The following is a 144,179-nucleotide window of genomic DNA, read 5'->3' as shown; positions in this document are numbered from 1 at the left end:
CCTGGAACCTGCTCTACTGCCACAGAAACTGAAAAAAGGGCAGCTGCTGCCAAGGAGCTTTACACTGCAAATTCCTAATGGCACCATCACCGGGAAGCTTGGTCTGAAGAACTTCAACCCAAGCAAACTCTGAAACCAGAAACACCATTGTTTGACAGCTACAGCTGTTTGAACCACAGAACCAAATGTATTGAGGCTCTCCTCTTCTTTACTAAGCTTCCTCCCCACATACCAGGTTATGAGCAACCACAGGCGTCAGCATCTGCAGACTGCAGCAGCTGAACTGCTTTCAGTGCTTGTCTCCACGTTGCAGTATGGCTTGCACATCCCTTGTAGAAATACGACAGATGAAATAATTAGATAACGGGGTCTGCCACGCTAAGCAAACAGCACTGGTACACGCCTCAAATTTCCCACATTAGGCCAGAATGGTTATACCTCCAATCCCTCTTTGCACTCCCTGCTTGTTCATTTCTCCCTCTCCCTGTATCCCTCTGCTCTTCTCCTGAAGAATCCTCTCGCATCCTCCAGTTGTTGCAGTACCCACTCCAATTGTCTATGCCACTCAGGTTCCCTTCCCCGGAGTCCATCAAATAACCTTCAAATTGCCATGAAACAGCACCAAGCAGTCACAACAAACAAAAAGTTAGCGAGAGATTAACTGTTCCACGCTGGGCTGCTCAGCCATCACACAAAGCCGGGGACTCTGCCACTCTTCTGTCTCTTCAGCATTTGAATTCTGCCTAATCAACAGCATGTGACACGAGTTTATACACAACATGTCAGCGAGTTGGAAGTTTCTCACAAGATTCCCCAGCAACATGCTTCTCCACATACCCAACCAGCTTGTTTTTCCGTGCATCTTCTTTCCACCCACACCTACAACATGGTTGTATCTCTCCAACATCTTATCAGAGCTCATTTAATGGTAAATGAGTTTAAAGAGTAGCATGTGCCCTTAGCTCTCTGCAACAGACCATAATATCCTAAATCTCCTTCTTTTGCTGAGGATACCATAGAGAGTTTCACTCTTTTTTTTTTCTGAGTAGCAGCTGACTCGCCACCAGTCCCAGTTTCTACTTAAGAATCCTTGTTCTTCTTATCCTGGAAGAAGTCATGCCAGATCCATGCGAATGATTAAGACCACGTTGTTTCTTATTTTCTCCAGCAGCCTAATGTGGTGCATTCTTTAATAACATTTTTACAAGCACTGTGCACTTTGGCCCTGTACGTTACCTATTAGATATTGAATGCAATGCACAAAGGCAGTATACCATAGCACTTCTAACACCAGTGTGCCCATAAATACCTGTTTGTTTGTTTAAATTTTCATATGAATACTTGGATAACTTACAAATTCCAGCTATATTCTACTCTAAGAGATTATTCTTGCCAGCCAGCATGAAAAGGGTACTTTTTCTCCCTTCTACTACTGCGTGCTTTGCTGTCTCATAAAATCTTCTTTAACTTATCTATTATAAACCCCGGTATGTATATTCATTATGGACTAGGAACTGTTTATGCAAATGAGTTATGATCCCCTTGGAAAAACAAAACAAGACACCACTCAAACACACAGAGGCAGCTCTTAAACAGATAAGTAATGCTGGATTCCCCCGTTCCCCCAGGGGCTTTTGCTCTCTGTAAAGACAAGTTAACCCAGTAGTTGCTTGAAGTTGTGGATTGCTCAGGACAAGAAGCCATAAGCCATCCTTCTTGCCGGTGTTGCCTCGTGAATAGCTGACGATTCCATTTCAGCCCATAAATTTGATACGCACCTCTCCTGCGTGCTGAATTATACCCACTGAAAAAAGCACTGTGTGACTTACAACTGCTAGCAAAGTAATTTTTTCAAGGATGCAAAAGAAGTTGAGGTACAGTATGTGCACAGGAGCAAAGATGTCCATTTTAATGTCAGAAATTAAAGAAAGCCTAAAGAGACAGCACTAAGGAAATTTTCCTCTTTCTGTCTACCTCAGAGTCAGACACGACTGCAGTTCTTGTGTTAACATTATCCCCTTCCTTACCCCAAAACAGGAATTACAGAGACACCAGGGGAATATTGCATCTTAAGTATTTGTGGAAAGGCAAACAGTCCCCTGCAAGCATAGCAGATGACATAGCTCAGCAATGAAGACCTTGGAAGAGGCTGTGCCATGCTTCCACTCATGCCACTAAGGTGAGCTCTCTCATCCAGTAAATGGGGATTGTCTGAGAGCCCTGAAAAGCTGATTGCATTGGCAAGACCTCTACTGTCTGACTGTTAAGCAAGAGGTGGGCAATAACCCTCTCTGCTGGTTTGCATTCTTGCCTGGAAGTAGCTCTGCTTCGAACTCAGTAGTCTCCATGTACGCTAAAGACGCATCTGTCTTCATGAAGCCGTTCCACACAGGATTAGAAACGTGTCACAGGGATGATAGCGTCTGCATGTGCTCAGATGATGAAGAGGTAATGAGTGGTTTACACGGATTTCCTTTTTTTGAAATGCGATGCTTAAGCCCTGCCTAGATTATACTCTAGGACCGATAGATAAATATGTATACATACAGGATGTGGGTTTTATTGCAGAAATTTTTGGCAAGACGTTGTATTAAGTGACATGCTGGTATTTACTGTAACAGTCATCTCCAGACTCAAATTCTACGCTAGCTATTGAAGAGACTGTTTTTCAGGGTTGAGAAAGGGTAAGGAAGACCCATTAAAGGTTTTTAAAAACTTTTAAAACTTGAAAACAATCCACATACTGGGAAAATCAGCTGACATGCTTCCCTGTTCATTATATGGGGCTGTAAAAGGATATTCCTCTCAAGTTTCCTGCCCTTTATTGTAAATTATGCAGAGATTAACACTACTTATTGACATGATATCACATCGTGCTTGGCTTTGTTCTAAATACGAAAGTAGATTCCCAAACAGGCCAATAGTTAAGAAACAGACTGTTACATCTGCATAGATAGCTTTCATTAAAGAATAGAGTAAAATTTTACACTACCTTAGGAAATACTACACAGAATTCCTCCTTCTGTTATTTTGAACACATTATTATAGCCTCCTTTGGTGTTACCACCTTTCGATATCTGGTCCCAAGCTACTGGCAAACAAAATACCAAAATACTAGTCAGACAGCTGTACTGCAACAGGAAAACTATAATTCAAGACAATTTTTGAAATGCTGATTAATATATATATATATATTTTAATTCCCCCAAGCCCCCTGATGTTAAATAACCCCTACAGTCTTCATAGATTGGTCTATTTTATTCTGCTCCCTGCACTTGAGCACACAAGAGCTTGCCATACTCAACAGCAACTGAGCAGCATAAATGGTGAAGCATGTCTGCATGTCATTTCCATCAGCATCAGTCTCTGCAACGTTCTGGAATAGCTTTTGCCAACCACGGTGAGGCTGCAAGAAAACGAGCGTTTCGACAGTTTGGTCACCAAAGTAGAGAATTAGGTTTCTGCGAGTCCTTGATCTTTCCCCTGCCATCCCAGTTGGCCTGACTGGTGACCTGGCCTTTCAGCAGATCTGAGTACCTCTGCAGTCCATTCTCTTTACAACCCCAGATGGCCACCAGTGTCCTACGTGTCCGTCTCTGGCGAGCTGGAAGAGACTTTTCTAAAGGCTTCACGATTCTTGTTGCTAGTGAAGATCGAAGCATTTTGTTCCTCCAGAAGTAGTGCTGCCAATTGCAACGCTAGAAATACAAAACCATCTCAGAAGTTGGTCTCAAAGACAGGACAGAACGGCTTTCTAGGAAAATGGATGGAACAGTTACTATTTCGTGTTGCTTTTGGGGGCCTGCTGGTTTCTGCAGCATGGAAATGTACAGAGTTGTCCGCAGCAGAGCCGTGAACGCACTTCTGACACAGCCATCTATTTAAAGAGCCACAATAACAACAACAACCTGATCATCTAAATGAATTAAATAGTGATTTTATCCTTCATTCCCTAAAAGCAATCATTAGTAACTCCATTTCTGTGAGGAAAAGGTTAAATCTGAACAGCTTTTTGTGCCAAATGCTTTAACACAATTTGTGTCCAGTGGTGCCTAAGACTAATTCACCCAACAGCAATTCAGTGATGATTTTTTCCCCAACTAAGAAAAACTGACACCGAAATGCAGGATGAGGCTATGTCAAAGGTAAAATAAACAAACCATTACAGCCAACAGCAGCCAAGACAATAAGATCCAGCACTGCGATCCCTTTGTAGTGTTGAGCCACTCATTCTCTGTTTTTCACATTTTGAGCTTGTGCAGATTTTTTCTCCCTAAACTCAAATGTCTGCTGGGACTGGGAGTAGAAGGAAAGCTGTGGTTAAAGCCTTCTTCTGTCCAGCCCCATTCCTTGAATAATTGTACGAAAAAGTAATAAACTATGAAGTCCCTCTTCCAACGGTCAGAGAATCACAAAATAAATCGCGGTTAATCTGTAGCGACAGAACTGTCCATTTCTTCCAGGCAGATGAAATATAAAATATGCAGTGATGCTTAGAGCACTCGCTAATTATTTAAGAGGGATTTTACACACAAAACACGTTTAAAATTGAAAAGCTTCAATATTCTCGACCAGCTTTTCATCTCCTGCTAACACTGATCTGACATCTCGGAGAAAGCTGACACTTCCTCAAGTCACTCCAGAAGCCGTGCAGCCAGGGACTGTGAGGAAAAAAAAAAAAAAAAAAAAAAAAAGAATGAAAGAAAGAAGCGACACCAACAAAAAAATATTTCCTGAGCCTTGCAGGCAACTCATAGGAAATCTGGCGTGTGGGATTACTGGACAAATACAATACATAAACACCACCTTGTGTGTGGTAAATTCATCATTATTGCAAGCAGCTTTCCAAATCGGGTGGGAATAGCAAGAAAATGCTAGTGAGACTGAAAAGGCACAAGTCAGTTCCTGAAAAGGGCTCTCGCATCCTTCCATCTGACTCCCAGTGAGAGAACATCCTGAAGAAGGAATCCAATTCACCTGTGGTATCACAAGCTTTAACAAGCCTTTCTCTTCCCTCAAAGAAGCCAGTTCCATGGTCAGCCTTCCCCTGCTGAGTATAGTGAGGATCAGGACACAAGCAGGATGGTTATACGACTTGGGTCGGACAGCTCTGTTTTAACCCAACTTTTCAGCCCTAATTAGGCTGAATGAGATGAGCTTCGGGACGGGCCCCCAGCACATTGAAGTGGAGAACAAATTCCAAGACACTTCCTGCCAAGACAGACCAGTGCGTTTGGATTTTGTTTTCGCTTATCATCTTCTGTTGTAACATAACACCATTGCAACTCCATCTGTGATTGCGGTGCTGGGAACACAATAGCAAACAGATCACTTGCAGCTAGAAGCATCTATTGGGTTTCAGCTTCTCAAAGTCCTGCCTGCGAGCCATGCTGTCGTTACAGGAGTCAGAAATGGGAAAGGAAGATTGGGCAGGTGGCTATACTGTGTGCTTTGGTGTATGTTGGTACACTTATTGCTGCCTACAACTACCTGAAAGTGTGGGGAGCTGGGGGTTGGCCTCTTCTCATAGGTGGCAGGGATAGGATATGGGAATGGCCTCAAGTTGTGCCAGGGGAGGTTCATGTTGGAAATGAGGAGACATTTCTGCTCAGAAAGAGCAGCCAGGTGTTGGGACGGGTTGCCCAGGGAGGTGGTGGAGTCACCATCCGTGGGGGTGTTCAAGGAGAGGCTGAATGTGGTGCTTGGGGACGTGGTTTGGTGGTGACATTGGTGGTAGGGGATGTTGGACCAGATGATTTTGGAGGGCTACAGGTAAGCCTGTGGCAGCCAAGGGACGAACCGTGCCCCCGTGAAGGCAGAGCTCGGGGGGGAGATGCTTAAAGACGCACTGAGGCAGCGTCGGGACCTCCTTTAAGGCAGCAGCCGCTCCTTAAACACTCGCACGAGCCTTTTCCAAGCAGGCTGTGCACCTTTTCTCCTCCAGCAGCCTGCCCACACGGCTTAGCCGACGGCTCCCCCAGGCGCTGAGCCCCCACCTCAGGGCTCCTAACGGCTCCTAACGGTCCCCCCCCCACACCCGCTCCGCCAACCGCCGCCCCGGCTGACGTCACCGAGCCGGCTGGAAATAGCTCCCCGTCCCCCCAGCCTCCCGGATACAGCGCTCCCCATTGGCCGGTTCCCCTCAGCCAATGGGCTGCGCCGCGCCGCGCTCTCCACCAATGGGCGCGCCGCCGGCGCCGCGCCCCTCCCCTGTCGCTAAGGGAGGGAAATACAGCGCGCGGGGCGCGCGGCGGGCAGGTGCGCACGGCGCGCGCCGGGGGTTGCAGCCGCGGGCGGGAACGGGGCTTTGCTTTGCACACACCCCCCCCCCCCCCCCCCCCCTTTTTTTTTGCACCCGTTTCCCGCCCAGCTCCCCCGGCGGGCAGCGGCTGCTCCTTCCCGCCTCGCGCCATGAGGTAACCGCCGCGGGCAACGGCCGCCGTCCTGAGGCGGCTCCGCTGCTGTGGCCGCTGAGGGGATGGGGATGATGGGGACTGATGGGGACGGGGCGAGGGCAGCACAAGGCAGAGCCGGGGGTGAGGGAGGCGGTGGGTGGCGGTTGGCAGGGAGGTGGCCCGGCTTGGTGGCAACTTGGTCGCAAGGAGGTGACACAAGCCCCGAGCGGCCCCCAAACCGAGAGCCGGGCTGACGTCATGGTTTTGCTGGGCAGCAAACCCCCCCCTCCCCCCCTTTTTTTTAATTTATTTTTTATTTTTAAATAAAAATTTCCACGCTACAAGGAGCACGGTTACAGGTGCTGTGAATAACGTGAGAGACGCCCCGATAAAAAAACAACAACAACAACAACAAAAAAATACCTCACCCTTCCCCAAAACACGCACACACGGAGGGATGGGAGATGCGAGGTGCCTGCCTGCTTGTGTCCTGGTGACAAAATGAAGTTCCTGTCACGGTTTCCTTCAGAGAGGGGAGCCTGCAGTTAGAAATCCTCCCCCCCACCCACCCCCAGCGTTTCTGTTTCCCCCTTCCTTACCTGTTTTCCCTGCCAGCAGAGGATGAGGGTTGTGAAGTGTCGTTTCCCCTTCTGTTACTGCAGGACTTCTTGGATGATTCGGGAATAAGCACCGCGAAGGGTCGGTGCTTTCCAGGGGAGGAAGACGCAAGCCAGCAAGGCCCCGGTTCCCTGCCATCTTGAGCCTTTCCTGCTGATCTGCTGCAGCACAGATAAGTATAAAGCACTGAGGGACTGAAGTCAGTGTCTAAATCCGACTTCGTTTCAGTGTAAATGACCACACGAGGCGGAGATCAGCAGAGAAGCAGGGGTAAAAGAGCAGAGATGTTTCAGGTGCCTCTTCTGAAAGTACACTTTCGAGTATTTAGTGATTAGTGGGGTTTTTAGAAAAGACTTCTCTCCACATGTGTTTATGTTTACGTGTCCTAACAGAAGGTGACGCGTTATCTTACGTGCCAGATACGCTTTGGATGGATCTGTATCACCGTACTGATTTCAGGGGAGCTGTATCGATACGAGTTAGTGAAGAAACTAACCCGGCTAAGTTTAAAATAATTGGAATAACATTCTCCATCTCTTTCAGTCAGATTTGTCCTTCATGTTACTTGTGTTTCATAATCCTGTAGCTTTCCATTTCATCAGTACAAGACCAGGATCTCTATTGTAAAAAATGAGCAGGGAAAAAGAAGAAAAGAAAAAAAAAAAAACACCTCAAAAGGCAGTCTTTTTACTTTCCAATCTTTATTTTCATGTTTAAATAAATTTGGGGCACAAGCTCATCCTATTTTATTTTTTTTTAATGGGCAAATTTAGCGTTGTTCTCTTACACTGATATTTTATAAAGCCAGAAGGTCTCAGAAGGAGAATGTGTTCAGTGCACCAGAACCCGTTAGGGCTCTGATAAAAGACACGATATCATGAGTAACATTTCCACTTCTGTTATTCTTCTTATATAGTACCGACAAGATTGAATCACCATTTTTAGCTATTTTTCAGCAGAACTCGTAATCTATCAATGTGTCAGCTCAACAGCAGTTTTCCCTTCACACTAATGTGAACCAGAAGGTCCAGATATCACTGATTTTGACAATTTTATTTTATCTGAGATTGCATATATTGCAGAACCTTGAAGAAAATGAATTATAGAACCTATTATGTTTTCCTAAAGATGCACGAGACATAAAACATGTCCTCTAAAACATTTTACACTCATTTGTACAGGATCACATTCCTCAGTTAGGTGTTCGATAAGCATTAGGCTATAAGCACTGTAAAATAACAAGTGTAAGATCAAACGTGGGTCCCGGATCTTTTTAAATGTCTCCCATTGCCCTCTGTGTTGTTACATAATGCATCATAAAGAAATACGTGCCTTCATTCTCTTTAAATCGCTTGGGCATGGGTAGTGCTAAGCCTCCCTTCAAGTCCTTGTTATGCAAGTCCTTGCTACTGTTAATAGCTGTCAGCTCTGCGTGCTTACTTAAAAAACAAGGTAACTGCAGACTTTTCGGGAAGCTCATTGCATTTCTGGAGTTCACAATGAGTCAGTTCTAGGTGCTTCGCTCCCTGCCTCGTCTATAAATTAAATTATTATGCAAAAAAAGGTTTTTCTCCATGAGAAGAAAGTCCCATTCATTCCACTGTATCACAACATAATCTGCTTTTTCTCCAGTTGCATCTATAAGCATATTACAAGTATCCGAATACACTTCTGCAGTGTCAAAACACAAGTGGAATAGACCAGAACAGAAGAATATTTTTGAAAGTTCGTCGAAAAATGCAGACACATAGCTAAGTACTGAAAAAATACGTAGGATAGTAAAAATCCACGACCAATTTAACAAAGCTAAAAGATACCAAATAATATTACTTAGTGCCGATATGGGTTACATAAAATAAAATCTGTGTTACACAGTATAAGCAGCATTCAAATGAAATTGATGAGACATCTGTAAAGAGCAGAAAGACTCATTTTTAAAGCTAGGATTTTTCGATGTTCTGTGTCTCTTTACTTGGGAAGTGGAATTTTCCTTGTCTTTTTGGAAAGGCATGAAATTAACAACAAGCACTTTAAAGAATTAGGTGCATTGCCTGGTATTTATTTTTTTTTCCCTCTATCAAGCATAGATCAGTTGTGGAAGAAAATCAGGAGAAACGTAGCTGCGTTTGCCGATATCATAGAGATCTTTCCAAGTAGCCTCTCCTTTAACAAGGCCTCGGTTTTAAAGATACTGAACTAGGAATACCTCAATATTCATAAAACTGACTACATAAAGAAAAATTTTGCTCTGGGTTTATAGTTGTATAAGTAAGCAAGTAGTAATTCAGTGTAGTGTCACCAGAAAAGGAGGGTTCTGTTTCATATGCTGTTGATCTATTAATTTAACAATCCTATATTGCATTTTTACTTTTTTTTTTTTCCCTTTTGTTGCTCTTGAAAATTTGGGGCTCTAGATTATTTGCTTATTTCCCTTCTCCTAGTAGTAATCATTTTAAAAGGTCCGACTATGTTCTGTTCAGTTTTTGGTACAACATGTGGAAAATAATATTTTTTATTCCTTTTGTAAGCAGTAGGTTGGGGAAGAGGTCTGCACTACAAAATGGTATACCTACAAAATTGTGCTCGAGTGGGAGATTAAATAAGAAAGAACAGAATAGCTGAGACGAGTCATTTGTCACAGATGTTCGTGCAGTTCTGTGTTTTGTTTTAAGCTGGATTCATCAAACATACCAAGGAGTAATTTATGTCTGATACAAAGTTTTCATCCACGGAGACGAAGTAGGTTAAGTTTAAACTGTCATTTGAAAATACAGGGAAATGCTCCGGACACACGCAAGAAAGTAAATTGGAGAATGCTATTTTTGCAGTGTCTTAATTCAGTATTAAGAGGCAAAATGTATCAGAATTAACTTGGTGTAGAACATAGTTACTTCAGTTACAAAATGCTTTTGTCTCCTAAGCACAAATATTTTACCATAAATGCTTGAATTCTATAGATTATAAAGGGCACCTAATCAGAAAACGTTGATGTGATAATGTCTGATGTTGAAGCATATACAGCTTTTACAATATTTCATAAGTTTATAACATACGCTTAGTAATTAAACTTAGAGAAAATGAACAAGATAAGCACTAGCATATTTTTTTTCCATTTTGATTATCATATTTAATAAAATAGAACACAAATGGGAAGGCCCAGGACTCGGATTAGTTCAAAAAGGGAATTTTAAAAAATGAGCATCAAACTCATTTTTAGTTCCTTATTAGTTGCTATCTCTTTTAATACAATTTTCCCTTTTGTAAGTTTCTTCCTGTCTCTCCTCCCTCATAAATTCTATGCTCCTGCCCCAAAAGGGAAAAACATAATGGCTACAATCAACTTCTGCTTATTGGAGCAAAATGATTTTTTTTCCTCAAACAAAAATGCATGCCTTAATTTGCTAGATTTTCAGCAATTTTTACATGCGTTATTTCTGAGAATAAGGATACCCACTTTATGCAGCTCACTACAGTGTAGTAGCTGTAATCTAGCATTTTTCTCTTTTGTAACCAGATAGTCAGAATTGACAGCCTTTTTGCTTGTAAGTGCCTGAAAACTGACTTGGTAACGCTATTTTTAATACAATAAATTTGGCATTTCAGGCTGCGCTTCCTTTTTTAGTTTTCTGAGTAAATGTTGACCAGACCGATTATCAGAAAAATCAAGGCTTACATAATCAAGCCATACATTTTTATACTCTTCTTTCCCTTCCCCCACGTTAGCCTTCGTTTTTCTCTGAAAAATGAACATTTTCAGTTAGAAAATTACTATGGCATACTAATGATACACACACTTTCATGAGACTGCACAACTAAGCTATTTGTATGAATTCAGTAAAAGAAGGCAGTAAACAAAATACTAAAACCTCGAGATAGCTAACCTTTAAAATTACAGTAATTATTAAATACAGCATTATCTAGTGTGATGTACCTGGCTGTGTGCCTTTGAGTCTCACTTCTTTGCTTGGAGAAACAGGGTGCTTCTATTTATTCCTTAGTCAGAATAATAAAAATAAGAACATCCTACCCCATTTTTTTTTTTACTCACCGTAAAGCTGATGCTCCTTCATAAAAGCGCTGGTTTTAATATTCAGCTTTCAGAGGATGTTAAATGGTTGCTGTGGAAAAAGTATATAGCAAATGAATTGAAACTCTGTCCTGCTAAAATAATTACAAATTGAATTAATTACAAAGAATAATATTAAAATTTTATCTAAATATGCTAACATGAGCTCCTGCCCATAGGTGGCAGTCAGCCTTCACAGTCGTAGGGATGCCAAACTTTTGGTTCACGGTATTCATGCTTATGCTGAAATAAATGTGATGGGGTATGCGTATGTGCACGTACAGAACTATTTAAATGTCTGTTCTGGGAGAGGGGGAAGGAAATAAAATGTTAAAATGAATTATTAATTAGGAGCAATCCTAATTACTATGTATAAGCAAAATAAATTCTCATTTCCTGGAGAAAAGATCTAAGTAAAAACACAAACCTAAAAGAAGCAGTAATAATTCAGAAACAAGCAGGTGCCCCTACAAATTGAGTAGAAAGGCAAGTATCTTGCCAGCCTTAGACAGCGTGACCTCATCCTATGCCCGGTCCTCTGAACTACGTTCCTATTTCATAGTCCATTGTCTGCAAATTACAGAAGTGCTGCAGTGATGACATTCTGTCCTAGAAATCCCAGCAACACGCTCCTGTAAGCATACAGCAGCTACAGAAAAGGATATAGGAACGAGTGTGGCCTTTCTGCCGTGGAGAGCCAGTCAACCTGTGGCCTGTGATTCTCTTTCTCTTCGCAGAGCTTCCGTTGACACCCGTGGCAGCACTGCACAAGGGGAGGATGCTGCCAAGGAGAACAGAGATCCACTCAATTTTGCCCTCAGCTTTTTTAGGGCTTTATGTGGTTTCTGAGGATTTCCTTTTGCAATATAACTAAGGAGGCACTTGGGACCCCACCAAAACTGGAGGGGATAGAAGGAGCTAATAAGGCCAAGTTGTCTCAGTCTAAAACAAACAGAGCTGGTGAAACTACTTGTGACATACTAAGGCTATAGAGCTCTCGTGAGAAAAGAAGACTGAAAACTAAAATGCCTGAGTAGATAAAGTCATATTCTTTTTACTATTACAGCTACGCTGGGATTCTTTTCAGTTAAGATTAATCTAATTTTGTGTCAAGGTAGTCCACTGTATCCATTTACCTCAAGCCAGGAACTGGCATCTCACAAAATGGAAAATTTGAAAACTACACCAGTATTTGTTGCTACAGGAATGCTGTATTGTGATGCAAGATTAAGGGCTCAGAATTGAACGGAATGGTGCAGCATTATTAAAACAGAAGGCCTAATTCTCCTTATGCAAGAGTAGCAACTACAGGCATCGTTGTATAAGCCGAAGCCTTCAGTGTGATTTCGTAGTCAAACAGGGTATTTCCACATACATGCAACCACTACATGACTAATTAGATACTTGCATATGCGCAGCCCCATTTGTTCCCCAACTACAATAATTACGAGAATTGCACTTCACGTTAATTTACACTCTTGTGTAACACAATTGAATGCAAGATAGCAGGTGGTGATAAACTGGCTGGTGACAAATGTGTTAATTTGATATGCATGTGGAAATTCAAAGCTTTCAGACTCGGTTCTGATCCTGACATAGAAAAGACTGGTGAAGACCTCCTCCGCCATTGGCTCTGATCCCAGCTGTTGTGGACAGCCATGTTGTGCCATGCAAGTTATTTGCAGAGGTATCGAACTCCATCTTGAAAGTACCCTTGTTGTAAGGTTGCTCCTAATTTCCATTCCTCTAAATGGTTAAAGATTTCTAATAACGTGTAGTCAAAGCCAGCTGACACCCTCATGTTCTGTAAACGTCTTTGACTTCAGTTTAAATAGCCTTTCTCTCTCCCTAAGTAAAAAGTCCCTTCCAATCTGTCACCTCTTGAGCTTTCATGGATTACTTGCTTTTCATAGATTACTCCCCAAACCTACTCAGCCTTGGTTCTGCCAAAATAACTGTGCTATACCTGTCACAGAAGAGGATGCCTTTCCCCCAGCCATTTTTCTAACCCTTCTTTGCACCTTTTCCACTTCAGTAAATCTTTTATCAACATGCCGGATTAGAAGCATGCACAATATTCCAGGTAAGATCTCATCAGGACCTTTCGTGGTGGCATTAACACCTTCCTAGCCCTGCTAGAAATACAGCAGCTAATATTTTGATATTTTAACTTTTTTTTATTCTTTGCAGAGCTGCATGCTACCAATGTCTCACAAGCCTTGAGGATTTAATGAGACACCTAGCTTACCTTTGTTTTATGGATGCTGATAGTAAAGTTCTTGTTACTCGTTCCAAGGTTATGACCTTGACCTTTGCACTATTACAATGGCATTGCATGAGAAGGGTGTCAAAAAGCTTTTTACAAGAAGGGTGTCATCAGTTTCATCCAAGCCCCAGGCTTCCTGTGAGTTTTCTGGCATGCCCAGATTTGTTCAGGAATCTCTACGCTTTGCACGACTATAGACGTGAGCTGGTGCACGCACCTGATACGGTGCAGGACTAGAGATGAACCAGCCTGGCTCATGAAACAGAGGTTCTCTTGAGTATTGCAATACCTCAGGCACATCACAGGACGTTATTCCAGGTAAGTTTTCAGAAAGAAGTACACTGCTCCTGACTTAGTGTCCTACACTGGCTTCATTTGACAGCTCTGGGAGCAAGAGACCAAATTTGGAAATATTTTTCCAGGATCAACGGACTTAGTGTCACATTGTATTGCTTCTGTTGATCTAGTAGTTTAATCTCCAGTTTGCAGATTATGTCTGTAAGATTGAAGGGAGATCAGGATGCACAAGGGCTGAGTGACACTCACAAATAACTTGTAAAAATAAGAATTAGATTATGCTGGAGGATTTGGGTTGTTGTGTTTCTGCAAGTTAAGTAACATTATGATTGTCTCTAATTAAACAAATAAAAAACAATTTTTCTTGCCTCTCTTTGTCTTCCCATGGAACTTGCTGTATGAAATTTGTCTTTAGGCATTTTTTCGAGCAATTTTATTTGATATATTTCTGTGCCTGCAGCACAGCTAAGAAACGTGACCAGTGGGGTTTATCTTTATGGTGAAAATACCATACCTGAGAGCTTTTGCTCAGTTCGGTGTGTGCCAGGTTCCAGGATATTGAATCAAGCCCATCATGTAAAATGAGTTTTGTGCCCTTTGTTACATGAAATTTCAGTCCTCCTTTGTGCTAACAGTGTCCCAGCTTGGTGTCATCAGCTGATCGTATGCTTAATTCCTTGGTTAAGGTACTCCACAAAAATAATTAATACAATCTGGCTGGGATTGTTCTGTAAGTAAGTCCACTAGTAACCTTTCCTTAGCCTGAGAGTTCCCCTTCAAAACAACTTCGCAGGCTTATATTCAGAGTTTATTTAGTAATTGCTGTCTTCCTTAGCTTAATTCTTTTTTTGTTTGGTTGGTTGGTTGTTTTTTTTTTTTTTGTTATTGTTTGTTCGTTTGTTTTTCAAGTAGTGTACTAGCAAATATTTTCCTGAATTCCAGTAAGATGAGGCTTACTCATTTCCTTGATTTAGAAAAGTGGTGTTTTGTGTTTTTTTGTTGATGTTGTTTTTGTTTTAATTTTTTTTTTTTTTTTTAATGTGTGGCTATTGTGGTATAATCTACTCTTAGGAAAGCTTTATGGCATTTTTTTAATTTTCCATTTATTCCATTCTTTGCTTCCTATTCAATTCCTGTGCTTCCTTGTGTCTGATTTCTTGGTGGGTGGTCCCATTTTTTTCCAATATTTTAATCAGCAGCTCTGCTTGTTTTTAAAATCCTATTTGAGTTGGCTGCTTTTCTGCTTGGATCCAAAGACCAATCTACAAATTTTCCCACTCAGGAATTAAGAAAGTGGGAACAGAACTAATTTATTATTATTTTTTTGTCATTTCACCCCCATGTAAGTGATTCACAGAGATATTGGTGAAGTAATGGGTTTCCTGGAGTTTTTAGAATGTAACTGAGAAGGCCACAAAAGTTAGAGCCTCTAAATCCTGCCATTTGCTATTCCAGGATTTTTGCACTTCTAGGCTAGCTGAGGGCTAATCATATCTTGACAATTTTATAAAGTCTTGAAAAGAAAATGAGCAGAACTAAACAGCTTCAGTAAGGTTGCTTCAAGTTAAAAGACAACTTCTAAAAACCTTAAGTTACCTTGAAATGCTCTGACCCTTATTTGCACCCGTCTTCCCCTCTGTTATCCTTCCAGATCACATCTATTAATAATTGTGAAGCTGTTGTTGCAGTGGCACGCTGAAAATCGTTAGTCAGCAGGAGAGAGCCTTACCACCAGAACTGCGACACGCACATGCAAAACACTGGGTAAAAGATGTGGTGACAGGCTGTTGACATGGTTTCCTAGATGAGGCAATCAGGAGTTCCTTGATGATCAGGGTTAGTTAGTGCTGTGATTAATGACCCTCACGAACAGCATCAGCTGCACTGCTGAAATCTGCCAACAGCACATGAGGTGCGAGTTGCTGTCAGTCCATTGTGAGTGGATGGCTCTGTAATAAAAGCAGGTAAACGTATTTAAAAAGCACACTAAGGAACTAGTAAGTGTTTCAGCTACAGATGGGAGATCAGGAGCTGAGCTCTACAACATGGACATGAGTGTTTGAGAAGGTCATGGGATGACCCATAGGCCACTGGTGTGATGCAGCTGGGAAAGAAGGAAACACAGGTCTTGCTTATAACAAATGAGGGGTTTCCAGTACAACCACAGCTTTCCTGACCACATCTCATCTGCGGCAGCGTCTTGTTCTGGTCACCTGTGCTCAGGAAATGGGAAACGGACAGAAGTAGAGCTGCTCAGGACAAAAAGGAGGTTGTTTTGTGAGAAGTTGTTTAAAAGGATTACATTCATTAACCTAGTAAAAGAAAGACCGGGGATGGTTTTAAAAAAAAACATGTGAAAGAAGTAAACAAAGATGGGAAAAGAGCTAGTTGCTACTCAGGCGGCATAACAATGAGTAAAATTGAAACTAGGTGGGTTTTAGTTCTGAGAGTAAGGTTGCTCTAAGAACAGCTTCTCAATAGGAATAATATTCACAGAAACTCAAGACCAAGTCCTCTTAGGCCTAGTGAATAGGATTATTTGCCCTGGTAGAGCTTTGCGATGATCTTCCTATTCTTTTTCTGTTCTATTTGGGGTTGCATTACAAATTCCCTTTGCCCCAAAGAGCTCTCCCTCTCCGACTCCCACAGCTTTTCTCTCCTGTGCCGCTCAGGTACCTGTGGAAAACTGAGGCCAGCGAGAAAGCAGATCCTTCACAGGACACGAAGAGTGATTGTGGAACTGGTGTTCTGCCAACAGGTCTGCCATATGTATGATGAATGCTAACATTTTTCACCGCTGTAAGGCAGCAGCAAGCATTTTTAAGCACAATGATCAATTTTGTTCTCTAGCATCTAGTTGAACATCAGTAAATACGTTATTAAGAGGCTTGACAGTGTGCTCCTTTGCAATCAAGGCCAAGATGTAGCCAGATACTCATCTTAATCTCTCCAGGCACATTTCTAATGAATTTTTACAGTGCCTGGAACAAAGGTCCCTGGTTTGAAGGGGGACACCTGGATGATAAAAGCAAATTAGAATAAATAATACATTAGGTTTACGATGGCAAATTGTCATCTAAAGACAGTGGTAAAAGCTCGTAGTATAGGCTCCTGCTAGAATCCTATTAACAAAATTGCTTGCTTTAAATCACTCTCAAGGCTTAAGGTAGGGCGTTCTCTTGTAGGCAATGCTTTCTCTTGAATATTTGTATTTAACTCCCTGTTTATGTTCTAGCAAGTAACTACTCAATACTGAGAGGAACTGTATTTTGAAATAACTCCATTGTATTGCGCTATTTTTGTTGTAATTCCATCCCATGAAGTTACAGATAAACTTCCACATGTACTCAGCAGAAATAGAGGACAAGGGCAAGGCTTTATACCTGCTGCAGAGTTGCATCCAGGGAGGAAGGAAATACTAACCTAGGATGTCTGCCGTCTCCTTGACTACTCAGCCCTCTACTTCTCGGAGGGATCAGTCGCTACTTCTACAATGTCAACTTTCTGATCTTCTGTTTGCTGAAGTACCTTTGACAGGAGTATGATTATCCCCATCTTTATTTTTGTGATTCTTTTGAGTTTCTTACAGAACCTGAGAAGTTCACTGAGTTCTACCATATACGAAGGTCAAACACAGCAATGCATGCTACAGAAATGGATTTTGGTTTTCAGTGAAATTCCCATTTCTAGTCGACCTCAGTTCACTACTAAAGCATTTTGGTTCCCTTTGTTAAACAGATTTCTGTGTTCTTTTTAAATGATTGAAATGTCAGTGGAATCCTGGTCTCATTGCAGCACTGCAAAACATGCAGACAGCCACACTGAAACGAGGGCTGAAGTTGTTTGAAGCTCAAATGAAAGCAGTTTGGGCTGTGGAGTTGGCTTAGTGCAGCCTTCCCAACTGTGTACTTCATGTAAGTGTAACCCATATGGAAAAAAAATAAAAATTAAAAAAAAAAAAGCCCCACATTTGTCACCTTGTACAATGTAACCACAAAGCTTTTGATTAATAATAAAAAAGACTGAATTAAGAACTTTAATGTCTTGCTTTTTTATTTATTTTTTAATTCTGTACTTAATATAACTGATAATTGACTACTACATGCATGAAAATCATGCACATATGATTCCAAACCAAAAAAAAAAAAAAATGGATGCAACAGTTTTGCAGACAATTATCTACTATTTCACATGCTCCAAATAGCTCCTGAATGGCAGACCAAGGAAATCTGAGTTAAGATGGCATGAAAACTAACTGCATTAAGTTATTTATCAGGAATGCCTGAAGCAACAAATGATGGACTAATTTCCAATCAATCATATTATCAGGTATGAAGTAAATTCTCCATAAATTAATTAGTACAGTCTTTGGACATTCATCTTCAACCTATAGATTATTTTCCTTTTTTTAAGGAGACATCAGCATGTGAAATCTTTATTACTGCAATGACATGGCAAAAAAAAAAAAAAGGAACCAGTTAAGCGACTACAATCGTGGTGCGTTCATAAAGGCGCTAATACAACACGGCTGTTTCTGCACAGATTGCAGAGTCCGGACGCCTGGTCTGAAGGGTGCCACGTTGGAGCTTCGGGGCATGGTCACAGAGATAAAAGCGGAGAGGTGAAGAGTACAGCAATCTTCAGGATGTGGGGCATCGTTATCCTCAGGAACTGCATCAGCCTGTTGTGGTAGCTCCTACCACGTTTGATTTGAGCTTGAGCTACACCTTCTTTAGGGGAGAGAAACATTTTCAAAATTGCCTGAACATCACAGCATTTTTAAAAGGTGTAATTTTCGGCTCTTCCATTGACTTCCTTTTGGGCAAGTCAGTCGCTCCCTTTCCCCCGGTGTATTTGTCTGTGTCAGAGGGATAACTGTATTTGCCTGCTATCATGAAATGCTGGAGGGTCCTGCAATTTATGTAGTTTCCAATTGCACTTTCTCTTGATGGAGAACAGTATTCTGAGATACAAATATATTAATTTCCCTCGTGGAGAAGGAGGTTTTCAGGACATAAAAGCCTATTCCTAATCAGGCAGAGAAATGGGGGCAGTATGGCATATCCAAAGCGAGATAAAATACTTGCAATTTTAATAGAAGATGCATCTGTAAGGTTGCCTTCCCCCCTGCTGGGTTCTTACACACGTGCTGAATGAAGAACAGGTTTCATAATTTGTAGCATCGCTGACCATAGCACAGAGGAAGAGCTTTGTAATCAAGACAAATCTGTCCTGCTGGGTATGGATACCGGGATTTAAGAAGAGGACAGGTCCACCTAGAGCCAGGCCTCATCTGCCAGGGGTTGCTCAAAGACTGCTCGTGTCCAAAGGCTTTCTCTGAAACCAGATCTCATCTGGCACAGCTGGGGAGCAGACCGACACCGAATCCTCCACATTCCCCCACACCTGCAAGCTTTCTGGGTTGCCAAAACCAACACGGTGGTGAAATGCTTTTTGGATGAATAGCATAGCAGTGAGAATTACCTCCCAGACTAACCACTGTCTGTTAAATCCCAACAGATGCATCCTTGTTCGCAGCAACAGCTCTTGCGTTGCCCTCATTTTTTAACACGTTAATCCAAGGCTAGCGCTAAAATCTGTTAGTACAGCTCTGCTAACAAAAAAACTTTGCATTCACCTCGTCTTTAAGCATCTACAGCACACGCCTCTTGTCTGAAATCCCATTTATGAGAGAGAAAGAGGCACTGCTATAGCACAGGTCATCCCAGGCTGAACTAGCGACCCGAAGCGGGTCATGTTGGTTGTGCTCCGGAAAGCCCATTTTGTCCATTGACTGAAGGCAGGCTGCACGATTTGTTCAGGTTACGAGTGTTTTGATGCCATACAGCACAGGAAGGTGTTTGGTTTTTTTTTTTTTTTCATTTAATGGTTTAATTCTGTCTCATTTGCAGCCAGTTCCTTCTCACTATCAACAATGGAGCCGCACAAGCATACTTAAAGGCAAGTTTTGGTTCATTATCTCAGTATGTTAATGAACTCCGATCTTTTCCTATATTGTATGCCCAAAAGCTGGTTTGGGGGACGAATACAAACCTGTCTTATCCATCAGATCTGATTTAGAACCAGGGATACAAGAAGGCTTTCACTGGGTGCAGGACATACTTTCTTCATTTCGTAGATTTGATTTTGCATCTCACAGAAGTATTTGTTTCAATGGAATCTCAAAACTTGTGGAAAAAGAAACGTTGCCACCTGCATGTCCTTCCAGCAAGCAAGCAAACAAACCAAAGAGCCAAGGTCTCCTGCGTGGTGCTGCTCCGCTGGCAGCGGCAGAATTAGGCCACTTCGCACAGGCAGAGCACACAGCCTAAGCCGCTGTAGCCGTATCTTTACAGATGAAAAGCAGAGGCAACATTTCCAGGATTTGGCCTGAAAAAGGCTCTCTACTCATCTGTGCACATACCAGCAGCACCTGAAGGCTGGGGCAAGTTTCATTTCCTGGTGACACGAATTAAATACCCTTTTCTTTCCCCCTGTGGCTTGCCCCCCCCCTTATTTTAGAGCTGTTGTATAACTTCTACAGAGAAGGGGAAGAGCATTTGTTTTCTCAGTTGCTCACACACAACAGTCCCTACTTTATATGCAAGAAAACAGGGTAAGCCTGGAAGAAACAAGAAGAGGGGGAGAGCAAGCTGCATTAACTAAAAATGAACAGGACAGTCCTTAGGAGGATAATTTGCTCCTTTTAAAGCCGGTGCCCGCATTAAAATTTCTCCCCGCAGCACGTGCATGACTGATACTTACTCAGCTGATAGCACAAACCAACAGCAACCCTGGCACCAATGCAGAGGCAATATTTACAAAAGGATGAACTATTTTCGAACAATGTCTCCAATGTACTAAGCACAAACAGGCTTTTCTTCAGCAGCAAGCATGCATGCTGTCTCGTTCCAATGATTTTGTTCGTGTACAAATGTATTCATTGTGGACAATGCAAGGAAAATGTCATTCTCTATTTATATCCGAGTTTCCCTTTGTCCTCTTTACAGCATCTCGGGGCAGCGATGCAGAGCAGAGCCTTGCTCTAAGCTCCTGCTATTTTCCTCCCCATCTTCCGAAGCTCCATCAGCGCAGAGCAACAGAGAGTTAAAAGGCTCTCTACAGCAGTTGTTGTCTTTTTTTTTTCCAAGGCACAAAGATTGGTCTCTCTCCCTCCACTTCCCAGCAGAGAAGATCTAAGTCCTGCCTCTTGCTCCATCACTCAGAGCACATAATGGCCTTGGCAGCGGAGGATGTGGTGGTAGCAGCGTTTTGAGCTGCGTAAGTGGATGCACCTGGCACATCAGCGTGAATAGGCTATGTTAAGGCAATTCTCCCACAGTAATGTATGAAACCATCCACTTCATGAGCAGCCTCTCGTGATAAAGGCTGCCTTTCTGTTGACTTGGATAAGTTCCCCACTATGGCCAAAACAGAATAATGGAAGACTTTGAAAGAAGAGCCCTTGCACGGAAAATAATTAATCTCACAGTGGAGGAGCAGGGAGAAAGATTTAGTGACACTTGAAAACAAAAAACAAAACCCCAAGTCCTGTGACTAAACTAAAGCCTTGGTGCAGGCTCGCGCTTTATTTCGGTTTTGTGGAACAAATAATCCTGAACGAACCATTCTCAAGCAGGTTGGCCACCTTTCTGAGTAGAAATTGGGAACTTTATTTTAGAGGACATTTTAGGGAAACACTGTTTTGCCTTTCGAGTATCGTGTGCTATTCTCTAAGGTGGAAATTTCCACTGCTCTCAAGTGAAGCATTCCACTGTGATAAGCTTCAGTGTATTGGCAAACAGATAAGCATCATTTTAGTACATTTAAGTACATCTTAAAGAAATCAATTGATAAAAAGTTCTTGCTTCTAGAATTAAAATTGCTTTCAGTTGGAAGCTCAACCTTAAGCAGAGTTTGTCTTTTCTAGATTTCTGCAATCTTTCCAACTACGTGTATACAAAGAAAATATTCATCCATGCCTTGGATGCAATAGTGAAATGAATGTAACACAATCCACATGTTCTAAGAAATTGAAAACCTTGCATTTCTAAAGAAAGGATATGTGACTGTTTGCCAGCGCGAGTCTCCTGAGGCATGCACGCTCACTTGAATGGATCTCCCAGTGAAGAACATCCTTTATGCACAAGACTCATATCCAAGTCATTGTCAAGCATCAAAACATGCCCTAATGTGTATGGACTTTCTCAAAAAATTTGCTGTTTTCCCAAGTAAAGTATCTCAATCAGGTCGAAGCAATTTTGTTCTCTGAAAGAAAAGTTTATTTGAGAACCAGAAACTATCACTAAGTGATTTTTTAAAATGACAATGCATTTTAGATAAAGGTTATATGTAGCACCATGTAAATGAACACTTCTTGTAATTCATATTTCCAATAATGCATGATTTCATGTGCTTTAGCACATAAAAGATTAGATAGCTTTAAAATTAGAGCAGTCAAACTTTTAGCACAGCATGAGATGAAGATAAGGAGTATTCAGTCACTGAAAACATCTTCCCTTCATCACTTTCTCATCCTTAAAGAATTTAAGCATTGCAATTGAGCAATTCTTAACTACTGCACAAAAATAACTTCTATGAGCTGGAAAACATTTTAAGATCTTTCGACTTTAGGGTATAGAGAGAAACTGTCATGCGAAGGCATGCCTCATCGTTCCCATGAATTGATGGCTGACAAAAGTTTGTAATTCTGACATTTTGACGGATGATTAAAATCCCTAAGTGACTGAAAGCTATGCATAACCCTCAAGATTAAATGATCATCCCTTAATGGCCCTTGCTCTACATGCAATATATATGATTTCAACAGTTAGCCAGAAGCAGTCATTCATTCTCATTTTTTGCTTTACTTACTCTCATTAGTTTTTAGAGAGTATATACTAGCATTAATATACAGCGTTAATACTAGCATCTCTAAATCAGGATATTATTGAAATTCAAATAATTTGTTTGTGATATAGCTTATTGTTTTTACAGGTACTCCTAACATGGCTTCATTACAATGTTGCAGATACTCGGGCAAGCAGCTGCTAAGTCCCCTTTCAGATAATGAAAAACCTTTGGAAGCGTTTTAGTAAGATTTGAGGCTCCAGTGAGCAAAGGGAAAAATATGCTCTTTTCAGCAAAGTTTCAAAAACTGTTTTCTCAATTTACAAAGAGCTTCGCTATGCACTTGTCAATACAGAAGACCTTTCCTGCCAAGATGTATCATTTCATCTAAGGGCAAGTCTTGGAAACTACAACTCAGCAAGTTCTCTTAATCGGATGATACACAATGAATGACTATAGCTAACGATACTGTACGCTTTTGTTGTTTTTCCATCAATTGGTATTACTGTTTCTTATAATTTCACATTTCTTAGCAACAACAACAAAAAAAAAGTTTAACTTCTGTTGTTGGAAGCTGTGCTGGGATTATTTTCACAATCTGCTCAATTTGTCTGCTCTTACATCTGACAATCCACCATAAGCAATTTAGAAACATTTTCTGCACAAGCTACATTAAGCCTCATGGCAATTATTGCTGTCTTGACTGATCCATTCAAAACCATTTCTCCACTTAATCCGAAAGCCCAAAGCTCTTTCTTTTTAGGCTGTATATCTTGCTGTGTGGAAGGCATCTTACCACTCTGGTCACGATCACAATCCAGGTACAGGTGTAACTTGATTGATTAAAATTACATCAACTCAATCTTGGGTTATAATCACTCTGTTTATTTCCCCTTTCTGCTGGGTCAGTAGACCTCAAATACTCTGCTAGATTTACAGGCAGTATTGAGCCTATTATAAGAGTATGTGATCACCATTTTAACATACCAAAATATTGAGTATCACGCAATCTTCACTGCAGTTCTTCTTGGTTGACCACCTCTAGTCTGGGCATGCACTTAAAATTCCTTTCTTTACATTTTGGTGATGGTTCAATTTGGAAAGAAGTTTAGGATCTTCTTGATTTAAAGGTACTGTATGGGTGTAACACCTGAAATAAGAAGATAAAATGGGAAATAAGAGAGATTTCAGCAAAGGCAGCTGACGTTCAGCATCTCAGATATCCTGCTGGGAGAGTGAATACTTAGCACTTTCCTTACTTGCAACCAGATCTTTATTTTGCTCTGGACAGATGCTTCAGTTTTCAGGCTGTAGTGTCAGCTTGGTGTCCAAGTCTGTAAGGTTTCTCAGGAGTTTGCAGGCCTAACACAAAGGACTGGATAGCTACATGTTTCAAAACATTCCACTGACCACTACATTGACTGGACATTTGCAATAAAACATACTGTTTTCCTTCTTTAATGAGCTTTTCTTATGTGATGATGCCTCAGGCCTGGAGCCCTGCCTATGATTTCTATTTTGGGCAGGATGCACCTGTAGGCAACACAAATACCCACACTCAGGAGTGGTGAAAAGCAGAACATTTGAGCATTTGAACCAGAGAAACATCTGATGCTCTGGGAGGGAGCAAACCCATGCAACACATGAATTAAGTGGCTGTTTGTAGTGGGGTGAAGAAGTGTGAGCATTCATTATTTATTTCATAGTCCATTGTGTATTTTATGCTCCCAAGTTAGAAGGTTACTTCATACAGCTGCAGTGATTTTGCAAGAAAGAAATCTGCTCTATGAAGTGTCTGGCTCCAGAGACAAATGCTGCACAACTAAACTCTCCATTAGTGAAACTAAGACTTTCCTCTAAAACTGTAAGCACTAGAAGTGTTTGGGATTGGTGGCAAGAATAAACGATCTCAATAAGGCCCATAGCTCAGTGGCCAAGGACTCAGGAAGCTCGTGACTGGGCTGGCTCTGCACATGGGAGTCACATACATGTGGATATGGTCCCACCACTCAACAGCACTTGAATTTATATCACCATGTGGTTTATATCACCATGTCACACATTCACGGACCCGGAGCAAATATTTCTTAGATGTGGGAGCATTGGGAGAAGGGGCCAGGCAGATTTCACCCCTCAAACCACTTGGGAGTTTGCATGCGGGGCTGAATGGAAACATAGCACCCTACTTCTCATCTGGCAGAGGCTGAGTAGTATCACTGACTTTCTGCCTAGCCTCCAACTGAATGTTCCCACTCTCCTCTGGCCAAATGTTTTAAGAAGGTGCTGGGCCACCTTTAAATTTTATTTAGACCTGAAAAGTTAAAAATATAGATAGGGATAAAAAAAAGTTAGGTTAAAAAAAGATAGGGGTATCCAGACATCTAAAAGAAGGGCAAATTTCATCATGCTGATCACTTTATTTTTGGAGTTTTCCTGTAACAATAGCTCTTCCTGCAGAACAGGAGGATTTTTCTGATTAAATTTCTATTTATTGCAGTGGATTCCTGGCAAATCAAGCCTGCAGTCCGTAACTGACACTCCACTGAAAGGTACTGGAGGACTTCACACCTTCTAGGCAGGGCAGTCTTGATTCACTTCCTTGTGCAAAAGCTTCTGTAGGACAACTTTTCCCAGTACTCCTTATTGGCATTAAATTTGATAGCGAAACTGCTTCCACCCTCTTTATATCAGTAATTGCATAAAGGTAGGTTAGAGCACATGGTTTTAATTTAGCCTTTAGTGGTTTTATTTGGCAGGCAAGAAAAAACTGTTGAGCGCTAACCTTGAATTAGAAGCTGACCTCTGAATTAGTCAGCCTTTTTCTTGTAAATGTGTTTTGTGGAGTATAAACATGAACCATCTATTTACATAACGTTAGTGACAGCCAAATGATTTCTTACAAGCATTAATGCTGGAAATCCCAAACACTCCTTCACTGCTGGAGAATGGTTTATAACTCATGAGAATAACCTCTGAACTGGTTAACTACAAAGAAAAAAAGGCCAATAGTTTGCCCCTGAATTGAGGATTTCTATAGTTTTTCACTAAGAAACCAAGAGATGGGTTCACGTGTCATGCTGGTTGACAAAAAACCAGCCCTAACTGCCAGAAGCCCACGGTACCATCGTACTCTGCATTTTATCCACCATTCCTGTTTCCTGGTCTGCAAAGGCAATGAGGACCAAGAGATGATGGTTCTGCTGAAGCTGAGATGACCAGGTCCAGCAGGTCTGCTCCCCACCTCTGCTTTCCCCATTAGAAACCCACAAAGAGGGGGCAGGTCTGACCAGAGGGACCCCACAAGCATCTCATGCTTGTTCGGAGCTCGTGGTAACGTCCTCTGGGATTTCTGCTTTGCCTCATCCAGTAAAAATTAAAGTCACTGAATGCCATTTAGAGGTGCCTGTTTCTTCAGTGGTTAGCTTTGTTATTTTTAAGTCTGAAATTTGATAAAACAGACATATTAAGCATGATGAAAAGCAAATCTGAAAAAAAGATACAAAACACTTGAGTGGAATATTCCGCAGGCCACAGAGATGATTAACAGTTTTCAAGAGGTGAAAAAGTATCTTTCTAAGCCTTGGTTCATTTTAGTTTATTTTTACCCACTTTAAAGAGAGGGCATTGTGTGGATGTCATCACTTTTTTTTTTTTTTTTTTTTTTTTTTTTATTGTTGAATAAACAGCAGAACATTCTTTCTTCTTTCAAAACTCTATTTCCAGAAGTTGGTTTTTTTTTTTTTTCTTTTCCTTATTGCAATAAGAGTACATACTGTAGCAGATCACTTCTACTTTGCTCCACATTTATTGGCATGCCCTGCCATAATGTGCCATAATAAGTCTCTAAATTAAGATGGTATTTTTCATGCTTTCAGCAACGGCAGCAAAGGACTCTGCTCTTTGCTGCGTGTTATTATCAGCTCCACCAGGACTGAATTCCAGCCTTGGGCACTGACAGTGATGAGGCCTGGCTCTGATGGCAAGTTTCAGCCCCTGTTTTGTCTGGCTGTATTTGCCCTGCCTAACTCATGGCGGGATGCACAAAGACTCAGCTGAACAGAAGGGAAGCGCATGGCAAATTCAGCTATCAGCGTGCAGTTCGGGGCACCACACAATACGAAGGACACAAAACAATTAGATAGTGTCCAAAGGAGGGCTGCAAAGATGGTGAAGGGTCTGGAGGGCAAGACGTGTGAGGAGCAGCTGAGGCGCCTTGGTGTGCTCAGCCCTGAGCAGAGCAGGCCGAGGGGAGGCCTCATGGTGGCCTGCAGCTCCCTCACGAGGGGAGCGGAGGGGCAGGCGCTGAGCTCTGCTCTCTGGGGACAGCGACAGGACCTGAGGGAACAGCATGGAGCTGGGACAGGGGAGGGTCAGGATGCGGGTTAGGGAAAGGGTCTGCACCCAGAGGGGGTTGGGCACTGGGACAGGCTCCCCACGGCAGTGGTCAGGGCACTGAGCCTGATGGAGTACAAGAAGTGTTTGGACAAGGCTCTCAGACACATGGGCTGGTTTTTGGGTGGTCCTGTGTGGAGCCAGGGGTTGGACTTGGTGATCCTTGTGGATCCCTTCCAACCTGGGTTATTCTATGATTACATGGTTCTGCCTTCAAATTACAGGTTATGACTTGTTCCCAAACTAGAATAAAGTGACTTCTGTTTAAGAACTTTTCTCAGGGCAGAAGGTATGAGCCACAGCAGTGCCTCCAGTAGGTGGGAATAAGAAACAAAGCATCTGAAGACCTCTTAGATAACCACCAACAGGCCACCCTCCACGGCCCAGCACTTCTGTGCTAGTTCGCACCTTCAGTGGGAGCACCAGCAAGCCTTTGGTGCTGGGAAGCAGTTGGAAGGCAGGCTGCAGAGAGCATGGGTGGCGTTTCTTTGCTCTTCACCTTCACCAAACACTTAGTTCAGAGCAATTCCACTGGTGCTTCAGGCATCGTGGAGCCATTCTTCAAGGCTGGGCACAAATACTGTCACTACCACTACTAAAACAAGGCGAACACCTTTCCCTGCCTTTGGAGGAGGAGGATGAATCCCAGCAGAGGACACAATTCATTCCTCCTATCATGGCAAATGGTCTGAGATGTCCATCGGTGTCCACGTACTGTGAGTAATGACTCCTGCAGGTACATCCCCTGCCTCTCTAACAAGGCTGGGGCTGATGAAGCTTGTCCCTCCTTCCTTTGAAGGTCTTCACTGTGCAGCAGAAAAAAAAAACAACACACAACTATGCTGTAAATAAACCAGCTCCCTCCAGGACCAGAAGCCAGTCTGAGTGGTCACAGGCATTCCCTATGCTCATTTGTATTCATTTTGTTCGTTTTGCTCACTGGGGTCAGATACAATAGTGGCACTTCACAAATGGAAAAGCAATCCCTCCATCTCCTCCATCTCATTTTAGGACGACTTTCTGGCAATGTAGCACTGTGAGGTTGAGGCTCATGTCCTTCTGAGGCAGGAGAATTTTTCTGAGTTTTACCAAAGGCTGTAGAAGCTTTTTTGGCAGCCCTCTGAAATCTCCAGTTCTGGGCATGGGCACGGCTGATGGGAAATAAAGTATTGTTGGCTGTTTCTCTTCAGTGTGCAGCTCTTGAGCTACACAAGGACGTTAGCAGGTTGCACACTCCTCTTCTGTTAGGAGAGCTCCTTCTCCAAAGGAAAAGGGTTGAGTGGAAATCTGAGCATGGTTAAAGCACAGAGCACTTGGAAAAAAAGTACTGTGGCCTTTGCCTGGCCTAGGAAAAACATGTCTGTAAACAATATGCTTACCCTATGTTTCAGGATAAATTACAGATCACTGAAAAAACAAACAAACAAACAAAAAAACTTTTCTAAGTAGTTAATGATATACACAAAGGACGGGAAAAGTTCTTGTCCTTTGTGCATGGCTTGCTTGTTGCCCAAAACTGAAGCTCTCTGCTTGCTCTGGTTTCCAGGGATAAGGTCCCTTGCACCCATTACATTCTTAGTTATTTGTTTATTTTGTATACAGGAGGAAAATGAGAAATCTCAACAGAAGTGTCTCGATCTCACTCACCAACACCATCAGTCACGGGGTATTTTTGGTAGTGGGTCAGGTTTTTTAAGCAGAGGAAGGTCCCTGTGGCAGCTCCTCCACCTGCACGAGTGGGAGCATGACACGGTGGGGACCAGGTGAGCTGGAGCACTGCCTACTAGCTGCTCCTCTGCAGCCCCCAGCAACCTCCCCAGCACACAGCTGCCACCGGGCTGCCCTTCACCCGCCTCATGCCCCTCCAGGGCATGGAGCCTTGAATTAGCTTCAGGCTCTGTGATGGGCAGCACCGACGGCAACTTTTGTACTCTCCTGTTGTCTCTAGAAACCTCTGATTGGGTTCCTCCCGGCGTAGTTTAACATGCTGACTGCCTGCCAAGTACTTTTTTTAATCCTAAATGCCTTTCTGTTGCTAGGTGGAAATTTTTCGGCCTTTCAGATATAAAGTGGCTAATGGGATACATTTCATAATACATCGGCAAGTGCAGTATGCTATTATCACATCTCAGTGCCCTTTAAATATTATCAACCTGCACTGGAAGGATGAGGCAGTACATAAATTAGACACAATAAAGAAAGTAGGAGGAATTCTTTGTTCTTTGCTAATCACATTTTGTAAGTTTAACAAGGTTTATTGCATTAGGTTAAAGCATGTTGGGTTTATGCAGGAACGAAGGGACATCCGACAGCAAATGTTAGGGACTGAGGTGGGATTCAGATGCCATAAATCTTATCCTGGTCTGATGCAGATCTCCCATCACACTTCCATGTCCACAAGCACATGGGAGCATGTGTTCCCCCATCCCTCCACCTGTTGGTTCTTCTGTTCCTGCTGCTGCCTCCTCCAGCTCTGCAGCAACAGACAGGACAAAACGTCAACCCAGAGGAAAGCAAACGACTGGAGAAGAGGTCATGTGGAGAAAAGGGAAGAGAAAGACAGAAGAAGTACAGGGAACTGGTGGACTGGGAACTATGAGATTTGAAAGAGATTTTTATGAGGGAACTTACAAGCATAATGCTATTTGCTTTGCCTTGTGAGAAGGGGTTTCCTCTAATTGGAAATGTGAGGTGAACATATCTGACAAAATTCACCAAAGAAGAACATTATTGAAGGAAATTGAGTATTATTCAGCAAATCAGAGATTTCAGTACAAAACACCATCAAGGCCATGCATTCCTGCATGCTGCTGGAGTGGCCATTGCTAGCAGGCACTGCGGCTGCTGGCGGGTGGCAAATGCAAAATACTTGCAGGCTTTGTGCATGTCACTCAGTGGAGCAGGTCCCTGTGGCTGGCTTTCCTCCCTTCCATCAGTGCACATGTCTTTGAGGACATCCCAAAGTCCTGCAGACTTCTCCTTAAGGAGCTCATCTACAAGCTGTACACAGAGCCTGTGTGAAGGGGATGGGGCGGACACTGAGAGTAAACACCTTGGAACAGCCTAAATGCAAATCAAGGAGAAAAGCGATGATGCCATTCCAATCAATAAATGCAATTGCCATTTTTGCCTTTTAAGCTTCTGAGGAGCTGCTCAGAAGCCTTTGTGCTACTGACAGCCACTCTTGGCTGTTAGGTATGTAAACCACAAACCACATTTGCAGGTTCTCAGATTCTAGAATAAATAAGATTTATGTTTTTCTCAGCTGCTTTCAGGACACTGTGTGATGTGTGTCAGTGTCCCCCGTGTTCCTGCAACAGGCACGAGCCAGCACAGTACTGGGGTGTCCATACACAACCCCTGCTGCTATGCTTTAGCACCCCATGGACTGATAACTTCAGCACATGCGTGTGAGAAACTTGTGTCACGGTTTGTCTGCAAAAGTGCATTTAAAACATCAGGCAATTTTAGTTAAATGTAGTGAGACTTATTTATTTGGTAATAAGACATAAGTGTTGTGGTTGTTGTTTTTTTTTTTTTAGTTTATTGAGTATTTTGAAGCTGTTAAAAATAATAACAACGAGATCGTAATATTCTGAAAGTTATCTTACTGGTTCTGTTCTTACGCAATAGTTGGAAGTGAATTAGCAAAATACTTTGTGCTCTGGGTGGGTGTTATTGGCGCCTTTCAGCATGTTTAGTTTTTCTGGTAAAGAATTTTTGCTGTAATATGGGAGACCTTCTGGAGCCTGGCCATATCTCTGAGCTTAACTGGCAGTGCTAGCCTAGGTCATGAGACTCCTCTTGAGCACTTGTTCACTCTTCTTAAGGAGACACCAAGAGGTCTCTACAATTTTGGATCCTTCTGGTTGAAGGTAACATTCATTTATTGTAACTTATAATATGAAGAGATGAATGAATTCTGACAGGTTTTGATAAAAAATGTGTTTGGGTCTGGAAGAACTCTAGATTAAAATAAGAGTAGAATGAATAGTCTAAAAATGATGAATTGACAAAACTTTATGTTAGTAATGTGGAATAGGATGGATCAGAAAAGACCTCTAGAGCTCATATTGTCCAACTTCTTGCTCAGCACAGGACCAGTTCCTGCATTAGTTCAGGCTCCTCAGTGCCTTGTTCAAGTGAGTTTTGAATATCTCCAAAAATGGAAGTTTTGTTTTTATGCATTCTCTTATTCAAATCATTTCCAAAGAAACAATTCACTCAGTGTTTAAAAAATATATATATAAAAAATAAAATTTAAAAAGGTTACCTGGTAGTGCAGGAATTTTGTTTTTAGTGGCAAAGTTTTGTTTTTCTTTGAAATTCCTTGACATATCTGAATAGCAAAGAGTAATAAAAGAAATCACCATTTATACTCCTGTAGAAATAAAAGCATAGAAAAAGTCAAATCCCATAATTATTTTTAACAGATAAAAATGAAGTTCTTTTGACACTCTTAACTGTGGAAAGTGCATTTCTAGGTATGAATTTGAATATATGAAAAAATGTTTCATGCCAGTCACTGGAAAAAAAAAAAAAAAAAAAAAAAAGAACCAAATAAAAGTCCTCAAAATACATTACACATACTGATTACTTTCACAGCTTTATAATGCTTAATTTTACAAGTCCTTGACAAAACTGAGTGCCTTTTGATGAACTCATATTGACTCAAAGCCTGCATCAGGAAGAGGGGGACTATGCAGAAGAAAGGTTTCTTTCCCCCAGATTTAAAACAATTCTGCTAAAACTATTAAAAAATAATTGAAAAATCAGATTAAAATTTGAAGAAAAAAAAAAAAAGAAAAAATCAGTTATCTCAGATCACTCTTAAATGTTATTTCAATCAAAAGAATCTAGGTTAGATTTTGCCAGCCATTTTGTTGGCGTTTATTTAAGATCTACAACTGCTAACTTCCCCCTGAGCCTCCTCTTCTCCAGGCTGAACAGCCCCAGCTCTCTCAGCCTCTCCTCACAGGAGAGGTCCTCCAGGCCCTTCATCATCTTGGTGGCCCTCCATAAGACTCCTTCCAGTACATCCAAGTCTCTCTTGTGCTGGGGGCCATGGGACACAGTCACGGTCTCAAAACTCTTACTCTCACATTTCTCCTTACTCTTTCCTGCCCACCCTTGGCTGTTATAACACTCCTCTTTTATCCCATAGAAAACGTAACGTAAAGGGGAGTTTTGCATTAAGTATCTCCTCCAATTATCTCCTGTATCAAGTGCACTGCCCACACACATTTGGAAAGACAGATAAGTAGAACAACTGTCCAGAGTATCTCGTGACAATTTACATTCAAAAAAAAAACAAAAAAAAACCAACAGCTAACTTGTGTTTAACCTCTAAAAAACAAAATGACACAGTTCAACCACTTTTCCCCACAGCTTTCCTATACAAGTCCAAAACCCATCCTACTGAAAAACCTCCGTGGAATAGGCCTTGAACTGAAGATGCATCCAAAACATTTAAAGGCTAAAAAGAGAGAAACGAGGCACAGGACCAGGGCCATCCCATGTAAGAACCAAAGCTCAGCACTGGGCCAAATCCACGATTGCTACGAGTTGTCCCAGCTCCGCTGGCAGTTTCAGCAGGGCAGTTTTCACAAACTGAGCACCGTGGCCATCAACACTCCGATTTGGGGTCTGCAAACAAAAGCAGAGAGGCAGGCTGGGGACCAGGTCCTTCCACTGCCGCCCTCAGAGGCAGGGCTGGCAGCAGGGCGGGGAGGGCCCGCATGCCCACCTCCGGTGGCAGAAGCAACAAACTAGTTTTTTTGTGTGTGTTCGTGCGTTGCATAATTCAGGATCCAAACTTAATCCAAACTATTTGGACGGCGTCCCGCCCCATGCTTGCTCGGTGGAGCAGGAGACGTGTGCCAAGAGCGGCACCGAGCAGCTGTGGAGCCCGCCATGGTCTGGCTCCCAGGCTCCAGGCCCTGCACCTGCACGGAGGCACAATCCAGAGCCTGTGCAAGTCAAAGGGACCCTGTTTTTTTCAGTCGGCTCTGGAGGCAGCTGAGGTTTGCCTTGGTGAAAGCAAAGCAGGGAATGGCTTTCAGCCCGTGTGCCGGTTCCAGGGCTGCCGCATTTGTCCAGGGCTTTGGCAGTGCCTTGTGCTGCAGCTCCCTGCCCGCCCTGCCTGCCTCTCCCACCACAACTCCCCAGGTCTTTCATTTCTTGTACTGTTTTCTTCCATTGACCACTGGGAAGCATTTGGCAAATAACTGCTCTTTTAGAGACGGGAGCTCAGCTAAACCACCCCTAGCAGCGAGGTGGGTGTGCATACAACCTCCATACACAACTGTGAGTGTTTGTTTGCCTTTCAGAGCTGCTCACAACCCAAGATTTCGTTTTAGCTGCTGTAACGTGCTTGCATCATTAGCAACAATTACCAGTCGTTGTTCCATTTGGATTGCTCTTGCTAATTAGCTTCACTCCGACAGTCTGTAAGGCCCATAAACCTAACCCCAAAAGGAGTATCTTCCCACAGCGAACAGAATGGAATATGAATGATCAGTTTAATAATTGTAATTGACTTAGCTTCTCAACACCAGCACATCTATCGATATGCTGCCCCTGGTGGGACAGTCCTGCTCTGCTCCAGGTTGCCCTCGCGAGAGGACTGAGCCCTCCTGGATGTGTTTCCAAACCTGCAAACACCGTGCTGGTCTTACACAACTTCCACGAGCCTCCACTTCTCATTCTTGTGGTTTAGTGTGGGCATCCAGCTCTTCTTTTTCTTATTTTCTTTTCTCTAACAGTCTCCCTTCCCTCCCTTCCCTCCCTCCCCTCTCAATAGGAAGGTAGCAATGATGAAGGCAACATTAATTCCTAGGAAAGCCAACGACATTCAGAAACGTAAAGGGGTGAGCTCTCCAGCCTGCTTCACACAGACCCAAGCACCTTTGCTCCCCTTGCTGAGCTGAATATTTGGGAGGCAAACTTCGGCTGGAAGCCATTTCTTAGCAACTTGCTGGGTCTTATCTGATAGCCCCCAGCAACAGCCCCTCTCAGACAGGGCTGCTCCAACAAACAGGGCAATACCACTTCCAGGCTGGGGTTGCTTCATGTCTGGCTGGCTTGAGGCATAGCCAGGGGCTCTGACTCTGCTCCTACCTGTTTGTTAAGGCTGAATCTGGGGCTCTCCTGCAAATTCCCTTTTCCACCACACATGCAGAAGAACTCCTCTTCTGCTCACCGGGCAGAGCAATCCGTAGTGCATTGCTCCAGCTACCAAGTAGCTGGCTGTATTCATTTTAAAGCTGTTTTTCCAGGCTTTAAGGAAAAAAAAATATATTAAAACAAAACCTGATTGCACACATCTGCAGCCTCCCCTCACCGGGAGCTGTGGTTAGAGCTGGCACTGCGGGTGGGAGCGCCGGCAGCTCCCAGGAGTGGGGGCGAAGCCGTTTGGCACCGCCGAGCTGTGCCCAGCCCGGTGCTTCCCGCTTCTCCCTGCTTGACCCTCCGCTGCCTCCACCACTTGCCTCGGGGGCTGCTCGTGCTCCTGAGCCAAAGAAAACAAAATAAATTTCAGTGCAGCAGCAGCCAGGACCTCCCTGCGTCCTCCTGCAGAGAAGTCCCCTGCTTTTCCCCCTGCAGCTGCTCATGCACCTTTCCTGAATAAAGGGAAGAGGGAAGATGTATGGTTGGTACTAATATTTCCTCATCTCATCTGGAAATAGATGCAATGTAAAGATCAAGCCGGCAGCACGTGATTCTATGACTGTCTAATGCTGGTTTTTCTTTCTCCTCAGTGTTTTCCCTGATTGATTCACTCCCTGTTAATAGCAAAAGCCGCCTCTGACACCGGGCTTCACCTGTGTGACTTTTTGTCTTTTACTTGAATGTCATCCTCCTTTTATTACAGCCACTCTCGACGTGTCCCATTCGTCCTGCCTGGCCTCCAAACCACCTCCATATACACCACGCGTCACAGCCGTGTGCTGGCACATTTCATCAGCACGGTGCTCACGTGGGCCAGGAGCATGCCATTAATGGAAATGTTAAATCAAAATTGCTCCCAAACCTATTCAAAAAACACTGCCATGTAGCTTCTAGCCTGGCATTTCCACCCTCCGTGCTCGTTGTCTCCTCTTCTTTGCAACCAGGCGATCCCTCCACTCACCTATTTTGTCTCCAGCAACATCAGTAGTTTCACACTTGACGTCATACCAAATACATTAAAGTAGCCCAGATAAAGGAAATCTGGCAGATATCAACTGTCTGGAAAAATAATTGTGTTATCAAAGAGAGCCATCGAGTCAGTCTGGCATGATGTACCTCTGGTTGCATTTTATCCCATTTTTTGATGTGCCTTTGCATTTTTAATGAACCTGCCAGGCATGTTCCAAAGCCTTGCATACCGGTGAGGTCAGAGCTACAAGGACTGCAGCTAGATGGATTATTTTTTAACCCCACACAAGCAAACGTGTTGTAAAAGATGTCCCGCCATCACATGGTCCCTCACATCTACCAAAACGGTTGCTGTTGGATGTGCCACCTTTGACGCTTTTCTTTCCAGAGTCTCTTCCCTCCCCAGGAGCAATGCAGCCGTGCTGGGAGCGCTGCTTCCCCCATGGTAGCAGTTCCATTTCCATATCCTTGTTCCCATTAACCAGCCTGCTTTTGCCCCTAGGATTTGTCTTCCAAAAATGAGAGCAGAGGTAAAATACTCCTTTGATTTTAGGCCATGCCTAGATTATCTTTAATCTCATTTACTGCACAGCAGCCTGACTCTGCTTTTCTCTTACATTCATGTTTGAAGCTTTCCCCGTTTTCTTTGGAATACTTTGCAAGTTCCAGCTCAGGTTTACTTTTGACTGTCCCCACTGTAAACCTGCATTTCTTGGCCTCCGAATGATCGCTTTATTTGCTGATCAGGCCCTCCCTCCCACCTTGCAAAGGGCAGGCAGGGTGCCCCAGGTCCTCCCGCCTGCCCCGTGCTCCAGCCCGCACCTTCTCCACCCAAGCCACCTTTGCTGGCCAGCATCACCTCACTTCATCAGTTTGCCTGTTGGAAAACTGTCTCAGATGCATACCTGTTTGTTTTTATTTCCCCATTTGCTTCAAGCAGTGAGATCGACTCAGTTCAAAGCTCTTTTCTGTGACTAGATCAACAGCAACTTAATTGCACATCAAAACAGCACCATCTTGTACTCGTTCGCTGATGAAGACGCTTGCTGGTTGTCACATCCAAGAAGATCTGGGTCCTACCACTCCTTGCATGAAGCATCAGCAAATAATGCAGTCTGCCCAGATTGCCAAAGCACGGAATGAAGATATGAATATTTACCAAAAGAGCTTTTATCTCAGCCAAAAGCATCAAGTGGCAGCAAAAGGAAGAAAGACAAAGCACGTTTCTGCCCCCTCCGCTTTGTTCCTGCCGAATTTCCAAGCCCGTATGTGAGCATCAGCAATGCAAGAGCTTCTCAGCAAAATGTTGCCAGAAACTTTTAGGCTGGGTGACGCAGGGCAGCCGGGGTGGTGTGCAGTTAGTTATCGTCCCGATGTGCCCTAAACATCAGCAGAAAATGTTTCTCACGGCCTGGAGGCCAGGAGCGGGCTGCATCCAAGCGATGTCAGAAGAGATTTCCCTTGACCGATCTTGTCTGTGCTCACACCCTCCGAGCAAAGGGTCTGCCCTGGCCTGGATGGGGCTGGGATCTGCCTCAGGAGTGCGTCTCTCAAGATCTGCTCCTCGTTTTATCTAACCTCATCAATCCACTGGATGTGTCAGCTTAGCAGCTAATGAAAAATAACTTCTCCACCCAAGAGCAGGTGCACCACGAGTGCTATTGTGAAGGAGAACCCATAGGGGTTTCTTGTTTGTTTGTTCCTTTGTTTTCCCATTTGATTACACGAAAATATCTTCTCACAGCAACAGCAGTTGCTTGGTGCCTGAAGTGGGGAGCTGGGCTTTTAGGGTGGCTGCTGGCAGCTCAGACCATCTCCATGCAGTCTGTGGGCACATGGCTTTCTGAAGGAAAGCCCCTCTTCTGCAGTTTTGAGATCAAGCCACGTGTCAGAGGACCATACGGCAATTCCAGCCCAAAAGGGCCATGGATGCACCCTGAAAATGGCTGAGGGATGTAGAAGCTTTGGGGTCAGCCCATGCATGGGGTCAGCAAGGCCTGTAGGATGCTATAGGACAGCAGTCAAACAAAATGTGTAAGAGGTTGTTGTCGTGCTGGACCCTGGCCTGAGCAGAGGAACCTTAGCAGAGCCAAATCCACGTCTCGTGTTCCACATTCGGTGGCTGGGTGCGAAACAGCACCCACATTGTGAAATACCTTGGGACATCTGCGTAGCTCCAAACATGCCAGCGTTGCCTCCTGGTTGTATCAAGTCACGCTGATATTGCTTGAGCGCGTGCCTGGCTGAAAGAACAGCAGCGAAAACAAAGGGATGGGGCCAAGGCTTGTCTGTGCACTACTTTATCTTCCTGCCTTTCCAGTGCACCCATGGCAGCGGTGTCTGGGTGAGAGGTCTCTTTACAAAACAGGAAGACCGTGGGCTGGTCGGCTTCTCTGACGAGCTATAAATTACGTGGGCCTTCCCTGGCTGCCAGCCCGAGCTGTTGGCTAGGTCAGGGAGGCACTAATGGAGGGTGCTGGCGTGGCCAGCGGTAGGGCAATGCCTGCTATTGCATTAGGAGGGAGTAGCTGGGACCTGAGACCCAGAGGGAAAAAGGAGTACCGGGAAACGGAGCCCCAACGGCATTGATAGCACACAAACATGGCCAACGTATAAATAACCCGACCTCTTCGTTCCAGTGAAATGGCACAAGAATTAAGACCCTGATTCAGGAAGAAACTTAAAATGCATGACTACACTTGGCAGGGCTGAGCAGACCTATTGACACCTGCGGGGCCCGAAGGCGTTTCTGTGCTGTGACCCTTTGTGCTCACCTGGGACAGCAGCTGCTGGAGGCATCCCATGGCCAGAGCTGCCCCAAGGTCGATTACTGAAGGCAAATGAGGGAAAGCATCCCATTTTTTAGTGGGTCTTGTCAAGAATACCCAGGGTTCAGTCAAGTACTTTCTCAGCTAAGAGGCTTGCAGCTGAAGAGAAGCTCAGGAAAATCAGTAATCTGATAATAGTTAGCAACTTGAAAACAAAATGCTGACATGTCAAGTCAAAATATTAGGGAAGGTGTTAGAACATAACCTTGACAAATGCAGCCCAGAAATGTGATAGTAAAAGAAAAGCAAAATAAAAGAGAAAGAAAAAAAAAAAAAAAAAGAGATGAGCCAGCAGCAGGGTAGTTCACCTCCAGGTTAGCTTCCCTCTGCACATGTATCAACTCTCACATTGGCAAAAACCCACCCAAAGTTGTGCTTGTTCAAAGGAAAAGGCTTACCACCAGCCTCTAGAGGCTCGATAGCCTCCAGCCTTGGCAGCGCTGGCAAAATCGAGCTTCCTGTGATGAAGAAAATGCTTTGACGGTTGCCTCGGGTGTGGAGTAGCACCGTGTATAAATTGTTTTGTTTTTCTTTCTAGCTCTTTGTGATGGAGACTTACAAGAACTTTGTCTGAAAATTATTTGTAAATATAAATAGACCATAAACCTTTCCTAACTTTTCCTTTTCATCCTTGTGGTAAAGAGACAAATATATATATATATATATATATATATATATATATATATATTTTTTTTTCCTCATGCAGAAGGTGCACGAGGAAAAGGACACTCTCCTTTGTCCTGGGAGTACCTAGACGTGAGGAGCTCTCTGAGCCTTTCATCTGTACTGTGTTTTCAGGCAGCCAGGGACACCAAGGATGAGGAAAGAAGCACGCAACCCCTTATCCCAGTCCACAGCACCCTTCCACGACATCGCTGCTCCTCCCCATGCCTCGCACGTATACATAGCCCCTATAGCAAGCACTTTAAAAAGTCTGGAAGCAAAACCCAAGTTTGTGTTACAATTTTTCCTATGCAGCTTAGCCACTGGCTACCACAGAGCAACTAAGAGCTATCAGAGACAGCCAGGGTCTTCTGGTTGCTTTCTCCAAGCTCCCAGGACCATTTTGGCTGAACTCCTGGATAGCTCTCAGCCTCGCCCTGTCGCAGAGTATTATATGGCAGGAATTTTAGAGCCAACTATTCCGCAGTCACACGTGGTGTGCGCCCTGTGTTTGTATTGTTTCGTGCTGGGAGCCACGAGGTTAAAGCCGTACCACCCGCCTGTTCCTCATGCTCCTCCGTGCGCATCACCCTGGCGTCCCAAGGAGGCGTGAGTCTGCAGAAGAAGCCAAGAGGCAAAGTTCATCTTTTTGTTCTGAGGTAGAAGAGAGCCTGGCCTGGCTATTTTTGGTCCATGACTCAGGGCACAACCATGTTAGAAATAAATAAAATGAAGAAGGAGAACATTTTTGGGCCCACATTTGACACTTGTACTCCAACAACACTTCATGTTATGCAAACCATACTCATCGGTATGGTAGTTATTTTGACTCATCTGTTTAACAATCGTTTTATTTTAATCAATATTTGTTTAACTTACCGGCTAGACAAAAGCTGCTTAATTTCTTCATCTGATTTAATTGATGTTCCCTGACAGAATGAAGCTGGACTGGATAAGACAGTACAAACCCTACCGGTCTTCTTCATCTTTGGGTTGCATCTCTTCCGACGAGTTGTGTGACCATCGCATCGCATCACTTACACGCCATGGGTGAGCCGGGACAGTATGTGCCTGTGTACCTTGGGACACGAAGCCAAGAAACACAACGAAACAGCAAGTGTTGACACAATAATTAGCATATTGATTCCCATTGCAAATCAACTCCTGATACGTTGTGAAACACTTCGCAGTTTCAGGGGGCTTCAGAGGAGCCTGTAGTGTCTTGTAGGCACCATGAGAATTAAATACATGTCTTTGATTGTAATATTAAGGTATAATTCTTAGTGAATGATCATACAAAGAGTAATGAACATTGAGCAGATAAAAATACATACCTGATATTCCCCTCCTGTCCAAACAAGCACCATAAATTATATTCCTGAGGGACTTTTCAGGCTGTAGGTATTTCAGGCCTTCTTGGAAGAACTTTTTGCTTTTTCTTTGAAGGAAATAGTCTCTACCCTGTGTCACCTCAGCCCCGTGCCAAGGGAGAAAAGTGGTTGCAGGCTGAAGGACTGAATCATGAAGTTTAACCTTAGCCCAGTACTCCATTTGTCTGGAAAGAAAAGTTCATTCTAGCTAACCCAAAATAGCCTGGCTTTCAGAGGAGCTAATTTTTCAGACTCCATTACAACAAACGCAGAGGAAAAAATGAGGTCTCACATTTACATACAGAGGAGTCGCAAAGAAACTCTGGTCCTGAAGTCAACACGTGGAAAAGTTTAAGTGAAGCAATGCCACAGCTGTAACTTGCCGCACGGATCAGTTCATAGCCAGCTCTCACTGCCAGCCTGTGAAATGCTGAAGCGTCAAGGGTTGTGCTGGCCTTCTAGTCCAAAAACAACTGGTATTAGCAGAGGGTGGGATAATTTTATGACTATTAACAACATGAACAACCCCGTCAGCCAAGACAAAAAGCTGCCAGACCTTGTGCCACAGAACCACCTCTGCAAGAGGGAAAATGCTTGCAAGCATATTCAAACACTTCAGATAAGTGCTTTTGGGAGGGACAGAGACAAAAGGCCATAGCAAGACCCAAAACCCTTCTGAGGAGCTCCAGGGAGCAGGAGGCAATTGAAGAAATTTCGTCTTCTGCAAAGGCATTCAGGTCAGCTCAGGATTTGCTTAAGTTGGTTGTCTGTGGAAACAAGCTGAATAAGGTCAGACACAGCCTGTACAGAAGCTCTTGAAAGTGTTGGCTGGTTTCAGTCAAGCATGACAGGAAGGGAGAACCTCTGTGATCGCCCCGTGCCCGTGTGTTTTCACGAAAATGCTCCTTTTGCATGGGGAGAGAAGAGAGGCCTTCCTGATGCGCTCACTTATTATACGGCAGGAGAATGAATGGGGGCAGAAGCCTGTAGCTGCAGGCTTTCTGCACGCTATGAGAAAGGGGAGGGACTGGGTGAAAAACACCTTGGGCCTTTGAAACACAGAAAAAGTGTCCGAGTTGGTTCAATGGCCTGTCCCGGACTTAAAAAAAGGTTAATCAAATCATCTGAAATGCAAGCACATTCGGCATTCCTGTCCCAGGGTTGGCAGGGACGCAGAAGCATCACAGGGTTTCCTACAAGTGATGCTATTATTTGGGAAAGGCCTCGAGTACAATCCTATGGGGGTTGGACAAAAAACACCCAAAGCCCAAAAGGCTGCATGGCAAGACTTACGATAAGAATTTGCACTTTTCCTGCCTGTGAATGTAATTCATGCAGTTAGCACTTTATCAGAACTAATTTAACACACTTTTTTTTTTTTTTTTCATATACACTAAAGGCAAGTGAGTTCAAGTAGGTTTCTGTAGCATAAAGGACATCTTTTAACCCAACTCTTGCTCTGGTTCACCCCACTCCCACCTAGTGCTATTCAATGGCTTAAAGCATGACATAAAAATACATACCTGTCCCCATGGGTTGGCTCTCCTTGCTATAGCAGCCCCTATCAGCATTCAGCAGCCCTATTAATGCAGTCCCCCGCAATCAGCAAGACAAAGTAGCGCTCTGCACATCTCTTATCCATCTCTTCCCGATATCACAGCCCATTTCTGGATGCAGAACAAAGAGCAGGAGCTTTTTTCATGCCAGCAGCTTGCTCTGTTACAACTACTCTGCATCCTCGGGTCCCCAGCTCTCCGATACCCCGCAGCAGACCCCTGTGCTGCCTATCCTACATGAAGCTGCACTGCCCTGGGGCACGGCTGCTGGCACCCCTGGTACTGCCACACCATGCACCCTGCATGTGGCAAGCCCTGAGCCCGTGCCCTGTTTCAGGAGAAGATCTGCCTGGATAAATATTACACGTGCCATGCTGCTAAGTACAAACTGCTCTGAAGAGATAGCGTAGATTTGCCTTAATCTTATAGTCTGGAGATATGGTGGAATAACGTGCTGGCAAACCATTCCTTGGCATCTGCCAGGATTTTTGTATTAAAAAATTTGTGGATACACACTCCTATGGAGCCTGCTGCAAGAAGAAAAGCTTCAGGAGTTAAGTTGCTGGGTGACTGGGAGCTGGACATCCTCGCTGGGCACCACATTTGACTTCCAGACAAAGGAGACCTGGATTCAAGCAGATCCATCTCCATTAGTTTTTAATACGGTTATGCTTGCCATTTTCCAATCCTCATTGCAGATATTGACAATCCCTTTACTTACTGCTTTCCTCTGTTTCTTTTGCATTCATGAGATGCTGTACTTGCTCTAAGATTCGCAAGAAATTACAAAATAATACAAATGTGTTTTCAAAACTGCATCTCCCTTTGTCCCCGCTGCTCTGAGGAGCAGAGAAGCACGGGACCAGGCTGTCCTTGACCAGCTACTACCCTTGACTGTAGCCAACAGCCTGAGAAACAGAGTCAGCAAAAACAGATGGAGGAAGGATATTGCAAAACACCGGTGAAATCCTCCCCCTTGGGATTTTGGGTTTTAGGAGCTGGGCAGATGGTGGGGCAGGAGAGGAGGAGAGTGTGCCGACCTCTCCACTTCTGCTCTACATGAAGGCAGGCTTGCCTGGAGAAAGCCTGTGTTGTGCAAATGCCTCTCGGGCAGAGTTTACACCGAGCGTGAGAGGTTACGGGCAGTTTTTGGGGCACTCGTGTAAAGTGTAGGCTGCTCTGCTTCTGCTCTGCTTGGCAAAGCCCTGGTGGGGTTTGCTCAGGTGTTGCCTTTGCCAAAGCCACAGTCAGGGACGTGACGGGGAGGGAAGAGCAAAACTTGGCTGCAGGGAGAGCAGGCAAACAGCCAAGCACGTAGGACCTGGGGGAGGAAGGGCAGGCAGTGAGAGGCTGGATGGAGCCTACCTGAGTGCTCCCCAACACCTCTGCAGTGGCAGGGGACCTGTGGCACCTCTGCAAAACCGTGGCACCCATGGCATCTCTGCAATGTCGGCGTACCCACAGCATCTCTGCAATGTTGGGGTGCTCAGCTGAGCTCAGGAGCAATCCCTGGGTGCCCCCACCCCTCATCCATTCTTGGGGGCCTCCAGCCTGTGAAAGTCCCGCTGCCATTCCTCCAGGTCCCCTGGGCAGCCTCGGCAGCCCCATCCATCACTGCTCCTTCTGGTGGCCTGCTGGGGACAGGAGGCAGGCAGGGAGGTGTCAGCAGGAGTCCCCAGGGGCTGGGTTTTTCCCCTGAGGGCTGGTGGCGCTCCGTTGCAAGGCAGAGAGGTCAGGTAGGGAGACAAAATCTCCGTGTACAGCTTCTGTTGCAAGACAGAAACTGTGCAAGGCATGCTTGCTGGCTATGAAAAATTATCCGGGGAGAAGGTTTCTCTCTTGTGAAATGTAACTCCTGATAGTCCTGTGGGAACAACCCTCACCCTCGCTGGTGTTGCCACTGCGCAGATTTCCATTTCTGTCTTTGATTTTCTTACAGACTTTTAGAAGCATCTCCAAGCCACTCTCAAGCAGTGCCATCCTGGATAAAACGCACAGATTCAGTTAGAGGAAAAGAAACCCCTAAACCCAACCCCAACTCACAGCATTGATGCAGATGTTCAAGGCTTTGTTGGACTTTATCATATACAATTTTCCTCATCTAGAGGCAATTTTCATACTCGCAGTCTTTATATATGTATTATTATTCTTTAACGTGCTGTTCAGAGGCATTATTGACACATGAAATTGTGAGACTTAGCAGATCTTCCTTTTAAGTATTTAATCCCCACATGCACAAAAGCAGAGACGTTAATGCTTGCCCGGCCATTTCACTTCTCTATTTCCAACATCGTTCCCCAATGCCTGCAGAATTACTGCAGATAAGAAAGAATCATTCCTCAGTTAAATAAATGCACCCGCACTTTTTGTAAGAAAGGAGGAAAAATCAGGTATTTTCATATAGTCTGTAAGAAATTTTACCAGTGCAGGAGCAGGCTAAATTTGGACCAGTGTCCTATAGCTGGAAAGCATTTATTTGAGAACTGGTTCCCTTGTTGTAGACAAGTTGAATCCGAAGGCAATCTCTGAACATGAAGCCCCCACACACAGTTCTTTACTAAACTGCAGGTTGAATGGTGTAGCTTGCAGAACAAGTCTGTGTGGAGACATTTAGGTACAAATTTAGGTAGCCACAGGCCCTCGGTGCCCTCTGCATGAAACTGATCTGTTTCCTGCTGCCCGTTCGCAAACATCTCGTTAGGACAATTAGTGGCGACAAGCAGAACTGGGAGGGCTGACGTGCTCCCCTTTCAAAACTGCTGGCTGGGATTTATAGGAACCACCATTTCAGTCACACGAGCCCACAAAAAGCCACGTTTGCTTGCGGTGAATGCAGTTTTACTGGGCAAAAGGAACAAAACCCTGCAGCCAGCCAACTTATTGGTCTTTTATTGTTGTTTTCAGGGAGTGATCTAAGCGTGACTGGGGAACAGGCTCTTCAGAAGCCGCGCGCGTCACAGATTGCACAAGGCGTGGAAAGCACGACAGTGTCATCACCACACCTCTATTTTTTTAAAGGCACTTCCTTCTTCTTTTAGGTTGGGTCCAGTTATTCACCTGGCCCTGTATGAGGAAGCAGTGAATCCTTCTCCTCCTTTAAAGCACGCAACGAAATTTTGCTCAGGGATTTTCCACCAGATCAATATTTTCTCAGTAAAACGTGACACCTTTTTTTTTGCATCTTGATGAAGCTGATGAAGCAGCACAGCCTCCCAAATTCCTCTGAGGCCAGACTTGAGGGGATCACAGCATCACAGGAGGGCTGAGGTGGGCAGGGACCTCTGGAGGCCACCTGCTCCAACCCCTGCTCAAGCAGGGACACCCAGAGCTGCTCCCCAAGGACCATGTCCAGGGGGCTTTTGAGGATCTCCAAGGGAGAAGACCCCACAGCCTCTGTGGACCTGTGCCTGTGCTTTGTCACTCGCACAGCATGGAAGAGCTGCCTGGTGCTCAGAGGGAATCTCCTGTGTCCCAGTTTGTGCCCATTGCCTGTTTGCTTTCGTTATTTGCTCTGGTTTTTCTCCCAGGACCTGAGCCACAACCCTTCAAAATACCAGTGCAAGTGCGAGGGAGAAAAAGACCAACTTATTGTGGTTTGGAAGAAACTACTCTAGCTTAAGGAGTACGTAAGGGAAGTTGTAGACAAAACAGCAACACTAAGACCCCTTTTCCAAGACTTTTTTCCAAGTGCGTGCTCTGGGCAGGGCAGCCAGATAGGATCTGCGGCACCATAAATCAATTCACTGCAAAGCAAGAAGAGAAATGGATTGTGAAACGGACTGTAAAATAAACATCTAATGTAAACACCAAAAATGTGGTGGTTTGTTTTTTCTGTCTGGGAGCCCAAGTCCAGTCCAAGTTACTGGCTGGCTGTGCTGCTTCTTTCTCCAGCCCTGGGCTTTCTGATAAGCAATTGCTCACCAAGAGTTGCCTCTCCTGCTCCACCATGCCTTCCCCATCCCAGCCCTGTCCCTTTGGTCGGTGGGGCCTTCCCACTCAGAGTGTCTTCTGATCCAGCCCATCAGACCCTTCCCCATGAAGAAGAAACCTACAGGGCAGGGGATCTTCTCTGAGCCTCCAGTCTCACCAGAAAGTGGAGTAAATGACTTCTGTTTGTGGCAAGACGTCTCTGAGAATGAATCAGGACAACGTGCTGCTTCTCTGGGGGCAAAGGGAGACACTAGAAAGCAGGAGGAAACCAAACACACCCAGGCTGCTCAGCAGGCAGCTGGGTCATGTCAATACCTCTCTGGGGTCCAGGGCAAACCCTGGCTCGTGTGTCAACAAACTGGGACAACATTGCTCAATGCCTGCTATGCTCAGCCCAGGGGAAGAGATAACGATTTGCTACTGTACATAGAGACCTCTGCCTCAGGTAGGAAAGAGCAGAAGACTCTTCACTTTTTTTTTTTTTTCCTTTTTCTTTTTTTTTTTTTTCCTTTTTCCTTTTTTTTTTTTTCCTTTTTCCTTTTTTTTTTTTTTTTTGGAGTTTGTTTCTAAACCTGTTTTAACTCTCTGAGGGAAGTCACAGAGCATACATGTAAGATTAGAAGGAACCTGAGGAACCAGCGTATCTCCAGTTCTGAGGCAAGACCAAGGCAAATGGTTGTCTCCCAAAAACACTCTTAATGAAGAAGAGTCCACACCTCTAGGAAAGGTGTTAACTACCCTCCTAGCTAGAACATAAGCTACATTTGCTGCAAATGAAACACAGGTATATGTCCTTTCCTTAGTGGGCAGGAAGGGTTTTTTCCAGTCATCTACTAAATAAAGGGAAACTTGTGGCCCCTCTCAACCTGTTCTAATATACGACTGGCCTTTTCTCATAGATCCCCATCCTCTCTGTCTCCACTCATTCTCTCTACGTGTCTCCAGAGTTTCTCCAGTGCCCAAGGCTGCTACAACACCTCAGCAGTAGCTTGGGCAATTTCTAGCTCATTTGTGCCCACAACACCTCTTTTTTTTTCATTGTGGATGTTAGTGCCCCACATGGCATAAACATAACTGATTTCTCCTTCCTTAGCACGGCGCTGTACACTTTTGTCTACAACATTTCATCTTGTTGATTCTCTCTCTCTGTTCCTCGAGGCCACTTTGAGCTTGCTGAGGGAAGGATTCAGGGAAGCCTTGCAGCATGGTGTCTCCTGCAGCCTTTGTGAGTGTATTATCCTACCCCATCCAGCCCAAGCCACCACTGAAAAGTGCTGAAGAGAAGTGGGATGGGGCCAGAGGTCCCCTGAAATGCCTGTGATGCAAGGAGGGAGATACTCATCACTCCTCTGCAAGACCATGTGTGTGTGATGAGTGTGCACCCACCCTAGGGAGTGCTTCTCCAAAAACGTAGAACAAAACCTTCTCCCAGGGCCTATGTGGAGGCATCTGGCAGCACCCCATGTTCTGCATGTAGGGCCTGCTTAGGGTGTACAGCACGTGTCCTGAGGCTGCTGGGCCAGCAGACAGAGGCTGTGGCCAGCTTTCAGGTTTCCAGGCCCCCACGGCCATGGGAATGCAGCTGGGTGGAGCAGGCCTCATGGGGACACGTGTGGCAGGAGATTAGGCCCACAGGAGGAGGATGGCATGGGTGGGAGGGGAGATAACACGCGGTGTCCTGCCTTGGGAATTCGCGTGAGAGAGCTGATAGCTGTTGAAGTGTCTCGGTGGAGGACCAGCCTCCACCTCCAAGACGTGGCCTATGGGATATGACAGGGAAGTCCCCATGGGAAAGGGACTTTCTGTGTGCAGCATGACCCAGGCCTTGGGTACACCAAGTTTGGGAGTAAAGTGCTTAAAGGCTGACAGGGAGCTTGAGCAGTTTGGTGTAACGAGGGTTTCGGATGAGAGGGGTCAGAAGAATGGAATTTTACCCATTTCTGAATTAATCTTCTTTGTTCAGACCCTTCACCTTTACAATCCTTGCACAGCTCCATACTTGGCACATAAGTGATGTGTGAGACAAGGCTAGACCAAAAAGAAGTGTGCTTGTGTGTACAGATATGTTAGACAAGACACCTTTAGCTGGTTTTTCCTCAACCATGAGCTCACCCAGTCTGCCTGTATGATAAATCTGACCTTCAGGTTCAGCTTGAAATGCTGCACACGCATCTACGGAGGGCTGTCAATTACAGTGGAAATGGAACAGATAAGATTTTTGTTCACTTACAGATGAGGTGATCATCATGAAACATTCAAATTCTCATAACCTTCAAGAGAAGTTGGCAGATTTTTGACTGGCTCAAATAAAGAGAACCAGAGGTTGCCAACTTTATTCGACGGATTATGGACCAGGGTCACAAATGCCAGCACTGCCAGAGGGCCGGTGGCATGGCGTTACTCTGGGCTGCACCTAGGCTGCACAAAGGTGCTTTACAATATCCATTTCTCACAGAAAGGCCCAGCAGAGCATGAGCAAAGAGAGAGACTTTTAAAAAAGGCGAGAGGCATTCATTTTCCCCATTCCTTTGGCTGCAGAGGCTCGCTCTGAAGTAGTGTGCTCTTGTCGGTTTGAGCAGCCATACCTGGTAAGAGGGCCACAAACCATTTTCACTCACACTCAGCTCCACATCTCCTGACCTTAGCAGACCTTTGAATGCAGCCAACAGTTTATATTGGCTGCAGACTTGCCATTCTGTGCAAAATAACATTTACACTTTAGCATATATTTAAAAAAGGTGGCTGGTGTAGCTGGGCCAGCAAACTCGGTCTTCAGACTCAGACATAGTTTGTAGCAGCAAAAAAAAAGACAGCTTCTTGCCAGCATAGCTGGAATGAAGTGAGTTGTACTGGCAAACAGCTCCTGCCAGCCAACTGTGTCTACGCTGGGATTCTTGCTTGTATAAAAACATCATTAAAAATAATCATACCCATAACCGACATTACTGTGCCCACAAACATTTTAATATCTGGCCTTAGAAAACCAGAGAATGTAAAAAAAGTCAGAGGAAAAAAAAAGTCAGTTCAAAGAAAGACTTCTGAAGATCAGAGGTTAGGAAGACCACTTCTGACAGCAGTGGGAAACATGGGTGACTTGAGATGTGGATCGAAGAATGCTTGAAGGGCACGAAAGAGTGTTTCAGGTGCCCCCACAGCAACATATGACTTAAAGGACTGCATTTTATTGGGCCTTTTCCATGCACTGCTTTATTTGAGATTCCTGTCTTCCTCACATCTCTTGCAATTTTCTCTGCTTGTACAAAAAAAGTCCACTCTTAAGCATATTCCATGATGCAGGCCAGGTGGGAGCAGATCAACCCATGCATTTGTGAGGGAGAACCAAACCGTGAGAGACTCCAGCTAACAGCAACATCGTGTCATCTCCCCTAAGGCCCTTCCTCAGAAAGGGAACAAAGCTTTAGCAAGGTAAGGTGAAGAAACTTCAGAAAAGCAAAGATATTCAGGCAGGAGCTTTCAGAGTTTGGAAACGCAGCAGCAGAATCTCAGCCAGGTCCCCAAGGGCCCAGCAATTCAGGGCACTTTCTGCAGATGAATTATCACCTTTGTGTCCTCTAGTGAAAAACAGAGCAAAATGAAACAGGGCGAAATTACCTTAAAATGCTAGCTGCAGATGAGCTGGAGAAAAGGGAGGGAAGCTTTGTGTCTACTTGTATTAGCTGCTCGGGGGCAACTTCCCCAAAACTGCTGCAGTAAGCCAGTTTGCACTGACCCCTTGGTGAAGACAAGGCAGTCCTGCCTTACTCCGACGGCAGAGCAACCACAACTCAGTTACAAAGTGAAGACACTCGTACATCCACACCTGACCTTCCCCCATCCTACCTGCTTCTAGCTAGAGTCCCAGATGCAGAGGCTTCAGAGCAGACACCCGAAGGTAGCTGCCTTCCTCGGGAGGAGACAGGGATACCTCCTAGCTCTGAAGGATGCTGTAATTTTAAAACCACTCAGGCACAGTGGAGTTTTGACTTAAATTGCGGCTTTTCCATAGGAGTCTACCAGGCTGAGTGACAGTGCATAGCAGAAACTTCTGTAGAAATGAGACAGCATTGCTATAAATTTTTCTTAATGGATGCACACTGAGGCTGATAACCCAGTTTGATATTGCAAGTATGACTCTCAAGAGTAGTGCAAATGACAATGGATTTCATTTAATGAATAAAAGGATTACTTTTTTAAAAAAAAAAATAGCATTTCATGTCTTACAAATTGCTTCTAAGTACTGACTTTTCTCCAGGACATTCATCCATAAACTAGTTATGGTATACAAGCCTGGATAGCCTTAAAATAGAGGAGCCTATAGAGATTTAAAATAAAGTGCTGGTAAAATATGCTCTTTTTTTGACTGAAAAAAATAAATGCAACATGAGAGGCTGCATAGATATAACGCCCCTTGTTTATGGTGGAGGCTTGGAAAGGCTGGACCTTGGTATCCTGGATGGGAGGGTGCCAAGAGTCTGGGGTCTCTGCTCCTCCTGCGCAGGTCCAAGTCTGACCTACACACCAAGGGAGGCCAAGCCCTCCAAGCAGCTTGTCCTGCAGCCGTGGGCTCCCTGAACCCCATCCTGCTGAGTGGACGGATGTTTGTTTGAGAGCTCCCATCCCTCACCTGCATGCTCAGCCCTCCATGGGAAAGGCAGCACTTGGCAATTTCGCTGCACTTCAAGCACAAAATTTTAAGGCGTCCCCTAGAAAAGAAGGAGAGTTCAAAGGGGAAGCACCTGATCTGGCTCGTTTTCGTTTCAGAAACTGGAAAGACTTTTATGAGATGACATTTTTATTATTTTTCTCCCGTTTCATTAGGTGTCATTCACAGGATATAGGTATCGTTAAACCTGCACGTCATTTAGGCCAATCGCTACTTCTGAATCGAGACATTTTATCTTGTTTTCCAGATAAAATCTTCTCCTTGGTATGTCATCAAAGCATCAAATAATACAAACAGGAGACGCTTTGTTCTATCAAGTAAATGTTGTGGCACATGCAAAACTATGGGTGTCATTAGTATGAAAAGAAAATCCGAGTGCAAAAAGAAAAAAAAAAATCCAGAACAAAGTTTCAGAATTTTACCAGACAATTGCGAAGTTTTCTAAAGATTTAAATAACAGTAAAAGAAACGCACTTAACTCTTTTTTTTTTGTTTTTGTTCCTTCTAATGGAATTTTCTGTTTCATTTTTGCATGATAATAGGATTTTCATCAAAAAAAAAAAAAAAGGAAAAAAAAAAAAAAGAAGAAGAAAAAGGAAAAAAAAAGGCACAGGCAGAGTGAGTGGGAAAAAAAGCTGTGTGGGCTGGGTAGGGCAAAGAGGGAAGCGATGAGGCACCGCAGAAGTCGCCAGTGGTGGGATGACTCCGTGTGCCAGGCGGAGATATCTGCCTATCTGCTTCATCTGGCTTGGGCTCCGCTTGGCCCGAGAAGTCCTCCTTTTGAAAAGCGAGATATCAGTCACCATGACTGCTTCAGAAGAGAAAAAAAAAAAAAAGAAGCAGACTCCCAGATTTGCTTATCTTGAGCTTCTTGAAAGCACCCCTAACTTCCTTGGCAGCAGTAGCCAAGCAAGAGCTGTAAAACGTTGTTTTCCCTGGGCTGGCCTAACCAGCGACTCAGCACATGCGGTGGGAAGCTCCCGAAATAGCTCAGGGTTGCCTCACCAGTCTCGGCAGCAGCTCGAAAGGCCTTTTTGTCTTCTGGGACTTGGAGAGCTCCAAGATGTTTGGGCTTTATTTTGAAAGTATTCTGCAAGATAAAGATGATCTATTTATTTCAAGGCCGGGTGAACCGCGGGTCGCCGTGAAGACATTGCACAACACAACCAAGTCGGCTCAGCGCAGAGCTTTTATGGGATTCGATCGGCTCGAAGTTGCTGCTGCCCCCACCTAAATTCGGGTCGAGGCTGAGGCCCCTCCACTTTGGCACCTCACGGGGCTGAGGGCTCTCACTGATCGTCCCAAATGCCTGGGGAGCAATGCCAAGGAGGAGGAGGACCAGAGCTGGAGGAGCCCCTGGAAAACTCAGCAAAATAGATCAATTTCTCTGGGAGATAATGCACAATTCTTAATAAAAAGCTATTTTCTGACCGTATCCTATAATACTTCAAGCCAGCCTTATCCAGGCTGCTTTTGTGCTGCAGCACTTCGCAGCAAGCCTTGCATGGACAAGGCACCCCCAGCACTACCATAACCTCTCCCTGCTGCACGAAAAGGCTCCTCTTTTTTGGAGCTATCATTTGCTTTTGAAAAGCGACTCCAGAAAACATGCACATCTGCGGCTTCCCATCAGGGCGGGAGGGCAACTTCTGCCGACGTGTCTCATGTTTCTCAGCACGCTCTCTTGCACCTCGGCCAGAGCCGCCGATACAACTTTCTGCTGAGTCAGGCTGCTGGGTTTCTTATCCCAAATCCCAAATGGGTGGTTTCAAGTGCTCCAGACATTTTTCGAGCATGGTTTGAAAGCCAGCCAAGCCCAGGGGGATGCAGCTCTTCTGGCTGGGTTACAGTCGGGCTGGTTTTCTCCCAGAAAGCTCAAGCTGGGCTGCAGCAGCGGGGTGCAACGTTGGAAGGATTTTTCTCCACCTCATCTGTCACCACCCTCACCTGGCATCCTCGCTGCTCTGCTGCCCTTCAGACATTTGCAGAGGGGCACTGAGCCTGCTCGCCCACCCAGCACCCCGGGGACAGTCCCCTTGTGCAGCACCTGGGACGGGTGGTTTTGTTAACTCTGCCTTGCATGTTTCCTACAGCCAAAGGGACACGAAGTCATGGGCAACCCTCCTGGAGATGCCTCTGCAGAGCCACAGGACCTCATGCAGCCCTGTGCCTGGTGTCCCCTGCTACCGCCGGTGTCCCCTCCCCACCCCTCTTCCATGCTCTAGACGCCCAGGACAACAAAGCAGAGCGAAGGCGATTGTGCAATGTAGAGATCCATTATGCTTTATTTACATGCGTCACCATCTCTTTTACAAACTAGATTACAATTTAAAATGGAATACACAAGGCAATATCTACTAACACCAAGTGGAGTAAGCACTGCGTCGCTACTTCGTCTGGAACGGGGCAGGATTTGCTCCAAAACAAACTTCCTTCCGATCTCTGTGTAGTAAAGTAGTATATTCATCCAGGGCAGCATCTTTTTTTTTTTTTTTTTTTTTTTTTAATCTTTTAATTATTCTTATTTTATAAAATCCTCAGTAAGACTGCAACATGAGAGTGTCTGCTTTCAAATGAAAGTACAAGATAGCCCAAATGAAAAGTATAAACTGTTCAGCTCTTCGGTATGTCAAGACGGCCATGCGCGCTAAGGCTGTGGATTTCATATTCTTCCAATTTACATGGCTTGAAACAAAAACAGATAAAACAGTTTTACAGATACTGTATACATATTTTTTCCAATCATGCAACTTTTTTTAAAAAAAGTTAAACATGTGAAGCCAAATGTACAATCCATTTTTCCAACCCATAGTAACGAAATGTGTCTGGTCCCCCTTCGCATCTGTTGGCAATTCCTAATGCATATCGTGTACTAAAAACAATTACAGGACACTGATTGCCAAGCAATGACATCATTCGAGAGAAATACATGACCTAAAAGGTTAACTTTTTGAAGCAGTGGCACAAAGATTTCCGGAGTTAAGCAGTGGCCAACTATCCAATTGTTCTCATGAGAAAAAAAAAAAAAAAGAAATGACAAAATTATGAAATAAACCCCCAAAACTGTGAGTAGGGAACTGCGTAAATGCCACCTTAGACCTTCTGTTTAGACAGAGTGTTTAAGTGACTCCTGTGTAATTTTCTGGGCCGTTATCTGTTTTATGTGGTTTCAGAGGGAAAACCATGCAGGAGAATGTTTGAAAACTCAAAAGACCAAAGTTTTCAAAAGGTATTTTCCCCAAATTAGCAATTTTTATCTGTATTTTGACACCTAAACAAGTGACCTTTTGAATTCATTAGGATGCATTTATTTGCTCGGCACCTCTGGAGACGAGGGCAATTTTTAGACACCTCAGCATGCGGACGGGGTGGCCCTTGAGGCACCTCAGTTTGAGGAGCGACAGCCCCGTGACACCACGTCCAAGCCCCAGACTTGTGATGCCCGACATGAGGCACTTCAGTTTGAAAGTTTTGGCCACAAAAACGAGCAGCAGAAACCAAACCAAGCTGAAGAGGTTGTCCAAGACCATCCCTCTTCAGCGGGTGCTGGGATAGTCTCCAAGGTAGGGGTGCAGTGTGTGTCCTGTATCCGAATCCATGGGGCATGGGGAGAAGTTTTCTTTTTTTTTAAAAAATAAAAATAAAAATGAGAATGGTAAACCCTTGGCTGCTTGGAAGAGTCGATATGCTACGGGGCGACGATAACCACAACTGCACAGAGTTTTACACAGTCATAACCACGGGGCGAAACCAAGAGGGGCGCCTGTAGGGGAAGAGCGTGAGCGCGAGGGGGGCTACGATACGGAACAAAACTTCCATCACACGGGGTAAGGGGGGGGAGCTGTTATTTCACCAACGTCACCTCGGGGACCTGGGAAGTGAGGAGCGAGGGAGGGCCCACGAGCGCTGGCGTGGGCGTGCATGACTGTGCGTGTGCGTGTGCGGTGGCAGTGGCGCGAGGGAGTCACTCCACATTGCATGGTACACGGACCGGTGGCAGCTCATGCACGGAAACTCTGGGTTAAAATGCTAGTCGGTTTTCCTAACATCCATGCATAATGATCCATTTCTGTACATAATAAAATATATTTATATATTTATATGCATAATGCCTTTATGCAAAGAAAAAAAAACAAAACAAAAACAAAACGTCATATATCGCTTTGGAGAATTATGTATACACTGTCCTATTCAGAACGTCTTCATACCAAGTTCTTATGTACCATTGGTGTTTTCCCCTCTTTTTTTTTGTATCCCTCCCCCCCAAGATACTAATAAAAAGTAATCAAACTTTCCAGATTATAGAGAGGATCTATACAGCACCATACCTTTTATTCATTATTATTAATTATTATTCATTTTACAAAAGAAAAATCTCAAGAAGCAAAATATATAAAACTGCCTTGTCTTTCAGTGTCATTTATCCTGTTACAATCTATGCTCGGATGAAAAGCCATTTGTGTATTGTCACCTTGCCATTCCCTCTCCCGCTTCTTCTTCCACAGTGGGTTAGACAACGACGAGAAGGAAAAAAATCATCAAGGATATGTCAAAAAAAAAGGAAAAAAAAAAAAAAAAAAGGATCACTGATGCAATAACACACTGCAATGACCTGTGCAAGTGACTTGCTGATGCACTGCCCGTTGGCTCCCCTCTCCTGCGAAGCGGCGTTTCCCTTCATTTTCCCTTCTCCAGACTGATCCCTCCAGGTGGTGACTCTCACCGTGTCCAGCAGCAAAGGGCAGCTCAGCCTAAAACTTCTAACTAACGTACAGCAGGCGGGGAGCCTGCTCTGGTGGGCAGCGAGCGGGGTCCTGCGGCCCAGGAGGCGAGGAGGGCAGCGGCACCCGCGGTCAATCCGTCCTGTCCTCGCCAGCACCAGCCGGGAGGTTTCCCTCGCCGGTTCTCCCTCGCTTCACCATCAGCCCTGGCTCGATGCTTGAACACGGGGGCGTACCATGAAGTTGAAGGAAAAGAATTAAGAAAGGAAAAGAAACAAAGCAACCCAACGGGCAAACAGACCACACGAGATCGCCTCCCTCTGGAATTCGGCCGGTCGCTTGGCGTAATGGATGCTGTATATTCGGAAAGCCCTGGTGGTGGGTTGTGATCGCTTTCTCGAGCGTAAGCAGTGTTTCAGATTCCCCAGGAAAGAGAAAAAGCAAAAATGGTCAAAAAAAATCTAAGGAAATCAAACTGGAGGCTGGGGGGGGGGAGGAGGGCGGGCAGACAGGAAAAACCTCCAAAAAGAAAAGCCAACTTAAAACATCCCATAAACCATTAATATATTGAAACACCACATACTCATTGACAAGTAACTACTGTAAAGGCTACACAGTGTGTTCTCAACAGGATGGTGCTGAACATTGTCTCCACAGCAGGTGCTTGGCCATCCCAGAAAAGGAAGATTTTGCATACTTCAGAATGAGTTCAATTCCAAAAAAAAAAAAGTAAGAGGAAAAAAAAAAAAAAAAGAAGAGGATCTTCACTCAGGTGTGGGGCCTATTAACAGTCTGCTTCGTTAGGAAAATAATGCAGGGTTCACAAAGGTCGTAAGCTGTAAACAGTATCACTGTCCACTTGCTGACAGCAGATTTGGCAAAGGGTTCTCTCTCTACATCTCGTGTCAGTTTGAGGGCCTGGAGAGGAAGAAAAAGAGAAGAGTGAGATTGCTACGTGTAGGAAAAAAAACAACCCACAAATCTACAACAAAAAGCCACCCGAGTAAACCTCCAAAGCCAATGAGTTTGCACTGATAAGCAATTTTGATTTGTTGGCACCCAGAAGCTTCGACATACAGCAAAGTGCTGTCACGTAACTCCTCCTTAATATCTGCCTCAGGTGGCTGAAACTGGGGCCTAGTCCCCACCACCACCCAAAGCCTTGTGAGGGCCTTCCGTGATGAACGATTGGTGATTTTTTATACAATGTAAGAACACGGGGACACTTGCTGAAGCAACCCAAGTCGATTACAGGAATGTTTTTACTCTGTAAAATGCCCAGGAACATGTAGGGGCACTGCTGGCCTGATCTGGCAGCGCGGCTCCTGTGAGGGAAACCACCCGACGGGGTATGGTTCCTGCTCAGACTGTCCCCAGGATCCTCCTTTCTAAGGTGCCAGGCACTGATCCCACAATAGAGTTTTATTAAAATGACCTATCCCGATAATGCTGAATGATGGATGGGACTTTAATCATTTTGTCTGACGGTTATTAGAGCACCAGGGCGACAGCTGCTCCCCGCGCCATTAGGGGAGAGCTTCATTCAGGGTGGCTTAGGGAGCAGACAGATTGTGCCTTTCGCCCAAACAAAATTTGGCTTTAGCCTTAATTACGGGCAGGGTTCTGGGGGAGACTGTTCGACGAATAAAGGGATTTCCAACTGGATCAACATATTGATTTCTTCGTTTCCAAAGAGCAAATTAATGCTAGCCCTCTGCTAATGTGACTGTCTGGCAACGGCTCCGCTGGGTAAGCGTGTCCCCGTGGCCACAACAAGGTCACCACGAGTTCCCCAGACGGGCCCAGTAAGTCCCAGTATAACCAGTGGCCTGTCTGCAGACCAAACGAGTGCATCCCTTTGCAGGGAGGCTGGAGGCTGGTGGCTTCCCAAGGCCCAGGCTCCTCAGGAGGGCACGGCTCAGTCAGCACCCACGGGCTTAACCCAAGTGAGTCCTGCTGGCTCCAAATGGGGCCATTAATTAAAAGGAAATAAGGAGAGAAACTCCCGAGTAAGTACCAGCGCGGTGTTTAACATTTAAATTAAAAACTTATGTAAAGCACAGTGCTACCGAAGAGGAGACAAAGGAAAAAAGAGGGGGACAGGCGATCACAGGCAGGATTTGTGTCAGTGGCTCTGCCCAGTGCTTCTCCTCCAAACCTTTGTGGGACTGGGGCTTACCCAAGACAAATGCATGGAGGAGGTGGAAGCTGCTCATAGCAGAACCGAAACACGCTTGATTTTCATGGTTCTGTTTACGCAGACTTTGCAGATGGATTAAAAAACGGCAAGGAGTAGATCAAAGCCTTAACCCACACGCCGCTGCAGTCCGTAGCAGACCCACGCGCTCTCACTTTCTGTCTGACCACAAAAAGCCTCCATCAACCCTGAGTTAGGTTCACAGCACTGAACACCATGCCAAGCAGGGAAGCAAATGCTCCGGCTACGTTTTCATGTAGCAGTGGTTCTCCACCACATTTTCTCCCATTCCCCGTGGCATTTGGGAAAGCTGCGTGTCTGCAGGGGAATCTCCGCCGCTGAGGCAGAACGATGCTGTCCCTTATGGGCAACAAGCCCAGGTAAGGTGCTACAGTCCCCCTTTGTTCTGTTTTCTGGCCTTTACTTACTTCTGGGTCCCCTTTTTGGGGGAAAAAGCAACAGAGGCACATGCATGAGAGTGACTGCGAAAATATATGGAATAGAGGCAACGGGTAGGTAGAAGAAAAGGGAAATCTAGCAGGGCTAGTGGGTTAGAGATCAGTGCTCGAAAGCAGTGCTGTGGCAGCAGCTGGGAGGTTGCCATGGCTCACTCACTGCAGCAAACCCATTCCCCTGGCTCTTACCTGCAGCACGGCCTCATTCCCCAAAGCTGGGGGGGACTCCCAGACAGAGGAAGGGCATCCTTTGCCTACACTTCTTAAGCCACCCTCTGGAAAATTCACTCCTCCCTTAAAAAGCTCCTCAGCTCCTCTGCCAAACCTGAAGCCCATTTTCAATCATCAGAGAATGGAAAGGCATTTTAGACTTTCTCCTGAAGTGTTTTAGATTTTTTTTGCTCAGTCTTTTCTTAAGACTTTCTAAGAAAATCAGAATTTTCTTCTGAAGTGCAGTCACCACAACTGAGCTGACACCTGGGCTCGCACTGGAAGCAGAGGCAATCCCACTCTGGTGTTTTGACCCCTTGGGCACGGAAGGCTTGGACAAGACCCATATGCTAGACATCAGAAGAAGCCAAAGTACTGTATCAAACTATAGCTTGTGCAACCACACACGCATGTGGTTGGTGAAAATGACAACTTTAAAAGAGAAACAGAAAAAGCACTAAATTAGGGGTAGTTCGGGATGAACTCTTGCTTCATCACTTCCCACAGACATCTGAGCCCTAGATGCTAAATCTGTTTATCCTTTTTGGTGGAAGAGAAAAGCAAAGATTTCTGTATTCCTTCTGTCCTTTCCTACGCCCTCCCATCCTCTACCTTGCTACTGACCTCCTATAAACGCTACTCTTGCCTTAATGTGTGTCTTAATGCTGTGATGACCCTCCCAGCAATAACATTTCCTCACCTCTGTCTCACATCACGTCTCCACCACCTAAGGGGAAGGTGGTCTCCCAAGCCCCTTGCCAGTTTATGCTCTATCAGACAAGCTCTGAAGCCTCATCTGCTCCGTGCTGCTTTCTCCCTTTGATTCCTACTGCAGCACGGGAAATTCCTGCAGTGGGTTGCAAAAAGAAAAGGGATGTGATCCTTTCCTTGATTGTAGTACTTGACTCTGCACCCTCAACACACACCTCCTCTGTAAAGCAGCCCACTGAGGACCCGCTGGTTTGGCTGGAAACCTTGCTGAGTGGATATTGCATCTTGAAAAATATCACCACCCAAAGGTCTGTAAGACGAGAGTTTTCCCTGGGTGCCACTCAGTACGACTTCCCAGAGACAAGAAATCCCAATAATGCCTTTTACAAGTCCACAGAGTGTAAAAATGTAAACATTTTGAAGGAAACTCGTGTCCTTTTGTGACAGATATGCACTTGTTCCAGTGCCTCTGTCCCTTGCTTCTGTCATTGCCACCAGCAGTACAGCTTCTTCTTTAAAATGGGGTTAGGCTCAAAAGCAGGGCATGATTAGGCATGCTTGCAGCCTTTTTGTTGTTTAAGTTAATATTCTGCCGTAGGTTTTCACGGTTCAACACTGAAGAACACAAAAGTATTTGCTAGAACTGAACAAGGAAAATAACTCTTGTGGCCTTCTGCAACAACAAAGTTGCAGCGTGAGATTTTTCATAGAACCACAGAATGGTTTGGGTTGCAAGGGGCCTTCAACACCATCCAGTCCCAACCCCCTGCCATGGGCAGGGACACCTCCCACCAGACCAGGCTGCCCAAAGCCCCATCCAACCTGGCCTTGAGCACCTCCAGGGATGGGGCACCCACAGCTTCTCTGGGCAAGAGCAGAATAAAAATGCTGATGCCATGGCAGGTATGTCACTGTGCAGGCCAAGCATATGCTGCACCACAGTGGCACCATGCCAAAATGCAATGCTGAGGTCAGGATGCAAAGTCCAAGGGAAAGCAGAGAGCTGGCAGCTTCATGCACTGTCTCACAAGGGCCTGAACTTTCAGGCATGTTGCAACTTCACTTTTCCTCTTTGAACTGTACTCAGAAAAATACATTTATTTTTTTTTCTGGTTCAGACTCAGAGAACAAGGGGAAAAGAATGGAAAGAGGAAGAGCAGCAGAGAACTGGGACATATGGGAGCTAAAAAATTGCTGTGCTGGTACTTGCACAGGCACGTAGAGCACGAAAGCGTATCCTTTCCTTCTGTGGCTGCTGCTTCTCTCCAAAACACGCTGCAAACCATAGCAGACAACCAAATGCTTTGGAAGTAAATGCACCTGCAGATGTCAAATCGTTCTCCCTGTATTAGCTCTGCAACAAAAGGCTTGCCCGGGACCTCAGCGAGGTGCCACAGCTACTGGCATGAATGCTGTTCTGATAGACCTTCCCCTGCCTCCTTGCTCCTTGCAGAGGCCCGTGCTGTTCGTCGTATCTGTAACACCACTGCTGCTTGCTCCTGCACAACCAACCTGCAGCATCACAGAAGTTCACAGCTTGGCCAAAAGCTGGGCCTTTCTTTTCACACCCCTGTACAGAATAAGCCTCTGTGAAGATTTAAACCAGACTGCATGGCGAGGAGATGAGCACAAAATGACGTTAGCCCTACTGATCTCAGCACTTGCTCATCTAAATCTACATTTACCTTGCCATGCACTTTATAGTTTGTCAGGACAACAGGGGAAAAACAAAAGAAAGAGAAGATTTTTGCTCTTCTACTTTTCTGATAAACACGTATTGAATGTAATCTAATCATTAATACATTGCCATCTCTTTTATGCATGTGAACAGGTTAAAAAAAAAAAAAAAACAACGTTGAACTTTCACAACTGTTTATGAAGCTTTTGAAGAACTACTCTTCACTGAATCATAGAGAAGTCTAGGTTGGAGGGGACTTCTGAACATCATCTGGACCAATCTTCTTCTGAAACTTAGGTTAGATTACTCAAAGCCTTGTCAAGGAAAGCCTGGCAAATTTCCAGCAAGGGAGGGTCCTCTGGACAGTTCACTTCCCACTCAAAGGTGGCCGAGGTCCCTTCTACCCATTTTACAGAGGAGAAGAAGACACCTGGAGAGAAATTGGCCCACCCATGCTCACACACTTCAAGGAAAAACAGATTGGGGTTTTCCTTATGTCTTGGGACCTGGTACTAAACCACCCAATCCACAGGAAATCCTGCACTTGTTTGCAAGAGGAGCAGGCTCGTACAGACGACACTGCATATGTCACTGTGTTGTTGCCCATACAAAAAGACCATATGTTGTGCCACTTGTTTTTACACCTACAGAGATGCCAACGTGCAGCTACGCTGGCTTTCCAGCACAAGCACTGCTGACATCCAATTGCTTTTGAGAACCATCCACATCTGGCTGGGTTCAATCCCCTGCCCTGGTCAACCAAGAAGAACCAAAATGCTTGCAAAATATAACTTTTAAAAGGGGGGGAGGACATCAGCTGAATAACAGGCCCATGGGAGCACTGGCAAAGAGACCTCTGCTGTGGATGAGAAGAGGATGGATAACTACTATACCTGTGCAAATACAGAGAAGGATTTTGCTTATGCCTTTGAATCTGGAGAACAAATGTTGCTTTCCAAGCTGGAGAGTAAAGGGTACCTACCTGACTGGAAACATCGTGAATTACGCATTTTACAGTGCCATGGAAACCTGCTATGTACTCTTTTTCTGAATGTCCTCATAGACTGTCTCTTTTTCTCTGCCAAGCGCAGGCCAGTAATGCTCACATGGATCACCGAGAAGGATTTCCACCAAGCTGATGTAAGGCAGAACCTCCTCTGCCAGGACTTAGAAGTGTTAGGAGGAGGCAAGAGAGGCAAGGCCCTTCCTCTAAACCAGATCTTCCCTACACTTGTATGAAATACCTGTGGAAGCTGAGAGAAGCAGTTTGCAGGAGGAGGCAGCGCAGGGAAGAACAACGGGCTAGGCACTCAGCTCAGATGAAAAAGTGCACGAACACACGCTATTCTCCACGGCACCCTCTGGGAAGTATCCTTTTTTCCCTGGAGCAATCGCAGACAGCCTCGGCCACGCAGCAGCCTCTTGTTAGCTGAGCCGTGTCACTGTCCGCTTGCTGCCCAACAGATGTCTGCTCCGCCAGACTCCACAAGGGCCGCCCCACGTGGTAATCTGAGTGGAAAAGCTGATTAAATGGCCCCACAAACCGGGCCGGAGCCCTGCCACCCAACTGCTGGTACCTGAGTTAATGGGGCCGGTGTCCCCACGTGGAGGCTTGATGGGGGGCAACGCTGCTGCGACCATCCTGCAGGAGACTCTCACTCTCCACCTCCAGCACCAGGAGCCCAGGGGGAGGCTGTGCGAGCATCCATCCCTCACAATCTTTCTTCAGGCCAGGAGAAAAAGCCTGGCTATTTACTCACAGCACTGCTCAGCTGCATGCACTCCTGCTGCCCACGCCGTACCTGTGCCCTTTGGCTGTCATGAAGCTAAGACTCAAGCCTCTCCGCCTGTCAGCTCATCACTGTGGCTGAGCACTGAATTGCCATGAAAGAAGATCCTGACCTTTCCTCAGCTGCATGATGCTGTGTTTCTAAAAAAAAACCTCTCTTATTATGCACTTATTGAAGAAAATATGCTTTTTAGGGGGCTGTTTAAAGGCCCGGATGAAAAGGCAGAAATAAAAAACCAAACCACCTGTAACCAGCCCAGCTATTGGGCAAGAGCATGACCTGGGACGAACGCTGATCCTCAGCTCTAAACAATCATATAACGGCTCATTCACGTGAAAAAAGACATTTGCAAGACTCGTTCTCTAATGAAACCCAAGCGCTGCTGATCTGGGGAGGAAAGCACTGGGGAGACCAGTTGATGCGGGCTGTTCTAAAAATACCAGTTTGTGCTGTCATCTGGTGAGAGTATGTCATCCTGTAATCTTGGCATCTGCAGGGACAGCAAGTTTCTGCCTAATTATTGCTGCTGAATCACATGACAAAGCATGAGGCACCGAAATATGGATATATATATATCGCAAAAACAGAACACCCAAACCACAGGAGCACACCACTATCTGGGCTTCGGCTGCCGACCGCTGAGCCTGCGGACAGAGAGCTGGTTTTGAGGGACCCTTCCCCTCAGGTAATAACCCGAAAACAAAAACTTAGGTTTAAATAAATAAATAGCCCAAGCTCTTCCAGGAGGAGTGAAGGGATCCATCACGTTCCTGTGCCTTCACCCCCGCTGAGGCCCTGCGAGCACCCTCCTGGCTCAGCCGGCCCGGCCTGGGGAGGAGCAGCCCCATCTGCTGCTGCTTCCCATCGACACAGGGCCGTGACAAGGACTTTCTGGAGCTGAGCTAGGGACAGTGGCTGCCGGCAACGCCACAGCAGGGACCAAGGCCCAGCGGTGCCTGAGGTGGCAGCAGTACAGCAGCAGAGGCTGCAGCTTCCCCACAGGCACAGGGCAGGCCCCTGGGGAGCCTGCTCGGGGCAGGCCCTCCCTGGAGTTAATAGGACCCCTGTTCGCAGAGAAATACCAAGTTTTCCACAGGGATATTTTTTGCTCAAAGACTGAACTTGGCGCACGTGACGCTCGGCTAGTCACAAAACCACTTCTCAAAAGGCGGGCTGGCTGAAACAGCGCTGAAACACGAAAAGCGCGCCACCGCCTTAACCACCGACCTGTTAGAAACGGAGCAGAAGAATTTGCTCCTCTTGAACTGCCTCTGGATTTCTTCAAGGTAGCCGCACAGGAAACCTGTCAGCCCTGCCCGTGAGACCTCATTTTGGAAACGGAGAGAGGAGGGAGCGCAGCCATGGGGCTGAGGCAGCCAGGGTCCACCAGATCTGCCCTCCACGTGTCAGCTTTAACAAGCAGAGAACAAGGTTTGTGGAAAAAAAAGACAATCACCCTCCTCGTGGCACGTTGTCCAGTCAGAGTGCTCTGATTCAATGGGGACAAACTGCATCCAAAGGGATCTCTTTACTATTTCAACTTTTAAGATGGTCTTTTAGTCATCCTCAGGCCTATGGGTTTGTCGTTGGTATGAATTTTGCCCAGAAACAGGCCGAATGTAAATGAACATATCAGCAAGTAGTCCTAACAGATAGAGACTAATGAAACACAAACAGGCCTTTTATTACATCTCTTGGGATTTTGATTTATCAGTGATGTTAACCATCAAATTCTGCGAACTAATTCAGGACGCTGCTCTTAGAGACTCGTGCACTCCTACAGTAAGATGACTTGGGACTTCAGCGATGCTCGGGTAAAAGGACTGGCTCTAACTGCTCTGTGAAGTATTTTGCTTCTCACTTTCAAACAAGTCAACGTGGCTTCAGCACAGCTCTGTTACAGCGCCCAGAGGGATCCGGCTAAATGGCACATTAAAACCTCTCCCAGAAGATGCAGCTAGATGAGTTTTGCAGACAGCAAAACCAGCTCAAGAAGTTCCTGCCCTACTTGCACGGAGCCGCCCTCCACCCCCTTCCCAAGCCCTGCCAGCACCGCCGGCTGCGGGGCTCTCTCCAAAGCTGGATTGCTGGAATAACTGAGGCAAAAACAGCTTCTTCAAGGGGTTTTGATGCCAGAGCGGTTGCTGATCACCAGCTCCCCGTATATCCCCCATTTCCGCCCCAAATTGATGGGGAGAGCCCCCATCGGTTTGCTTGGGGCTGCTCTTCGGGTAAATACAACTCCCTTGGGCTGAGAAGGAGCACAGAGCAAAGAGCCAAAGTGGTGGGAACACCAGCAGAGCGAGGGAGAACCCACTGGGTTATAAATAAAAGGCATTCTGGAGAAAGGCTAGGCAACAGTGATGTCTTCACGTACTGATAAATGGGCTGAAGAAACAACCCGGTGATTACCTGAGTGGGTGAAGGGCAGATTCAGTGCTCTTGGGAAGCAAGCAGGGACAGGGGAAAATCATGGCTGTGTGAATAACATCAGAAAAAAGCACATTGATTCCCTTCTTTCCTTCTTGTAGGAGGAAAATCCAAACAAATTTGGTTCTATATGTAGGGTACGTATAAGCTAAAGAACTGTGTATTTGGCTGCTTTCTTTTCTTCCTGAAAGCTGACTCCAGCTTTTCCCTTATTTTTCATAGAAAACACAGCACTCTGAGGTATGCCAGGAGCCCATTGTGACTGCTTCACTTCGTGGAATGGATTTAACATGAGCAAGCATCAGGCTGTTCTGCTGAAAGTGTTTCCCAGCCTCCAAGCCCACAAAGCTTTGTTACTGGGGTCATGAAAAGCGCTGAGAGGAGATTTTAATTCAGGGGGTCCCTGTGCTACAGCGAGGCAGAAAAATAGCTGAGAAAACAACTCAGGCTGATGACACCTGACTTCACGTGAGATGCTCCTACCAAAACGGGAGGCACTCGCTCAGAGGCCAGCTCTTCAGTGGTGATGCTCAGCAGAGCAGGACCTGTGGAGGTGAACCAGCACAGCAGAAATCACCTGCACTCACACCTGACACTGGAGGCACCCCATAGCAGCCAGTCCGGCTGCCAGAGAGAGAGAAAAAGGCTTCCACAGATGAGTAGACGTTAATTCACTGAGGAGAGCCACCTCCTTAATAAATCTGTCCTCTGAAATGAGGCTCCTTGCACACAGATGCGTTGGATCCTCTCCTCTGAGGGCACAGCCTGGGAAGGATGGGGTGATTTTGCTCTCCCTGCATGGTGCAGGACAGGGTTGAGAGGCAGCTGAGAGCCCTGGCGAGGTGGAGTGCCTCCCTGGTGCTGCTGGCAGGTCTCCCCCGGCACCTTCTACCCACACACAGTAAGTGACGATGCTAAAACATCACCCTACTGGAAGTGTGTCAAGCACAGCTGTCAATAACATCTCTGCTTTAAGCAGAATGTACCCTTGGGTGTTTCACCTCAGGCAAAGAGGGTTTCTAAATCCACAAAGCTCATGCACCTGGAGGAAGAGGCAACTGATCGACAAACGCGACCTGCTGCAAGTTTTTGCTTCCCAATTCATGAACCACTTTTCTTTTTTCTCCCCTTTTCCTTTATTATATTATCAAGCACTGGAGCTGAAATAAAAGCAGAATTCAGCTGGTGCCCTGTCCTTGCCACGATGCCATCCCATGCACGAGTCCTCTACAGGATAGTAAGAAAGGAAATAAGAAAGTTGGAAGTCAGCTGCAAACCGAGTGAATGCCTCTTTTAGCCTCAGTGTTGGGATGCTCTGCACACTGTTCTGAACTTAACACAATACTTTCAATAATTTATAGCTAACCTTTTATCCTACTGTGTTTTGAAATCTATTCCTTTATACTAATAAATAAACAAAGGAGAAAGGGCACTTTGTGTGGAACCTACTCGATGAGTCAGGGAGTATGTACGTGGAAGCAGGCAGAGAGGTATGGGCAGCAACCTGCAGAATCACAAAGGATGACAGGAACAACATTTACAGGCTCTGGTGTCCCCAGATGTGGAAAAGAAACACAGAGAAAAACCACAAAAATCTGGAAAAAATAATCTGAGGAGGCAAATATTTCAAAAGCACTGGTGTCAGAACCCAAACCTTAAGATATTCTCTTGGTGGAGTCCAAAAGGAAATGATATCTACACAAGTCCTGAGAGGGACCAACAATTTTTCTGCGTATTTAAAGCACTTAGAACAGGATGTTCCTGCGACCAGGATCCTACCTTTGTTATTTCAAAATATAATCCCTTGATTTGCCACTTTTCTTTTGTTAGCAATTACATTAAAGACTAAAACCAAACAATTGCACTAGCGCAGCTGTACCGCAGCAGCAGTACACCTCTAATTCAGCCCAGATCTGTGCCAGCACTGATCTTTCAAGGGCACTCTCCCTCCTCCCCTGCTGCAGTATTGCTGCACTGACTGCAAAGCCCCTCGCCCTGTGCCCGTGTAACACGGCTTGGCTACGTGCAGCATCGGCTGCAGAGATGGATCCACCTGTTGCGACTTCAAAGAAGGCAGGCTGGGGCTCTCTGATTCCTGGAACCCACAAATATTCCACCTGGGTTTGCCTGATTTGTCATTAACATTTCTTATGCCTAAATTAAGAAGGACACGTAGCATCAGATGCGTGCTGACACGGTGGCAGCCGAGCCGCTTTTACAGCTTAGCCTCATTTCCCTCCACACCTCCGAATTTTTCTTGGTTGTAGCTGTTGCATACCAAAACACAGCAAGCCATCACAAGCCCAATTAGTGCCACTAGTGTGCGCTAACAATTAAGTGTTTGGTGCAGACTCCAATAAAACTACGGAACCCAGCATTTTAGCACATCCACGGGGCACTGACCTGTTTGCCCATTTTTCCCTGTTCTGAAAGATCCTTCAGCCTGGTACCCAACTCTGTGATGAAGCCTGTTTAGCACCAGTGAAGTTCCCCACATTCAGACTGACAACGTTCTGAGCTGAGATGAGGGAATCAAAGTTAAAATCCAGCCCATCTGCATCCATGAGTTCACTGCGGATGATGGACTCCATGTCACACTCCAAGCTCCCATTGAAAATATCCAGGTCCAAGTCACTCGGGAATTTCTCGTGTCCCATGACCGGGAGGTTCACGCTAGAGGAGTACAAAGAGGAGCCTGAGAGCGGGTCAGAAAGTGTTTGCATAGACTGGTTGACGGGCGACTGCTGATGTTTGGAGGAACCCAAGCTGTTCGAGTCACTCAAGCCTATGTTACTGATGGAATTGGACAAGGCACGGCTGCCGCTAAGAGGAGAGTTGTGAGACTGGTGCTGGTGATGGGGCAGGCTCTGATTGACCAGACCGCCCTGGCTGGACTGCGCGGCAAACGACATCATGGGGTCGTTGCGGAGCATGATGTTCCTGCGGGAGTTTTGGGCGGACACAGCTGTGCTGGCTTGGGACATGAGCGGGTCGGACTGCGTCATCATGACATCGCTGTGGCTGAGCGCATCGGAGGCGAGCAGATCCTGCAGCGTCTGGTTGTTGTAATGGGACATGGAAGAGAAGGTGGCCTGCTTGTTCTCCTGAATGGTCTGCATGGGCGACTGGCGGAGGGAGTTCAGGGACGAGGGCCCGAACACGGCGTTGTTGAAACTACTCGAGGGGGAACCCAGCCCCGAACCTTTGGAACCATACGGAAAGCTGGAGCTCCTCTGCATCATCCCTCCCGTGGGCGACTGCTGGGAGGAAGGGAGTGTTATATTGTCCAAGAGATCATCCATGAGGTTATCTGTCAGTCCATCGTTCAAATTCATTGTCCCGGCCATATCAGTCAACCTAGGCAACTCCACGGTACACGGTTTGTTTACCGAGGGGGACAAGCTCGATGGACTGCTGTACAGCATGGGAGAAAGCGGAGCGTCGTCGTCTTGAACATCATCTAGCTCGGTGCTTGCCAAAATGGGGGACAAGCGGCCGCTTATCGTACTGGCGTTGGAATTCGTCCGGGAGCGAAAATCCGTCCAGGCGTCCAGCTCATCGCTGCTGCGGGACGTTGGGCTCCCCGGCCACTTGGAGAGCTGGGAAGGGCTGTCCTCGCTTGCCTCCTGGGCCGTTTGCAGGGCCGCCTTTTTCTTAGCCGCCCGCCCTCTGCTCTTGGTGTACTTGTTGCTGTTGTCCATGGACACGGCGCGTCTGCGTGGCGCCTTGCCCACTTTTCCGCCGTCTGGATTGATCATCCACCAGGAGCTCTTCCCGGTGCCCTCGTTCTGCACCCTGATGAAGCGGCTGTGGAGCGACAAGTTGTGCCGGATGGAGTTCTGCGGGAAAGGAAGAAAACGAAACGTCAAGGCCAGCACTTCTTTTGCTACCCCAAAACCTCCACCACAAAACCAACATCACATGAAGACCACATCGGTAAAAACAACGGGCCCTGTAGGACACGGGCATGCTGTGGATGAGTAAGCTGTGCCTTCTTTCTCCATGAGAGGCACCACAGCAGCTGGCCAGCTGCCCCCCTGCTACAGTATCCTCATAGTATCCTACTCATCCGTATGAAGTTGCACAAAGCCATCTACCCTGTGTTGTAGAGGACGCCACAAAAACCAGCTCCTGTGTTAGCCCCAGTGAAACCCCACCAGATTTACACCCCAAAAATTGGGAAAAAAAATCCAGCTCTACTCATCCTGCTGATTTGGGGCTTAAAATAAGGCTTAAGAAAGGACGTTCAAGTAGTATTGGCAACTGAGAATGCTTCCAAGGGGCTGGATTTTTTTTCCCCATGTGCAAGTCAAAGATTTTTGGAGTGATGCCATATTCTTTTGACAAAACAGTTGTGCTATTCCTGCATGTTAAAGACGGTCAGGTTTAAAAAGTTGCACTTTTCCCTAAATTTCAGCAAATACCAGCTATAAAGAGAATAAAATTACATTTGTTCTACCAGCACGCTTTAAAAGCACAGTGTCAACAAGACGATAGCACGATCAAACCACCCAGAATAAATGACCTTCATTTACAAAGCACTGAAGAAATACCAGGTTTAAACGCGCAAAGAACGCATCAATCAGCAAATCATTCACAAGCATCTCAGCACTTGCCTCATAAGGATAAATGGATGTTTGACATATGTGAACTGGAGACACGCTGGATGTATGAAGAAATACAGCCCAGCTTTTTTTTTTTAAACAATCCTTCTCAGCATAAGATGCCTTCTCCCCCCTCTAAGTGTTGTGGTTTTTGTCAGATTGTGAAATGGAAAACATGCCTGAAGTTCTTCTCACATGCAGACAGCAGACGCGTTTGCGATGAAAAGAGAAATCGTATTGACTGCGGTTCAAAATAGCAACTGCTCCGTTTTAAACCATTTGCACAAAACAGCAGACCAGGCTTTGCAGATGCACTCGAGACAAGTTTGGGTCAGCACTTCAACTGTAAACTCATCTACTTCCAAGGAACTATAATGCCATTAAAATATGTTGGAGTGAGGTGCAGCACCATAACTCTTCGGTCTAAGGAGGGAAAAGTTTCTTATTGTTTAGCTGATGAACATTTTTAACTGTATTCTGAGCCTGGTAAAAGTCTGCTTCTAACTTCTAATAACTAGGCACCACTGCTAACTTCCTCATGTTTCTCTCAACTGGCAGCAGACCGCTGGTTTTGTTTTTGTTGATATTTTTATTTTTAATTTCTATTTTAAAACATTATTTCCTGATATTCCAGATTGTACTGCATCAGTGCAGGTAGCTCTTGCATTCATCCCCTGTGACAACTACATGTGAGAATATCTGCATGGGAATCTCTCCGGGTGGCTGGATTAGGATGACCAGAGCTAGAACACCACACCAAACACCATCATGTACACAACCTACAAATGCTGGATACAAGAATAAGCACCACAGTGATACCTACAGATGACAAAATTCTCCAAAAGCAGAAAAGAAACACCCAAGGTGGCATATGTAGACTGCCATACAGCTTCAAATGTGAAAACACTCAGCCCAAGTGCCAGCAGCCAACAGTGTGTGACCTCTGGTATTCTCATGAATTTCTGCTGGTGGTAGGTGTAGTATGAAAACATCTGGTCTAAAACCACAAAAAATCCCAAATGGTCAGTTGGTAAAAACGCGAAATTGAAGAACATTTTAGGATGAGGGTTCCTGCATGTGTGGATATATGTGCACATGCGTAATCTCCCTATAATATCTTTTCGCTCAGTGTTGGTATCACACAAATAATAGCAGAATGTAATAATACTTTTGCACTGAAAATTGTTAGTTATGAAAAAATCCAAGCAGTTTGTTTTCCTTTACGTTATACAATATGCCATTTATGCTCCAGCTTCTGTTTTTCTTTACTTTTCTCCTGCAGAAAAACTGTTTTCTTACGCATAATTACGGGCCAATTTATTTTTGTGTACCTCATCTCCACCCTCTGTTCAAACACTGCCTTGAAACCCACTTCTTTCACGTAGCCTCCCCCGCTAACCTCTTCAACAACAGTATCTGAGTTTCTTGGTTTCTCCATGTGTTGGATGCCCTGCCAAATCAAATTATGGCTGGACCCTATTATGCTTTCACAAGCGAGTTTTGCTACGGAAATCAGCGAGTGAAGGCTGCTGCGCTGGGCTACCAGGCTGCTACCTGGATGGAAATAACTGTGCTTGCTACCTGTTTCAGGATTGTCAGTGAATGTTCACGGCTGCATAAAGTATAGGAAAACATTGTGGCACAACTTCTGCTCCCAGGCATGTGCACTAGCAACGTATGATCCTGCGACAAACCACAGAGGAGGTGGGGAAGGAACGAAAACACAGTTTGCGATTTGAACCCGCTGCTGCTCCAATTAATGGGAATTTGTTCTGGCTTATTTGAGGGAAGGAGTAGGCCACTATGATGGAAACAAAACACATTTTTCCATGCCAAAATGCAACGAGAAACTTTAAAAGATCTAGAAAGGAACGCCCATGAATCTGTCCTGGAGACCATATGTCCGCGGGACAGATGCTAGCCAGGCTGCAGACACCTTGGAAAGAGCTCACATACCACTGAAGGCTACAACACAAGGACTGTACAAGAGCAGAGCAGAAAATAAATATGACGAGCTCCTCCCTTTATTAGCGTTACTATTTATACCCGACTTGAAGTAGGCTGCATGCCCTACCAAGAGCCAGAAGACTGAGGTTCCTGCAGATAAGATGAAGAACATACGGCACTGTGCCTAGCCCAGCTGGGTCCCAGTCCCTCTTGAAGTGGTCCTGCAGAAAACTTTTTGGCCCTGAAGGCGAGGAAGACCCAGCAGAGAGGAGCAGATGAGGCAGGGCTGATGTGGTACAGCGCCTCAGGAAGGCGCACTTTCGTTAAATTAAAATACATATGTCTGTGAGGGGGATTATGTGCCTCTGACAGACAGGTGGGGGCAAGGCTGTGAGGAGATGGGCAGGTGGAGTGACGCTGCTGGGGAGGCCAGAAGCTGAGCACGGAAGGTGGAGAGAGGGAAGGAGAGGACCAGGACATCTGGAGAAGGGGACGGCAGTGGTGTGGGGTGGAGCAGACCCACGCAGAGCTGAAGGGGAAGGCGTCAGAAGAAGGCGCTGTGAGGCCAAGCGATGGCGCCACAGGGAAAATGGCGGAGGAAGGGCGGGAGCTCAGCCCTGACAGAGCTGGGGACGGCAGGGTCCTGCCCCTCTGTGCTGAGGCTGTGGGATATGAGGTTTCCCAAAGGCATCCCCTGGGATGAGGAAAGCTTGGTGGTGGCATCAGAAGTGGTCCCAATCTTCCCTGCCCCATTTGCTAGGCACTTCTCTTCACCATACACCTCACGCCCCTTGGGTTTTCATCTAAACCTGCCTGGTTTTGTGAAACAGCAGGCCAAGGGCTGGCAAGATAGCACACCAGCACTCACTAGCAATATAATCGGAGCTGAGCACCCCATAGGAGCCCGAGCAGCAACACATGGGGTGACACTACTACTCCAAAACCCAGGGCCACACGGGGAGTCACTGCTGACCAGGGGCAGTGCTGATCCGCTACTCCCGTTTTTATTAATGCTCCTTGAGGGAATCAGCCACGTTTTTGCTCAGGAAAATAAATGAAATCAGCTACCATGTCCTAATTACACATCCCTCTTGGTATTTTGGTACGAGTGCGGACGGATAAGCTCCCAGGGAGGACACTCAAACATTTCCATCGCGCCGTATACCTGATTTGGTGCAAACATATACACGAGCCTCCCGGAAAAGCTTAGGCCATGCGTTATTTCAACACACAGCCCTGGTCGAGCCAAAGCAGCAAATGCTCGAGCCTTTAAGACAGACAAAATCCCCCCCCCCCCAGCTCCTCCAGCCCGTGTCTGCTTCAGCCTCTTCCAAACTGTGTTTACCTTGTGGAGCCCGTCCATTAACTCAGACACCAGCTGCAAGTGCTTCCACTGCAACACAGAGTCTTTTTTGTCTGGGAGCAACATGTGGTATCAATTTATCATTCTCAACCACGCAACAAGGAATCCACTCACTTTAAAAATAAAGAGAGTTGTGTAACTTAACTCTTAAAGGCCCAAAAAAAAAGAAAAAAAAAGGAGGCTGAAGATTAGCAAGATGAGGTGCAGCTGGTGGCTGCCGGGTCCAAGTTACACACTGCTCTGTTTTCATTTCAGTGTTTTGCAAGGAGAAGTTAATTCATTATTTCAGATACGGGCTCCTAAGCCGTAAAGTTGCTACTACAAATCAAAAGCAGCGGTTTATTTTAACAATTGGGATACTGGGAAACGATGAGAGGAAAACAAACACGATCTGCAGGCCCGTAACTGCTGCTAACGCTCACTTGGGAGAACTATACTTCATTTTACACTTTATTAACATATTTAATGCTCTAACTTCACCAGATGAGGTTGTATGGTAGCCACTCTGCAGGGAAAGGCTGCAGTGCTGCTCTTCTCAAGGAGCTTAAGCATCCCCAGCCCAAATGGGTCTCAGAGGTCATCTTTTCCGTAAGTTTTTGCAAATCAGGAAAAAAAATAATGTAATAAAGTGGTGAAGGTACTGGAGATAGAGAAAAAGCAAGAATTAAAACACAAGTCCTCCAACAGTATTTGCCCAGCCATGTCTTACATCCTTTTAATTGCCTGTACTTTTTCCATACAAAACCAAAAATCACGCATTTTTGGTTTGTTGTAGTCTCCCTAAATTATGAAAGTTTCAGGGGAAAAAAACAGCATTAAGCAAATTACATTAAAAAAAAGAGAGATCTTTTTTGAGAACCAACCACAGACGAGCAGGGCACATACCTCCAGCAGTCCCAAACCAAGGACTCTGCACTATGCCAAATTATGACGGAAGAACTTGGTTAGAGGAGGGCAAACAAACCCCGAGATGCATGCCTCATGCCCCGGGGCTGCTCCCTTACACAAGGACAGGATATGTGCCCCCAGAGGAGGTGGGTGCCCTCCCTTCCTAAGGGAAAGGCATCTCGAAATGCGGAGCTGAGGGGACTTAGTCACAACGCAATTAAAAGCTTTTCCACCAAAAAAAAAAAAAGAAGTCTAATTAAAACAACTGCTGCCTCACTCTTTGCAAACACTGATATTGCAAATCACTACGCTGACGTAAATAAAGCTCAGCTGAAAATATACGCTGCCTGGAAATCGTCTCAGTGCATCACACTTCCAGTTAGCAGAAAAATCTCCAGTTATTTTACAGTCAGACGTCTACTGACCACAGGAGGACTCTAATAAATAACATTTGTTTTGCTGTGAGCAGAGCACGCTGCTTGCAGTTTATTTTTTTTCCACTGCGTGTTGGGAGAAGGGAAACAGGGCGAGGGAAATGCTGGTAGTTTAACTAGTGCAGCTGCGGAGAAGGAACACAGTCTGAGGATAAAAAGTGTAACAACTCCATAAAGAGCAATGGCAATGGCCATGCAATGTGTATATGTATTTTTTTACATGTTTAGAAGCTGCCTGAGCAAGCTTTTGCCCAGCTGTTTTCATTCCTGGAGGGCTGGGGAGAACATCCCCTTCCTGCAACCCAGCCCATGGCCGTGTCCCCCCTTCGCCTGGGCACTCAGCAACTGCTCCCCGTGCCAGCAGACACCTACGCTGTAAAAATATAAGCTGCTAAAAATGTAAGTGCTTGCCTCTGTATAAGGAGCTGATGCTTTTCCGTATTAAAATGGGATTAAGGCTCCAGAACCACACGGCAGCATCGGGAGTTGCTAAAGGCACCTTGTCAAGAGCCTCCTTTTTCATCCCTTTCCACCTGCTTTGTACCGTGTCTGCACAAAATTAAAGAACGCAATTAATTTCAATCAAAGGGTTGAACTTAATTAAGAGCAGGAATTTACTTTCAGACATTGATCTTGCAAGGTGCTGAATTCGTGAAAATCCCAAGGCACATCAGTGCGGGCCTGACTGCCACACAAACACAACTGGTAAAACCAAAAAACATCACCACTTACTGTTTTTTAAGGGACCTTAAAAGCAAGGGGTTGCATAAAAAAAGCCATGATGGACACACACAGATAACTTTTTTTTTTTTTCTCTATTTTTTTTTAAGGATAACCCTGGCATTTCAATTGTTTCCATGGTATTGACTCTGGAAATGGCATCACCCTGTATTTGTAGAGCACTTCTGGTAGGGCACCGATGCACTTCTTCTCCTCTGTTCCACCAGGAGCCCCAGGAGATGTGCAAGCACACGCAACCTCATCAACCCGAATATCATCCACTTGGTATCTTTCATAAAAATAGCTCCTATTTTCATCGTGCACCCGATTCAGCAGCTGCTGAAGCTAACGGGAGAGTCCTCCCAAACCTCAGTGGTCACTGAGTGAGACCTCAATGAAAACGATGCAATTTCACTGCGAGGCAGGCTTCCACCCTGAAGCCTTTGGGTTTGTTTCTCTTAACTAGAAGAAGAACTTTCCCCTCTGCTTTTTGTTTCCTAGATGCAAAGGTCCCAGCAAAACCCCCACGCAGGGTTGTGGAAACCAGGGTGCCGAGGCTGTGTTTCTGCTCACTCTCAGCATATGGCCGCTACTACACATCGACTATTTGGAAACGTGTATGGGTGTTCTTTCGTGCCTTTATAAATAAATGGGAGTGATGCTACCGCTTATAATAATTCACTAAAAATAGCAGCTTCCCAGGGAAGATCACACAAAAGCCCGTCGATGCTGAATCACCTATTATAAATCTGTATTTATGCACAATTCAGCGGTGCCCAGGGGCAATGGGCACAAAGAGAAACACAGAGGCTCCCTCTGAGCACTTTGCTGTGTGGGTGACGGAGTGAAGGAGCACAGGTTGCTCAGAGAGGCTTTCTGGACATCTTCAAAAGCCCCCTGGACACATCCTGGGCAAGCAGCTCTGGGTGCCCCTGCTTGAGCAGGGGTTGGAGCAAGTGGCCTCCAGAGGTCCTTGCCCACCTCAGCCCTTCTGTGATTTGTTTTAGAGGTTTCTGCAGCTATGTGTTGATTTTTTTGAACGCTTGCTAAGCCTGGGAAATGCAACTAAAGTCGGGGTGAGTTGCCTTAGCAAAGCACAGCGCTGTCTCGCAGGCGGCTCTGCCGAGTGCCAGCTCTGAAGTGACACAGCTCTGAAATGATAGATCGCTAAGTACACAGCCTGCATTAATTGGAAGTGTTGAGCTGCACCTATTAAATTGCAAATCTGGTGACAGTTCTGGCTAACATGTGACTGATTAGAGGAACAGATCTGATACGCTGTCGGCCAACCGAGTTTGACCAGGCCTGAGTAAGCTGGAGCAGGCACACGAGACCTTCTCGCACGAGAAAGCCTTCAAGCAACCTCCAGAACAGCCCTGGGCACCTCTATTATGTGACTAATCTGAAACAGGACCCCTCTCCCGCGCCATTTTAAGCACGTAATTAGTTTATTATCGAACCGGTAGACATTATCTGATTAAAAACAAGAAAGTGCATTTTAAAATACGATGCACTTCGGCTGGCAACTGGCACGGGGAAGGAACCTGGGCTCCTGCTCCGCACCCCTGGGCACGGGGGACGCAAGGGATGTGCCTGAAGGTACCTGGTCTGGCTCTGGCTTTTGGGGCAGTGGCCCTTGGGGACGTCAGGCTGGGTGACAAAGCAGAGCTGCACCTCCCAAAATCCAGAGTCAGCACCAGGGTGAAAGGATGGGCTGCAAATTAGGGTGAGGGAACAGAACAGCCTGAAGAACGGGGGTCTTCTCTTTCGCTGGGCAGCCGTGGTGCTACCAACAAACATACGAGCTGTGCGCTCTTCAGAACATAATGGTAGCCATGAAATATTAATACTTTGGGAAGGTACAAAGTCATCAGCTTTCCTTTTGATGGGTTCTTGTTTCATCCCAGGTATAGGCTAGAGAATACAAGTCCCCCTAAGCCTTTTCCTTCTCTGTTTCTTACGGTTTCCTAGCTTCTCCCTCAGTGTTGGGGAACATACTTTGAACACTTAGGAATATACCTTGAAAAATCACACAGACTTTGCTTTCTGCAAATACAAAGCTCATGCTACGCCAGATGAAATGGACAGACAAAAATATCCATCTTCTCACCAGTTTTACACCACGGGTTTGCATCAGCAGCCCTTCAGGGACACCCAGCCCCCAAAACAGCCCTGCCGAAAACTCAGCAGAGGCACAGGGCTCAGCCTGCCATGCTGCGGTGCTCTGCCTGCGTTCTCCCACAATTTGATTTTTCTTTTATTTACTATAGAAAAAAAGCTTTCTAGAGCCTTAAAAGTTGATTTGCCTCCCCCAGCCTGGGTGACTGCGAGATGGCTCTGTGCCTGCTTTGGGAAGGTCCCTCCCTGCGCCTCGCAGGGCACGGCAGCATCCCGGGAGCTCGTCCTCACTCACACCAAGCTCTCCTTCCACCCTTTCAGGTTCATCTCAGCCTGACCTAACTCTGTTTGAACCGGACCTCAGCTCACTCGGATGACTTGCACGTTACTGGTTTTACTGGATTTTTTTTTTCTTTTTTAATTTATTTTCTGTTCATTGCAGGGGCAAAGTACACCTCAGGAGCTGACAAAAGGGAAGATGACACCTATTATGCTGCCAATGAATCAGTCCTTTGCTACAGCAAGCAGGACATTCCTGTTTCACACGTAACTGGCAGCAGCACCATCCCAGAAACCTCAGAATTGAGGTAAATGTGCAGGTATGAAAATCTCTGTCATTTTTTAAGCTCTTTACCTAATCCGGGAAGCTACCGTCGCTGCCAACGCTATGATCCCAGTCGCAGGTGCTAAACGTCGAGCACACAGCCAGGCCGGGTCCGAGCGCTCCGGCACCTCCCCGTGCTTTCTTAGCACCCCGCCCCGACAGCAGGGCCCGAATAGCAGAAGGATGAGTGGAGCCCTTTCATGTTCCCAGCTTGAACCTGCACCTGTGAGTCACACATCCTGAAGCCAACGCTCGGCCACGATGGGGACTTTGAGTTTGTATCGCTCCGGACTGGGCTATTTTTCAGAGACAGCTGTGGAGGAGACACGAGGGCAATGGGTTTCAAGACCTGTTTGGGATGGGATACAGCGAGTGGCGTTAGTGACTTATGTTAGTGGAGCTCCATCGCTTGAAAAGAAGTCCCTTTTTCACACCTACATGGCCAAGACATGGGTGGATTTTAAAAGGGCAATGCTACGAATGACGGTGCCGTTGTTCATCGCTATTTGCTCTATGACTCTGTTCGCATTATTCACAGCTCAAGAATGCCAGGCCTCCTAAGCACGCCAGGTATCATTTTCATAATAAAGGCACCTAAGGAACAAGGCCCTTGGAGTTGCAGCTGAGCAGATGAGGGCAGAAAAGAAAGGAGCAGTGAGTGGCAAATGCTTATGGGGACAGGCACACGTCTTTGTTTCCAATTTCTTCCATAGGCAAGTTTCAAAGCTTGCAAAAGTTAATGAAAACCTTCTAGCAGTTTTCTATCTTTGAGGTGAAAATAGACCATATTAATTGTTTCCAGCAGAAGTGGGTTCCCGGTGCTGTCCAACCGCAGTTATAACCCCAGCGGTCCTTCGGAAGCGGAGTGACAGCTGAGTCACTGATGTTAAAACCGGGATGAGAAAAGGAAAACGAAGGAGAAACTAGGCTGCTTCCCCTGAGGAGCTAAATACAGTGTTTAATGGCATCCTTTTCGAAGGTTAACAAATCAAATGCTTCAGCCACCAAGCGTTGCCATCACCGCAGGTACTACGGGATGACCCCGCACAACCCATCTCCGTCGAGGCTTTTTTTCCTCCCGCGACACGGGGAGAGACGGGGAGGCAGCACGGTCTCTGGGTGTGCTCTTTTGGTGGCAGACGTGAGGTTTCAGCCGGACAAGCATCCCTGCTGACATCGGGGAAGGAAGTGGGAGGGAGCAGCTGAGGGACCGGCGTTTCCCTGCATCTGCAGCAGCTGCCAGCTCAGCCAGCTGCTGCATCCTGGTGGGACAGAGGCACGGTGCAGGGGAGCCCACGGGGCACACAGCACGCAGGGAACAGTCCTACACCACCAGAGAGCCCCTGGGAAGGCCACAGGTGCTTGTGCCCACCTTCCCAAACCTGCCTGACCCTCTGCAGGAGAAAAGATTTGCAGGATGAGGGCCTGAAGACAGGGCAACGTCCTCCCTCTGCCTTCCCCTGCGTCCAGTACTCGCTGTTCTCTTCGCTGCCCTGACACGGTCCTTAAGGCTTCAGAGCTGAACCAAGGGAAGCAGAACTGCAAGCTCTGTGATTCAAGGGTATTGAAAAGAGGGAGAGAAAGGGCAACTGTTAGTCACAGTCTTCCAGGAGGAGGAATCGGTCTGTGCGCCAGGAGGCAAGAGTCCACGGTATGAATTTCAAAGGCTTTCAGGAAAGGCTACCTCAAGATATTTTCCCAAGCTGCTTTGAATGAGCCGCAGTTTGGTACTCTGCCCTTTTTTTTTTTTTTTTTTTTCTCCACTCCTTTTCACATCCAGATTTATTTTTTTATTTGGCGAAAGGCAAAACTTACTTACTCCACTATTTACGTGCACGTACATGTCACTTCGCTCTGGCTCACCGCTGTATTTTGGGATGATAGACATGCTTGGAAAGCAGTCCCTGGGAATAACAGTGCCTCGAACCGGTGGCACGGCTTGGGGCAGCAGGGCACGCTTTCTTCTGCCTTGCCCCCTCTCCTTCCCCACTCTGCCCTGGGATTAGGACAGCGCTAGAACCTGACACCCTACTGTTTGCAACCACACGCCCTGACAGAAAAAGGAGGCATTGTACAGTGACAGGATCGTATCTCCGATCCACCGCCGCCAAAGACGAAGCCGGGGCTCGCACGTTCTGCTTACAAGTGTAGCAAAACGAAGACAAAGGCCGCGAGTAATCCGCTTTGCACGCACACAGGCCGGGGGACGGCTGCCAAGGCGCTCTGGCACGACCCGGTGCGTTGAGCACGCCGCTCTCGTCCCGCTCCCGGCACCACGAGACCCCGGTGGGTGGGGGTCAGCTCGGGACGAAGCAGGGAGAGGGGCAGCCCAGCTCCTGCTGCTCTGTCCTTGCTGGGGCAGGAGCCAGCTGGCAGGGCCGGAGCAGCACGCAGTGGCATGAAATGGGGACAGGACGGCTCCTAGATCCCTGGGACAGAGCGAGAGAGGTCGGCCTGACACCAGAGGAGCTCAGGTGGTAACACAAAGCCAAACTCTTGTATTAATGGCTGTCACATGCTCACCAGGAGGGGGATCTACCCTTTCCTGAGCATGGGGTGAAATAAAAAGCACACAGCAATGTGGCACACCCCCACCACTGCTTTGAGGAAAAGCGAACAGAGAAATTCAGCATCCTGCAGGACGCGATGTGAACACTTTCACTGCTGTCCCAGCATGTAAAACTGCAAGGAGAAGCCTGGGACACACGTCAGCAGGTAACGGAGGCCCAGGGAGTGCTGAAATGAGAGCTTTCAGGCCCTGAGGAGAGGCTGGGGTATCACTTTCGCCGCGGTACGTAGCAACAGTTGCTGGTACTGACAGCCGGCGGGATGCGGTGCAGGACTTCAGTGTGACTTCACCTGATCAGCACCTCGCTTTCCTCATGTTCAACTGGATTCCAAGAAGGAATTGGTTTTAGAAATGCTGGAGATAAAAGCCTCGAAAAACTTACCTATTACAGACTGGGGTAGAGGAGGCCGGGGACTGTCCTTCTAGCAAAGGCTTAGCATGGCCCAAATATTTGGGAGCTAAAACTACAGCCGAACATGTGCAGGTTAGCACTGAAGGTAATTAATCATGTGAAAAATGCACTGGAAGCAGCTGGCCGCCGGGATTCCCAGTTCTTCACTCCGTTTGTGCAACCGCAGGTATGGGTCTTTACAGCAAACTGCTGCTTTTTGCAGCCCTTAACTTTGAATATTTGATATCCTCTATGAATTTTAATGGCCCGTTGTGCTGTCTTGTGTGTTGTTTTTTTTTTTTTTTTTAGCTTGTCATTTAATACGCTCGTACAGTGACAGACTAATGAAGCACTGAGTGATGCGAGGAGCCGGGCGGTGTGTCACAACAACGCGCTTCATGAAATAACAGGGCAAAGCCTTCTCTGCCTCCACAGCAAGGACAGGCTCCGCTCCTCTTGCCCCGAATGACAGCGAGAACAACGTTTTGAGCACGAAGGAAAAGCGGGGGAAAGCGAGATGGAAGCAGAAGTGCACTGCTGGGTTTCCCTTTCCACAGCAGCCCTCACTACCGACACGAGGAGCGCCGCCTGCGAGGGGCCCTGGGTTATCACCTTGCCCCGAGTGCTGATGTCGGCCATCGACTTGCCTGCTAACTCGATTTCTACACCTCGTGGCTGATAAGAGCTGACTGGTGCTTCCCCTGGGCAGATGGGATGTGCAGAGCCTCGCTCGCAGCCCATTTCTTCCTGCCTGGGCCGCCACCACCCCCGGCTCTGAGGCGGGGCGCGCTATCAGCAGGACCATATGGGCCCGCGGAGATAGCACCAGCCAGAGGATGCTGCCATCCAGCCGAGCAAACAACTTGACGGCGAGAAGCGACGTGTGGCAGGAAAGAGATGGAAAGGGCAGAGCTTACGCCTCTGAAATTTGGAGGCTGCTGCCTCATGTCATGCCTGCGGCAGGTTTGACCTCAGGTTTCTCCGTCATGCCGTGCCCCGGTCCTGCTGTGGGGAAGTCAGGGTCGTGAGGGGAGAACTGTGCCTGACACAGAGGAGGAGATGGATTTCTCTGATTTTGGAAACCCTCAGAGAAGACATGATGGATTGCAACGGAGACTGCTCAGCACGCCCAGCCCCCCCTGGAGCTACGGGCCTTAATCTGAGGGCTGAACTTCTACCCGTGGCCATATCCACCTCCTGCCAAGGATGCTGCTCTGTGGGAGGAAGGCAGCGTTACCTGCCGAGCCCCTGAGCACCCTCCTGCCCAGCAGGGATTTGTGGCTTGCCCCGGGGTGTGCTGGAGCAGCTCACACCAACACACTGAGCAGCGATGTTCAGGCTCCCTGCCACAGCTGCATCCCTCCAAAAGTGCCTGCGGGGCTCGGGGACCCCACAGGGCAGCACTCAGGGTCCCCGGGGCCTGTCAGCTGCCAGCAGCATCACGAAACAGCTTCCACAAGGTTTACCACCAACAGAAAGGAGGTGGCATAATGTTTCCCAAACCCGATGCAATAAGGGACATATGTCTTTCCTCGCCGGGTCCCGCACCACCACATGTTTCGGGAGCTGCCGAGAAGCTGGGATTCCTGCAGACTGGCGGGCAGGTGTCTGCTCCCAGCGAGCAGCTCCCAAACAACTGCCTCCTTTCTGCCTGGAGAGATTTTTTTAACCGTTTATAGCGCCTTTGATCTGTTCCTTCTCAGCACTGGCAAAACAAACTGGAGCTGAGGAGGTAGGATCTTCCCAGTTAATAGCTCAGGCATTGTATCTTAATCCCCCCTGAGGCATCTTCCCAGAGTCATTTTACCAGCAGCCACCGTCTTGCCTGCCCGGTTATTTTTTGTTTTTTTTTTTTTGTTTTGTTTTTTAACTATTTTGCTATTAAAGCAGCCCCACAGAGCCCTACAGTAAACAGCCCAGCACACCCTCTCCATCCCCTACAGGAGAGGAGCGCCATTCTGGCTGAGAGGGCAAAGAAGAGAGGGATGGAGAGCAGGACGAGCCATGCTGCCCCATTTCGGGCATCCCAGATGCCAAAGCTGGCAGTCGAGGCTCCCCGTGTCCCCAGCTTGTCCCAGACATGAGGCTTGTTTCAGAGCACCAAAGGTTTCTCTTTCAATGAAGCAGATGAAGCGCCGGATACCTGCGATTTTAGCCTTAGATAGTAAACTGTTTAATCCTTCTTTTTTGTTTCTCTTACTTCTGAAAAAAATCACTAGCTCCTCACTGTGGCGCTTCTACAGTAATTAAACTGGCATCAAATGACAAGATAACAAACCGATAAACCTCAATCAAAGGCATGTCTCTACCCTAGTTTAGAGCAGAAAGTTTCCCATTTGTCTCCGTCTGAGAAAATCTGGCATAAACAAATGGACTTCTTTTCTCCCCTATTTTTTAGGGAGAAAAACACCACCATGTGATGCAGCCCGAAGGCCACAACTTTCTAGAAAGAAAGGCAAGCAAACAGTTGTTCCTGAAGAGTCTGCCCGACTACAGAACCGGGGCCACACCAAGCCACGGGCAGCCAACTGCGTGCCTTAAATTTACAGCTGCTTTTCAGTCCTCAAAGAGGCAAAAGGGTGTCTGGGACCCGACAAAAGGAAGTACAGCTGCTGCAGCTGGAGACGGGGAGCGGGGAAGTGGTGAAGAAACACAGAGACATTGCTGCAAGTTTTTATGCTGACTGTACTTCTGCCCGACAGCTCCTCAAAAAGGCGAGGTTATCTGACCATCAAGAATGGCTGGGCTATGGGTCAGGCAAACAAAATGCCCCCATCTCTCTTCTGAGGAGGTGGGGATGCGACTGGGTGGCAGGGCAGGCAGGAAGCAAGGTATCAACTGGAAAACTAACAGGAATGAAAACCCAAGATTTTACTACAAAAACATGAAAACCTGGAGAGGATGGAAAAAAAAAAAAAAAAAAGCACAACTTTCTGTGAAAATGTTTTAATAGGTTACCTTTATGTGGATGACTCTCCACTCTCGCCTAGACTGACTCACTCTGTGAGCTGCCTCACGGTCCGTCTGGCTGCCAACCCCTGGTTAAACTTGAACATCTTGTGACTGAAATGAATGCATCAAAGGCTGAAGTGCCGCAAGGTAACAAGGTTTTCTTTGTCCAGCATCTCCAGATGCAGCAGCACTCCCCTTACCCTAGCTCCTGCATATCCTCTGGGTCTCTATTCAGTGCATTTCTAACTTTCAAAGCCTGGAAAAAAAACAGTAGACTCAGTCTTCACCTCACCCTGATTTTACGGAGCGGACAGAAGCCCCTTCATTTACAAAGCATCGCTGCACCAGCAGCACCATTTGTGCTGCCCCCTCGGTGGTCTCCAGCCCTCCTTGCTCCCCAAATTGCCACCCTGGGTAAGGATGCTCGGCCACAGCCTGCATCCCATGTGCCCTCCTCCTCAGCTTGGGTAGCTCCCACCTTCAAGTGCACCTCTCACCGGGAAGAGGCTTGCAGAGCAAATACAAGAGAGAGTGTGGGGGAAAAACGCACAGCTTCTGTTTGCAATTTTTTGTTGCTTTGGGTAGAAAATTTTGCTGTCAGCTATGTAAACAATTCTCAGATCCTGGAAGACACAATTGCTGCAGATGAATGTGAGCGGAAAACCACTCTTACAGCATCTCTTACAGAAAGCAGACCTGCACCACTGGATTCTGTACGTCTGTCCACTGCCTGTCTTGCAGTCTATTTACAACTGTAGTGGAAGGATTATTTTTTTAAATAAAGGTATTACTTTCCTAGCTCTCCTCCCCAAAACAGGAACACCTTGCTATCTATAAAGCGACAATCTAGCTTCAATCATTTTTCCTGCCCTCACTAAAAACCATTTTAAAAGCAGTAGCCAGGAACAAAACACACGTCCCAGTTAATGTAACGTGTATTACTCAGTGATGATAAACACTATACACCCACCTAGATGTTTCACTTGATGTGGTTGGAAACTGCTATGTAAGGTGGAAAAAGTAAGGTAAGCTGCTTTTATTTTTGGCATTTGTTGAAGAGTTAAGGCTCTCCGCAGCAGTACGTTTACTCTGGCTGCTCGTGCTGCTCGCAGCTGCTGTGAAAAGGCTCTGTGGGGTAACTCTTGGGGGGAGAAAGAGGCATTGCCCCCCGGTTTTCCTACCTGCTGCCATGCTGCCCAAGCAGGGGGAGCTCCTCTTCCTCGCCCACCGCAGCGCAGCTCAGCAAGGCAAAGCTCTGTCTAGCCAACAAAGCTCTTTACCACCAATATCCTCATTAAACACAGCCTTATCGGAGCCCAGTTTCTGCAGCTGTAAGCAGTCAAGAATGAACTTGGTCAATATTTGAAATTTCAAGCTGGGATTAGAGGCCAGAGCCAAGGGGACACAAGCAGGAAGGTGAGCAACCACACAGGAGCCCAGCCGTGCTGGCCGAGGCCTACACGTGGAGGCCATGATGGTGTGGGTGCTGTGAGGAGCCACTGCCACATCCCCAGAGGATGCACCTGTGGGTCAGACCATGGGACCACACAGGGCAAGCCCCAAAACCCCACATTAATGGCATTAGTTGTGCACAGAGACAGCAGGGACAGCCTGTGGGACGGGGACAGACAGCACCCCACCAGCACAGCCCTGTGAACTCCTCCATCACGCCCCGTGGGCAGCCTCCAGCCCTGATCCCCACCCACAGGATCAGGCTATGTCTCCTGTCCTATCCACAAAACGAAGCCGTCCGGCCCCGGCACAGCCCTCGGGGCTGGGCTGATGGGGCCAACGCCGCCCGCCTTCCCTCCGGGGTGAACCTCCACCAGCGAGGACGAGGTGTGAGCTTCACCCCGCCGCCCGGTGAGTCAAGGTCCTAATGGAGACCTTGCTCCTGCTGCATGTGGAGAGCTGGCAGTGCTATTGATGGAGCCTCCACTGAGCACGTCCTTAATATTGCGCTAATAAGGCAGCGGTGAGGCTACTGCGCCCTGTCATTAGCGATCCCGGTGAAGGGCCCTTGTGCTGCACTCTCCTCCCAAAAAACTCTGCACCAAAATCAGCGTTACTGCGCTGCTTTTGTCAGAACTACCAAAAAATGCTGTGGTGAAAACAAACAGCGTGTTACGGGAAACGCTTGCAACCCGCTTTATTTTTTTTCCCTGATAATTTATTGTCTCGGCCCTACATGCTGCTCCCCACAGCCAGCGCAACAGAGGATGCTGGCAGTGACTGGCGTTGCAAAATAATAATTCACATGTCACAACATTAATATCCTCGCGCTCGTGATTGTAATGAGGGATATTACATGCCTGTAATACGCTTTGCAGCGTTCCCTTGCCCTGCCAACTGAATGGCAGCACCTTTCCTAGGACTCACAGTGCTGCTGCCAAGCCCCTTTCCACTGAAGACATAGAAGTGGTGAAAAGCAGTCCTGTATAAATAAGCAGAATGACATGAAAATCATAGGTTATACCCACTAGCCTTTTGTGTGTTTCTTTCTTAGAGAGCCCAATAAAGGACGGGAGGAAAGGTTCGAAAGAAGCTGTACAAATAAAAGAGAAGGGAGCCAATTTTGATGCTGCCTTCGTTTGTACTATGTGCAAGCCTCTTAGCTGAATTATAGCCTTGGCTCAAAAACCAGAACATGTATTATTTGTTGTGCATTAATCTATGTATCAAAATCATCCACACTAATGACTGCTCAAGATCTCACTGCGAGTTCCTCTGTATTTCTTACTGCCTGGAGTTTCTATGCATCATCCAGTAAAGTAGAAGTACTTAAATTTCAGTACGTGCCTAAACTACAACAATTTTTCAATCCTTCCCCTTCCACCGAGCGTACTTTGCAAGAGGTATTCAACGGGTTAACTCATTACCGAGACTAATTACGAATATGGCGAGAATACTTCTCTCGCTTTTGGCTTCAAGTGCAAAAAGTTGGCTTTCTGCTTGAGTGACAGCCAGAAAAACGAACAATGCACACAGCATACATTGTTCGAGAAGTGCAGGCGAGCAAGCGGTGAAACAGATGAACTCTGTGGGTGTCACGCGAAAGCAAACGGGGCAGCAGCCGCCGCTCTCAGCGCTGCTCCCAGGGGACTCAGGTGCAGGAGCGGCTGTGCCGCGGCAATCGAGGCGGCGGCGATTAACCTCTGCCTTAGCTCTGGCAGCCCCGAACCTGCAGCTCGGAAAACAAGCAGCTAAAAATAAATAAGCAGTTAAAAATAAATAAATAGCACAACAGGTCCCGGTCTTTCCTCCTGACCCGTGTGTGGGGGCAGAGCAGGGGCAGAGCGTGCCCCCCTGCGCCAGGGCAGCTCTAAGCACGGGGCTGGAAACTCAGCCGCAGAGAGCAAACCAGAAACCCAATTAGGCTGCATGCGCAATTTTAAATTATTAAACGTTTTAACTTGCCCCGATTGAAACATAACAGCATCTAGGGAAAATTAAGCTTTTCTGGTGCTTATGCCCTAGCAAGGATTGGCTAGTGTATAGAGACAGGAAAAGATGTGAGATAGGACGTGCAGATTGCACCATGCGAAACGCTTTCAGTTTCCTTCAAAGTGCTTCCCTGTTTAAAAACAGTCTTTGGTATCAGCTTTTGAAACCTACTAGCTATGCAAAGCCTGCTATTACCTGCGCCGCTGTGTTGCTCCAGCGCTTGCAAACTCCTTCTGCAGCTGAACAGTCCACCCCCCCTCCCAAAAAAATACAATAACCAGGGTTAATCAAAAAGTCACTGAGAAATCGCACTTTGATGGTACAGGAGACAACGTGGAAAAGGTCTAACAAAAGCAAGCAACAGGCAGCCCAGCAGAAAGCCCTGGTCGCCTGCCCCGCTTGCTGCGACGGAGGTAGGTGACTGCAGAAAAGCCGTGGCAAAGCTGCCCTAGCATTTACGGCTGGATTTCGTGTAGTGTGCATGCTAAGAGCTCTAACAAGACAACGCCATCAACCCCAAAGAACACGTGCTGCTTATTCATCCCTTTCCAAATGAAATGAAGAAGCTTTCGGCGAGCCAAAGCCTGTGGGGAGATTTTCAGTCACCAGAGGCCTGTGGCAGGTGCCTTGATTCCTACTCAAGTCAGCAGAAATCAGGTGCCTAACTCATTTGTGCCTCTGAAATCCCCTCGGTAATGGCTTAATGCAACAAAAGGGAGAAGCAAACGGGTTTTTGTCTACGAGCTGCTTCTCAAACAAAGAATACAAATCGCATGTGACAGGCTGCTGCGCGAGTTGGGCTCTACTTGTCTACGTGCAAGTGGAAGAGCGAATGGAGAAGTATGCAAACTTTCCAAGGGCATATTGCTGCCAGTCATCTTTAATAACAAAAACAAAGGCCGTCTCGGAGATCCCGCAGGCCCCGTTATGCAAGACTTCTCCATGGGAGCAACCTGCGAGTCGGGCGATACCTACATGTAAACACGCTGGGATTGATGCCTATTTTTTTTTTTTTCAGTTCACAAAAATCTGGAAAGCAGCACCGGCGTTTGGCAGCACTGGAGAAACACGTCCTCAACGCCAAGCATCTGGGGCGCAACACGGCGTTGGTGAGCTGCGAAATCAGTTCGTCGGGGCCAGCACCTTGCTCGTTTGTCAGCATTTAAAAGAGGTCGAGGCTTTCAGAGGGACCTCAGACAATTAGATGCTGCAGGCTCATTGACTTTCAATTAGATCTGGGCACCAACTTCCTCCAGGTTCCGAAATCAGCACGGCGGCGCACACCTATAATCATCCTGGAGTTGTGAAGCACCTTTCTCCCTTTGTCTGTAGGCAAGGCTTCACTCGGGAAGATCTTTGTGTGTATGATTAACTTCAAACATGCTTAAGTGTTTCTTGAAGTAAACACTACTTAAGCACATTTAGATTTAAGCAGGTGCTCGCCTGCTTTTCTGAAGAAAGATGAACTTAATTACATGTCTACGTATTTTGGTAAACAAGGCCCTTTACACTTCTTGAATCTGTTTTTTTCCCTTGTGTTTCTTCTTTTTTTTTTAAGGCCAAGATGTTAACTTCTCACTACGGAGTTTAAAAACTCAGTTATTTTTAACTCCCTGTAACGCACCCAGACTGTGATATGCGAGTACAGATTATCCTAACTTATTTTTAACGTTTTAATTTTCATCTGAAGAAAGCCACTCGCACATGTCCAGCCTCGCTACAAACTGAAGCAGTGTATGATTAGCACTAATTGCTGGATATGCCGTATCACTGTGTAATGTGCTTATCTTCTAAAACCTTTAGTGGCAATCTTTAATAATCTGTCCCTAAACAGTGGCGTGAACTTGGCTTCTCTACGCATTTTGCCTTACTGAATTTGACTTGTTAATCTTCCCAAAAGCTGCCCTCCAAGAGCCGTAAAATTTAAAGATCCGCTTTATGATAGACATACCTGGATTCATCTCGTTTAAAATCAGTAATGCTAACTTTCACATTTTGAGTCAGGTTTAGATGAAAGATAGGTATTAAAGTGCTTTGCAGTGAAGAGTGAGGAAGTACTTCATGGTGTCTTCTGTGAGATTTAAGGGGGGTAAAAAAAAGGCAAGCACTACAGACATACATCTATACCCAGCCTCCAGTCCAAAGAACTGCACCTTGAATCTTCATGAGCATGGAGGTGACTGCAGCTTCTAAGAAAGCAAATTCTGCCATTATTTCACCTCTGGTTTAGGACCAAACTCAGGAAAAAAAAGCCATATTCAAGAACCTTTCTATTATGCAGCTACCAGGCCTCGTGCTGCAAATGGTGCTTATGGTCACGGGTCCCAGGTCATCTCATTTTTAATACTTGAGCACATTCCTCAGATGCTAGCAGTATCACACGTTCACTGGTGAGCATGGTATTTGGCACAACGTCTGGCCATGCCACTGGGGTATCAACCAACCTGTACAAGGGACCTCCAACAGTTATTTATGAGGTCTGTTTTGGTCCTCCCATCTGCTCCAGAGGCTTTCACCCTGCTTTATAGCACTCAGTTCAAACCATTCACACCTGCCTGGTCCATCCTCCTCCACCACCCTGAACTTTCCTGGCCTCCTGCATGTCATGCTGGCCATACTTATCCTACTGGGCTTTTGTGAGCCCAGGAGCAACTGACGAACATCACCAGCAAACCCTACAGGCAACTGCAGAATCAGCTGAACCAGCTGAACTGTGCTCAAAATAGGTCACTTCTGTATTATCAAATGTACTTACTGCAATTACAATCACAGAGAGCCATTCTGGAGTGAAAAAAAAGTATGGTAGGGAACAGGGAAAAGACAGCACAAGCAAATGTGAAGTCCTATTCCTTTACCAGAAAATGCCATCCACAGGTCACACTGTCCAGAAAAAAAGAATAGGCTTTAAAATAGACATGGCTTTTATTACGTAATTAAAGGCTGCAAGAGGACACATTTAAGTTTTTTTAGTACTGCCATGAGCTTTGGAAGCAAGAGTATAGAGTAAAGCATTCAAAAACTGTCACAGCCTCTGGGAAGAAGCTGACGGGAGCTGTTGCTCATGCAAGAAGCTGGGTGGGAAGCCCATCCACCCCCACTGTCTTCCCACAAAACCTCCTCAACTCTTCCAACTTCTCAGAAGAGCACCTGAGAAAGTGGAGGAACACGGTTTGCAGGGCTTCTAGCCTGTGAGACACAGCAGTAACCATTTTACAATTCCCAGTTATTGAAGGGCCGTGGCTCTTTCAAAGAGAAAGTCTCTGGAATTTGCTCCCCAGGGACCACCAACACCAACTTTTCTGTCTGGACATCCAGCTTAAAATGCACACCCAGCTAACCCCAGTGAATGACTGGCTAAAGTGGGGCTCTTCCCCCACAGAGCCAGAAAACCTTGTATAACCTGACATAACCTGACACGTGAACATCTTGCATTAATGAAGCAGACTGGCAAAACTCGCAAACACACCAAGTGCAGTAGTGGGCACCCCTTCTTGCACAAAGCAGTCACCAGGCTGCAAATTCTTCTTGGGGTCCTGCAGAGAGAATCCCTTGCAATCTATTACAAGTTTGCTTCTCTACGTGAAAACACAAATGCTACTTAGCACCTTCAGAAGTAGTATGGGCTTGCCTTGGAAGCTAGAATTCACACTGTTTTGAATAAGACAACCAAGCAAATAGTGCCATAAAGAGCAGAAGTTTTGATGTGTAGCACGCAGACTGACAGGCAAGCATCATAAGGTTTGGGGTATTTCATGGCAATCAAGTGACATTCACTCTCCACTCCTTTCTTCAGACGCTCTCCAAATCAGTCATAAGCACTACTGAAGTAAAGACTCATTTTCTTTGCGGAGTGGTTTCCGGTGCAAGGTCAATATTTCCTTCATCTAACCAGGTAGGTTTCATAAACGGAGAATATTTAGAGAAAATAAAACTGCTCTAGTTTCTCGTTTGTTTGTAGTACCTCGCTTAATACAGTTCTGAAAATTACCTACCGAACAGCTCTGATGCAGAAAGGGACCGTAACACCACACAAAGCCACAACGAGACTAATTCCTCCATCTCCTCCTAATCCCTTCTGAAGATGCAGGATATTTACTTTTATCATCACCGCCATTTGACTTCCCAGCCCTGACTGCCGGTTACAGTAGTACAGTACGTACTGTTCGCAGTTGCTGAGTCAAAGAAAAAAACAGCTCGAGTAATTAGAAAACAAACAAACACAAATAGTCTCTTTCTCTCCCTTCCCTCCTCCTCGAATAAAGCAACATCACACACTGTGAATCACACCACGGCCATCACATGTCCGTATCAAAAGCCTTGTACTTGCTATTTCTTCTGCTGTGTGTGGAGAGAAAGAGAAAAATCTTTCGCCGAGAGTTAGTCATCATAAAATACCTGCTGAGTCAATCGTTATCTTTGCCACGCAGGGTATCTCAAGATGTTGATTTCTGATTACACGCTGCAGATTTTTGGAGGAGGGAACGTTAACTAGAGAGAGGTCACGTTGGATGTCTGATCCGAATATTTGCTGACTTAGGAGCGGCATGTTTCGATGCAACTCGTTCAATTTTAAAATGTAAACGCTGACGCTGAAAATAATTTTATTTTTACAGGAAAACCAAGTAATGCTATATACTATGCAATATGCACCCTTTCTATCTTTCTGCCTCAGTTTGAAACATATATATGGTCAAAACTGGACCCCTAAAAGCTTCTCTTGGACTGAAACTGGAAGTTATCAAGGTGCAAGCATGTGCAGGGCTACACACTGCCATGAGCACAGACTTTGCACACTCTCCAGCGACGCACCTCCTGCTCTCTCCCCCTTTCAGCACTGCAAGAAGCAGATGAGCAGCCGTCACCACTTAAATAACTCCAGAAAAACTGAGAACATTTTACAATAACTTCTCAAAACCGGCACTAAAGCCTGTAAGCTACACAAGGACGCGTACTTCCAGGCACAGATCTGCTAGGGCTGTGTTGAAAGGCACGGGCAGAAAGGAAAATGCATTCACTTCTACTAGTGCTGCCAGTGTACTCCTCTCTAAAGAGAGCAAATGGCTGAATAATCAACTGCAAATGACTTCTGGGTCACAGAAGGAGGCGGAGAGGTTGAAACCTTGAACTACTGCTGCTGATGTATAGTATCTTTATCTCCCTGCTCCCTATGGCACGTAGTTGCTGGTTATCTCCCAGGATGAATGACCTGCCTGCAATGAATTATGCCTGCTTATCTTCCAGACGGGGTATACACTAAGTCATTAAGTAATCTAAGAGTATAACCCCAAGGGAATTACTAAACGAATGAGAAATCCTGGCTTGCTCTTCGCCGTTGTGTCAGACCTGCGTGTGGTGCTGGTGCAAACGTGGCAGGGGGAGCAGGGAGGGGGCTTGGGCGTCTCTCACCTGTTGGCTTGGCTACCTGGTTTCTGCTATCGGCTTTTTCTGTGTTTGACCTTGCAAAGTTAGGTGATGTTGTCACCACAGGGGCCACTTCCTTCAGAGCAGGGGAAAGAGGAGCTCCTTCTGACCACCAAGGTTTTAAACACCCAAAAAACTCACCTGCTGCAGCAAACAGGCAGGTTGAGAGCAGCAGAGAGCTCATGGGCGTTGTGTTTTCACTGGTTTGTAATGGGTTTTGTCTCCATGAAAGGAGGCACTTCTTCCGAAGAGCAGCGCATTTTTTTAATTAAAAGAAATTGATTTAGTGACAGGATTTACGATAGGGTATCTGACAAGCCCGCTGACCTTCACACATACATACAAATGACTGAGGCTTGATACAGTCAGAGAAGCTGATTCTTGTTTGAAACAATAAAACTCTTAAAACATTTACATCACCGACTCCGGCAAAAACTGAGGAACCCTCCTAAGCAAAGGATATCAAAGAAGCCTTAGGATAAAGACCGATCTGCACAGTCCTTCTTTTTGGATAACACCCGGGGAAGTCTGGGGTATAAATAACATTTTAAATAGAGAGGAAAAAGCACGCCTGGCACAGGGTCACCCCTGCTTTTTACAGCCTTGCTCTTGCTCAACATCCGCGTAGGATGCTCCATTTACTATTCCGGCTGCCATTGCTCCTTGCACCGAGCAGCTTGTGCAGTGGTTAAATATCTCCTCTCAAATATTCTCAGTACCTACAAAAGAAAGAGGCTCGGCAGCATCCTTAACTGGAAGGAATTACATCAGCAACTCCAGACAACACCATGCTGTTTGGCACCCAGCCTCTGAAGTGATTTTTGAGGGGCTGCTGCTCAGGTTTGGTTGTGGTTTCCATCACTTCAGGATGGCTCTGCCAGGAGGAGCATCCACACGGGTGCTTTGCTGGAAGTCAGGGAGATGAGGCACAAGGCTGAGCAGCATCCTCCACGCTCCACCACATCTGAACAACCACCGAACGTGGATGCCAGTCGACCTGAGCTTTACCAGGAAGAAAAATAAGCAGGCTCCTCTGGGAAATAACAAGCCTGTCTGAATGGAAATCTGCTCCTTTACACAGCAGCAGCGCAATCTCTAACCTTCTGCCTGTCAATACCCACAGCACACATGAGGAAACGATGCCCGATGTCGTCGTTTTAGCGCCCCTCCTAAATTTAAAAGGATAGAACTAAAAAAAAAAAAAAAAAAAAAAAGCTCAGTTTTCTTCTAGACTTACAGGCTTTACCAAGTGAACACCCCTCCCAGTCTGGTCACCCTGATAGGTTTCCCTGAATGCTACCAGATAAAAAATAAAACCTAATCCTTGCTTGAACGTTCCTGGGACGCTGCCAGGATATTTATATCTTTCCAGGGCAGAACTCAAAAGTAGGCCTTGTGCTGTCACTTGTGCCAAGAAAAGTCTTGCTAGGACACGGAAAGAGGAAATTGCTCTCGTTTCCATGTGGACATCTGAAAACTTTGTCCGGAAACAGAAGATGCCACGCAGAAGGTCACAGAGCAATCGGATTTTGTTTGGAAAGTGTAGGCTCTGCACACACTTCGCAAAACTTTCTGTAGGACGGCTCAGGCCTGTTGTTCATTTTCTGCATGATTTTTAGCATTTTTTTTTAAATCAAGACCTTCTACATTAATAAAAAGCTTTAGGTAATCCATATTTCTTTTTTCAAATAGTGCTTACACCCAGAGATGTGCTGTTCACCTCCAGAAATGTGATTTTAATCTCGTCTTCCTATGCATAGTGGTTTATATAAGGACTTAATTTTCCTTCTCTTATATAACACCTATTTTTTTCACGCTGAGCCTCCAGCCACTACCAGAAATGAGGAGTTAAACTGTGTGATGGTGAAAAGATTTCATTAACAGACCAGCTTCTAAGCTTGCGAGCAGCCTGCTAGAGGAAAAATAAAAGCAACAGATTTTCGGGTTTTGTAGGCAAGGACAGAAAGGACTCCCTTGTTAGCTTCTATTTATGGTCCCCCAGCAGATGACCTGAATCTCCTCCATACTCATCCCCCTTTACAGAGCCTATAGCTTAGATTATTCACTTCTTAATGAAAACACCACCTGCCAGATGGACAAGAGAATAATTACATTACACTTGCATTAATAAAATACATACAAGGCCCATTCGCTGGGCACGGCGCGGTGCTTGATCTCTGGATCCGTACGCTGTAGGAAGGTGCTCGGAAAGGGATTTTCCTCACTGCATTTTATGATAATGAAGATTGAGATCTGATTCATGCAATGGTCCGATGCAAATCTACTTGATGTGGGAAAGGCAGCTCTCGGAGTAACAAACTGCCTTCCCTCACCACCTGAGCGTCTTGCAGGCGAGGGTTCAGCTACTCCATCCAAAACGTGCTGCCCTTCCCTCTGAAACCCCAAGCAGGAGCAGAGACAACACCGGGACTTCCACACTAGGACGGAGCTCTGCTGGGAGTCAAACAGAGGGAGGGACCTCATCTGAACTTGATAAAAACGCTTTGGATTTAATTTTAGGGGTGAGCAAAAGTTCAAGCCAATTAAGCCCCCATCTCCCTAATACTAGCCACGGCGTGAACCAGCAGCACACGTCCTATCCTGGTGGCACGTCTCAGGGAGCATTTCCACCTCCCTGCTAAAAGCCTCATTACTCATGTTTCTGGGAACCAGGGGTAGAGAATTAGAAAACAAAATGCCTTTATGGGAGATGTAGCACATAATAGTTTCATCGTTAAAAAAGATCACCATAGATTGAGCCACTTACTGTATGGCCAGCGCTGCTGCAGCTGCGTTGAAGTGCAGAAAATTGATCTCGCCTCCCCCAGAACATTCTGCACCATTACTGCTTTTAGCCGGGAGGCCGAGGAGATCTGTGTGCACCTTCTGCTGGTTGAATCCATCTCTCTTCCCCCAAGAGAGGCTACCACTTCAACATAAAAGGCGACGCTTTTGAAGTTCAACCTCCCCAAATTTTGTCAATATAGTTAGAAATGTCAGGGATGCCATTTCTTGCCGTCTGTCCTGCTACTCCGAGCAGAAGCAACTCTCCAAATTTCCCAGCAAAGGGCTACTACGACTTTTCCAACCTATTCCAACTTTCTTGGCTCTTGTTCCCTAGATGATCCCTGGGAGACCCGTGACTCCATCCTTGCAGACTCCTGATGAACCTACTGTTGGCTTTGATAGAGCACTTACACTCTCCCTTTCGGTTCAATGATACCATAAACGCGAAGAAGACGGAGGACGCCCAACGTTGCGTGCAGGAGCCTTGCACACCAGCCGCCCCATCTTTCTGTTTGATTACTACCCGCAGATTTCCTTGAAGGAAGAAAACATCCCCAGCTTGAGACCTGAACGTCAGCCCTAGCCAGACAGCAGTCCTCATTTCACCAGGAGCCAGACTCCAGCCCTGGATGGTTTCCATCAAGATCCCATTAAGTCTGTGCATGTGCTGCGCCCTCACATTTTGCGAGAGCCACGTGTGTATTCAGGAGCAGATTTTGACACTGTGTTTGTTTCTGGCTTCGGAATGGTTTTCATGTTCCTTAAGTAACAGCCTGTTTTCTGGAAATTCAGTGATTTCTTAAACATGTCCACAAATTTATCCCTGTTATCTGCCAAACAATATTGGAGCTATCAAATGCTCGTAGCTTTTGCTTTTACTTTTGAAGACAAAAGGCTGTTTCTCTGAAGAAATATGTTGTTTAGGACATGTACTTCGGTGCTCAGGACCCTTTCTTCTTTGTCATAACAATGTATGCACAGGTCCAGCCACAGCTCCTGTTTTGTTTCCTAGGTCCCACCCTGTTCGTGTAAGCAGATGTGAGGTGTCACAGCCTTGGACTAATGCCTGTGTCACGAAACCTGCAATTACCTCAGCACACAAAATAGGAAGAGAAGCAAACCCTCGCACAGAGTACGGTCCAGGTAGCCTGTGCTGTAGATCATCCACGATCCCAAGCAATTCCCAATGTTCTTGGCAAAGCGGGGCATAGATCTAAATTCCTGAACGCAGCAATGTTTATTGCACTAGCCTGGTGATTCACTAAGTACAGGATGTGCCCAATTATTCTGTGTATTTTTCCAATCATATTTCATAAACTTCAGTTGCACAAGTACAGGAATACATTCGTGCTTGCTTGTCCATTAAAACTCGTTTTAGGAAAGGCCATCCGACTTCAACAATAAAATCACAAGCTGGCTATATGCATGTTTGGGGGGGTTTTGTTGTTGTAACCATGGAATCAGAAAGCTCAGCTGCTAAGCACATACAGTCCGTGATACAATCGCTTTCTTTTTTGTCTCAACCTGCTGAGGAAAGTTTTGCATTGAACATAGGATGCTGTTTTTGTTCCAAATCCAAAAATTAAAAACAGCAGCTCTGAGGACATAGATAGCTAAGCCAACAACGTTTGGCTGCCTAACGTAAAAATTAGCAGGATTGTTTTTACTAAAAACAAACCATTAGATCTTTCCAAGATAAATAAAAACTTAGAATTCTGACTATCAGCCCACAAACAATGCGTCCAATTTAGTTTGTTTGAACACTGCACCATGGATGAAACAGATACAACTGCAACTGCTGTATCTCTAAAGCTAATTTCGCTACCTTAAGCAAGCTGGCCTGAAACAAGCTTTTTTCCTTTCTACGACGGGTTACTACAAGCAAACACAACTCTTTCTATTGCAGTTGAAATATTAGCTAGATAACATGGCTGACAAGCAAGCTGATCTCTTGACAAGCACGTCCCACACTTAAGGCTATCCATTCAAAATTATTTTATGAATGAAATGCGTGTTTTGTCGCAAAAGAGGCAAATACTTGGAAATACTTGGAGGGCACTCAGCTGCAATAAACCAGTTTTCACCTGGAGAGCTCAACCCATCTTCCTTGCAGCAGATGGGGTGGTAGTAGGAGGTGTGGTGGCCCACCAGCCCCCATTGCTGGAGTAAATCTGTGTAAATCTGTGTAAAATCTGAGTAAATCTGTGGAGTCTCCTTCTCTGGAGATATTTAAGGCCCGTCTGGATGCCTACCTGGGCAGCCTGCTCTAAGGAACCTGCTTTGGCAGGGGGGTTGAACCCGATGATCTTTTGAGGTCCCTTCCAACCCCTTCAATTCTGTGATTCTGTGGAATAATGTGGAATAAGATGCAAAGTTTAAATTTAGTGTAGATACAGGAGCCCCTACACCAGCTGTTTTCAGGTACTCATCCTCTCCCACTGCGCCAGACAGCACAGCAGTGCAGACAGCCCCTGTCCCTCCAGCACAGAGCTGCCTGGCCAGCCACTGCATCTCGTTATTTGTGCAGAACAGCCTCCTACCGTATTTTTCCTGGACAGCCACGTATTATGTTAACAAATCATTTTATGCACTAAATTTCACGAAGAAGGTACAACCTTCAGCTTCCAAATGATGAATTGGCTGGGCAGACTGGACTCCTGGCTCAGCAGCGTTGACAGTACATGGAGGGTTTTATTCCCTGGTCTACAGAGCTCGTGCATGCTCTTCTTTGACAGCACCTGCACGTCTGATGAACCTCACCAGAGGAAGCAAGCTGGGAGCTTCCCTCCTGCCCTCACCACAGGTTTACCTCCAACAGCTGCCCAAGGAGGTGAGTGTCACCTCAACACGGTGTGTGTGCATCCAGCAGTCACTTGTCAGGCTTTGCCACCTCACTTGGGAGAGACATAAGAGTAAGGCAGGCCAAATTAAAACTCTAAGCCCATTAATCACACCCTCATGACTTCAGATAATGCAACGTGCAACGTGCACCATATGCTTATGTAGGTCTCGCCTTGGGCCATAATCTAGATTATGGAATCCTCTCAGGGGAATAAGCGACGAGCAGGGCTGCAGGGGGAGAAAGAAATCGCAGAAGTGAGGAGGGACAGGCGAGGGTTGTGTGGATTCGTTCCCTCTATAAAAGGCAGTTATGTAAGGAGTTCGTACCTGAACTCGAAATGGGTTGATTAACATTCCTGAAGCGAAATTCATCAATTCTTCACATAAAATGAGGCCCGAGCTGATGGCACATACCCGCTCTTTGACACGTTAAATGCCTGAAGTGGAGTTCAAATGGATCATTGCAGCTTCACAAAGTCCTCTGTGAAGAACTGCCAAAGGAGCAAAATTATGTGAAATACCACTTCAACATTCCTATGGTAGCAGCAATGTGCAATCACACAAATGGCAGGGGAAGAATGCAGCTGAAGTAGTTCCTTTGACCTGCTGCAAGGCACTGAGAAAGCTCTTCAGCCTGGCTGGTGAATTGCAGGCAGTTAAGCAGCACAGTAATTTCATGCCTGTATTTGCAGGCAATGTTGTACGGTATTCTAAGATCTGCATTAATATAAAGCCTTTAAAAAAAAAATCAAATGGAAATTGGACCTACTCAAATTGCATTATTTCCATGCTATGTTAATATGAATTCTGTTCAGTGTAAGTGTGCGATATTTCACATGGAAAAAAGAAAAATGATTTTGAGGAGGAAATGAGCCATGTGGAGATTTACAAAGATTTAAAATCAAACGCATCAGAAAATGAGTAATCCTATTAGACCAATTGTTTGAAGTCAATGTCTTCCTAAAAAAAGTGCCGTGCTTCCAACGGGCTCTGACCTGACGTGGGCAGCTCTGGATAAATGGATACGTGGGTCTCTCTCATCCTAAAATCTGTCTGTCCAAACAAGCAAATTAGAGGAGACCTCGCCTGTTTCAATTTCCCTTTCACCAACAGACAGAGCTTCGTGGACGTGAGCGGCTGAAGGAGCTGGGTACCTGCAGGTGGGTCTTATTTAACTCAGCCATTTGAGCAGTTCATCTGCTCCCAGCGCAGGTGCACCACAGCACACACCATCCTGACATCCTCAAATATTTTCACTAATACTTCCCGTTTAAAAACATGGAAGCCTTTTGTGGCTGAAAATTAAATAGGTAAATGTTTTAATTGAACACCAGTGTGTTAGGAACTTCTGCTGCTGCTTCTCCAGGCCTGGTTGGAGCAATGAGAGAGAACCTCCGGGCCTTTGCTGGGCCTGAAACCATCAACAGCCTCTGCTGCAGCCTCGCACAAATCAAAGCCTCATTGCCTCTGTCAAAAGAAAGGACGACCTTTTCCTTTTCCATGTTGCCAGTGAATTTCTTTGGAGAACATTTATGTAAGTGTTCCTCAGGGAGCGCTGTGCTGGACACGGCACATGCCCCACTGCCCATCGCCTGCCACGCCATGTCCTGTGCAGCCCGATGTCTGAAAAGGGATCTAACTCGGCTTGCACCACCGCTGTGACTTGCAATCCTGTTACTCAGGGGGAGAAACATCAAAAGATAGACGCGCACTTGACGAAATTGCAAAATTTGTTCCACTTACGTGTGGCAACAAATCTGACGCAGACCCGGGTGGCTCTGCAGCCTCTGACAATGGGCACAATCCGTGGGGGGGACAGAGGAGAGGACGGGCTGATCCTGAACGTGCACGTTTTGGGGATGGACTCTTTGTCCCATCTCCCACAGATGACTCAGAGAAGTCTGTGCCTTTCAGGATGGGGGCTGTGGTGGGGCGAGGACAGGTCCCAGAGGGAAGTTGTTCCTGCCATCCTCCAGTGCTTAGCGTGCCCTCTGAGCAGTCCTAGCTTGCACATACAAAGCACCCAGATTTTTATTCTATTTCCTGGACTCTTTTTGCCCGCAGATAGCAAAAAGATTGTTTCTAGGTGATAAAACGGCGTTAATTCACACAACTCCCTATCGCAGAAACAAGCAGGACTCTTAAGCTATGTGGTTTGTGTGGCAGTCGTTTACCTTACACGGGGCTTTCATGAGCACAATGAAAATGTCTTTATCTTCATCAAAGACCTGCTATCATCTCAAAAACGCATTAGCTTAATAAAATGAAAAAAGGAAAAGGAAAAAAGAGAAAGAGAGAGGGTGGGGCTAGGGCTGGGAATTGCCCAGGAGCTCTGTGTGTTTGCAGTCCTATGCAGCCTGCCTGAAGAGGTTTCTGTATACTCAGGTGGAAAGCCCGCCTGATGCTGGGACTGGGAGAGTCTTCTTCTCACCTAAAGAGATCACTCCTTGGGACCTTGGGTGCCGAAGTGCCAGAAGGGGAAAGGCTGGGAGTAGAGAGAGTTTCCTCAACAGCACAACTTCAGTCAGCAATGACCTAATCCAGGAGGCTGCTCCTGGGGACCCTGAGTGCCCCTGAAGGAAGGAGAACAGCAGACTGCCTGTCCCTCCAGAGCAAAAAGAGCACAGAAAGGAAAATCAGAGGGGCAACAGTGTTCTGCCTGAGCTCTTTCAGTTACAGTGATCTTAGATAATACAAGAGACAATAGCAGGTAATAAACACCTGCATAAACATCCATCCCAAAGCCTCCTTTGATCGCGGCGAGTCACCCGGTCCAACACTTGCAATGCTGCAAAGCTTCCTCAGCGTTTCCAGGAGCTCTGGGGGCAGACACCAGAAGCACAGCTCAAACCACGCCACCAAAAGCAAGCCCCAGAGCTGTGGATTGGGAAGCTCACCCTGCAGAGAAGCCGTAGGGCACCATCAGCGGTGGCCCAGCCAGCACCGGGAGCCACGTTCCCTCGCATTTTGGGCAAAGAGGATAGGGCTGGGTATCCTTCCTGGACAGGGAGCGTAGGAATACACCGTGATTTTTGTTGGCAGACCAGCACTTTCTCTAAAAACGCTAAGGCTGAAGAAGCACACGATGGTTCTTTTAACAGCGGTTCCCCCTCCCAAGCAGTCGCGTTCATAAAACGCACAGGCGCCCTCTTCAGCGACCTTCCTCGTCTGTCTGCCCCTCAAGCCAACCTCTAAAAATAGTTAAAGGTAAAAGCTACTGCACGAAGGTCCTGAGGAAGACAGCAGCGCCGCGTGCCTCGAAGGAATCATTTGTCCGTAGCATCTCAAGCACTCAGGCAGAGACAGGCAGAGACACGCTCGGCTTAATGCTCCTTCCCCGCTCGCCCTCCCCTCCTTCTTGGAAATGGTGTGGCTTTGCTCCAAGTTGCCCCTCTCCTCCAGGAATGGTTTCGATGTAGGCCAGTCTATTTGTGATACGCCTCCTGTAAGCGGCGGATGAAAGGGTATCGCTGGCAGGACGTGACTGCGTGGCTCCCAATCCATCCTCAGGCGGTGCCAACAATAGGCCTGCTTACAGCTAATCCATTTACTCAGCTTACCTGTCAGGCTCCCGTCCCCTGCCCAAGCGCCACGTGGGCGCCTCGCTCAACCTGCACGCTGCCAAGTGACCCGCAGTAACCTGCCTCGTGCCACGGACTTGGAGAGCCGTGGATTTGGATTAAGGCAGGAGCAACCCAAAATGGTCACAGAGCTCCCCGTGGGCTGCCAAGGAATGAATACACCTCTACTTTGTGGGGACACGACTGATGGAATGGAGGTTGCACATTATTCCCACTTAAAACTTAGAACACTTAGCACTTAAAACACTCAAACACTTGGCGTATCTGAAGTGCAGGTAAAGAAATCTGTCCTTCCCAGCTGAGAGGGCTTGAGGGAGAAAGGAAGATTCTGGAACTCTGACGTACAAAATGTATTCAACTACAATGCCACACAAGCAAAAATCCACTAAGCAAATCCAATTAGAGAAGAGAAGAGAAGAGAAGAGAAGAGAAGAGAAGAGAAGAGAAGAGAAGAGAAGAGAAGAGAAGAGAAGAGAAGAGAAGAGAAAAAAGAAAAGAAAAGAAAAGAAAAGAAAAGAAAAGAAAAGAAAAGAAAAGAAAAGAAAAGAAAAGAAAAGAAAAGAAAAGAAAAGAAAAGAAAAGAAAAGAAAAGAAAAGAAAAGAAAAGAAGAAAAACTTGATGGTCACTACAAAATCTATTACTGAAAGAAAATTTCTAATAGAAATGAACTTTTATGGCCTTTCATACCCTGTTACAAAGACAGATGCTGCTGGCTTAGCAGTGGATCAAGAGACTCGGGTACAATGAAGTGTCCACACTTGGTGCCCACCCTGTGATGGCTGAAGGTTGGGAGACAAGGAATCAGATCTGCATTTCTGTGGGGCAGCTCCAAGCCTCATGGCTAAATCTGCAGACCAAAGGGCTGTGTGCATCCGAATGAATGTCTGAGATGGTTTTGGAATTCCTCTGTTCAGCAATATATTTATGCTTAATGCCTCTGTTCAGTAACTTACCTATTCCTGTAAGTCCTGCCTGGCTATTACAAATATACTTAATTTATACATACAAATTATTACAACAGAAGATAAAGAAATCACCAACAGTACTGAGATCTGCAGCTCACGGTGAACAGGTTGGTTTATCCAACAGTAACTACAAATTTCAATTTAGTTTCTGCTTGTGATATATGACCATCATGAGAAATCTCACCACCCTCGATGAGACCCAAGAGCTTGGTGTCAGTCTTGGTGTCCAGATAACTTTTGCCAGCCTGGGAAGGGATGGGGGGAGAAGATTCAAAAAAAGCTTGGAGTGTCCATAATACAGAAAACAAACAAATAAACACAAATAACAAGCAAGAGAAGATGGGAGTCCAATTTATTCAGGTTATCTAAGAGAAACCTGAGAGGTGACTTGGTCATAAGTATGAACCAAAGATCTCTGATAGCAGATACCAGCTGAAGTTAGCATATGAAAATTAAAAAGGCAGTGGCTTGACAAATTCGGAGTGGAACAGCAGTACCAAAATCCTTACAAAAAAAAAAAAAAAAAAAAAAAAAAAAAGAGGGTAATTAACCACTGCAAAAACTTCCAAGAGCTTTATCATCTGAAGTCTTTAAATCAGGACTGGATGCCTTTAAAGTACCCTCAAGCCCAACCAGGATTTATGTGCTTGATGCAAGAATTATTAGATGAAATTCAATGTCCTGTATTCACGCAGCCATCAGACAATGAGCATAATGGGTCCCTCCAGCTTTAAAAGCTATTAATTCCAGTCTGTATGTGCTGGGAACTCAATTACAATTTGTAGCTAGCAAAACCTATACAAATATTATCACACCACTGCAAAACACAAGCCAAGGAGGAAAGATTTAAACGTCACAAAGCATCACAAAAGGAGACTTCTTGCATATTAAGAAAAAAGTGCACTAATAAAAAAAAAAAGGAAAACGACACACTTTACAAAATTCATCTAGGCAATTTCTCCTTGCATTACCCTAGCAGTAACACACAATTCTTATAATAACATTTCTTGGTTAATGATTAGTATCAATAATTATCATAAAACGTCTTCGCCTATTTTTTTGCACGCAAATGGAAGAAAAAATAATAAAAGGAGGAGACCTCTCTTTTCAAATCCAACACCTGGACCTTAGTTGATAAGAAGTCGTCTCTTAACATATGATTTTTCTCCAGCATGGAGGAAATAATTCTTAGAAATTAAAATACTTTGAGTTAAAACAGCAATTTCCATTATTAGCACTAGCAGGCATTAGCAGTTCATTTCTTTCTCATAAGGATACGTCCTGCCCTCTGCCTGGCCTGGATGAGGGCCTGGTGGTACTAAGTGCTCGATGAGCACAGAGGACCAAGGGATGCTCTCCTCTCACCCTCATTTAGAGCACGCCATCCCTTCTCCATGCCTTGACGAAAGGCAGGTAGGCAAGAGGAGCTTCATTTTCCGAAACCACAAGGGCATTTTGCATGCCTCTGTCTCTCCCTTCCTCTTCATGAAGGCAATTGTCTTCCATCCCTTCTCGCTGAACACTACGTGCTCGCTTACACTTGTGACTTGATCAGTCGGGGCCGCTGCTACATAAAATGAAGTAGATGCAGCTCCATCATATTTCTACATTAATGTCACTTCACTTAATCCAGCCTCTTTATTATACTCAATCACCAGGCATGTTTTTCAAATTTGCAGCTAATTATTCATAGAAAGAATTTTCTGGTGATTTTTTTTTTTTCCTAACAAAACAGAAAAAAAAAAGGACCGTTCTGTCTTTTTTTTTTTTTTTTTTTTTGAGAACAGGCTTTTTCTTAGAAATAAAAAGGATCATATGACAATAGTTTTGCAGTGTATCGTGCAAGCTCTGTTGGAGTCAGTCCAATTTCTATACAAGCGCTGCCATTTTGACAACAAAGCAGCCTTATTGAAACAGGCAGGCTTCATCTTAATTCTGGCACTACTGAATGGAGAGTACACACTAGCCAGGGAACAATGAACCAAGAAAAGAGTTACAAATCTCTAGTGACAACTGCACGCAAAGAAAGAGAAGATGCATTATGATAGCATTGTTTGCTCGACTCCTTCACGAGACCACTTTCGAACAGGGATGGCTTTTTGCACTGAGAACTGAAAGCTCCTTCCAGATTTTGCACGTGTGTCTTCCCACCCGCCACCAGGCCAGCGACACCCTCCATCACTCGGGTAGGAAATGCCAAAACAGCTCCACTCCTTGGACAAAGGTGAGGAGAAACAGTGTCCCACCTTCCCACTGCCTTCCCTCACCTCTGGGGCTTGCTACTTTTTCACAATTTTTCCATGTTTAAGGAAAATACCAGCCCCTACCTTGTATTTCCTTCCAAGGTAAATTTTTAAGTGGGAGCAAAAGCAAACAATATAAATCCATAGAGGGGAAAAAAAAAAAAAAAAAAGGAAGATTTCAAGGTAGCAGATCATTATCTGTGGCCCCCGTTTTCATGACATTAATTCTCACTTTGCTGTGTGTGACATTATTTGGGTGAATGTATGCTCTTAGGCACAAAGGGGTGATTACTCCAGGCCGGGCTCTCACATGCAGCAAAGCTCGTTCATGTTGCTTTAGTTTGCGTCTAGAAAAGAGACTCGGCCCATCTAGGTTTGAGCAAACTTGGGAATCAAGACAATTTTAACAGCGTTTGCAATAATTCTTGAAAATATGGCAATGAGTATTTGGCCTGAGCGAGGGTGATCGCAGCTCTTCGCACGAGTTGCTTCTTGGTAGGGTAGGTGCAAGGGCACACATCCACCCATATAAACATGCGTACACGCACAAAGATAGGACAAAACCTTGTGAAACCTGAGAAACAGGCCAGCTCAGTCCACGAGCTTCGGTGTAATGAGTTTCTGAAAACCTTTCAGGTATTTACCCTGGCAAATACAACCTGATAATACAGGTATTTGTAATATAAATCAAGTGCAGGTGTGTGCATGTTTTTTTTTTAATTAAAGCAATTACGATCTTTTAAATATTTGAATAGAAAGCCTCGGTTGGTAGTTCTGGTAAGTTCAGGAAAACAGTAGCTTCAAAGACTGCTGGAGAAAGACCAACTCATCACAAAACACTAGGCGTTCACAGAGGGATCTTTCGAGGACAGCTTTTTGCTCATACCCCGCTAAAAACCAAGGGGAGCTGCGAGACCACGTCTTCCAGGACACCTGATGGTCTCCTCATCACTGTTCACATGCAAACATCAGAAAGCATGATTGACTGTAAATATAAATTAAGAGGTATTTAAATTCAAGCCATTTCTGTCGCACCTGGCTTCAGAAACCTAATTCTGGTGCTGATGTACATTAAACATCCCTGGGAAAGAGGGGAAGGAGGGTCAAAAGCAGGGCTGGTCCAGTTCACATGCCCACGTCTACGAGACAGAAGGCGAAAGATTTGGCACCTTCTTTCCCTTCGTAACAAACAGCTTTCAATTCTCACTCAGCAAAAGGGAATTAATTTATTCTCCAGTGGAGAAAAAAAAAAAAAAGCAGTGTCTTGGCAGTGAGCACAAACACAAGTTTAATCTTTCTAGACTAAGTCCTCAAGCCTGGATGGGGCGAATGAAAATATGCGATGGGAGTTTTCCTCTCTGCGAGTAATTGCATGGGAGGGAGATGAAGCAAGTTACGGACCTAATGAGCAGATCTGCTCAGGTCAGCCATTTTGCCGGCTGCTGAGGAGAGCACAGCTTTTGTTTGCTTTTGACAAAATGAGATTACTGCCCGAGCTTCAGCCGGGACTGGGTCCACGGCCGACAACCACCACTTCTCACTTGCCTCTAATCTGGATTCCTGAAAGATGGGAGAAGTACAAGCCCTGAAAGCTGGGAAATTTTAATTCGAGAACATGAGAAAGAGTCAAAACGCTAAGAAGTCCAGGCACCTGAAGCAGAGAAGCCCCCGGAGCTATAATGGATGTATGGGACCACACGGGCTGGGCCGGGGGATGCCCTCTGGTATCAACAGAGCAATGGGCACAGCAAGACACCAGCAGGCTCAGGCTGTGGCTAACAGGTCCTCCCACCCCCAAAAATTTACAAAATGCAATGCAAAAGGTGCCCTAAGGCAATAATCACCCATCTGCTAATAAAGGCGAAGGTTTGTCTACGTTCAAAAAGCTGCTCATCCAGCTAGATGGAGACGTCTGCTCTCCGCTGAACACTCTGCATGAAGACCACAGCTAAAGTTGCCTGACTTAAATGCAACAAGAGGTCACCTTTTTGTCCATCAGAAACAGGTTTCTGAGTGCTCAGAAACTTATAAATATGGGCACAAGCTGCTGCTAGAGGCACGGACATCAAAAAGACAGCTGAGGTTTGCAGCAGCCCTGAGGACCCCTGAAAGCCCTGCGGGACGCCCACCTTTTTATCTCAAAATGTTCATCAGCCCAAGATGATTCAGGTCCAAAGGCTCTGACTGCTGTGGGAAAAATCTCCAAGCAGCTCTCATCTCAACTATGTCAACCTTGTTAGAGAAAACTGCAATTATCCAAAGAGTGCATCACAAGCATTTTTCTCTTCAACTGATAAAAGTTGCTGTAAAGGTCACCAGCTAGAGAAGATATCGGGTCCTTCAGTTTTAGAAATAAATGAATTAAAATTGGTTTTATAAAGAAAAACCTACTAATTTGCTCCCAAATACTTTTGACCAAAGCTCTGAGGGAAGTAATTCAGTGGTGAATACAAACACTTCCCTCACAGCTGTTCAAGACATTCAAACCCATTGGTAATTCCTCTGATATAAAACACTAGATGTTAGACTAAGTTCTACTTTGGTGCTTGTAATTTTTAAATAAAATAAATAATAACAATAATAATAAAAGAAAATAAAGAGCATCTTGCATATCTGTCTTAGCAAGTGACTAGAGAAGAGGGTTCAGGGCACAAGGTTGCAAACACCATCCATCCATCCATCCATCCAAGCAAAGGAACATGGAAGGCAACTGCTGTGGAGCAAGCCCGGTGGTCTTTTCATCCACATGCCAGATTTGTGATTGAGAAATGCAGTGCAATTCAAAAAATTCAACAAAGAGAGCTTGTATACGCTCTCTGATTCTTGGTTGCCTTAAGATCACATTTAAATAATCAGATTAACAACGTAAAAGGAATGAAACAGCTTTAGGTCTGTGTTTTCTTTGGTGATCTTTTTAGCTAAAGTATCATGGAACGCACAGATAAATTTCTAGAGAAGTAATACTGGAAATCTCCTTTATCTGGTTCAGGTATTCCAGAATGGAAAACAAGAAAAAATTTAAAAATAAATGAATAAAGAAGAAGGAAAAAAAAAAAAGGAGACATTTAGAACTGTCTAGACTACTTAAGAGGAACCTCTAAAGTTCAAGAACCAGCTCTTTTAAATCTTCTAAATCTGACTTCATTTCCCGTGTTATAAATTCAGTCCAAGATAGAGTAAATTAACATACATTTATAAAGAGATGCTGGGAAATAAGATGAGCTTCTTAATATTTCCCAAGTGAGGGGAGGTCACTCTCTAAAACAATGTAAAATATGGTACTAATTTTAGTCAGCTTGTCATAACACTGTAACCGTCTGAGCTACATTCCAACAACACGTCAAGACAGACTGAAAACAATAATAATAATAGTCAAACTCCCAAATGACTTTCTTCTCGAGCAGAGAGGCTACCAACACAGACAGGCAGACCGCTGAGCCTTTCAACACTAAATGAGCTAGCTTTTGTGCTGCCTTAATGGGACTTTGGTGCTTACACAGAAGTGTCCTGCTTGACTGTAGGACTGCTGTAAGTTAAAGCAATGTCCTTTTGCCTCCGAGATGCGTGCCCAGCAGAGACAGTTGCAAAGCTCTACAGCTGCTAAGCAGGAGCTACTGTGTGTTGTGGGAATGCTCCTGCAAGTCCCTGTCTTGAAAAGAGGACATTACTGGGAAAATGCAACTTCTTGACAGCACTTGTTTATGCACAGCCTAAAAACTCTCCCCATACCGAGCCATACTGACTTCGATGGAAAAACTGTCATGCTGAAGCAAGAGATTGTAAAATGATGCTTGAACATGGGAACTGAAACATACATAAATATCTATATACATACATACATATATATATGTATATATATATATATAGATATCAATCAGTATGTTCTTCTATTGTTTGGAAAAATTCACACCGTTCCTTAAGACCCTATGGAAAAAACAGCTCTGGTCTAAAATGAATGTAATCATTATGACATTAAGTTGATTTTCATTCCCACTTCTCTGAGTTAAACAATACAGAAGACCATCCTGAATTAAACCATAAGCTTATGGAATATTAGGTGTACGTATGACTTGTCTGGCATAATCCTGTATCTGTACTTGTATAAAATCAAAATGACAAGTATGCAACTACAAATTATTTTTCATTTTCTTCTTGCTTAGAATCCAAGTAACTCGTGCCAGACAGCAAACTGACCACCATGCACACAGGGCTAAAAAATAATGAAACACAAAAATAATCACTAGAGACAAAGAAACAGGAGAGGTTACTGGAGGGCAAATAAACCTAATCACCAGGAACTATCTAAAATAAGTAAGGGATTTAAAAACTTGTTCTCAAATCGATTCAATTAAATCCAAATCCTAAAATGATTTCTGCTTAGGAGGAACTGTTTCACCTGTTGTATTACGCAGCGATATTATTAGTACATCTTCATTCTGCTACGGAGAGATAGCTCCCGACCAAAAGAGTGATCCAATGATAACAGCAACCTACTGCTGTAAGCCACAGGGAAATGATGCACAGAAGACTAGGCACATCGTATGCTTGTTCTGAACAGACCTAATTACCTACACAGAATTACATCTTTAAACTACCACAAAGGAAACTTCGGATTTCTGAGCTACGTTTCTGGACACCGCATCCAACGGAGCCCTTTGGTAAGGTGGCTCTGGGAGGGTGAAATGGTCCTGTCCTGAGAGCCTGCCAAGCAGCAGCACCCTCTTCATGCTAAAATGCCTGAGACAGAGACCACATGTTGCAGCTCTTTTCTGAGAACAAATGTACATCTCCAAGCAGGCTGAAGACTATGCTAGAAAGAGAAGAAAGGAAAGGCTGCTCTGAGGGAGAGCACTATGGTGAAACGGGTGGATCCTAAAGCCAGTTTCCCTCTGTCCTAAGCAGTGAAATTAGCATCCCCAAGCAGGGTAACAGGTTTCCTGGAGGTCTGCATCTCCTCATGAACAGACACACGAAGTAGGAGATTTAAAGCTGAAAACACCACAGCCCAGCCTGTATCCAGCTTGATCCCCCTGGGCCTCTGGTTACTTGGTTGGCTGGTGCTCAGACAACACAGCTAACGAAAGGAGGAGGATTAGCCAGATGGCAGCGAGACAGCAGCACTGGAGGAGGTGTTGTGTCCCACCAAAGGCTAAAAGCCCTCAGGCTACACCTACAGCACTAAATACAAGACACCAGGGACTCGAAGCCCAAGGGCAGTGCACAGCTCACACCTACACAGCTCGCTGCTCTTTCTCCTCCTGGACTGCCCCCCAGGTCCTAGGGGCTTTTGGGGACCATTTCTGACAGGGGCTGGACCCTGCACACTGGGAAGAGGCTGGCAGGGGACAAGTCGGTGTCAGGGACAGGGCAGAGACAGTGCTTGGCAATGCCCCTGAAGGTGACGGCAGTGCTCCAACCTCTGCGGCCTCCTGCACAGGCCGTGCTGGAGTCCAGTTTTATGGAGCTCCATTTAATAATAAAAACTAAAAAATAAAAATATACGAGGAGCAGTGCTTTATTTGGGATTCACTGAGGCTGATGGCCCTGACCAGGCCACCGAGGCCAAGCGCTGGAGCCTCGCTCAGCCCTGTGCTTCCCGCCGGGGAAGCCGTCCATGCCCTAGCGCCTGAGGGAGGATATCCACAAACCACGCGCCGCGAGAAGGTGTAAACATCCTCCATCTTCAAATGGCCTGGTCGGATCACCCCATACGAGACAACGTTTGCAAGATCACGTAGGCAGTTGCCTCGAAACCTTTGGATTTAAATTTTGCCGGCCTAACATGCAAGAAGTCAGGAAACTTCCAGAAACACACAGCCTCCAAGTGAAACCACTTGCACAACATGGAAGAGGTTGGGGGAAGAGAGGAACGTCTTCGTTTTTGCTCGTCTTGCAGAATAACTAACAATCTTAATTGCTTCACGTATTAGGGATAATAGCGAAATAAATATTTATTTCTATAAGAAAGAGGTTTGCTTTCCTCAGGTGGCTGGGGGGAAAAAAGAGGAAGACAATTCCTAAAACACCCCTGACTCCAGCACACCATGCCAAAGGGTCTCACACGCCAGGGTTTGGTGCTCCCCAGCTCTGGGGCTGAAGAGTGGCCCCGAAGACAAAATGGCAGTGGGACCGAGGGGTACGAGCTGCGGGTCAGCCCGGCCTCGCCTGGCACTGAGAACAGGACAGACAGAAAAGGCCGACCTGGCAGCCCATGAGAAGGGAAGAGATAGCAGCTGTTAATTACTATTTTGCCATCATAAAGCTTCTGGCACTGACTTGGCTGATTTCCACATTAATTTATATGCTGTTCGTTTTAAACATAGAAGGAGTCAGGGCGAGCGGTAAGGGCAGGGTGAAATATTTCCTTGGCTTCAGTTGAGAGCTTGCAGAGCCAACACCTGGAGAAGCGGCCCAGCCCCAGAAAAAGCTGCCTCGGAGATTACATTAGTGCAAAGTTTTCTGGGTGGACACCAAAACACGTCTCGGACCTATGAGAAGGATAATTGAGATGGACACTGGGTATTGCCGATGCCAGCCTTCGGCTGCCCCCAGCAGGAGGGGCAGACCTCAGCAGAGGGCACGGAAAGCTGTGAGTGTCCCGGCTGAAGCTGCTCTGCCCTGGCTGCTCCATCCTCCCCCACAGCAGGCGTCCCCCCGAGGTGCAATAGCTGCTCCAAAGCAGGAGGAAGGTTTCTTATCTGCTGCAGCATCGCCTCGGCAGAAGAGCCTGAGAGAGGCACGCAATAAAAACAGGGTGGTAACTGTAAATAGCCGGGATCTGTTTGGCTGCGTGGAGCCCTTTCAGTGCCATGAGGCAAGGCAAGGCTGCTGCCCCAAGGAACCTGGAATCTAATTTGGGCTGATAACAGCGGAGGATCACACAAACACTCTCGAAAAAAAAAAAAAAATGGGCACAGAGGTAGAACAGCCAGGAGCGAAGGGGGAAAAGATCACATCAATGGATTAAAACCAAAAACTTCTCTTGTCCCCACAAAATCATTATAGACGGTTTTGAGTCCATTCAGTCACAGCATCTTCACACAGCCTTGGTTTAGGTAAATAAATTGCTTTTAATAAACTTTGTTAGACCTCTCAAGCCATTTGTTAAGCCTAGGTTAATTGCAGAACACAGAGGTGACAGCTTTACTGAGAACCTTCTTCCTCTAGAAAGCTTCATCACTTGCTGCTAAAAAAAATCAGTTTGCACCTTGTACCAAGACTGCCTTAAAAAAATAACTTTCCTCTTTCAGAAGAAAAAGAACACACGCTCCGAACTGTGACTCTTTCAGAGTCGAGTTTCAAAAATCAAAATAGTAAATGCTAGAACTTGCTAGCTAACACCCAAAGGTTTATATTCGTCAACGAGATAAGTGAGGTTTTTGTAGCCAAATCAAAATTTTGCTTGTGTTGCAGGGACTGGGTCCCTTGCCTTCCAACAGAAGTGCTAACCAAGTCCTCAGATATGGCACCAACCATTCTGAATCATGACGAAGACATCAGGGGCCCAGACCCTCTGAAAAGCACTCACTGAGCTTTCTGCTTCTCTGCTACCAAATTAAAAAATAAATAAATAAATAAAACTTCAGTACACTCGAAGAACGGAGGCAACACGACCCCAGCAGTCGGGAAGAATGGGACAGAAAAGGTGACAAATTTTTCAGGCTCTATATGAGCCACTTCAAGAACGGAAAACAGACCTCTGTGGGGTTGTGCCTTAAGAAAAGCAAAATTCTGCACAGAAACATACAAAAAATCCTACTGATCACACTAATAAATGTTACACCTGCTGCAGAGCTTGGCTTCACCACATCTTCAGCTTGTTAAAAGACCTCAGACACTCAGGGAAATCCTTGGGTTAGGTTTGCTTTTGTCAAAAACCACACAGAGAGTGTGGTGATAGGACTGGTGATGGGAAAGAGCCTTTCATTTTCTGAGCATCAGATCAAAATCCCACCCAGGTCAGCTGCTGCTTGCTGTCTGATAGCTGTTAAAAGGCCTCTGTGAAATAAGGCGGCTGTTTTAATCCAGTTTCAAGTGGATTGTGCTTAGATCCCAAGGTGGTAAACACTTTAGCAATCAAGCAGACAGGCACATGCCCTTAACATAAGACTCGGTACAACCAGCACTAATCAGCAGCCACACCGGAGAAAAGCCAGGGACTAAGAGGAAGCTGGAAATCCAGTTACCCACTCCATTCCTAGAAATGATTCAGCCAGATTGGACTTAAAGCAAATGGGCAGAAGCACAACAAGTAGCTTGTCTTTGTAGCTATGTTTTATGAATAAGTATTTCTGCTCATGAACCCTTGATCTTCCTTCCCATAAAACGCTGTTGCAAAAGCCAACTCATATTTTCCACACGCACAGCGAAGTATTTGCTACCCATTCAATTCCTTAACCAAACAGACTCACTTACTCACCGATTTTCTCTCTGACCCCCTTTTCATTTTATTATTTTGTGTGTGTGTGTGTGTGCGTGCTTACGCTTTTTTCTCTTCAGGTCTTTCAGTATTACGGTATTCTTTCTGCCTGTGCTGTAGCTTGTTCTGGGAGGCCAGCAGACGATGACGGGACAAAGCAGTAAACCAATAAAAAGCATACTGGGAGTTCTGTTTGCTGTTTGCAAGCACATTCGAGTACATTTTTTGTTTGTTTTTGTTTGTTTTTTTTTCCTGCTAGATTTGCATTCTTGCAGTGAATGAGAAATTGGTAAATACCTTGTCTGCATTGTAATTAAAAAAAATGAAGTCTTAAACCTCTTAAAATACTGCAAATAGAAGCCACGGGAAGGCACGGCGAAGGGAATTGTTTTAGAAATCATAGCCATGCAATAGCTACGTGTTAATTTCAAAAACGCTCCTCGAGCTGTTATGTCCAAACACCGGCTTGAAAATGAAGCACTCGGCGAAGTGCTGGCATTAGAGACAGCCTTCAGCCTGTGCAACGCCGCGCCAGTGGCACGGGGAACACGCCGTGCTGTCACAGAACGTGCTGCTCCGTCCTGTCCCAGTGTGTCAGCAGCGTTGCATCACTGCCAGGGAAACCACACAGCTGCCTCGCCGCCTTTTTTTTTTTTTTTTTGTATGTCTGTGTGTGTGTGATAGCAAATTTCAGCCCAGTAAATATTTGAGTGTGTGCCCAGCGCTAGGTAGCCGTGGTACGTCTCACTTATCACCCAGGCAGACCGACTTCGCTGCCCTATCCTGATTTTCAGGACGCTGCTTTTTCCCCAAACCGTGGACCCACGCAGAAAAATCACCCTCTCTCCACCTCAAAAGATGTCACGATTAAGCTGAAAGATGGGCAGCCATGTTATTGACTGTCGTTATCCCCTTAGGCCTCCGGGATTACTGCTTTCACCGGCCATTAGCGGCGCGCTGGCAGGATCCGTGCTGCTGCAAGTGGGCTCTGGGGCGATCCTCAGCAAACAGTGAATTCTGCTAAAAGGCAGCCAGCAGACCCCAGCAGCAAAACGCAGGCAACTTCCCTCAGCGTTGACGCAGAGCCTGAAATAGGTGGGATTGATACCCGCTCATCCAAAATTTAGAAAAAAAAAACACTATAGTTCCTTTCAAAAAGTAACTTCTCTACTTCGGAAGCACAAGGAAAGCCCACTCGGGGTGAGATTGCAGGAACAACAATATTTCTCAAACAACAGAGACACAAACCCCCTGCAGATCCCTCCCGAGCACCTTCTTTGAATTCTGACAACTAAATGTATCAGTGTGAGACCATCAGCACCGGGTGCAGTTGCAAACACTCCGGCTGAAACCTGCAAGCTGCGTACTTGTTCAGCCAGATTCATGTTATTATCTTTTCCCTTTCCTTTCACCGTGGCAAGAGTAACAATTTAATTAGAAGGGGGGGAAAAAAAAAAAAAAGAAAAAAAGCCCGTATTATTTATAACTATGGCGCAAGACATTATTTTTAGCTGCAGAACTCTTAGGAAGGAAACAGTGCCCAGACCAATTTTCATGTACAACTTCCTGAATTTGTGATTCAGCCCCAAATTTCAGGGACAAGTTTAATTTAGGTTTTGATCCTTCTGACCTCAGCGTGTTTGCAAGCGCCCTGGGTTTGGTGCCTGCGGCTTTGCTGCTTCCCGGTCCCGCAGATCTGCAACCCGCCAGGTCCATCAGCTGCAAAACCCCTGAAAACGCGGTGTTTGGGGAAGGCAGAGCAGGGGAGACGGAGCTGTCAGCCTCGTGCAGGACCCGGGGAAATGTTATGGGGTGCCTACCAGCACTGATAGGAGCGGGACGGATCCCGTTACTGGAACTCGGCGTTCCCAAACAAACACCGCAGTCACAGGCTGCCCCGTGCCCTGCAGGGGAGAGAGATAACACCCACAGGCTGCCATTCTACCCTCGGCAGCACTTTTTTTTTTTTCTCTTTTTAAACCTAAACTATATTTGACTTTGCTGTCATGTATTTCAGCGCAGCTGCTATTCTCAGGTTCTCCCAAAATACACACAGTAGGTACTGTACTATTGCACATATAAACAGCTACCTTCCTACCGCAGCTATTTATGATTAAAATAACTTTTCTCCATTTCTGATTTCATTTCCTCTCTTTGGGCCCCGTTCTACGTTGCACAGGAGGTGCTTTCAAGACTGCACCCTGAACCAACTTTTAGCATGAAATAAAGAAATTAAATTGCAGCCTCGTTAGAAGTTTAGAACATAACATCCAGGTTTCTTTACGGGTGACCAAAAAATAGGACATGGGGCAGGTCTCACTCCACGTGAAAACGAACTCCTTGGGTGAGGATGAATACACACTCTGGCTGCACTGGGAGAGGAAACAAGGAGAGGGCAGGGTGGCAGCGTGCGGTTTAACAGCTTCTTCCACTCTTCTGGGACACCTTCACAGTTCAGGGGTTGTCCACGGATGGGATGTGTGATAAGGAGCCAGTGGCTTCCCCCTGTGTCCTTCCTAAACTCACCCATCCAGCCTGGCAAAGGGTCTTCCTCACACAAACGCAGGTCTGGCTGGAAAAATGACCATCTCCAGCAACAGAACATCTTGTTTCCATTCTCCCTCACAGCAGGCAAAAAAGCCGAGTTAACCTCACAGTTAAAAAGCCGAGGGGCCCACTCGGAGGAACAGCCACCTCCACCCAGCAGTCACACCAAGCTTTCAGAAGGGCTCCAAGAAGCAGCTCGCGACTGCGCCCAGCCAGCCTGCGGTCAGGATGTTCAGACAGATGTTCCCAGCAGCTGGTCCTCGGCCAAAACCTCCCTCCAAGGTACCCGTCCCACTCGAAAACATCTTGCTGTCAGCACATGTATCTTTCCATAATCGAATACATTCAAGCCCCGAACTTCGTTTCTTTCCAAGGTTTTTGCACGATCCCTAACGTGCTCATGACATTGCATTTTGGGGGGCTAAGGATGACACCTCCTGACTCTCAGGAATGTTACCGTCCCCTGGACATAGTCTCACAGCCTCATGCCTCATCCACGACCACCCTGCCTGCTCAGCCAGCTATGAACAAATAATTAACCCACGCTGAGGTGAAGGCTCCTTTCTGCCTACTGGGATGGGGCCTCAAGTTTTCAGTGTATGGCTGCTTTGTACTGAGCCCGGCATTTCCTAGAAACCCTTCCACGGACAGCTGTGCTCACAACCACAGGAAAATGTTATTTACATGGTCCCTTCCTCAGATATGACCTAACCAAGGGGCTAAGCCCACTGGCACGGAGATGGTGCCAATTCACAGCCCGAAGCAGCATGTTCCCCTCCTTCAGCCACAGGGCAGCTGTCTTTATCACAGCACTGAGTCCAACCAAGCAGTTGGGTACCTGTATACATGCACACCCTCTGAATTTGTCTCTTCTTTACACCATTTGGCAGTTTTCCTGAAGAGACATCGCTTTACAAGAGCTTTTGTCTTCCTCCTCCTTGCTTTTAAATCCCCTTTTGTTTATAATTGAGGACTTTGCAAAAGGATTTTACAGAAATTTGCACTTCTAGGATAAATTAGAAAAAGTATATGCACAACTTCATGGAAGGAACAATGCAACTAAATGCTGAAATGCTGAAGACAGAAGTGAAATTTGTGATCAGATGCTCTGGACATCCCTCTGTGCCAGTAAAGCAGGGGCTGGGGGTTACAAGAACAGCCCCGTGTCACTGCTCGCCTGTGTGCTGGTGCTCCTCCTGGCACGGGGTGGCCAGGATCCTCTTCTGACATCCGCCTATATAAAACAGCTGCTGGATTTGCAGTCAGAGGAAACCCCCCTCCTTTGTCCTGCCCTGCTCTCGAGATCAGACCAACAGGGAAGGCTGCTGGCAGATTTTTTTTGTCCTGATTTCTGGCCTGAGGTCCCCTGGGCATCTCACTGAACAGACACCCTGCACTTGCAGTGCCCTCAGCTTTTCCTGCCCTTTGCAGACAGTACATTAGTGGGGTGGTGTCCGGCTTTTTTTGGTTTGTTGTAAGGTGACGGGAAGTGCTTTGTCCCAAGTAGTGTGTGGGACAACTAGCAATGCATCAGAACCCAAAATTGTAGTCTCACCCCAAAATCACGTGGCTTTCTCTGATTTTTTTTTGCACCTAATTTTCACAGTTTTACTGAAAGAAGAACGAGCGGTTCACAGCTCGGACGCTCACGCCAAACAAAGCTCTGCTTCATAGCCTAATCTCTAACCCACGGCGTGTTAACTCAAGGTTGTCACCTCTCCTACCTCCTTTCTGCCTTATTGTACACCACACGCTGGAAAACATGGAAAGCAAACAAAAAAATACAAAGGGCGCATGGAAAAACCTCGATGCAGGAGAGACAGGGCAGATTTTCTGATTCGATTCTTCACTTTTGTGTTTTCGTCAGACACTAAGTGGCACGTGCAGCTTCTTATAACCACACAGGCTGAGGATTTTTACCTGGTGTAAGCTTCAATACGCGATGTGCATGGGAAATAAAAGTTATGTGAACCCACAAATGCACCCTAACAGTTTTACAATCCGTAAACCAACCCCCAGCCTGTCCCGCTGCGCGGACGCCCGTCTGCGCTTATAGATGAGTGCATTTGGCTTTTTTTCTCCATGCTCGGAGAGCACACAAAGTACAAGCACGTGGTTTCGTACGCTGAACAGGGCTGCAGAGCGGATTGTCCCGCTCCCAAAGCCTCTCCCTTAGCAGCAGCAGCGGAGGCACGGCAGAAACGCTCCGGCAAGTCAGCGCTCCAGCTCTGCAGAACTGTAAATGATTACAGAAGAACCGCCCTGCAATCAAAGAACAAAATGTGTGCTGGAGATTAATCACTTTCCAAGACTGGAAAGGAAAGATAGGATTGAGAGATAAATCTGGCTGCAGTGTTTATGCAAGCGTATCGTGCTCCTTAGGACTGAATGTCCCAGAACGTACGGAGGAAGTAAACAATGTGCTGGGGGGGGGGGGTTGGGGGGAGGCGAGTGTGCCGGCCCCGAATACGACAGCCCGGGAAGGACGCCCAACTCCCAGTTATGAAACAGCACCCTCCCAGCACTCCTCATTGCTGCCCGGGAAAATCTGAAACAAAGAGCTGGTAGAGACAGCCTAGGATCTCCCTCAGCTTTTCAAGTTTTCCTTCAGGGCCCGACGAGCGTCCTTCAGGCCCCGAGGAGCATCCCCACAGGCTCCCAGACCCTTTCTCCCTCCCTGAGGCACCACCAGGCCCGGCACACACAGGCACTTCTCGTCAGGATTTACTTCTGGAGGCAAAACTACTTTTTTCAGTGCCCCTCCAGCACGTAATCGCGCTGCTTTTGGCCGCTAAAGCGCTGCCGGCTCCCCGTTTTTGTGTAAACATGTTTACATTCGGAGCTCCTGCCCGGCTTAATACCACGCGGGCATTTTGAGGAAAACCCTACGAGGGCTGGATTTCAATGCGATGCTTTGACAGGCAATTACAAAGGAAGTAAATAGCGGGCGGCCTGGATTAGGGGGGAGCCGCATTTCCACAGAGGAAAGCTTCCCAGTGACTCGAGCCGCCACATGAGCATGTGTGAACACAAACAGGGCTGTGGCTCGACCGCCCTGTGCCAACACTGTGCTGTGCAGAAACAGACATTGAGAAGGAAAAAGGGGCTAAAAGGGGTAAATGACCCCCCCGGGGCTGGCTCTGATCCTTCAGGCCGAAACACGGGGCTGAGAGCCCGTGAAGCGGGGTCACGGCGCGCTCGCTGGTGCCCTGCGAAGAAGCACATTGGGGATCTGTGAGGTCAGGAGTTAAATGTGGCCCAGCACATCGCGTAACGACTGCCCCGTGTCGCCTGACTGTGGCCTGGATTTAGCCCCGGGGCTGTACATGAAACCTGCCCGGGTCACCGGGAAGCCACCCGGCCTCCGAAGCTCGCGGAGGGCCTAGGCCACGGCAGCTTGAGTTGCAGAAGTGCCAAGTCCCCGAACCACGACTCATGGCCACATTACAAAAATGCTACGACTTCGTGCAGACAGTTCTGGTGTCACCGCTGGCTGCTTTGGAGAAGGCTGGGGCCACCATGCAGCATTCCCCTCCTTTGGGGAAGTCGATTCCAGGCCAAATGTGCAGCACCAGGGATGCACTGCACCAGGGCTGCACACAGGGAAACCACTTCACAGAAACCAGCTATATAAGGTCCCCCCTCCCTGCAAATATCTGGCTTTGTATTAAAGCCAATTAACAATAATCTACTAATAACAAGACTGCGATGGAGCTGCAAGATTCCCCTAAAGCGAAATCCTGCCAGTGCTAGTAATTGATCCAGCAATGTGTCCCAGCTCGATGGCACAGGCGTCTCCAATTCTTGGAAGCATTACATCCAGTCTAATTCCCCCCCAAGGTCACAACCAGCAGAAAATCCCAGTACATCATGACCCGGGGATCTGTGACCGAACAGCTGTTATCAATAGCCTGGGAAACTGAAGTACGGTATCCGAACCCTATCAGCCACTGCTCGTGAACCCCTCGGCCTCCCGAGCCACTGGAGTGGCTGGGAGAGGAGAGGTGGAGAACAAACTGCAGGTTTCTCTTGCAGGAGATTTGCCAGATTTGCCTTTGCACCACTTGTTGCAATACCTGTGTGCATGCACTTTATTGCTGTGGAAAAAAGGCCCGACTGTTACCTGATTAAAGTTCCTTCATGATAAGGCTCAAAATAAGGGGCTCATAAACCACGTGCTCTGCACTTAAGCTCTTTGAAAGATCAATATAGGGTTATTCGTGCCCGTACATGAGTTCACCTAGCTCCAGGTCCATAGCAAGCTGCCTCCTGACTATGGCAAAAGCTAGGTGATGATTACCAGGATCATCAAAGACAAGGCACGAAGCCTGCAGCAGATGCAGAAGATAGAAGAAAACCAAGGAGCTACACTAAGAAAAGGCTCAAATATTTTCTAAACTAAATATACCAAGACAGAGGGATGCAGGATATGCTCTGCCTGTGGACTGTATGCTTTCTTATCTTACATACTATCAGTGAGGAACTTGTAATGTCTAGTCTCTCCTCAGCAATAGGGAAGGAAAAAGGATCAGCCTCTCACCAAGGAAATTACAACCATCACTACACGTACCATTAAATACATCACAAGCTTTTCAGGAGCTGATGCTTAATTTCTCTTTTGACTTTGGTGGAATATCAAAGACAATTAGCCAACAGTGCAGGTCACTGAACTAGCACGCATCAGCAAAACGATCAATCAGGTGGGGACCACTGGGTAAGTGATAAAATGGGTGATGAGCTTATTTTGACCTTGTGGCTGCCTGTTCGAACGCAGGAAGGTCGGAGAGGAGCCAGAGAGCACTTCCAACCCATTTCACAACCCATTCATCCAGGTAGGAAGCCACCTTCATCCTCTCCCAACAAAACCTTGCAATTTGCAGTGGGGAGGGGAAAGGAGGGCAGTCAAACACCTACTTCAACTCACCACAAAGCAGGCAAGGAATAGGATTCCAAGATTTTTGTCCAAAATGATCACTATTTTAAGGACTGTGCAGCAGCACCATGAAATGAATCATCTCAGACAGCGTTAGCTGTCTTGCTCAGGGCACACCACAGTAGACTGAGGTCTCTCTAAGGCTGGGTCATTGCTTACACAAACGAGCAATCCCTACTTACACGGTATCAGCAGTGAATAAGACTACTCAAATGACTAAGGATTTGCACACCGACAGCTCCAGGACTGCTTACCTACGGCTGGATTAGTTAAGAAAATAAACAAAGTTGTAAATTAGAGGTGGTGCTGTGCGCCCCACCTACACCTCATATTGTCCAACACTTCCTATTATAAAATCCTGCTCCCAGTTGCTAATAGCTTTGCAAACCTGAACTGAAAGTATGATTGGAAAGAGGGTAAGCAGCCTGGGCTAGGCAAGATGCTGGAAATAGGAAATCCCAGGAGAGGGGAGAAACTGGGAACCAAGAGCTGGATAAAGAACTTGGCTAGATAGATGAGAGCTGATATGGAAAGTGAGGAGGTGAGAGATGATGGGAAAAGGAAGGAGAGCTGCACAGAGCAGGAGCTTGGGGTTGAGAGAGGATGCAGGGCTGGCTCTGGCCAGGAGCAGGGGGACGATGCTCTCCTGGGAGCACGGGGATGCTGGGGAGGCGATGACACGGAGCAGCAGGCAGGGAAGGGCGTATTTCCTTACTCAGAGCTGAGCGTGAGCGCTGTGCAACCAGCATGGCACGGGGCCCACGCAGACAGCGCCGCGGATGAACTGAAACCCTGATACCCCTCGAAGCACCCAGCCCAACTAGAGGCTGGGGGTGGACAGAGCGTGTGAGCTTGTTACTAATGATGGTGTCGCAGGGAACGAGAGAAGAAATTCCACGCCAGAGAGGCGACTCCGATACTTTCAACTTCCAAGCACTTGGCTTTTATATAGAAACATTTCTTTTTTGGTGTAGATTTCAGTATAAATGAAGTACGCTCTCACTCAGTACTTTCTGTTTGGCACTTCACTGAGCAGTGAGAACTATCCAGGCAGATTCTCCAGGAGTCATGGAGTATCCACAGGAATACTCCAGATACTCAAGCCATGCGAAATCCTACTTTCCTGCTCCCTGTCTGCTCCTGGCAGATGGGAAAGGCACGTGGCTGCCATGGCTTGCACCCCACTCGCCATATCTGGGGCTAAAGCTGCGGCCCTGAGCTCGTCCGTAGCTACGAGGAGGAATCGGTGGTTTGCTACTCGACAGCGTTTCCTGCAGAAAATAAGGAAGCTATCATCCCTCAGCCCATGCGGAGCTTTAAAAAAGCAACCACCATCCAAAGGAAAATGTCAAACCAGAAACCAGGCACTCAAGACTGGATAAATTTAGTAAGAGGTGATGATTCAACTACAATCGAAGGAAATCCATACTTAATTTCTGAAGCTATTGTTACCATAGCGTTCGAGCAAACCGTTTTTCCTTCAGGCTGAGAGTACACCAAATCCACATTATTTCTCAACTTGCTACTATTTTTTTTCCTTTAACTAGAAAGTGTTGTCATACTACATGCTTAGTACGAGCCTGAATTAAAAAAAAAAAAAAAAGACATGTGAGAAGCTTTTGCCAGGGTAAAGTCCTGACACAGCTGTTGGAAAAACCCAAAATGAACATTTTCTCCTGGCCAAATCAGTGTTCTTTTCACTATTTATACTCTTGGATCCAGCAGCTGCAAGTGACGCTACAGGTCACGTTGTCCTAAAAGGACAAAGAATCTGACAACGCGCTCAAGTTTGGGAGGCTTGTTTGTACTCCCGGCCTCTCTCTGTGTACTTCACGGCACTGCTGCGCCAACGCCGGCTCGCTGCAAGTTTAAGAAGTGCACCAAACTCTCATCCAAACAGATCCTTTGGCTAAGATTTTCCATTTTAAAAAAGAAAAGAAAAGAAAAAATAGACTACTTCTTTTCTGCTTCCATTTTTCAGCACCATAGGATCAACGCTGGCTGTTCAGTTGATAATACCCCTCTTTATTTGAAGTTATTTTTCTCCTTTCACCACCCACATTCATCTGGGACTTATTCAGTATTATGCTGCCTGACACTGGTCCAAAACAGCAAACAATTTCTGTAACTACACAATAAGCAGAGCACATCCTAACAGAGGCACTTCGTCATCCAAGAATCCCCTTATGTAACATCCAGCCCTGTACTGCAAAGAACGTGGAAAAACTTGCGGCGGGGTTAGGTACAGCTGTGCCTTTAACACAACTTCTTCCTGCTATCAGGGCTGCATTTTACAAGCAGGGGAACATTTCTGTACTTTGGCCTACTGTCATCAGAAAGAGGTGGAGATTTATGCCCTTTCTGCTTCTAAATTAGACTCCTTCAGTGCCCCGTTTTATATTCTTCCTGACAGGTCCCTATTTTGTATTAAAAAAAAAACCTGCTGTCACTGTGTTGCATAGCAAAAGACCTTTCCAGATGAAAGAGAAAAAGCTCTTCTTGCCACCAAGTCAAGTGGCGAGAGGAACTCCGTGGTTAAAACTGTGAGGCTGAAATCCTTTACCCAGCACTGTACCCATTTCCAGCAGGATTTGATAAAATTATAATTCACCGTCCAGAAACAGACTACAACACTAAACGTATTACACCGAGAAAGTCAAAATAGGTCATTCAATCAGCGTTATTCCCCCTTCGTTTCCAACAGAGCACACAGCAGTTAAGTAGTCTCTCTTGCAATTAGCATCATCGTTGTCTCCTCGGTGCCTAAAATCCACTGAGGAGACGGAGCTGCTCGTACCGTGCAGCAGCCCAGGCCCTGCTGCCCACCACCACTCCTCGGGAAGCACACAGAGGTGAAATCCTGCCCTCACTGATTCCAATCATCACCTTTTTCCTCAAATTTCCAGTTCCCAAACGACACACACCTCATCCCACTGCTCCCCCTGCATCCTCCGGCCAGGAGAGCTTCTACCCCACAGAGCCCTGAAGAAGGTGGGCTAGGAAGATCCTCCCCGGGGAACGGCGGGGCACGAGCGAGCTTTCCTGGCTGTGAGAAGCCTGACATATGCTTCCGATGCGTTTTAATTGAGTAAAACGTTGGAAAGATTTTATTTATGTTTCTAATTAGGTAAACAGTATGCTTCCTCCACCTGCTCCAAGCTACCCCACTAGGCCCCGTAGACATCAGATGCCTACAGACATACCTCGGGTTGATTTACTTCTCACTGCTCACTCGCAGTGCCCTTCCTCCTCCTACCCCCCACTTTCCCTCAGTTTTCCTACTTCAAATGGCCTTGCTGTTGATTTTCAAACACCTTTGTAACTTTACGGCTCCCTTTCCCAGGGTTTTCTGGAAAACCCCTCTTCGTAAGAGATTTCTCTCTCACTTCAATTATGCAAACCTCCTCGCACGTTTTAATCTGAAGTGCTTTCACCACGCAGGAACCAAGTTGTAAGAGCAGTGGGGCAAGAAATAAATCAGCTTGGGGAAGTTGAGAATCACACTGCCACCGTAACGATGCAAATAATCACGGAAGGTCTGCAGGCTGGAAACCTCTGGCCCGAGCCATTCAGAGCTCTGACACGATTTCCATTTTCAGTTCCAAGATTTTAGACGTGGCCTACTTATCTGGGCCACGTACGTGGCTCAGGCTGTACCGAAGTAGAAGCTGCTTGCACAAGGTTCACAAAATGTTCAAGGGTTTTTTTTTTACAGCTTCTCGGTGGCAGCATCGCTCTTGGCGTCAAGGCTATTCTCCTCCAAAGGCAGAGCAGGCACAGCCGCCTCCCGCTGCAGGTCTTGATGAATACTTCAAGAACTACCAGTCACTCTGAAACCCGACATGGCAGACAAATGGTTTTGAGTTCCCCCACACTTTTAAACCCAGCAGATAGTGTTGCACAAAGCAGGGACAGCGGCCTCACCGGTCTCAGCTTACAGCGCATCTCAGGACACGGCCTGAACCGGCGTCACCTTCTCCTAAGAATTCCTGGAAAAAATCTTCTCTTGAAATTAGGTAAGGGCCAGAGCAGCTTTGCAGAGCAAACAACAGGTTATAGGCTTTCAAGAAACCGCATCACTGCCCTCAGTGCAAAACCAACCTGCAAAAAAAGGAGGCTGTGGAAGTCTTACACTGAAACCCTCTTTGTTTAGCACTGTTCACTCTTATCAGGAACCCATTTTATGTCCTAAGCATATCTAGAACTTTATATACGAAACCAATAAATCCTCCATGAAGCACTAGCAAATATATTTACCCAAGATTAGGAGTTCACAGTCTGACTTCACAAATACCCTGGTCAGAAAGTTTTAATCTAGATTACGTCTTGCGTTTTAAAGTGTGTTTACACAGCGAATTTCATGTGGGAAGGTGGGGCGACCTTTTGTCACCACCCATCTACAGAGAGCTGAAATGTCTGCTTGAAGAGCTTGCATGGAGAGGAAAAAAAAAATACAGGAGGTTTTAAGAGATGCATAACTGGAGGATGTATCTAGATAATGTGGTCCACACTCTAGGTAAAAAAAAAATTGCAACACTGAAGTCATGTCCTAAAATAATTTATTTGAAATAAATACATTTTAAGAGGAATTTTAAAAAAATCTTAGAATTTTAAGAGTCAGGCCCTGCTCTCAGATACCTGTGGACTGTGATAAACTGGGCTGGACCCCTGCAGAAGGATTTGTGCCCCCACTGAAAGCTGCGCGGCCGTGTGCCCGCGTGTTTGGGTGCCCCTCTATCTGCTCTCCCACAGCAGGCTGCGCCCGCTCCTCACCAGCCTCCCTGCTTATCTGCTGGCCTCCCAGCCCTCTGGGGCCACGATAAACAGATGTCACCTCCCTGCCAAAACGCTGGCATCCAGCCCGGTTCGGCTCCTTCCTCCTCATGAGACTGGGGAGCCAGCAAACCTCCCCAAAACTTTTCCTTAGGACCGTGTCACGCACGTCCCCAGGGTGCTCTTCAGGAGGAGACGGAGGTCCAGGAAAGCCCTGGGGTGGGCAGACCCCAGCGAGTGCCGGCCCTGCCAGCGGGGGAGAAATTAATAGCAAAATACAAGCAGAAGAAAAAAAAAAAAAAAAAAAAAAAAAAAGCAGAACACCTTGCTGAATAAACGAGTTCAAGTGAGAACACCGCATTTCATAATTCAGCTCGCGAGTACATAGCATGTTTTGATCAAGCAAGCAATTAATTCTGTTCGTTACTGCAAGTGTGTTAGCAGACCCGATCTTCGCAAGGCATTTATCAGTACAAATCCCCAGAAAGGCGTTTTTCCATCAGCGAAACCTTGCAGAGACATTTAGTATTGGTAGGGATCTTTCAATAGCCTTAATAACACCTCTGGAGTCTCCCGGGACAGGAATGAGGACTTGGGGGTTGGAGAAGCGAGGAATGGGATTTTTAACGAAATACCGGCACTTTGGAGACTGGGCGAGTGATCTCTGCTTATGGCTGTCCTCATCTCACAGGTTTTAGACCCGTGACAACTTTTGCCCAGCGTATGGTATCCCGTCACGCACAACTGGAGCACAAGAAAGCCGGCACAGCCTCGCAAAGAAGCACGGTGTGCCCCATCCTGGCTTGGTCTGAAGCAAGTTAGAACAAAACATCTCCCTCCGAAGGAAAATCCCCTTCTGTAGACAAGCCACTTTTTAATAATAAGTGCTAAATGGACTATTCAAGCAGGTAATTAATGTTAATTAACATATGTCAGGCCATAAATTGGCTAAATACACCTCATTTTCCAAGCTTAGTGTGTGGCAACACTCAGGAAATTGTAATAAAGAGGAACAGTCCAAGTTTGTAGAAGTAGAAACAAAGAGCCAACAAAAGGTTAAACCTAATCTTCACTTAACTCCTGATGTGCTGAGCCAGCACTACTGAAAACCGAACGGCGGCGCACATGACTTCAACATTTTGGTTTTTGTGCTACCGAACCGCTGCACGGATCGTCAGCCCCCAGAAAAGCCACATCAAAAAACCCGCGGCTCCCTCGGCGCCACATTATCAGCAGGCCCGGTGCTCGCTGCGGGCCCTGAGCCCCGGGACACGCCGAGGCTGTGGCCCCTTTCCCACGTGGATTTGGGAACGGGAGCTTTTGGCCGCAGCAGGAACCTCAGTCAGATGCTCGGAGCTCACCCTCCACCGGAGAGATCCTGCCTCGAGATGAGGAGGGCCGTACACCTTTAAAAGGTAATCTCTAGCTGCCATATTACAACCCTGCCCTTGGGCACTTTTTCCGTGACAGAGATAGCAGGAAAGCTGTTCCAGAAGCGGGAGAGAAACAAGAACATTTGAAGGTTTTAGTCTGAGTAGCAACTTGCACTCGGGAGCATTTTTGGTTTCTCCCCTGGCAAGCTGCTGCTGCACCACGAACCGCTGTAATCGCCCTGCAAGCAAGAAGCGATCTTCACAACGGAGTTTCCAGACTTCACACCAACAAGTTGGCTGCCAAAACCTTGCAGGGCACATTTAGGAGGCTGCCACCTTGAGAAATGATCTGGCTGCTCACCCTGAGATGTGCCTCATCCCCAAGACGGTCGCTTCACCCCCTCTGGACGAAGTGCACCCGCCGTGATTTTGGGGGTGATTTCATGCTGATTGCACGCTCTCCCTGTTCAATCCTCCAAGCTCCTGGCTTGCAGAAGCACCAAAATGACCCGAACGCAAAATGGCCTCTTGCAAGAGACACCGCTGGCTGTACGTGGGCAAAGCCAAGTGGAGGCAGGACATCCCACAGCAGGAGTGCTGCCCACCTCTCTTCCCCAGTTTAATCATCTCCATCTCACTGCACAGCCCTGGAGTCTGTGCCTGGGGCCAAAAAACCTACTGCACAAACATGGGGAAGACTGGATCTTTCCTGAAAAACACTTGTTTGCCCATACCAGAGCCTGTGACTCTTTACAGCCGATGACGTTCACCGAGGCGATGTGTTTATATCTGCATTTAGCAAGCCCTTAAGCAGACGTGCTCCTTGCTGTCGCACCGGGGAGGAAACAATGTCAGTGACTCTCCAGAGCTACTCAAGACCTGTCTCTCCTCTAATAGCCGTTACCTGCCCGCATGAGCAAGGGAAAAGTGAGATCAGGTACAAAATAATGATGTGTAGTAGCTACACACGGCTTCTACTGCAAAGTTTAAAAAGTCATTTATTACTTTGACACTAAACTGTATTCTTGTTTGATGCAAGAAGCTGTCACCTAGCAGTTTTGAATTTGGGGCTGGAATTGTGTATCTGTTCTGCTCAGCACAAACTTTACTTACAAATGTTACAGAGCATTTCGTGAAGTTATAGCCTAGTAAGGCTTTGGTCAGGTAAGATGCTTAAGCTGTAAGTTTAAGCGCACAAGTAATCCCAGTAAAGTCCCAAGGAACTATTCACGTGCTTAAACCCGTGCTTGCCCCACTAGATCAAAACTTAAAATGAACAGACTACAGTTTGTAACCAAAGCCCTTCTGCATGGGCAAGCAAGGCAGCTCAAAATTAGGAAAAAAAAAAAAAGAATATAATAGAAGGTTGGAAAAAAAAAATACTAATGCTAGCAGTTAACTGGGAAACAAAGTCTTAAAAAGAAAACGACGGAGAAAAATGAAGCTGATGCAAATTCTAGTTTTACACTACTGCTCCTGATAAAGAAGCTATTTGCTGTTCTGAGGAAGAAGAAATAAGAAGAACAGAGAGTGGTGTTGCTTCCTTCCCACATCCTTTGCAAAAAGATGATAAAAAACGTCCCACACATCTTGCATATTAGCATCTGGCTAACAGATTTAGGCATCTGTCTACATGGCTGGCAAATTTCTCGAGTCTTTTCAAGTCTCAGTAATCAGAGAAAAGACTCACGCGTTTGCCACGCTGAAGGAATCGCAAGACTTCAGGACATGCCGGTCAATAAAGCAAGGTAATGAACGTCTGTGTACAAAGTTTCCAAAAATCTACGCTCCAAAGTAAATATCCCAGCGGTTAGTATTTATCTTTCTGGAGGAAGACAAATGCCACAGGTGTAAAGCAAACAGGCTTCTGGTATAAAAGCAAAACTAAGCAAATCAGCTGTATTTAAATTTGTGAGTTACTGATATCTGCGTATGAGGGACCAGATTCGCAGTCTTGCGATACTGCTCAACCAAGAGGAAAACAGTCCCCCTAGTGTGCTCTTCATGCAGAAAAGGCTGCGTTTCACAAGACAGTGCTGCAAGAAATCACAAAATAGGGTTATAGGAAAAGGTAGGGAAGTACTTCAACATGCTCTGGTGACACCAGGAACCTCTACTATGTATGTGGATAGAAGGCTGTTTGGTTTTCTATGTTAAGACTATGGAGTATAGCAAATTGCTGCATCCTCAGTATTTGGGGAAAAAAATGGGGAAAAAAAAAGTCACCACACTAGTTCTGCGACTGCAGGACATGGGTCAGGAAACAGACACTTATATTTGGGAACACGGGGAGCTCTACCCATCGAGGAACCCCGTGGAAGTAACTGCAACACCCGGCCTTGCAGTGGAGCCAGCTCCCTCGCAAACCTTTCCCCCCAGCTCCGGTGATAGCGGATTTAAACGCTGCCTTGCCACAACTATTCCAGACAGTCAGCAGATATCGAAGCACGCATCTAAATCCTTCCCCGTGATTCGAAAGCACGCAGGATCGCAGCGAGCCGGGCTGAGGGTGGCATGCAACAGCGTGCGAAGCACGCCGGCTCCAGGGGGACGCCCTGCAGGCTGCTGCCCCTCTGAGCTGCCGGGCAGCGCTGGCGTAGCTGACATCCCACCGGGGGACAAAGCAAGGAGGCTGCTGGCGTGTGCACGGGGCAAACCTTATCTGAAGGAGCGGAAACGTAATATATGCCTTCCTAACCACATCTGAAATATTCACTTCTGCTTTAATGCCCTAGGCGAAAAAGAAAAAAAAAGAAAAAAGAAAGAAAAAAAAAAGTGTAGCCGAACGATAGTTGTAACTTTAATTTATAGCTCTTAGAATAATTGTTTTGAGGAGTGTAATCCTGGCTATGCTTACGGATTATGGTCTTCAGCACATCTCACTGGAAACAGCATTAATATTTCACATATAATAATACATAACCAAACAAGTTACCTTTGCTTAAAATGACAATTTTCCCTCTCAGGGCTAGAGGAGAACGTTGCTAAATGTACTTACAGCCTTCAAGGATGAACTTAGTTGTGTAAAAATATTCTAAATTAAGATAAAAGCCTCCTGATGCAGAAGTATTTTCTGTTCATTTAAAACCTCAGGGTAACTAGCACTCTGAAAAAAAGTCTGATGTGAAAAGCTGACATTAGTTCCTGAAGAGTTGTATTCATTACCTGTGAGGGAAACAGAGATGATAATAACATATAATGTGTTTTAGCATCGGGAGACTAAGATGGAGTCTCTATTTAAGAGTGTTGCCTCTGCAGAAACTCATTTACTTTCCAGGCGACTGAAGTATTTCTCTCCTGAACGTACAGGCACGGCTTGAAAGAAACTCTCGCCCTGCTAGGAGCTGCATTTTGCAGTTCTGGAAGCCTAGCAAATGATTAGCTCCTGACCTCTCCTTTGCCCCTTTCAGGATGCCCCTACCACCCACACACAAACGCACGCTCCCTGAACGCGACCCAACGCCTTACCCTAACTTTCAAAGGCAGCTCACAGTCATTTAAAGAGGGAGATTTTTCTGCCACCGACGTGCCTGCGTGTTCTGCAAAAGGTCATCCTGAAGGCTTGCGAGGAACTTCTGAACTAAATTATATCGGAGAAATCTCAAGGGATCCAAGTTTTTAACATTTTAATTAGCTCCAAGTACCAGTTAATGCTGCTCAGAAAAGGAATCAATATCAAATTAACAGTATAAATTGTCAGGAAAAAAAAAATGTGACTGTATTAAGCATACTAATCAATGTAAAGCACTTGGCGTTACGGCCCGGATCCTCCTTCTGCTGAAGCGAATGGGAGTTTTGCCACCCAATTCAGCCAAAATGCTACCAGCTTGATAACCTGGTGAGTTGTCTTTCAAGGCAGGTATTTAGTGAAAATTCAAAGGATCAGATAAAAAAAGCGGGATTTGTCACAAATTTTGTCACAGCAGCTGACAGCTAAAGCCCCTTCCTCTCTCTGCACATGATGCCAAACTACTCAGGGAGGCCGGAGCTGCCGTGGTGAGGTTTAACCCTTTGTCACGATCCGTGTCACATTCGTGAAGTCACTTCAAAGCCCTGCACCTCGCACGGCAGCGAAAGCTGCACAACCGATCCCTGTCTCAAACCAGCTGCGCCACCGATATAAACTTTGTGCTCGTATCTCCCCAAGCCTGAGACAAGCACATCAGCAGAATGCTTCCTCTACAGGGCTCCGTCTGGAAGGTAAAAACGGTACAGCTGCAAAATTCAGCTCCTGACAGCAGGTCCTACTCGGGAACCGAAATGTGAGACAGAGCTGCTGGCACGAGCACAGCCGGAGACGTTTTATCCCTGCGATAGCTCTGACTGATTCGCCGCACAGAAGTTATCCCCTGCTCCAAAGACTGAGAGATCCGCAGGGTAAAAGCCGATTTCCCCGTAAAACCAACAAACTCCCCCACCAATTTACCTTTTGCTCACTCCCCGTCGGATGCCCCGAACATCATCCCTCGGCTCCATCCCGCCGGGATCTCCCTCCCCAGCCCAGAGCCGCGTCCAGCAGCACCCTCCCGGCTGCATGGACCTGACATTTCGGCACCGGGGACACCGAGGGACGGCCCTAGGGAGCGGGGAAGGATGGAGCAGGTCCGGGACGAGCTCGCAGCCTGCCTCGCACGCTGCACCAGCCGCTGCTAGGCCTCGGGCTGTGCACAGGAGAGCACAGCCCCATCTGCACGCCGCGTGCGCTGGGTAAACAACCCACAGACCGGGCTCCATCGGCTTCTTTTCGTCTCATTTATTAAAACGGCAGCGATCCGGGCTGCTGGCTGGCACCACCACGGGAGGAAGAGCCCCGAGAGCAGCACCGTCACTGCAGGGGACGCCAAGCCAACGTGCGGGGTGGCCACACGGCCACCAGCTCCACGGCTCGGCCAGCGTCCCGGAGAGACGCCAAGCCCCGGGTTTCCCTCTGCTGCCTGTGGGGCACGTGTGGCAGATCGCTGGGTTTGCTGTGCTGCTGTGGTTTTGTTTTTTTGTGTTTTTTTTTTTTTCCTTGAAGGAAACAGGAGCTGCTCTGGCGCTGAGCTTTGAGACTAGGGCTGGCGCTGCGTGAAAGCAACTCCGCTCGCTGCAATCGCGAGCCATACGGTGCGTGCAACTTCAAAACAACAAGCCTTTGAGAATTATGTTTATGGCTTTAAATAAAGCCCTTTTTAGACTTTTGGGGGCACTTTTTATCCTCTTCCTGCTCGCCCCCACCTACAGCAGACCAGCCTGCTCCAGCATCTCCCCTCACTCCACCACCTGCACAGGGCACCAGCGACGCACCCCACACCCCCCACACCCCATTTTATCCCCGTTAAACCTATTTTTAAGCAAAACCTCGCGCCGGCAGCCGCATCCCACTCGCGGCAGGCGACGGGGCGACCCCCAATTTTTCCCCCTCACCTTCCAGCCGGCCGAGCTGTTGCTGTCGCCCTTGTCCTTGAAGTAGGGCACGCAGCGGACCATCCAGTCGTAGATCTGCGACAGGGTGAGCCGCTTCTCGGGCGAGCTCTCGATGGCGCGGGTGATCAGGTCGGCGTACGACAGGTTGCCCCAGGCGTTGCGCCGCGACGAGCACTTCCTCGGCGCTGCCGCCGCCGCCGCCGGGCTCCCTCCGAGCCCCCCTCCTCCTCCTCCTCCTCCTCCTGCAGCACCCCCCGGCGACGAGCTCGGCCCCTCCGAGCCCCCCCCGGGCAGCGGGGCCAGCAGCCGAGCCGCCTCCTCCGGCACCACAGCGGCCGCCGCCGCCTCCTCCTCGCCGCCGCCGCCGACGGCCATGGCCGAGGCGCCCCCCTCGTCGTCGTCGTCGTCCTCCTCGGGGATCATGGAGGCGGCGTCGGCGGGCGGCTCGCCCGGGGGCTTGGCGGGGCTGGGCTGCAGCTCGGGCCTCTGCAGGGGCCAGGTGCAGGAGCGGGGGCGGCTCTGCGGCTCGAACTCGGGGTCCAGCTCCACGGCCAGCGGCGACAGCGGGGCGGGGGGCGACGCCTCTGCCATCTTGGCCCCGGGGCGCCTCACTCCATGCGGACAGGACAGGACAGGACGGGACCCCCCCTACACACACACAAACACCCCCCTTTGGTCCCGGAGCCTCCGGTCCTTCGGGGTGCAGCCGAGACTTTGTGGTTTTTCTTTTCTTTTTTTTTTTTTTTTCCCTCCTTTTCTTCAGAGCGCCCTAAAGGGAGCCCGAGTCTTTGCAGCCGGCCAGGTGCATGCTAGCGTGAGCCCGTCACTTTGCGGTGCCCCCTCCGCCCCAAAAATCTGGTGAAGGCCACCCCGGGGGTTTCAAGAAAAAAAAAAAATAATAATAATAATAATTAAAAAAAAAAAAATCGCCGATAAAATCCTTCTTCTCGCAGGGAGAGGCAGAGGAGCAGATCAAATCGCCGGTCTTCCAACAGGTCCGGAAGCTTTTAGCCCTCCCCAGGGCCGCCGCCGCCGAGCAGGGGTTTTGTTCCAGCAGCAACACCACGCTCATAACCTCCTTGCTCCTGCTGCTGCCATCTTGACAGCTTTCCCCCCTTTTCGCTCAAGTCATTCCCCGAGCCCGGGCACAACGGGGGAGAGCAGCACCGGGAGGGGATGCTGGGGGGGGGGGGGGGGTGTCCGCGGCCACCTCCTCGCCGCCAGCAGCAGCGGCAGCAGCAGCGATCCCAATTGCCGGGGAGGCAAAAGCAGCGCTGCCGCACGGCTCCTGCTGCTCCTGCTCCTCCTGCTCCTGCGCCTTGGGCTCCTCGGAGCCTTCCCTTTAAAGGCGAAGGAGGCGAAAGCGGCGGAGCCTCCGCGAGCGGCTGGCGAGAGCCGAGCGATGCCAGCAGCCGGGCTGCCGCAGCCCTCCCGAAAAGCAGCAGCAGCAGCAGCAGCAGCAGCAGGCTGTCACTCGGCTGGTCGCCGGCTCCTTGCACATCCCTCCTCCTCCTCCTCCTCCTAACAACCACGGGCAGCAACACAAAGTTATAGGCGCACGCAGGGAGCCGCAACCTAACCGCACGGCGCCGCCTGGCCCGCCCACGGGCGGTGTCGCGCAGGGGCCGCCCCGGCGGGGAGGGACCGGGGTGGGTCCCTCCTCTGTGCCCCGGCTCCTCCTCTGGTCCCCGAGGGGAGCTGGGGGAGGTTTTGGGGCTTTTGGGGGGCCGGCCCGAGTGGCTGGGTGCTGGGGGAGGTGCAGAGTGCGGCGTGGTGCTTCGAGGGACCCCCATATTCCTCACTTCATGTGGATTTTAAGCGACACTTCGGGTTTTCTCCTCACGTCCAACCCATCTTCAGCACCTGGCTCTGCCTTAAAACCAGCGCTGGCTGCCGCAGCCACGCTGCTTCCCCTCCAGGTCACCCTCACGGGATGTAAATTTGTGTACAAGTCACATTTGGCGAGCTTTATTTTGGGGAGCCCGATCTATCCTGCCACTTCTCAGGACTTCCACGCACCCACGTGCGCGCAGTCCCGCTGCCCCGAGCACGAGGCTGTTGCAGAGAGCCCGCCGGAGCAGCTCGCCTGACGACGCCGCTAATTACGGGTTGGGAGAAGGGCTGACCCACAAAGCCGAAGGATATAGAGCTATTAATACGGATGTCGTTACAAATACAGAACATAGCGACGTGTACCTATCAGTTCTTGCCCGGTCTTGGGTCAGCCTCGTCACGGACTAGATTCAGGGCAAAAACAGGGTTGACCCGGGCACCAGACAAAAAAAGCACGCGTGCTTCTGAAGCGTTTCTCCATAGAACTGCTATTTTCTAGAGAAATTATTCCTGATTTATCTGGCATCACAGACGAGCGATGAGGTTTGAAAACTGTTCGGTGCGGTTAGAGAGCAGTGAGGCCCTGATCCCGGATGCCTCACACGTCCTGCTAAGTAAGGGCAAAGCCCTCCGGCTCCAGATAGGCTTCGAATTCAAGTGGCACTCGTTAGGAGTAGTTCAGCGTGATTTTATTACCAGGGACAGCGTTTCAGCATGCATACAATTAATCCTCAGCTGTCTAAATATAGCAGGAGACACTGAATTAATCAGAATAAATGCAGGTTCGGGTCATGGAAATGATTTTCACCGCAGCTCCCTTTTGGGTCACCACATCGCGTGCCCCGCTGCGGCTCTCGTTGCGACACGGCCCCTCACGGGAATGCGAGGCAGCTCGGTCCCTCAGAAGGACACCACCAGCGACTGATGCTGGCGTTGGGAACACTATCTAGCAGCTGCTAGGGGAGGAGGAGTGCAGTAACACTGAAGAGTCACGAACCAAGAGGGTGTGTGATGGGAAGGTGCTTGGCCAACGACCTCGTTCGTCCACGAGGAGGCCCTGCTCGTGACATGCAGCAGAGCCAGAGCAGCTGCCAAGCTGTGCCGGACACCAAAGCCTTTCCCAAAATCTGCCGGTGCTTGGGGCTGTGCGTGGCCGGCGCTGAAACCTCCCCGCAGAGCGTTTCCTCAGGTCCCGAGGTTCCGGGGAATTGCAGCGCTCTGACCTTGGGCTGGATTACAAGCTGAAAATCTCGTCCTAAATGATATTATCGTCTTCATTTATTTATTTAATTGGCATTGCATTACTGCACAGGCATTGCCATTAGGCTCATTGTACTAGGTGAAGGCCCTGCACGTGGTCAGAAATGCTCCACTCCCAGACAGAATTGCAGCCTAAGTAAGGCAGGCCAGGGCGGGAGAAAGGAAATAAGTAGTAACCCTATTAAAGAGATGATGGACTGAGGCACTGAGCAATTACATGACTCTGCTGAGGTCATACAGGAAGCCCGTGTCAGAACTGAGAAATAAAACCAGATCTCCCGAGTGCCAGCCCCGGCCCTTTACTGCAGGATTACCTTTCCTCCTCAAAATCCACGGGTGTTGCAGCCATGCAGCATTAATCGTGCAAGTCACTGTACCGGTTCCCCATACCTCCGCGCAGCATTTGCGTGCGCGTTATAGTGCCATTTAGAGGCAGGATTAAAACCACAGCTTAATTGTTCCTATACATTTGGCTTACCAGATGTGTGTGAGCCAAATGGAAAGACAGAGGAACCCGTTGTTACCACTGTGCTGTGACTGGGACCACTACAGCAAAGTACAAAAACTGATCAAAATTGAATCTAAAACCTGCACGATTTCCAGTCTCTTCTGTTAAGTACTTCAATGCCCCAAGGGTGGGATTTTCAGAAAGTCTCAGTTTATGGGAGTTTTATCGCTAACTTCAACAGGAATAGAGTTAGGCCAGCCCCGAGGCCATCTGAAAAACTCACTCACTTACTGTGCCTACTTAGACTGAGAGTGTTTCAGTGCTGTGTCTTCCTCTGCACCTCCTTTTATACACTTGAGTAGGGAGAGCAGATATTAGGAACAAGTATCCAGCATGGTGGATTAGGCAGCCACCTTCTTGCAGAGAGGGTTGCGTGGCAATCACGTTCTTGGATAGAAAACGGAGTTCAGTGACTTCTATGCAACCATGCCTTTTCCTTGAATCACAGGAAGGATTCACTGAAGAAAGAAGGAAAGAGAGAAAGAGAGAGAGAGAGAAAGAGAGGGAGAGAGAGAAAGAGAGAAAGAGAGAAAAAGAGAAAGAGAGAAAGAGAGAAAGAGAGAAAGAAAGAAAGAAAGAAGTTCCAATATTTTATGACTACTAAATGCTCATACAGCAAGGGATGATCTAATTCAGAGGACCTCCACAACAATGTATGTGTTCCTACACCTTTTTAAGTTATGTATTCCTTTAAAAGCTGCTCTCCATGCCATAGACAGGAGCCAATATGGATCCAGTAGGGTCACAGCTCCTTTGCAGCTGAGTCATTGCTGTGTGTTATCCAGGTCACACATGGACCCTTCAAGACCCATGAGATGAGGGGCCTATGGCATAGTGCCTAGGGGAAAGTAGCAGTCCTATGACAACCCTCTGGGTGGCATTCCTTGTAAGTGATTTTTCTTTGTTGAGATTAAGTCTTTTAAGCTTTTATGTGCGACTACAGAAGGCTATTGTCAGCTCAGTTTTCCTCCCGAGTCTTCCATTTTGTTGATTCAGAAAGTCAGCTTCTCATCAGATGTTCGTGCACCAGTTTCTAGCAGTAACCCAGATCTGATCACTCCTTCCTTCTGCCATAACCTACATTCCCGCTGGGCTGGTAGCTGGAGAAGTGCAGGTCACATTTCTGGCTTTGCCTCTGTCTACAAACATGCTATTGCAGAAGCATAGGTGTACGCTTGGAGGCACAGCTAAAGTTGCCTTGGGGTGTGGGGGGGCAGACCTGGAACTTTTCCTCACCCTTATCACCATCCATTGTAAAGTGTAACTGCTGTTCAGCAAGACAATGTTATATTGCAGTTACCTTAAACAATGGCTGCATTGTCTGCATGGACTTCACACAACCAACTACATAACGGGCCCTTTTGTGAGCCACCTGCAGCCAGGTCTCCGAAGGCTTCGTGCCCACTGCAATAACTGTGCCTAGCCCTCCCATCGGCGACTTCTGACTATTTTTTTGTTCTTCCCACAGTTCCTTACTAAACATGGGCTGGGCAAAGGGCAGCAGGTTTTGCACCCGATTCAGAGCAACCTGAGCACTGATTAGAAAATGTCATCTAGGAGCCAGCCAGCTTCAGACTTTGAGACTTTAGCCTTTCTGCCCAGTTTGGCTAAAACTGGCTATTGGGCTCCAAAGTTATTAAGGAAAGATTGGCTGACTGGCAGATAGACACATAGCAAGGGTCCAAACGGTGCCGTGGGGACACAAGGGGGTTGCCAAAGACAGTGACAGAGTTCCCACTCCAAAATTTTCCTCAAAGGGATGAGCTGCAATTTAGAGATCAGTTGAGGTTGGATCGCAGCCTACGAACCGGCTGACCAAACGCTGTAACAGAGGGGAGGGGAAGGAAGAGAAGTGCAGCAGCAGAAGGAAACGGTGACACTACTACTCTTCCCCCAATGATCTTGATGGTTTGGGGAGCACAACCTTTACAACTGAACCCTCAAAACCAACCAAATAATAATAAAAAAAACCAACTGGAGGTGGGAAAATTCAACCCTGTAGCTTCAAATTTTTATTAAAGAGGCCTCCCTTTTTGTAGGACAAGACTCCCAGCCTCTCGTGGATGGAGAAGGGTTTCCATCAGTATTTAATTCACCTAATAACAGCCACACATAACCCCACACAGCTGTGCCACCAGCTCTCTCAGCTTTATTTACAAGCCCCAGCATAGTGGTATTTTCCTGAAATCCCCTTTTTTTAAAGTTCTGTTAAGGACACGGTGCTCGGCTTCCATCTTAACCAGCAGCCAAGTTTCTGACGTGCTGTGGATGTGGCCCAAGCACACTTTGAGGGCCAGGAAGAGAGTGGAAAAAAATAAATAAAACTGATTGCCTTTTACAAAACCTTTTAAATCTGATTTTATCGTGTTTTTTAAGTTTGCACCATAGCTTGCGAAGACTTAGGAGAAAATGCAACAACTGAAGTGAACCAAACCGGTTAAGACCCATCGAGAAACACTTTATTATCATTAGTATTTTGTGGCATTCAGCTCAGGTGGCATCAGAGGATTTAATCCTGTCAGCGCCCCGGGGGCCGTTTAACCGTCCCCCCCCGTCCCCTCAGTCACGGCACCCCGCGCCCGCGCGCTAGGCCGCGGCCGTTAACGCCCGCTCCCGCCCTAGACCCCGCCCCTTCGCTGCGGCCACGCCCCCTCGCTGAGGCCCCGCCCCCTGGCCGCGGCCCCGCCCGCACCAAGCTAGGCTGCGGCGTGCAAACAGATGATGTCATGCTCTGGAGCCGCGCGTGACCGCCGGGGCCCACCCTCGCCGCCTATTGGCCGGCGCCCCACGCCCGTCAAGGCGGCGCCGCCTCCCATTGGCCGGCGCCTCCGCCCCGCCACCGCCCCCTGGAAAATAATAAACAATCGAGTAAAGCGGGGCGGGGGGCGGCCGGGCTGCCTCAGGTGGCCGTTAAACGGCCGCTGGGGACCGCGGCCCCTCAGGGGGCTGCCCCTGCCCGGTGCCCCGTTAGCTGAGGGGAGCTGAGTGACCGCCCTCGCAGCCATGGTGCTGCTGCATGAGTCCCCTGTGTAATAAACGGCCCTGAGTGACTGGCACGATGGTTGTGGTGCTGCCCCGGACCCTCACCTGATGACCGGCCCTGTATGGCTGCTGGTTGAGGAGGCTGTGGGCTGCCCCATTTTTCTCCAGTCCGAGGTGACTGGAAGAAATCCGAGCGCCCAGCGCCTCTCCTTGCACATCTCTGTCAGAGCTTGTAGGTGCTGGTCCTTACCACGGAGTAATTTATGCTGGAAGGGACCTTAAAGACCTCATTCCACCCCCCTGCCATGGGCAGGGATGCCTCCCACCAGCCCAGGCTGCCCAGAGCCCCATCCAGCCTGGCCTTGAGCACCTCCAGGGATGGGGCACCCACAGCTCCTCTGGGCAGCCCATAAAGTCCTTTTGCCCTCAGACAAACATTTGACACAGGCAGATGGGGACAAGGGGGCTGAACGCCCTCCCTCCCTCCCTTCCCCATGGCCATATTATTACTGCTAGGTCACGGCCTCTCCGTGATCATGCCCATGAGTCCCACGTCCCCACCCTCTCCCTCAGGCAGCGGTACGAGTTGGGCAGGCTGGCTGGACATGGAGCACGTGTAGGGCCAGCCTGATGAGGTGCTCTTCAGGAAGCTCAGGGAGATCCATCCGAGCCCCACCAGGCAAAAAGGGGAGAAGATGACCCCAAATCTCCTGTCACTGGGGCGAGGAGGAAAGGAAGCCCCCCTGAGGAGCTGAGAAAGGGTTCAAAGGGGCTGGTGAAGTGCTAAGCAAAAGCAGCCGGTCGTCTGGGCACGTGGTGGGGAAGTCGATGATAAGCACTTGCAGCTGCTCCTCTCCCCGCCAGCCCGAGGAACCGGGCGGCTGCTGACTCAGGAGCTGCCTCCAGCCGGGGGGTGGGGATGGGGTGACATTTTCGGAGTGTCCCTGCTGTGGCACCTCCTGCCCGCCAGCCCCTTTTGGGAACAGCGGTGGCAGCAGGGCTGTGTCGGGGGGCTGGAGCCCGCTGGTATGCGCTGGGTGTGCTCAGAGGAGGCCATGGGGCTCATCTTGCACAGGGACGTGTCCGAGCACCCAATTCCTGAGCTGGGTCAAGGGGGAGGAGAGGTGTGGAGCTGCCCAGCGTGGGGCGGTTCTGGGTATGCCCAAAGCAGAATGTCCTGCATCTTGACAGACTAAAAATAGGAGCCTCTAGGATCAGGCAGCAGGAGCAGGAGTGTTTGGGGCGGTGGTTCTGGACTTGAATGCCTCAGCTCAGCCCAGGACCTGCTCTGGGTATGAGAGGACTTGCATTCCTCGTGGCTTATGTGAATGTCACTTCAGCGCACTTGGGGCATGCAATTACAGCTAACTGCCCTGCAAACTCCTCCTGGAATCTGAGAAATTGAATTCCCTCGTCCGTACGCACCCTGCCCTGCGAAATCATTTCCTTCAGCCTCGCACACCACTGTGCAAGAGATGCGTGGCTTAAGCCACTCACTGCTGTTTACCTCTGGAGCAAAACTGGATTTTACTAAAAATGAAACCTGATTTTTTATTTATTTTTATTTTATTTTTTAATTATTTTTTTTTGGTGTGGCATTTGTGTGAGCACATGTAATTGATTACACACTGAGAACTGATCTGCTGAAGAGCCCGCTGCTTCTAAACGCAGGAGCTGCTCTTCATGATAGGCCTATTTAGCTTAAAACGTATCAAGGTAGAGCTATTGTAAGCCTTGTTTTAACAAAAGGGATTTTTTTTTCCTTGGAAGTGACATGGAAAATCTGGGAGGAACTACAGGTCTGACAGATGTTCAAGTACAAGAAGCTCGAAGAGGAACACAGGCTATTCAGTTTGCTCACAGAGGCTTTGTGACCTGTGTCTTCACAGCAGTGATGACACAAGCTTTTCTGAAGAAAAAAAAAAAAAAAAAAAAAAAGGAAGAAATTAACCACCATGGCTAATTGTATCCTTGCTAGCCAGCTACCCAAGGACACAATTTAACTGTGAAAATTGTTGGTGCACCCAAAAATCTCAAGCTGGGGGAAAATACCTGAAGTGAGAGTGTTCCCGTATCAATGGGTCGGAAGAGCTATTTAAAAATCCTCCTAATTGGAAAATTAAACACTATTGCTTTAAAACAGCGGTGAGCTGCTTTGAAAAATTAAGGCCATATGGAATCATTTATTACTTTTCAATATGTATTCACTCTCTGGTGCAATTTTATGTACCCGCTAATGCATAAAGTCTTTTGGAGCAGGAATAAAGCACTGCGAAGCGTGATTTAGTGCTATAGGGTCACCAAATCTGTTTCACATTACTGGATGTTTCAATCTGCTGAAAAGAAGGGGATGCCCCCGAAACAATGAAACAATGATGGGGGGGGGGAGCCCATAAATCTGAACCACTTTGGAAATACAGTGCATATAGCAACAAAAACTTTTAAAGAATTCACTGGGGATTTGGCCATGTAAGCAATACGGTTATGAAATAGATTATACTAAGTAACAGGAAAGTTTAAAGCAAAGTCATATTAAATCGTACAATACTTGGTTGCAGTTTAAGATGCCTTAATGAATCATGTTGTCAGACTGTACAGGCCCACATAAGCATGTGACTGCAAGAGAAAATAAGAGCAAGTAATCCGGGTGCACACAAAAGTACTTTTGTTTACAATTCGGCAGTAACTGGAAGTGCCTATTCTTGTGCTTATTCGCAAACACCTCTGGCTCCTTCTTCCAGAAATCCTAGCCAAACGTTTTTGTTCTGACTCCATTAGCAGGGGACTTTTCGCCTCAGTTCTTTTTGTGCAACTGCTGCAGCCCTTCCCTTGACGTTTGGGCTTGCAGTCCTACAGCCTTACGGACCTTCTTCTTGCAAAGGCCCGAGCCACTTGCTTGTTGCTGAATGACAAGCTGCAGGGCAGTCTTTGCTCTTGGGACCTGAACGCTTTTCTTTCACCAGTTCTGCAGGGACCAAGACCAAGAGGTTGAGCCTGGCAAGATGGCCATGCACTTTGTGCCAGCAGGAGTTTGGAGTAACTTTAATACCTCAGTCAGACTATTTTGTCAGTATATATTTGTAATTCATAACTAACAGAGTAGCTGACTGGTTCCTCTATTAAGTTTAAACTCTTACATTTTTAGAAAAGTTAAATTTATTAAGCAAGTAAATTAACCTGCAACTTTCCCATAGCACTGAAGCTTGTTTCTCACTGTCGCGCCCTCCGTCATTCTTTAAACATTTGATAATCAATAGTAGTCATTTCGAATATGTCCAAATCCTTCTGTTTAAAATAAATAGAGTATGCATACTTCTTCTGGATCGGCACCATGACCTCTCCTGCCCAAATTATAGCATCAAAATTTCTCAGGCAAGATGAAGCCAGTTGAACGAATACACAGTTAGGATTACGACAAATACCAGAAGTAATTACAGTCCGTGATTAACTTTTATCCAGATCCTATATCGTAGCTGTTGGGTGATCTTAAATAAAATCCTCTTTAAAGCCCTTTCAAACTTTCCTGAGAATAGTCAGTTTAGGTGTTAGTTTAGTCCTACTTTGTAGGACTGGCAGCACTGCTACTTGCCCGTAGATGGCACCAGCATAACACTGTTGAAGAAGCCCCCAGTCTATGAAATGAGGCGGTGGTGGCAATAAATATTAACTTGGAGAACGGAAAGAAAAAATACCTTATAAAAAAATGATTTTTTAAAAATTACTTTATTTTTTTTTTAATGCAGCATTGATGATGGGAACTGTTCTACTTGTGGGAATGGGACTTGGGAGTCATCACGTGAGAAGAGATCCCAGAGTGATGAGGCAGCATATTTCCCATGCCGGATTTGTTCTGTGAAATTGACCTTTAAAACAGCCTGAAAATGAGGAACGTGGCACCAGAGAGCAGAGCAGGAAGCATGAAATGATGTAAGATATGTTTCTTCTGCTTATGAAGTACTTCTTTATTTTTCTTTTTTTTTTTTTTAAGCTCCAGGTTTGTGATTCAGCATTTTCTGCCACTGACATAAGATGAGGGAGAAGACTGTGCCAGAAGATAAAGTGTCTGTTGTTCTAGTCAAACCCTATCTTATAAAATGTTAGCCATCACGTATTTTTGTTCCCTTCTACTCAAACGTGGAGGGGATTATCTTCTCCCCAGACCACTTTTCCCCACACGAAATGATTCAAACCCTGAAGAAAACGCTTTGCAATTGGAGACTTGCAGCACTCACTCTCCCTAGCTTATCAAAGAAAGACTGAGCAGAGAATTGATTACAGTGGCTAAGGAACTTCATTGGGAGAAAAATATCAGCTACTGAAAGGCTCTTTAATCTGGTAAGTTATGGGAATGTGTAGCAGGAAGCTGCAACCGGATAAATTAATATGAAAACCTGAGCACAAATTTGTTAGGCTGAAGGTGATTAATCACTGCAACAAGCTGTCAGGGCAGTTGGCACATTTTACAGGTATGCCCAAGCCAAGATGGGCTTGTTTCTGATGGACGGGCTCTAACTGCATCTCAAAGCACGAAGGATGCTGTAGGCAAGTCTAAGTCAAGGTAAGCAGGTGAGGTTTGAAGGGCTGTGATATACAGGAGGTCTGACTTACAGTTCCCAGAGGATCTACAAAGATCTAACGGTTCCCATCTGTCCTTCACCTCTCAGAGACTGAGAAAAATAGCACTGAGCAGAAAGCGGAAGGGAAGGATTGAAATGACAGCCCCGTCGCTGGCACGTTAATGTGCCCTGTGTCTAAGAGGGCTGTATCTTTTACCTGCTCAGGGCTCCGTTACTGTATTCTCAACACCAATTTCAATACCAGTTTTTCTCCAGTCCACAAGCCCGCAGTGTCTTTCCTCTTAGTAGAGTGTGAGTAAAAAGCTGTGATGCCCAGCTGCTCGTGCAATAGTTTGGAGGAGCATTTTTCTTTTTGTTTGTTGTTATTTCATCTTCTCAAACTTCATGCTCACCCGTCCTCCAGGCCTCCTAGTTTCCTCAGAACCCATTTCCTTGTATTTCGTTTGCCACCAGGTTCAACGTACTGTACAGCACTGATAGCTTCTGGTGCAGGAGATCTTGGAGGCATTTTTACTTATTCTGGGATCATTTATTTCTCATAATTTGACAATGTGAGTTCTCTCTTCCACAGATTTCACATGGAGGTTTTGTGCTTAGATAAGAGCTTGTCAGGAGAATTTTGATAAAGTTTCTTTCATTCAGAAGTTCAAATCTGTAGATACTCTAGCTCTTGACATGCAAAGGTGTCTTTGCAAAATAACTTCTCCTGCAACCTGTATCTAGAAAGGTGTCCTAATCTCATTTTAAAAACAAGACTTCTCTCCTGGAAAACCAGTTGTTGTTGGAAATCAAGAATTTCTCATTTCCTGTTGATTTTTCCAGGGTCCCGGTGCTCTCGCACTTTCTCCCCGTCTGCTTGGGACGATGTAAGAATTTGCTGTTCTCTTGAGCTCTAATTGGAGTCTGCCTCCAGAGGTACAAAGTGAGAGCTGAAACAAGGCAAACAGAGGGATGGAGAGAGATCCAGTTATTGTCAATACCCATGAGCTGTTAACCTGGTACGCGTTGTCTACATATGAAACATGGGAATTCAGAAGTAGATCAGAGATTTGAACTAAGATGTCCAAGTACCGAGACTCCTGAGCTTATTTCTACGTTGAAAAGGATCTTTTTAAGAGTAAGAAACACTTTTAAATTCTTGTCTTCTTTCTTCTTTGAGGAAATGCAAGTAGGTTTCCATGCAGCTGTTAAAAAGTCAGAGTCCCACGTGCCTGAGGAAAGCAGGAGTATCTACACGAGCAAAGAGCTCCAACCCAGGAGGGCACAGAGGACACAGGAAGGATCAGGCTGTGGCTGGAGAGCTGGCAGCGGCTCAGTCGGGGCACCACGTGAAGCCTTGCAATGGCTGATCTTATCTGCAAAGACTGCAGCTGAACACAGACCAAGGCAGGAGCCGATCCGGAATATTCCCAAGCTTCAGAGAACGTTCACTTGTGGTATTGAATTCTAGGCTGAACTGAACCCATGAAT

At 46.6% G+C, this 144,179-nt stretch overlaps 1 protein-coding gene across 1 annotated transcript; it reads right to left on the bottom strand.

Moving 5' to 3' along the window:
- Positions 1–52,290: 52,290 nt before the first annotated feature.
- FOXO3 (forkhead box O3) lies at positions 52,291–133,065 on the bottom strand. The gene is made up of 3 exons (XM_084285342.1): positions 131,550–133,065; positions 66,629–68,064; positions 52,291–55,672 (listed from the first exon to the last, which is right to left on the bottom strand). Exons 1-2 carry the CDS (start codon positions 132,138–132,140, stop codon positions 66,664–66,666), a joined length of 1,992 nt encoding a protein of 663 aa, XP_084141468.1. The 5' UTR covers positions 132,141–133,065; the 3' UTR covers positions 52,291–55,672; positions 66,629–66,663.
- Between the last annotated feature and the right edge of the window lie 11,114 nt (positions 133,066–144,179).

This window comes from Netta rufina, assembly GCF_964035555.1.
Source record: "Netta rufina genome assembly, chromosome: 3".
Lineage (NCBI taxonomy): Eukaryota > Metazoa > Chordata > Aves > Anseriformes > Anatidae > Netta > Netta rufina.
The sequence above is the reverse complement of the archived record's forward strand: the minus strand, read 5'-3'. Positions and strand labels throughout refer to the sequence as shown.

Bases quoted from the DNA above. Each gene is read 5' to 3' on its own strand.
- FOXO3 (XM_084285342.1), bottom strand. From the start codon at position 132,140: ATGGCAGAGGCGTCGCCCCCCGCCCCGCTGTCGCCGCTGGCCGTGGAG. The intron at 68,065-131,549 runs GTGAGGGGGAAA...CCTTTCCCGCAG, and splicing joins ACAGCTCGGCCGGCTGGAAG to AACTCCATCCGGCACAACTT.